The sequence below is a fragment of the Chiloscyllium plagiosum genome, unplaced genomic scaffold (genome assembly GCF_037043375.1).
Source record: "Chiloscyllium plagiosum isolate Xiang-an unplaced genomic scaffold, Cpla_swu_hap1 HiC_scaffold_3, whole genome shotgun sequence".
Lineage (NCBI taxonomy): Eukaryota > Metazoa > Chordata > Chondrichthyes > Orectolobiformes > Hemiscylliidae > Chiloscyllium > Chiloscyllium plagiosum.
In genome coordinates, this window is record NW_028270141.1 from 20859290 (window position 1) to 21003468 (window position 144179).

Below are 144179 nucleotides of genomic sequence, written 5' to 3' on the forward strand. Positions count from 1 at the left end.
TATCACAGACTCATATTTTATATGCCACATAATACTCCATTAACAACCTATTTCATTCATATTTTTACACACCCATGAACATTCTGGATAAAGGGCTTATGCCTGAAACGCCGGGCTCCTCGGATGCTGTCTTTTCCAGCACAACACTTTTGGACCCATGTATGATGGCATTAGCATCTAACTGAGAATTGACTGGATGGTAAAACAAAAGTTGAATTCAATGGTGTACAGATACAACAAAAAAAGCCGAATAGCAAATTCAAAAAGCATGCATTCATCTGGTGCCTTTAACTTAAAGAGAAATAGCCCTCGGAACTATACAAATGAAAGTTAGCTGGGAAAGGAAAGCATGTCCTGGAGTGAAAAGTTAGTACTAAGGACCAAAGCCAGCACAGAATGATGGGGTTAGAGAAGATTTGTACAAGAATGGAAACTGGCGGATATACAAAGGAAGTTAGGGGCAAGTGAAGCCAATTAGCACAAACAACATATGACTCAAACTATCACCCATGATTCCAAATAAACTTATCTGTCAAGTTATTGGCCGGTCTTGCTATTAACCCCTTGTTAAAGATACATTTTTATATTATAATTTGTACATCTTATACAATTCTTTACATGACAGGAGTTAAATAATTAAATCTGATCACTGGTAGATTCATGGACAGTTGGTCAATCTAGAACTCATACAATAAGTAACATTGGGATCTCCACTGTAAGAGTATCTCTCTTTTTGTTTTACTTTCTCTACCAACAAAGTTTTAATTCTTTGAAAATCTAAAATTGTACATGCTGACTGGAAGATATTTGACCCGCCTTGCTTATTATTTTTCCATTTGGGTTTCATGAAGTTTCTTCCTTTCAGTGAATTGATCTTTTTCTTGTTACCATCACTTTTCAAACCCAAGAAAAAACACTTCCTGGCTTGCACCACAAAATAAACATAAAGTGTGAGATTATGAATGTGACGCCTGTGAGAGGTTTGTAGCTTTCCTTGGGGGTATCTAAAATCTTGGTCTACACATGGTGGAGTTTATTTGTGTAGCATTACAGCAGTTAACTTTAAGTGTTAAGTGTGTCCATGTGTTGTGTGTGAACTTGAGAGCCCTGTTGCATTAGAAGGGCTGATCTTCCTGAGGGATGTGTGGTAAATTCTGGTCGGGATTAATGTAGTATGACAGACCGAAAGCCAAATTCCCTTTAATGTAGCCTCATTAGGAAGCTCTGTTGTAGACATCTTCCTTCTAACTCTGAGAGCATGTGTGCCAGAACTGGTGGGATATCACATTGCCAGCTGCTGAACATGACGTTTCTGACTATGTTGCTGAACCCCCAGCAGGTGACATCTGTGCAGCAGCCTTTCATCCCTGCATACTTCGGATGGCTGGCTACCTGCCTGGTGTAAGAACCCTAGGAGGCTGAAGTGAAAAGAGCCCGTCTGTTCCTCCCAGCTGGGCTTTCAGATTTGCAGGCTGAGATTCCCACACTGCTGCTCCCAACGTCAACACATTTCGTTTTGCAGTCAGTACTTCTTTGTCTGTCCCGGAGTCATCTGATGTCCGCAGTCAGTGCCTGGCTGTCCAGAGAACATAAACCATCTGAATATTTGGAAACAATAACTATTGTGACACATCTGTGCAAAAATGAAACTCATCAAAATGTACCATGGTACTGAAATGGTCAGTTGTGTGACAGTTTAGCTCCTACCACAAAAGACTGAGCCAAAGGGAGTTGGTCACCTCACTGTGTCATAGAGATGTACAACATGGAAACAGACTCTTCGGTCCAACTCATTCATGTCAACCGAGATATCCTAACCTAATCTAGTCCCATTTGCCAGCACTTGGCCCATATCCATCTCAACCCTTCCTACTCACATACCCAGCGAGATGACTTTTAAATATTGTAATTGCATGACTTTTCTTTCTGATAGTGCTCCCGTGGATTGTCAAAGGATGCTTTACTATGTTGAAACACAATATATATGTAAGCTTTTTGTGTTGGATTTCATCTATAAAAGGTAATGTAAAGTCACCATAGTCCCAGAAGACTACAGAGCTGCTCTCTTATCAGAGATGACAGGCAGTAACTTTAACCTGAGGGTCACCACACCTTAGGTACGGCACAAGGTAGAGAAGGTGAACCTTCATGGTGACCTCAGCCAGTTTAAAGATCAGGAATTCGTTAGCTCAGTTGGTTGGACAGCTGGATTAATTGCTGAGTGACAACAACAGAGTGGTTCAGTTCCTGTACCAGGTGAATAGCCTGCGTATATCCACACTGCAAGGATGGGGCAGGATAACTGTTGCCTTGAGAATGGTTTTATTATCTTTATCCCTGGAGCAAGATGGGTTAATCCTATTGTGAAGCTAAAACCTCAAGAAATATTTCAATCAATAAGAAATTTCTGTTGCAGATTAGGTTCTACCATGAAGTATCTTCCCTACTGGGAGTTTTCAGATGAATAATATTATCATAGGACACAACACATACACAGATTATATAATAAGAAACAACTTTTCCAAGTTACCCAATATCAGCCCATAGAATTCTAATGAATGAATTCTAGGACCTCGTCATCTGTTTATAGGTTCTCAATGAATTAAATGAAACAATGACCTTTTCATAATTGCTTAAGAATATATTGTAAGTATCCATTATAAATGATATTACAGTCATAATGAGTTCTAAATCATACAGTAGATGGTAATTAAAGAGAGTCAATTTACTTATCATATTTTGGCTAATCTCAGAAGCCACTATTCAATATTGTATCCCTTGAATTGGGAGTGTTGGCTAAATTAAGCATCGTCATGCTACAACTACTTTAAATTTAAACAAAATCTTCAAATTTAAGCAAATCCTAGAAGATAACTATTAATCATGATTAGCTTGTGCATTCTCCATGGAATTACCTCTACCGATCAAAGTCAACTTACTAATCAATCAGCACTAATTTTTCATTCACTATAATGGTTTTCCCATTAAAGTGGTATTCTTGCAAATTATCCTGATGGATGCAAGGAAAATGGTTTGACAAATGAAAGTGGCCAAACAAGTAGTTAGGATGGTAAAGAAGGCATATGGCTTGCCTGCCTTTATTGGTCAGGGAATTGAGTATAAGAGTCCGTATGTCATATTGCAGCTTTATAAAACTTTGGTTAGACCACACTTGGAGTATTGCATTCAATTCTAGTCATCACATTACAGGAAGGATGTAGAGCAGGTGCAGAACAGGTTTACCTGGATATTGCTTGGATTAGAGGGTATAAACTATAACGGGAGGCTAGAAAAACTTAGTTAGAAGTCACACAACACCAGGTTACAGTCCAACAGGTTTATTTGGAAGCACTATCTAGCGGAGCACTGATCCTTCTTCAGGTGGTTGTGAAGCAGGACCATAAGACACAGAATTTATAACAAAGGATTACAGTGTCATGCAAGCAAAATGATATATTTCACAAACCTCAATTGTTGTGAAGTCTTTCATCTTTTAGCATGGGTTGCAGGTTTTGGTCCATTTATATGTAAATCCAAGAACTCTTTTAAGTCACATTCTCAAGATAAGCTAAGGTTTTATAAACAAAATAGTGACATCTCAGCTCAGACAATGCTATAAAGGTATGAGGTCAGAGTCCCTCTACATCCCAATCTCGACTCAGACTGGTTCTATTTCCACGGTGGAATTTATAAAATATTATATGGATTGACTGTCTGCATTGATTGCCTACTGGCTGTGTATTGTTTAGCAAAATGGAATGTATCTGTAAATATAATTCTGCAAATACAAATTCAGCCCATGTACTTATATGTGTGTATGCGTGTATGAGAGAGAGAGGGTGAGAGAGAGAGGGAGAGAGAGAGAGATAGAGATGAGCTGAGCTGAGATTTTTTTCCGAAACCTTAACTTATCTTGATAATGTGACTTAAAAGAAGTTATGAGACTTATGTCATATTAATGAACCAAAACCCGTAACCCATTGTAAAAGATGAAAGACTTAAAAAATAATTGAGGTTTGTTAAATATATAGTTTTATATGCATGACACTGTAATCTTTTGTTACAAGTTCTGTGTCTCATGGTCCTGCTTCACAACCACCTGATAAAGAAGCAACGCTTTGAAAACTAGTGCTTTCAATTAAACCTGTTGGACTATAATCCGGTGTTATGACTTTTAACTTTGTCCCTCCCAGTCCAACACCGGCTCCTCCAAATCAACGGACCCAGAAAACGCATAGAATCATAGAGTCATAGAGATGTACAGCATGGTCCAACTCGTCCATGCTGACCAGATATCCCAACCCAATCTACTCCCATCTGCTAGCACCCAGCCCATATCGTTCCAAACCCTTCCTATTCATATACCCAACCAGATGCCTTTTAAATGTTGCAATTGTACTAGCCTCCACCACTTCCTCTGACAGCTCAGTCCATACACATACCACCCTCTGCATGAAACAATTGCCCCTTATGTCTTTTTTATATCTTTCCCCTCTCACCCTAACCCTATGCCCTCTAGTTCTGGGCTCTCCCATCCAAGGGAAAACTCTTTGTCTATTTATCCTATCCCATGCCCCTCATGATTTTACAAACTTCTATAAGGTCACCCCTCAGCCTCCGACACTCCAGGGAAAACAACCCCAGCATGTTCAACCTTTCCCTATAGCTCAAATCCTCCAACCCTGGCAACATCCTTGTAAATGTTTTCTGAACCCTTTCAAGTTTTACATCATCTTTCTGACAGGAAGGCGATCAGAATTGCATGCAATATTCCAACAGTGATCTAACCAATGTCTTGTACAATTACAAGATGACCTCCCAACTCCTGTACTCAATACTCTGACCAATAAAGGAAAGCATACCCAAATGCCTTCTTCACTATCCTATCTACCTGCGACTCCACTTTCGAGGAGCTAAGAACCTGTACTCCAAGGTCTCTTTGTTCAGCAATACTACCTAGAACCTTACCATTAAGTGAATGTTTTTTTAAAAATTCCTTATCTCTTTCTGTGGGTCTTGAATGGAGCTGCTGTTGTTTGTTGACAAATGTGTACAAGACAGACTTCCTTGACCAATCATAATAATCCTTTTCCAAAAGTCTATTTCACTGAAAGCAACATAATGGTTGCAATGTCACTCATTCTGTCTGTAATTCTTCTAAGAGCTCGTGACTGGTAAAATTTCAGATTCTCGCACTGTTTGGTACTGCTTTAAATCTAATACATTCAGCGCTGAATACATTTACTGATGCTCTTTGCAACCATTCCTCTCTCCCACTCCCAGTTACATACCTTATACAGAATTTGGCTCATTCTGATTAATAAAATGCTTAGAACTAATCTTTGGTCACAAAGGGGTTTCACAATGGACTGCTCCTTTTTTCTAGGGATGCAGCTAATACCCAGTGACAGCATTGATACGTTTTTTTTCAGGTTGGTGGTAAGCTCCCTTTAAGGACACCAAACAGCTCACTCCTTATTCTTCAGCTCTTGCCCTTGAGTGGGGTTGGGGGAGAATGGGAGCTAAGACCGAGTCAGGAAGGCAATGAAAATCTCACACCAATCTGTCCCTGAGCAAGACTCAGCCCACAAGCTAGTAAATGCTCTAATTGTGAGTCAGGGTAGATGTTTCAAGTAGTGTCATGGACAATCCTAATTTTCCCTTTCTTCTTGACATTGTGTGATCCAATGGCCTCATTGAGAATTAATGGAATGAATCCAATCAGGACAAATAAAATGTCACATCTACCATTGTAGGATGGGACTGACTGAAGTGTACAAACACCCAAATGACACATTTGCTACCCAAGTTTATGATATTTTATCCTTCCTCCGGCTTTGAGCATGATTACAACAAACAGCATTGTCCAATCAGGTTGCTGGGGGCACAGTGTTCCTGTGTGAGACATGTGAGAGTAGCCTCAAATAATTCTGCTGGCAATCATTTGCCTTGGATGCAGAGATAGAAATGATAAACCCTCATGAATATCATTCCTGATGACCATCATGTTCGTGGTGTCACGCAGGGTGATAATACCCAGCAATATTTACAGATTAGAAAAATTTTCCGCCTTGGTTTTCATGCTTTCAGATAGTTCATGTAGAATATTATTGGTGAGGCTGTAACTTAAACAATGTCACAATGAACGTAAGAACTAGGAGCAGGAGTAGACCATCTAGCCTGTTGAGCCTGCTCCGCCATTCAATAAGATCATGGTTGATCTTCTAAAGCTCTCGAACATTTCTCTCTTGAATAAAATAGAGCAAATAGATTTTTTTTAACAAGGTCCATGACTGTAGACCATCCTCACTTTCGATAATAAAATGCAAATGCAGGACAGTTTAAAATGATATGGGTAATCCACTCCACAACCTCATTGTTTTCTTCTAACTCTAACCCTCCAATCTGAAGTTGGGTTGATGAATACTGAATTTGGATGGTTGTTAAAGTCAATAAGGCTACATCAAAACAGTCATATATGTGTGCTGGAGTATTATGGGGATGACTAGCGAGGAGACAATGTTGGCTGCACGCACTGATTTCACTGCCATCATTTCTGATAGAAAATTTCCCATCATAGGTCAGGAGAACATGTCAAACCAAAACCGAAACAAACTTGCTCAGTCTCTCTCATTGAACATCAATAAATGCAATAAATTTTAACATGTCCCATTAGTCACAGAGTCATAGGGTCAGACAGCTGAGAAACAGAACCTTTCGTCCGACCAGACAATGCTGACCATAATCCCAAACTAAACTAGTCCCACCTGCCTGGCCCATTTCCCTCCAAATCTTTCCTATACTTATCCAAATATCTTTTAAACGTTGTAACTGTACCCGTAGCCATCACTTCTAGAAGTTAATTCCACACACAAACCATCCTCTGTGTAAAACATTTGTCCCTCATGTCTTCTTTAAATCCTTCTCCTCTCAACTTGAAAATGTGCGCACTAGTCTTGAAATCCCTCATCCTAGAGAAATGTCAACTACCATTAACCCAATCTATACCCCTCATTATTTTATAAACTTCAATAAAGTTGCCTCTCAACCTCCTACGTTCCAGTGAAAGCAGTCCCAGCCTATCCAGCCTGTCTTTATAACTCAAACCTTCCATACCCAGCTTACACAGTCAGTTATTTTTCGACATAAATCTCCCTCACACCCAGCCTATGATTGCTGTTTGCTGTGAAGCTGACTCTGGAACAGATGGGTCTCCTGAGTACTTTCTAATCTTAGGGAAAAGCAGATGCTGCTGCCTAGTCTCTCTCAACATTACAACAATATGGCAGCTGGGTCATAAAGTGGACATGTATTGAAGTTTCAGCTAGCATTTATAATGTGAGTCACATTGCGTTGTATAACTTTAAGTGCAGTGTTAAAAGTAGTCAAACAAAACAAGTAATTTCCTGACTGTGGTATGAAGCCTAACCCTTTAGGAGTGATAAACATGATAATTATTTTGTCTTGATTTAGTTTTGGGTGCAAATTTAGTACTACGCGGGCATTATATATGTCCAGGCTGGGAAACACAAAACTGGCCTGCAATTGGGCCTGCATCCATATTTCAATAATTTTGTTGAGCCAAGAATCCTTGTGATGTAATCTCACCACCAGTGCTGAAGGAACTGGCAGGAAGTGATCTTTGAGGACCATCCCATGCCTCAATGTTTATATTTTAGATTACTTACAGTGTGGAAACAGGCCCTTCGGCCCAACAAGTCCACACCGGCCCGCCTAAGCACACCCACCCAGACCCATTCCCCTACATTTACCCCTGCACCTAACACAGTATGGGCAATTTAGCATGGCCAATTCACCTAACCTGCACATTTTTGGACTGTGGGAGGAATCTGGAACACCCGGGGGAAACCTACGCAGACACGGGGAGAATGTGCAAACTCCACACAGTCAGTCACCTGAGGCGGGAATTGAACCCGGGTCTCTGGCACTGTGAGGCAGCAGTGCTAACCACTGTGCCACTGTGCCGCCCAGATTTGTTTTGCGGTAGTGATCAGCTTCTAAGTTAAACCTATCAGGAAAATCAAGACTAACTTGTGGGGATTTTCTAAAACAAGCATCAGCTGCCATCCCCCACCCATTAACATTTCTTATGAGACTGCTCAAGACGTCTACAAAATGCCAAATATGACATTCAGTATTTTTCAGTTATCTGTCTGAGGTGCTAGAAAATAGACTCCACAATGGCCAATGTGCCAATGGTCCTGTATTGGAAATTTGAGATACAATATATATCAATGCAAGAACCACAAAGTTAAATGGCTTGAAAATCTATTCTAAGTGCCCAAATTTCTCATGTATTTTCCCAGTGGATGAGGTTTCATTCCCAGTCAGGAAATGACCATGCTGGTTCCAGCTAAATTCATATTGAAGGCTTTTAATTTGTGAACTGATTATTCATAAATCATGACTCTCTCCTTTATATTTCTCTTGCTAATTGGAGATGACATGGTATGACTAACTCCTGAGATCTTAGATTTCTATCTCAGTGCTAATGATGCACAAACTACTAACAAGTTAAAAATCACACAACACCAGGTTATAGTCCAACAGAATTATTTGAAAGTACTAGCTTTTGGAGTGTTGCTCCTTTATCAGGTTGTTGTCAACCACCTGAGGAAGGAGTAGTGCTCCAAAAACTAGTGCTTCCAAATAAACCTGGTGGACTATAACCTGGCGTTGTGTGATTTTTAACTTTGTCCACCCCAGTCCAACACCGGCATCTCCAAATCAAAACTATTAACAAGTTACAAATGATATGGAAGTTTTGAATAATTTTCAGCCCCAAGACATCCTCCTCCATCCCCATCCAAAGATTTATGGAACAGATTTCCAACAAAAGCAACTGGGCCGGTGTTGTTTCACTCCTTCAAAAGGACTGTGAAATAGACCTATTTGCAAATGGGATTTCAAAGTCTTAAGAAACAGGCAGGACTAAGATAATTAAGTGTTCTATGGAACATCTTATGCTCTTGTCAACTAAGGGAGTGTGGGACGAAATTGACTTTTGTGGAGACAATCAACTAGGGTTTGCTGGAAGTTTGGGTGTGGACTCTTAATGTGGAAATCTCTTCTCTGCCTTCGCAGTGGGAAATTTTCTCTTTATTATCTTTCTGTGCTCATTTATTTTACAAACTGGACACTGGCCATGCCATCTGAGTGCACATTAATCATCCAAGAAAACAAAAATAATGATTTTCAAACTCTGCACAAAGTGTTCAATTGTGAGAGGTTCTCCCCCAAAGCAATATATTCAAACTTACACTCTTTTTAGTCAAGGGGTCTGACCCAAATTCACTCATTTATGTTTGAAGATTTCCTCTCCCTCCAGTATTTCTTTCAAGTCAACATGAATATTACGTCAATTATCTGCCAACTGAATCCCACATTGCCCTTTGGGATCACCACAGCCAGAAGTTGGACAGCCAGGGTATGTTTAAAAGCTTTAAATATTCTTCATTTCCACAGCTAAAGGAAAATATTTACAATTTTCATCATGAGAAATCTTGAGAAACTAGTTGCACATCAATAGTCATAGTGAAAAATCACAACACCAGGTTATAGTCCAACAGGCTTATTTAGAAGTACAAGCTTTTAAGCACTGCTCCTTCATCAGGTAATGCTTTGAAAGCAAGTATTTCCAAATAGACCTGTTGGACTATAACCTGGTGTTGTGTGGTTTTTAACTTTGTCCACCCCAGTCCAATACCTCCTCATCACCTATATTTGATCACTTTCATCAATATTTAGGATTAGCATCACTAAAAATCATTCCATACACTTTGGGTCATCTAGGAATTTAACTGCTAAATTAAAACCAAGAACTGAGGATGTTGGAGATCAATGAAACAAGCAGAAATGGCTGGCAAAACTCAGCAGGTCTGGCAGCATCCGTGAGAAAAAAAAGCAGAGTTAATGTTTCAAAATTGGTGTCTCATTATCAGAACTTCATTTGTGTTTACATTTTTCCAGTTTTAACTTTCTTAATGTTTTATTTTCCCTGAAAATATTATTTGCTTTCAATTCCCACAACTAGCTTGTGAGCTAGTCTGAGTGAATAATTCCAATAGACAAATCGAGCTTTGCAATTGCTTTCCTCTTTTTGAGATAGATGTTTGTGATTCCCCAGTATGATTAACCTGGGTGTAACTCTCACAAAAGAGGCCCACAGATGTAAAATTATCCCTGACCTGGTTTGATTTATATCCAAGGTATCTTTAATAGCTCCAGAAGCTTTGTTCCCAATTTTACATTCTACACATTTTCTTAATAAGGTGACAGTTCCACCTCATTTAAAAAAACATTACTTTGCACATGGAGATGCTTGTAAACTTTCCTCCGAGATATCTGTAATATTTTGCAGTATCAGCTTTTAGTTGGACACAGATTGTGTTTTGCAAAACATACCACATTGAAAATACCATACCATGAAATCATCACTGAGGTCCTCAACATATTTATTTATTTTGCCATCATTTACCTCTTACCTGTTTTGGCTGTTTCAAAAAAAGATTGGATTCGGAAAGGTATCACCGACCGCTTTTATGCCAGTTGACCTTAGCATCTACGGGTCTATGGGCAAAAGCCCCAAAAAAAAAGTTAATATTCATTTTCCAAAGTGGGGGATTCCACTCAAATATCTATATTGCTCAGCCACTCTTCAAAACTCCCAGCACTATAGTCTCACTTCTGCTTTATTAAACCCCATTTGAAAGGACTTTTGCTATATCGACCCATAAGTGGATCTCATATTTCTGTATAAAGTCGAAATATTATCAAGCTTTTTTTACAATCTCCCTGTTTAGCCTGCATTCAGATTTATTGACAGTGACCAAAATCATGTGGGGTTTTACTTTGAGATTAATTTATGATTGTTCTCTGGATGGGAAATCTTTAACCACATTACCACAATCCAGCCTTTGACTGTATATACCCATTTAGAAGTAAATGGACTGACTAGTGATAAACTTGGCTTGAGGCAAAATAAAACGCAGATACTGGAATCCAAAGTAGACAGGCAGAAGGCTGGAAGAATACAGCAAGCCAGGCAGCATCAGGAGGTGGAGAAGTTAACTTTTCGGGTGTAACCGTTCTTCAGGACTGGGGGTGGGTGTAGGGGGAGCTGCAGATAAAGGGGGGGGGGTGGGGGCAGGGTGGTGAGGTGGGGATTGGTTAAGACAGGCAGAGGGCACGACCTGGTTGGTCAATGGGAGGAATGAATCTGGTTGCTATCAGGGAGGAGTGGAAGGGAGGGGCTGGGATGGGAGTTGGGGGATGGGAAGAGAGGTTATTTGAAATTGGAGAACTCAATGTTGAGTTCTCTGGGCTGAGGCTGCCTAGGCGGAAAATGAGGTGTTGTTCCTCCAAACTTAGGGAATGGTTCGCCAAGCAACTCAGGCAGGCCCGCAGGAGTACTCGGGACCTCCCAGTCATCACCCATTTTAATTCCCCTTCCCACTCCCTTTCCGACATGACCATCCTTTGCCTCCTCCATTGTCACAACGAACCACCATGAGGAACAACGCCTCATCTTCTGCCTCAGCAGAGGACTCAACATTAAATTCTCCAATTTCAAATAACACCCCCTCCCCATCCCCCTGACTCCCTTCCCACCAACTGGATTCATTCTTCTCAATGACCAACCAGGTCATACTCTCTATCTATCTTCACCTATCCCCACCACCACCACCCCCTTTATTGCAGCTCCCCTACACCCAACCACAGTCCTGAAGAAGAGTTACACCCAAAATGTCAACTTCTCCACTTCCTGATGCTGCCTGGCTTGCTGTGTTCTTCTTGCTTCCTGCCTGACTAGCGATAAACAGCATGGTTTTGTGCAGGGGAGTTGTGCCTCGCGAAGTTGTTCGGGCTTTTTGAGGAGATGATGAAGCTGATTGATGAAGGAAAAACAGTTGATGTTGTCTAAATAGACTTCAGTAAAGCCTTTGACAAGGTCCCTTATAGCAGACTAGTACAAAATGAGAAGTCCCATGGTAGCAGGGATCAGCTAGCAAGATGAACACAGAAGTGGCTTAGTCATAGGAGACAGAAGGTAGCGGTGGAAGGATACTTTTCTGAATGTGATGTTCCACAGGGATCAGTCCTGGGACCTCTGCTGTTTGTGATCTACATAAATGATTTGGAGGAAAATGTAGCTGGTCTAATTAGTAAGTTTGCAGATGATACAAAGATTGGTGGAGCTGTGGATAGTGAGGAGGATACAGCAGGATACAGATCAGTTGGAAAAATGGCAGATGGAATTTAATTTGAACAAATGTGAGGTGATGCATTTTGAAAGGTAAAGTATAGGTGGAAATTATACAGTAAATGGCAGCACCCTTCAGAGTATTGATATGCAGAGGGATCTGGGTGTGCAAGTCCACAGATCACTGAAGTCACCACAGGTAGATAAGGTAGTAAAACAGGATTAAGGCATGCTTGCCTTCATTGGAAGGGGCATGGAGTATAAGGATAGACAGGTTATGCTGCAGCTGCATGGTGGCACGGTAGTTAGCACTGCTGCCTCACAGTGCCAGAGACCTGGCTTCAATTCCCACCTCGGGCAACTGTCTGTGTGGAGTTTGCACAATGTCTGCGTGGGTTTCCTCCAGGTACTCCAGTTTCCTCCCACAGTCCAAGGATGTGCAGGTCAGTTGAATTGGCCATGCTAAATTGCCAATAGTGTTAGGTGAAAGGGTAAATATAGGGGAATGGGTCTGGGTGGGTTGCTCTTCGGAGGGTCGGTATGGACTTGTTGGGCCGAAGGGCCTGTTTCCACACTATAAGTAATTTAATCTAATCTTTATAGAACTTTAGTTAGGCCAGACATGGAATATTATGTACATTTCTGATCACCACACTGCCAGAAGGATGTGGATGTTTTGAGAGGGTCCAGAAGAGGATGTTGCCTGGTTTGGGGGATTTTAGCTATGAAGAAAAGTTGGATAGACTGAGTTTGTTTTCACTGGAATGCAGGAGGTTGAGGAGTGACCTGGTAGAAGCTTATAAGATTGTGAATGGCATGGATAGTGTAGAAAGTATGAGGCTTTTTTCCAGGGTGGAGGGGTCACTTACTAGGGGGCACAGGTTCAAGGTGCAAGGGGTGAAGTTTACGAGATATCCGCAAGGCAAAGTTTTGACATAAAGGATAGTGAGTGCCCGGAGCATGCTGCCAGAGGAGGTGGTGGAAGCAGACACAATAGCAGCATTCAAGAAGCACCTGGACAAATACATGAATAGCAATGTAATAGAGGGCTATGGATCCTGTAAGTAAAGACAGTTTTAGTATGGAAGGGCAAAATGTTTTAGCTCAGGCTTGGAGGGCCAAAGGCCTGTTTCTGCGCTGTATGTTCTTTGTTCTTTGACCTAATACATTTAGCTTCTGAGGTACAAGAATGATTGAGGTACAAGCTGCTTCATTTACTTACGACAGCTGCTCAGAATCTGAAATTTTGTAGTCTTATGTGGTAATGTGACAGAAACTAACAGCCCCCAGAAATTATTCTAACTGACTTTTGAGTTATAGGAAGTTATAGGATTTTTCCCCTCGAGTGTCAGAGGTTGAGGGTGTGACCTTATGGGGGTTTATAAAATCATGAGGGGCATTGGTAGGGTGAATAGCCAAGGTCCTTTTTTCTGAGTTAGGGGAATCTGAAACTACAAGGCACAGGTTTAAGATGAGAGGGGAAAGATTTAAAAAGGAACTAAGGGCCAATCTTTTCACGCAGAGGGTGGTGTTTGTATGGAACTAGCCAGAGGAAGTGGTGGAGGCTTGTGCAATTAAAACCTCAATGAAAGGCATCTGGATGGGTATAAGAATAGGGAGGGTTTCGAGGGATTGGGCCATACGCTGGCAAATGGGACTAGGTCAGATTGGGGTGTCTGGTTGGTGCTGACGAGTTGGACATCGTTTGTTTCCGTATGACCCTATGAATTGAGGCTTATTTTGGTTCAGCCTGGGGAAAGTTGCCCTCATACAATGTTGATCCTCAACCTCAAAATCAGGGCACTCAATGTCCCAACAGAAAATCAAGAAGGTGAGATTTTTTTTGTTATCTATGCCACTGCACAGTGTGCTGGCCAGAAATTCATTCTGGCATGACCTCTATGTCAGAGGTGAAAATCCCTAACCCTGAGGTAACTCTGAATTTCATGGACCAGGACAACATATCCAATTACTCAGTAGCAGTGTGAATGAGTAGTAGAATCTCTCAAAAGTTAGACTCAGCTATCATAAGCCTTCCAAATTTGAAATAAGATGCATTGGAAAGCACGGTGGCGCAGTGGGCGGCACGGTGGCGCAGTGGTTAGCACTGCTGCCTCACAGCACCAGAGACCCGGGTTCAATTCCCGCCTCAGGCGACCGACTGTGTGGAGTTTGCACATTCTCCCCGTGTCTGCGTGGGTTTCCTCCGGGTGCTCCGGTTTCCTCCCACAGTCCAAAAAATGTGCAGGTTAGGTGAATTGGCCATGCTAAATTGCCTGTAGTGTTAGGTGCAGGGGTAAATGAAGGGGAATGGGTCTGGGTGGGTGCGCTTTGGCGGGTCGGTGTGGACTTGTTGGGCCGAAGGGCCTGTTTCCACACTGTAAGTAATCTAATCTAATCTAATCTAATCTAAAAAACAGTCCTTAAAAGCTGTTGTGCATTTAATCGACATGTTAGCAAAGTTGCAGCCTTTCATAATCTCTATTGAGTGAAAGTGAAGGAGTTAAAACATTGGGAGAAAATCATTGTTAATTGGGTTAAATTGGAGATATCACAGTGTAACAAATGAAAAAGAAGCAACAGCAGCAATTTAATAATTATAAACATTGCATTTGAGCTTGCTGTGTGCATGTTTTTATATAGCATGGTCTGCAGTGCAGTGCTGTTTTACTGTATTATAAAACAGCACCAAGTGAGTTCAAGGCAGATACAAATTGGTTTATTAGCCACTGAATGTGCTGCTGCTGCTGCTTTTTTTTAATCCCCCTTTCCTTCAAAGCCATTTGTACTTATTTGAGCAAATTCTTTTCACGTACCATTGCTTTTCTAAGTCAGCAGTTCACCAGTTGATTGATTGAAAAATTATTCAATTGGAAAATCACCTTGTCTGAAAAATAGGTTGGTCTGTAAAATAATAAATAATTAAATGGCAGAGCGGGAATTCAGATGTTTATAAATACAGTTGCAGGAAACAAAAGCAGCTTATTAATTCAGATGAGGAGCTGCTATCTCAGTTACCTCATGAGGAATATTCGGCTGGGGTCTATATTTTGGATAAAATCTAACTTTCCAGACCTTTAAGCTGAATTTGCCACTGTGCTGACTGAATAACAGTATGTAATGTTTTACTGATAAATTTGAAAGTCCAGTCCAAGTGCAATGTGATTCTTTTTTAAAAAATTGCTTTTCATTTGGTTGGAATCAACAGACAGAAATAATTGATTTTGTTACTCAGTCGCCCTTCCCTTAAAAGGTGGCACCATAACATTAGCAAAAGTATCAGCCATTTCTTGTTTACTCAGATGACATGAACATACTTGAAAGCTATGTGTGACTTCACCCAGCTTCCCTGGTGTACTTTTTAACAGAGCCAATGGAGTGAAGACTCCTGTAAAGTCTCAACATGAGAGCTGTGAAGATGCCTGATGGCCGAATCGTTCCATCTGGAGTTTAGCCATTTTTCTGAGAATGAGTCAACTTCTTATCCTTCTTATGACTCTGTGCTCAGCTATCCTTATTCTGGATCAGTTTAGTCAAACAGTTGTCAAGTCCTAGTGGATGTGAATGCTACTGTTATGCAGAGAGCTGATTGCCTCATTTAAAAGCTGTAATAATGTTACAACAAATCCCGATTTTGAATGTTAATGACTGGTTCATATGCTTAAGCATATATGTGACCAAAGAATAAGAAGAAAATAGCTTATGGTATGCCAGATTTGTATACTAACGTATAGATCTATGGGAAAATATATATCTATGGAATATGGCAATGCCAGATTTTAACAAAAGCTAACATCTCAAACTGGATAATTGCACCTTTTATTGTTTGGTATGCTTTCCTTTATTGTGCACAGAGCATTGTGTATAGGAGTTGGGAGGTCATCTAGAACAGAGAACATAGAACATAGAACATTACAAAGCAGTACAGACCTTTTGGCCCTTGATGTTGCACCTACCTGTGAAAGCAATCTGAAGCCCATCTAACCTACACTATTCCATTATCATCCACATAATTATCCAATGACCATTTAAATACCCTTAAAGTTGGCGAGTCTACTACTGTTGCAGGCAGGGCATTCCACACCCCTACTACTCTCTGAGTGAAGAAACTGACTCTGACATCTGTCCTATATCTATCACCCCTCAATTTAAAGGTATGTCCCCTCATGCTAGCCATCGCCTTCTGAGGAAAAAGGTCTCACACTGTCCAACCTATCTAAATCTCTGATTATATGTCAACTAAGTCACCTCTCAACCTTCTTCTTTCCAATGAAAACAGCCTTAAATCCCTTAGCGTTTCCTCGTAAGGCCTTCCCTCCATACCAGACAACATCCTAGTAAATCTCCTCTGAACCCTTTCCAAAGCTTCCACATCCTTGTATAATGCGGTGATCAGAATTGTATGCAATACTCCAAGTGCGGCTGCACCAAAGTTTTGTACAGTGGCAGCATGACCTTGTGGCTCCAACACTCAATCCCTCTACCTATAAAAGCTAACACGACATATGCCTTCTTAACAACCCTATCAACCTGGGTGGCAACTGTCGAGGATTTATGTATCTGGACAGCAAGATCTCTCTGCTCCTCTACACTACCAAGAATCTTACCATTAGCCCATAACTCTTTATTACTGTTGCTATTTCCAAAGTGAATCACCTCACAGTTTTCTGCATTAAACTCAATTTGTAAACTCTCAGCCCAGCTCTGCAGCTTATCTATGTCTCTCTGCAACCTACAACATCCTTTGACATTATCTACAACTCTATCAACCTTAGTGTCATCTGCAAATTTACTAACCCATCCTCTATGCCCTCATCCAGGTCATTTATAAAAATAACAAACAGCAGTGGCCCCAAAACAGATCTTTGTGGTACACTACTAGTGACTGAACTCCAGGATGAACATTTCCATCAACCACCACCCTCTGTCTTCTTTCAGCCAGCCAATTTCTGTTTCAAACCACTAAATGACCCATGATCCCATACATCCTATCTCCTACAACCCTTTCCAATACTTTATCCACAACTGAAGTAAGGCTCACAGGTCTATAATTTCCAGGGTTGTCTCTACTCCCTTTCTTAAACAAGGGAACACCATTTGCTATCCTCCAGTCTTCTGGCACTATTCCTGTAGAATATTGCGGCTGTACAGGACATTGGTTAGGCCACTTTTGGAATATTGCGTGCAATTCTGGTCTCCTCGTATAGGAAGGATGTTGTGAAACTTGAAAGGGTTCAGAAAAGATTTACAAGGATGTTGCCAGAGTTGGAGGGCTTGAGATTTAGGGGGAGGTTGAATAGGCTGGGGCTGTTTTCCCTGGAGCATTGGAGGCTGAGGGGTGACCTTATAGAAGTTTATAAAATCATGAGGGACATGGATAGGGAAAATAGACAAGGTCGTTTCCCTGGGGTGGAAACAAGAGTGTAGGGTGAGAGGGGAAAGATTTAAAAGGGACCTTAGGAGCAACTTTTTCACACAGAAGGTGGTGCGTGTATGGAATGATCTGCCAGAGGAAGTGGTGGAGACTGGTATAATTGCAACATTTCAAAGGCATCTAGATGAGTATATGAATAGGAAGCATTTAGAGTGATATGGGCAAAGTGCTGGCAAATGGGACTAGATTAATTTAGGATATCTGGTTGGCATGGACGAGTTGGACCGAAGGGTCTTTTTCCGTGCTGTACATCTCTATGACTCTATGACTTCATGTCTATATTTTCTAATTGCCCCATAATCAGGAATGATCTTACATTTTGTACCTTTGACAGCCCAGAGTAACCAAATCAGCTGCAACCAAGTGGACAAGATGAAGCCCAATGCTGTCTTGAGATGGAGCACGCGAAGGTTAACTAGCACGGAGAAACGCAGCTGGATTTTGTGATGGAAAATTGGGATGTTGCTTTCCTTTTTGCTCAAGTCCTTCCGACTCTGGGGTCAGTTATATTACCAACTGACTTACAGCTGACATTCAAATTGAACTAAAAGGAAGGAAAGAAAGATTCGATTACAAGATAAGAAGAAGAGGGACAAAAAGAAAGATGAAATCAAGCTTAATTGTAAAGTTTGCAGTTTTTAAAATCTCTAACAATTCTTAAAACACACAGGCATGAGATTCCACACTTGTAAAAATTAATTTTCAGTACCAGTTAGGTTGTTTGGCAATAATTAGCACTCATCAAAGTTATGTAAAGGCCATAACACCATAAAATATAGGGGCAGAATTAGGCCATTCGACCCATTGAGTCTGCTCTATCATTTGATCATGGTTCATATGTTTCTCGATTTGGAGATGCCGGTGTTGGACTGGGGTGTACAAAGTTAAAAATCACACAACACCAGGTTATAGTCCAACAGGTTTCATTGGAAGCACACTAGCGTTCGGAGCGACGCTCCTTCAAGCCGAAAGCCAGTGTGCTTCCAATTAAACTTGTTGGACTATAACCTGGTGTTGTGTGATTTTTAACATATGTTTCTCAACACCATTCTCCTGCCTTCACCCCATAACCCCTGGTTTCCTGACCAATCAAGAACCTATCTATCTCTATCTCAAATGCAGTCAATAACTTGGCCTCCACAGCCCTCTGCAGCAATAAGTTCCACAGGTTCGCTACCCTCTGGCTGAAGAAATTTCTCCTCATCTGAGTTACACTGAAGTGACAGGAGCTAACTTTATCTAATGAGTTCCATTGTATCAACTATGCAAATAGTAATTTCATACTCTTCAGTACATGTCATTGGTGAAGCCATGGTGTTTTCATGAAGCTAATGACAGAATTGCGTGGTAGGCTTTAGATATTTGAGTTGAACCATGCATCTACCCTTGCCTAAAGTTCCTGTGTCATCTGTGCACACATAACTACAAAGTCTTTATTTTTGTAGCTACTCTGACAGGAAAATCTGGACAAATAAAAAAAATCTTAGTTAGAATCTTAGAGAAAATGGAAGTTCATGTAAATCAACAAAACCTGTCCAATGTTTCTCAAACCAATAAACTGCTATCCCTCAAATCCTTTCCTGAACCATATTTTCTTGCCTCTTATGCAATTTAGCTGATTTTTTTAAAAAAAGTTCCTTGTAACACCCTTGCTTTAATGAACTGCTGGACATTCCTTTTTGCCACAGAATGCTGCACTTCCAGAGTGTGACCTTTGACATGCAAACACCCTCATGGAGTCAATCATCTACTGGAATTTTACTTTGCTGTACTTTAAGACCCAAAATCTGGGTATCGATTGGAGAATGCAATAGAAATAGAGAGCAGGGAAGAGTACGCAATGTTGCTGTGAGAGAGGGATGGAGAGAAGCAAGCACATAAAATCATAGTGGGGGACTTTAGAAAACATATGGGACTGTAATGGTGTCGTAGATTTATGAGTTTTTTTAATGTATCCTCGGTGGGGGGAAGGCTCAACAATCCATGGTCTACATATGTGGAGTGAGCGGATTTATATCTTCTGAGGATCCAATGCATCAATTTCTATCTTGTGGAAAAGTAACTGTAGGTGGGCCAGCAGCGCAGCGTAAAGTATAAATTTGATCTCACTCCTTCGAGCCAGATGGTTTTGCATTCCATCATTTTCCCTCCATCCTGCCAAACATATATGAAAATGAATATTATGTTAAATGGTTTCATGTACACAGCATCCATAGACTGTCAAAGCTCCACTGAGCTATTATATCTCATGCCTAATGTATGGAAATCTTAAATATCCTGAATTATATTCAATACTTTACCGCTCTCCTATCAGATTTCCACTCTTCTACATTTATAGGGACCAAGGTGTTTGTGCACCACGTTTAATGTTTGACTTGACTATAAGACAAGAGATCGTTTCTAATTTAGAGCAATTTTAGAATGTATTCAAGCACAAGCAAATTAATTTTAATGCAGATTAAAATGGAAACCCACTGTGATAATTTGCAGCAATTTGCATCATGTAAACAGTTGTCATCAAAACCTTCCTAATTGCACTGGTGTAAAAATTTACATCACAGATTTAAAAGGAAGGAAAGATACCAAGTTTAGAATTGCAGCCTTAAAAAAATTTGGTTCGGCACAAACTGGGCATGGGGAAGAAGATAAATGGAGCCCACTTCATGCTTGCACCATTTTACTCAACTTGAATTATGAACTGCAGCCAGAAATGGGTGCCTTCAACAAGCCAGTGCTGTCCTGTTTAAATATGCAAGTCAGACTCCGATGATATTCTGGCCTAATTTATTTTAACATGAGGCCTGAGGGATAATACACTGATGGTTTCCCTGGCAGGACAACCCAGACAAGAAAAACAGTCAGGGACAGAGATTATGCTTTTGACATTTTATTTGGTTGTTTATGCACAGGAAGGCATGCTCCTCTGGACTCCTTGATGAGACCATAGGCTTCCTACGCCATGGTCATTCCCCTGCATTCTCGCTCTTTCTCTGCTGAGTTTTCCTCAATTCAGTTCTTTTCTACAGGGGTCTGTTCTTTTTGCTGATGGAACATGAGAACTAGGACATGAGGAAAATTCCATCCTCAAACTCAAATAATGCTGTTTGTAGTTGGTTCCAGGTTAACATTGGTTCCAGTAGGCAGAACTCCTGAAGTTGCAACTTGCTCTCAGCAACCATTATTGCCAATCTTAGATTCTGTGTTCAGATCTCTCGATAAGAAATGGAAATGGAAAATGCCGTTCGATGACTTTGAGGTTGTGGAGGTAGCAAACTGATGGCTGTGAGGTGGGGGAGAATCAAATTAACTCAGCAAATCTCAGCATGTGTCCATGAGGCTCCCTTAATCCCACTCCCACCTGGAAGAACAGGAATTTCTGCTCAGAGTACACAACAGCTGGAATTACTTCCAGCAGTAGGAGTTGTGAGACATTGTTGATGCCAGAGGTCATTTGAATCATCATGCACCGAGGGTGCAAGAATATGTTTGCAATCGATGTGCATCGTTGTTTTGTGTGCTTATGACACATTCAAGAAGCTTCCCAAACACATTTTCTAATTACCCAGCTGAAAGTCACTCTTATGTCATATGGAAATATGGGCAGGAAATAAATGCCCAAACCAAAGTTTGATCACCCGAATCTATCAATAGTTCAAATAGTTTTTGTCCATTTCAAAGGGAATCAGAGTTCATTCTGGGTGGCTACACTGTTTAGAGCAGAGCCAGCCACCTGCATTCGACAAGACAGCAGAAGCTTTATAAGATTAATTTTCACCTCCATATTCCCCAGTTGCTTTACACAGTTAATGCTGCAGCATACTATGGACCTTGTGATTTGCTTTCCGGAATTATAATCTCTATGAAAAGAGCTCTGTCCAGATGGAACCTCAGGTCATGAGGAGTAAGCCTCATGGTGGGCAAAGGTCAAACATGATCAATAATCTGTTAGTATCACATTGTCTGCTCTGACGAGCTTCAGTGTTAGGTTTGGTTCATGCATTGCTGGAGGGCATCACTGACCTGTAATTTTCATCACTGTCGCTTTCTTTTCTGTCTGTCGCTGTCTGCTGTCAACAAAATGCCTTTCAGTGGAACTCATGATAATATACATTTCTTTGCCTTTTATTTTCCAAACATCAATTTTCCTGACCTATTGATATTGAAATCTCTTGAAGAGCAAGTTTTGCCCGGTTTGAGAACGTACCAGAGCTGCACAGATTCAAACTCTAGTACCTATCGTTGGAGTGCTGCAACAAGAACACTTTACATTCAGGAATATGCCCCCAGTTCATGGACTGGACCAGGCTGTATCTCCAAGCTCTTCGTTTGCTGTAAGAGATGCTGCTCACTAGCTCTTAACTTATCCTGCTGTTCACTGTATCCTTGTCTGGCATTTCCATGTCTTTTTGTACCTTGCTCCCTCACAGTCGGAGATACCAGAGTGGCTGTGCTTTCCAAACTGCTTAGTGTAGGCACAAAGGCAAGAAGTGTATCTGTAAGCCTTAGTCAAACCTGAGGGGTCACTTTTTCACTCAGAGGGTGATGCGAATATTGAATGAGCTGTCAGAACAAGTGGTGGAGACTGGTACAATTACAACATCTAAAAGCCATCAGGATGGGTACATGAATGGGAAGGGTTTAGATGTGGTCCAAACACTGACAAATGGGACGAGGTCAGATTGGGATGCCTGGTCAGCACAGACGAGTTGGACCAAAGGGCCTGTTTCCGTGTTGTATGATTCTATGACTCTAACTGAAGGAAAAAAGCCTTCAACCGGGGTGTCCTGGTACAGTAAGTCAGTTGGTCAGAATAACAAAGCTGTCCTCATACAGAGAAAGGATGGACAGCTGACCATGGGTCTCGACTCGTTAGGTCCCAGTGAGAGAGGGGCAGGTATTAATGAAGGAAAAAGTGGGTGGTGCAGCCATTAGTGTTGTTGCAGTGTGGGAAGGTGATCCCAGCAAGTGAGTAGGCAGCTCAGAAGGCCTGCAGGATGGGTGTTGTCATGGGTTGGGGTGGGTGACTTTGAGTGAGAGAAGATGATGCAGGAAATAAGGGCCAAGCATCAGTCTCAATGGGAGGTGGGAACAGCAGCAGTGACAGAATGAGGGTGAGGTATCGGAGGGAAGATGGTGGAGCTGTGTGAATACCTCCACTCTGCACTGATTAGGAGGCAACCTTGGGGCAGGCTGGCATGATCCGGTGTTGAGGCTGACCGTGCCAAACCTGGGAAAAGAGGAATCTGCCCGTCTGTGTACCACCCACATCCAGCAGGACATCCAGGTCCCTGCCCACAAAGCTGGGCACCAGGTTTCTCTTCTCTGCCATCTCTGGGGCAAATGCCAGGAATTGTGCAAGGCAGCTGTGGGCTGGCACCGTGTGTCTGAGTACCCAGCTGGCTTTTAAGATGTCATAGGCACCAGGATCAAGTCCAGGATATCCGCTGACCAGCAAAGTGTTCTGGGAATGGCACACGGAAGGGTAGGGTTAGAATTAGATGAGAGGAATGCAGCTGGGGTAGGTTATGTAGCTAATGCGGCAACTTTGTTCAGGTAAGGTGAGCTAACCCATGAGACCTTGTGGCAGAAAATCCTCCAAAGAACCCGACATAACTGGCACTTAACTGCTGTCTCCCCCAAGTGATCGAGTGAAGTCAATCTGCTTGCTTGCTCATTTAATTCATGAGGTGAAAGGAGTTTGAACAATGTCTGAACAATATCACATTGTTGTTGTGTTTCTCAGCCAATCATGTAGAGATTGAGAATTTTAGTAACAAGGCTATTTGAAAATTTCCATTCAACTTTAAAATTTCGAAATACCATCTTTGAAGGACAATCATTAATCTATCAGATAGTTATCTCAAAAAACTGGCTAACAAGTCCTGTTGATGAATGGTTCTGAACCAGAGAGGTATAGTCCCCTAGATGCTCTGCCAGTGGATTTAAAGGGCAATGCCAAAATTTAGTAAAGATTGGCGAGAATTGGAGTTGGGACAATTGGTGGTTAATATACATTGCCAATCAAGGGATGTCCCCCATGAGAATGAACCAGAATCGCAGACTATCTGTATTTGCAAAGCTTTGGTTGAAGTGTGGAAAGAGAAAGAAATAAATCTGTCCAGGCGTGTGCAAGCTGGTTGATGTTTGGACACAGTATATGAAGGGAGAACTCAAAGGAATGGGAACTTGTGGCAATTGTCAATTCTTGTCCAAATTTGTAATTTGGGGGTGCAGGAGTTTCGGAAAATCAACACTATCTTGGCCCCAGAAAAGGAATACTGGAGGATAGCAGTAAGCGCAACATAAGTAATAGATAGGCAGGATTTCTTGCACAGTAAAACTCTAGACATACAAAAACGATATTCTTTACTCGTATTGAAGTGGAATTTTTATGAGATGGGAGAAGAGCCACAGATCAAAAAGGACTGGAAATCCTGCTATGGAGAAGGAAATCTGTGATCCCAACCTGGCCTGGTCTATACATGACTCCAGCCCCACTGACTGGCTCTTTGATAACTGAAGTAGCCTGGCGAGCCATTGTGTCAATCTCAGGATCGCTAGGAATGAACACACAATTCTGGCCTTGTCGGTGACATCCATATTCTGAGATTAAGTTTTGAACAAAGTCTACACTGCGAGAATGGCACATATTCAATTTTTGATTTTAGACAAAACTGGGTGGTTTGTGAGGATGATGGAAACATTTCAAATTGAATTATTGAGGGCGGGATCCCTGTTTATACCTCTTTCTCTGGCTATGGTATATTTACCATCAACTGGCTATGGTACGGGCGGCACGGTGGAACAGTAGTTAGCACTGCTGCCTCACAGCGCCAGAGACCCAGGTTCAATTCCCACCTCAGGCGACTGACTGTGTGGAGTTTGCACGTTCTCCCCGTGTCTGCGTGGGTTTCCTCCCACAGTCCAAAGATGTGCAGGTCAGGTGAATTGGCCATGCTAAATTGCCTGTAGTGTTAGGTAAGGGGTAAATGTAGGGGTATGGGTGGGTTGCGCTTTGGCGGGGCGGTGTGGACTTGTTGGGCCGAAGGGCCTGTTTCCACACTGTAAGTAATCTAATCTAATCTTAACCTCAGAATCATACGTGCCAAAGTCCATGTTTTGGCAGAATCCCTGTCTTTCTCCCTTCAACACCACAGGAAGAGAAACCCACTGTGTGTGCAGTGGCTAGAGTCGCTTGAGCAGGAGGGGAACACAGGTAACAAATAAAAACCAATCCTGAGGAAGGGTCACTGGACCCAAAACATCAACTTGGATTTCTCTCCACAGATGCTGCCAGACCTGCTGAGCTTTTCCAGCTATTTCTGCTTTTGTTTGTGAACACGGGTAATAGTTATTGGAGAATAATAGGAAAGGCTGAAAGGAAATAAAGACCCAAAAGAAAAGTAGAGAATGCAATGGGGAGAAGGAAAGGAAAGGAAGGCCAATGTTACATGATGTTTTGTGGGGGTAATGAAACGATTATTTGAGGAAGTGTCATTATTAACTGAGGAGACAGAGAAAGGAGTGAAAGTTTGAACTAATAAAAGTTGGAAGAAGGGAAAAGAGGGGAATAGAGAATTCAGGAGAACTATCGGCTTCATGAACTGATAGTATTGGATGGGAAGAACATTCCAATTTGAACTGAGTTTAGACAAAAAATGCCAGTCAGGAAGGTATGTATCTCTGAATCTGAAATTTTATGGGAAGTTTTCTAATGAATTGTCAGAATTTTAGAAGGAAATGTGAAACACCTTGACAAGACGCTGAGTATTACTTCAGTCTGCTATAAATCAGTTGGATTGCAGGAGCAACAGCTAGGAACTTGGAGCACAAAGATATCCTGTTGTGTTAGCATCATAACTCTTCCTTTTTCACAATTCCTAATGTTAAAGCTGCCAGCTACGCTTGTTATGTGTAAGCGCTGGGGGCTACAGAGTTCAGACTCCCACCTGATAGTTGCTGTTATTGAAGAAATGGTGACAATCTTCCAGGTTGGTGATTAGATCTTGTTAAATGCCAAGCCTTCAAAGATCACTCTGTGAATGGAAGAGGTGTCACTGCTTTCTGCACTAACTAGTGAAGTGTGGTATCAAATCATAAGCAAATCTCTTTGTTCTTAATGCAATGAAAGGGATCTGTAGTAATAGAAAGCATTTTAGATTCAGGCAGTGATGCTGTTGTCATTATCTAATTTTGAATGAGAGTTGGTAGGTTGCCCAGCTTCTGTAATACTTGTTTAAACATTATCATTGTTCAAGTTTATTCATGACAAAAATGAGCTAAATTACTAAATCATGGGTTGAATTAGTGCACGACATTTTAAACTGTGATAAAATAATCTCCGAAGGGATCGTAAAGTCTGATCTGTGAACTAACAATTCTAACATTGTAAATATATTGTTCCTCTACTGAAAGTGTGAAAGGGGACAGGAATGTAGCTGTGCACGCTGCTTCCTGGCCAGATGTTTACTGGCCATTTTTGGAAAGGCCAGATGGGGCAGTGGGTTGGGGCTGAGGTTGGAGGCAGTGATTACAAATGGTTACCAGTCAGCATGCAGACCCCATGCAGTGCCCAACAGTGATCCTGCTGATCTCAGTGCTGGAGAGCTGCCTATTGACTCTCCAGCTTCGGGGGGTCCACCCACCATTCTTACTCCAATAGCAAGCACAACCTCTGTCCATTAATTGGTCTGATACTGATAAAGCAGTCCACTTCCGATGCAGTGTGGTGCTGAGAACCACAGGGTTCTTCTGACACCTTATTCCCAACATCAGAAGGAATTTCCAGCTCTCTCAGAGGCAGTTTCTCAGCTTTGGATTGCCTGACTGCATCTGCAAGCTTCACTCTCTCTCTCCCACTGGATTGTACACACTGTGAACTCAATCTCTTTGAAGCATTTTAATCAATCAAGTCTTGAAGCTCTCATGTTGTCAATGTTTCAGTAACATTCAGGAAAGTGGACAGGAATTTGTGTACCAGTATAATAGGTTTGTACTCAAACTTGAACTTAAACTCACAACAATAGCAATACAGACCATTTCCTGGCCAACCGCTATGACTATGCTGGCTGCATATGCACTGTGTTTGCCACATAAGCTCCTGGAAGAGGTGTGAGGTTGACACAACACAGTCTTTACAGCAAGATGTCTGCTCCCTTGACTGTGGGCTATTAAGTAGAAAAGCAAGAAACCTGACTGTGTGACTGTACTAGTAATTATGGCAAAACAAGGCAAGATATGATTGGTGTGAGTATCGAGGCAGACAGAATGTCTGTGAACACTAAGAGAGCAAGCAAAAATCTCTGAGATGCAGCCTGGTGCAATATTCTTCTGATATTGGGAATGAGATATCAGGAAAACCTATGGTTCCCACCTTGACACTGCATTGGAAGTGGACTGCTTTTTCAACATCAGACTGATTAATGGACAGACGTTGTGCCCGTTATTGTAGAATGAATGGTAGGGGGACACCCAAGGCTGGACAGTCAATCCATAAGCTGGTGCCTCTCCCTATGCACAAAGTGTATCAGAGAGATGGTATGCTGATGTGCGGGCATGGTGGCTCAGTGGTTAGCATTGCTGCTTCACAGTGCCAGGGACCTGGGTTCGATTCCAGCCATGGGTGACAGTGTGGAGGTTTCACATTCTTGCCATGTCTGTGTGGGTTTCCTCCCACAGTCCAAAGATGCATAGGTTAGGTGGATTGGTCATGCTAAGTTGCCCATAGTGTCTAGAGATGTGCAGATTAGTTGGGTTAGCCACAGTAAAAGCTAGATATAGGAAGAGGGCTGGGATAGGGGTCTGAGTTGGAGTGAGATGGTCTTCAGAAGTTTGGTGTAAACCCCATGGGCTGAATAGCCTCTATCTACATTGTAGGGACTCTATGACTCTATGGTCATGAAGAATTAGCAGATGCTGGATCCCCATGTCCTGGACGAGGGCTGTATTTGGCTGGTACCTGTGGATCATGTCTTTTGATGCAATTTGGTTGGAGGTCATTTGGACTAAGCAGGATGTTGAATCAACCAGGTACCTGTTCTGATTTCTCAATGTCTCAATTATTGAAAAAGTCTGGTGAGATAGGAAGCTGAATATTAATAAGGTGAGTTAGACCGTTAACAAAGCATTTAAGAAGCTTGGAATACTGGAGTGAGTAACTCACCTCCTGACTCCCCAAAGCCCGTCCACTATCTACTCAGTACAAGTCAGGAATGTGATGGAATATTCCCCATTTGCCTGGATGGGTGCAGCTCCATTAACACTCAAGAAGCTTGACACCATCCAGGATTAAGCAGCCCGCTTGATTGGCATTACATCCGCAAACATCCAGTCACTCTGTCACCAATGCTCCATAGCAGCACAGTGATTCCCAACAAGGACACACTACAGAAATTTTCCAAAGATCCTTGGACAACACCCTTCCAAACTTATGACCACTTCCATCTAGAAGGACAGGGGCAGCAAGATCCCTACAAGGCACTCACCATCCTGACTTGGAAATATATCGCTGTTCCTTCACTGTCACTGGGTCAAAGTCTTGGAAGTCTCTCCCTAAGGGCATTGGGGTCTACCTACAGCACATGGACTGCAGCAGTTCAGGAAGGTAGCTCACCACCACCTTCTTAAGGGCAAAGTTAAAAATCGCACAACACCAGCTTGTAGCCCAATAGTGGCCTCCACTGAAAGAGCAGCGCTCCGAAAGCTAGTGCTTCCAAATAAACCTGTTGGACTATAACCTGTGATTTTTAACTTTGTCCACCCAGAATCCTCCACATCATTCTTTTAGGCCATTAGGGATGGGTCATAAATGCTGACCATCCATGTTGTTCAGACGCCTAAAAGAGTCTGATCATTGGAACTATCAAATTTCTCAAAGGATTGAACTATGCTGGGCCTTAAGTTTAAAATAAAGCATGCTGAGTTTTAAAAGAAGTCAGTGTTTGATATTTCATTTTATCTCACAAAGCCTCAAAGCTATCATTATAGGATCTAACATCTCATAAGCAAACAATTTAACTGATGCCTTCAAATGGTTGTTGAATACGAATGTTTATTTTCCAACGAGGTTAGTTGAAGGAATTTCAACATGAATCAGTATATTTTTTAATCAATTAATGTTCTTTAAAGAACATAATCAAAAAACGCAAACTTTATTCTCTGATATTAGGTGAGTTGGCATGGAAAGGGTAAGATAAAAAGGTGGTGATGGGTTGGCATGAGTTAGTAAGCTAGCAAAGGGACAATAAAAGGCCATGGAGATGAATGAGTAATGAGTTGGTATAGTGGGTATGGGGGAGGTATAAGGTGGGTGCATGGAGGGGAATTGAGTGTCATTGACGATATGAGGCAGCATTTGCACAGGATCTGGATAGCATCCCACAGGAAAAATTAAGTGTCATGGGGATAGTTGGAAGGCTTAGGTTGGCACAAAGGGCATGGAAGGTAGATGGGGCAGGAATTGGTGTAGATTGGCATGTGTGAGGCATAGGGAGCTTATGAGGGGTGAGGCCATCCTTTCTTTTTGAATTCATTATTTTAGTAACTTCACTAAAGTCACTGTGGTGAACTATTTTCCCAGCAGCCTCTGCATTCATTCTGCCCAACCCAACTCACATGGAACACTGCCAGCCCAGAATGAAACTCCCAATTTCCTGGACACTTTCTCAATGGTCAGGTTTGCAGAGACACAGATTACCCCATCTCTGTGCTTCTAAGCACAGAGTGAAAACTCAATCTCCACATTTATAATCTTTTGTAATCTCGAGATATCCCAACACACTTTGCAATCAATAAAATAAAATATCAAGCTACGAAGCAAGTGAGGCAATTTGCCAAGAGCAAGGTTTTAGAAACAACAATGTGCTAATGACCAGATAATCCATTTTTGGGAATTGTTTGAGGGATAACTATTGGTCTGATATAGAAGAAAATTGATTTTCTTCAAAATGGCACTGTGGGGTCTGAAAGGGCAGCATTTACTATTGACCAAAGAGAGAAGTTGTCCTCTTAAAGTAATGGCCAGTTGTACAAAGAGCAAAGCTGAATGAGAATGCTGAAAATATATGATCACGAGTTTCCCTGTGGGGCTTTGAAGCCCATGGACAAGCTCAAATGTAGGTCAAAAACACATAAAGTGTAGCAAAGAATCACTGATTGAGATTTCCCACAGGGTGAGCAGATTAATGGTCAGAAGATGGCTCTGTATCAGGCTCTCAAGGCTGGAGGGCTTGTCTGAGGCCTTCCAACTTGAAAGTAGTAACAGGAGGTCACATAAAGGCATATACCTTTTAAATCATTTCATCTCTTTAAGTTGCGCTTGTTAAACATTCCACTTATTCCTTTGGATTTGGTCCCAGTGAAAGAGCAACTCTGTATTTGCAGCTAGGAATAATTTCAAACCCTGGTGACAATTGGTGCTATTTGAAAACAATTCACTTCTGGCAGTATTCAAATTGCAACATATATATTCAAAGACAGAAGGAAAAAAAAAGACTTTTCTGTCTCACTGTCGAGACTATGCCCTCACTGTGCCCTCATTTATTGCCTTTAACTTATCCTTCAGCAAGTGTTGTCATGATTTTTTTTGAGATCTCAATAAACAGATCGATAGTTGGGATTGAAAAGCAAACATTACTAGGGTCATACAGTCGTACAGTACAGAATCAGGCCCTTCGGTCCAACCCGTCCATGCCAACCAAGTTTCCCAAAGAAACTTAGTCCCACTTGCCTGCATTTGGCCGATATTACTCTGAACGTTTCATGTCCATGTACCTACCCAAATGTTGTTTAAATGTTGTAACTATACCTGCATCTATCATTTCCTCTCGTAGTTCGTTACACATATAAACCACTTGCTATGCGGAGAGGTTGCCCCTCAGGTTCTTTTTAAATATTTCTCCTTTCACCTTAAAATTAAGCCCTCTTGTTTTGAACTCCCCCACTCTAGAGAGAAGATCTTTGCTATTCACTTTATCTAGCCTTTCAAGATTTTATAAGCCTTTGTAAGGTCACCCCTCAACCTCTGACGCTCCAGTGAAAATAGCCCCAGCCTATTCAGCCACTTCTTATAACTCAAATCCTCCAGTCTTGGCAACATCATTGCAAATCTTTCCTGCCCATCTCTCCAATTTATTAATATTCTTCCTATAGCAGGGAAACTAGAACTGTACACTGTATGAGGAACAATCCACCAGCTCAGGGAACTTCAGTGGGAAGAGAAACTGGGGCTGATGGCTTCTCATCACAATTTGTTCACAGTTTCTCTAATTATTTGTTGTGAAGCTCTGAATCTGTACCTCACCCTGTCAGAATTGTTTGTTGTCCAGATCCTAACTTCTTCAAAGTCATCAGGTTTTTAATGGAAACAGAGGAGTAAAGCAAGCTCCTTAAAATAACCACTCAACATTTAAAATATTTTCATTCCCTCATGGTTTCAGATTAAGCAGACTCCCACATTCATTCTCTACGTTGAGCAGCTTCAACCAAGCTTGTTACAAACATGTCTTTATCACACATCAAAGCTAATCACAACAGCTCAACTCCAGTCATGGGTCTGAGTAGCTGTGGAAATTATCCTTCCAAATCCTTAAATACACATTCAGGTCCACACATTGCTGCTGAAGATACCAAAATGCACAGTATCAGCACACTTAAGATTGACCATAGCTGTAAATGTCTTATTTTATATCCATTAAGCTCAAAGAAAGCTTATTGGAAAAGATAAACAATTGCCTACATCAAGACTTCTTTATGTAGAGATTTGTTATACATATTGGTTGTCCAATGATTGCTTTTTTGGAATCTTTACAAAGTATTTATTCAAACTGATTCAAAAGTACAGCTTCTTTTGACTGACTGCATCTCAACTATTTTTCATTAATTTTACAAAGTCACTTGTGACAATGTTTGATTCAGTGGAAGTTTTTGCTTCTGAACCATTTCCACACCACTACGAAGGAAGACTGATGATCGAATTGATCCTGCATAGTCATGTAGAAGTAGGGAAATGGTAGCTCACTTTGCATTTTGTGTGGCTTTTTTTCCACTGATCACATGATAAGGAGAACTGGACATGGGAAGCACTGCAAATGCTGCAGTGTTTTACGCAATAATAATTTCAGCTCCATTCTCCAAACCAACCTTTCAGTAGTCATAGAACGGAAACAGACCCTTTGGTCCAACTCATCCATGCCGACCAGACATCCTAAGTTAATCTAGTCCCATTTGCCACCACTTGGCCCATATCCCTCTAAACCCTTCCTATTCATATACCGATCCAGATGCATTTTAAATGTTGCAATTGTGCCAGCCTCCATTACTTCCTCTGGCAGCTCATTCCATACACTCACCACCCTCTGCGTGAAAAAGTCCCTTTTAAATCTTTCCCCTCTCACCTTAAACCTATGCCCTCTAGCACTAGACCACCCCGCCACCACCCCAGAGAAAGTACCTTGTCTATTTATCCTATCATGATCCATAGAGAGAAGATCTTTGCTACTCACTTTATCTAGCCTCTCAAGATTTTATAAACCTCTGTAAGTTCACCGCTCAGTCTTCAACACTCCAGGGAAAACAGCCCCAGCCTATTAGCCTCTCCCTATAGCTCAAACCTTCCAATCCTGGCAACATCTTTGTAAATCTTTTCTGAATCTTTTCAAGGTTTACAACACCTTTCCGATACGAGGGAGACCAGAACTGCACACAATATTCCAAAAGTGGCCTAACCAATGTCCTATACAAAGACAACATGACCTCCCAACTCCTATACTCAATGCTCTGACCAATAAAGGAAAGCATACCACACACCTTCTTCACTATTCTATCTGCCTGCGACTCCACTTTCAAGGAGTTATGAACCTGCACTCCAAGGTCTCTTTGTTCAGCAACACTCCCCAAGACTTTATCATCAAGTCCTGCCCTGATTTTCCTTTCCAAAATGCAGCACCTCACATCTGAGAGGTATTCTTTTATATTCAGTTATTGACACTTCATGAGAACAAGGTAGAATGGATGTGCCTGTACTGGAATTCCAATATGATGGGATTTTATGTGGTTCCCTAAAATTTCACCATTTGTCCCAGCCAGAGGCAGGATCCAGGTGGTCTGTCCACTCTCTGAAGAGGAAACCTGGAGGTAGAAGGTTATTGTGTTGCAACGGAAATTACATATCCATTGTTCAAAGGACAAGAACTCCCTTAAATGTGCCATTCAAACTTATTCTTATTCAGAGTAAGCCCTTCTGGAGACTAAGCCAGTAGTCAGAGCAGAGAGAATGAGCAACATTGTGAACTCTTTTCCCTCTTTTCATGGAAATCCCCTGCTTCCACAATAACAACCCTCCCACCTAATGTGGTGTGAGTCAGCAATGCTGCATTGTGAAATTGTTCATCCCTTGACCATCGTCTCATTGTGGTGGCACACACTATGGACAAACTGGTTCTATTCTAATCAGCAGGAGGAAAAGTATTGGATGCCAGTTTTCAGGGCAGGTATCAGGCAGTAGACCTCCCTGGCTCATTTTCTTTGATGTACCATCCCAAGTCTTTCCCAATGAATACAAATTCCAAGAGAACAAGTCCATATGACTTGTTTCTTATACATATATAAATTGATCAACGGACAGTATATTATAGTTTGCATGAGCACTTTCATCCTTGTGTGTGTTCAGAAGACAATGTTGTAAAATACAGTTTCCCTTTTAACATTCTGAGGCATAACATTCATAAGATAGCACACAAGGATTAGTGTATCCCAAAGGCAGTGCAGCAACAGGAGGTATAAAGAAGTGTCATAAGCTATAATGGGTCAAGGAGCTTCCTAAAGTGTGAGTGATGACCTGTTTTGTAAATAAAATGTAATTATAATTAGAGTGGATGCAATAAAGAATAGCACAGAGAGATTTTGTTTTTGCTCTCAATGCCCACGCTGGGGTTTAGGAGATAATGATAATTCAAACAGAAAGTGGCATTGTTCGTGTAAAGACCTACCTCACTCAAGTCTAGAAGATTAGTGGATTACCAGTGGAGAGATTCTGTATATATATCACTGTTATAGTTTCATCCAGCTAAACCTATCAACATAGCAGTCTTGTCAAAACTAGTAGATTTCCTCTTTCTTGTCTTGCTTTGAGTATCTTACTTCCTGAATTGAATTGAATTGGATTAGCTTGATTATCACATGTAGTCACAAGAGTACAATGAAAAGCTTACATGTCACCGCTTACAGTGCCATCTTAGGTACAAAGGCACCTAGGGACAGAGTGTTAGGTACAAAGCAGAAAAATAAGGAAAACAAATGAATATTTGATGTGTCAATATCCTATGCTTCCTATAGCCTGTGTGTATGTCTTGCATTCTATACACACCAGTATCTATGTATATGCTTGCTTGTGTGTATATAATATATATATCTTTATAGATGCACACACATTATCTCTGTATATTTGTCTACCCACGCAACATCTCTGAATATATTAATATACAATAGCACCATTTAAATTGTCCTAATGACTTATATCACTTACAATTATTTAATCAATGTAACAACACAATTTCTTCATGAAATTAATTTAATTGCTGTTATTATTTGCCTGTGAATTACACTGCAGTTTGTCCCAGTGATGCCAGGAATCTCCCTGAGATTGATACCAGTACAGCCACCTCAGTTTCAGAACTCCCACATTAGTATTCCTGGCCAGTACCCATGGAATGAAATCTGCAAATTTCTATCTTAAAATTAAATCAAAGTGGAAGAATAGCAGTAATCAATGTGGTCCAAATGCAATAAATTCCTGCAGGAAATCAAGACATATGTAAGGGCTACTGACATATTACTTTGAATAATAAAAGCACTCAGATCAACTGCACTGCCATTTGCCAAAGTTTCCCTGAGGTGGTGAAGTGGTAAAAGCCGTGCTAAGGTAGATTGTATTTTGGTTCATGGAAAAAGCAGAGGGTCCTTTCATTCCGTGCAAGTTTGCAATCTCATATTTCACTATGGCCTGAATAGAACACACCGTTGAAGTTTCTAGGTTCACGCAGAAACCCATCAGCATATTTAGCTGTCTTTAAATCAAGCTACTGAGAAATTTACACTTGGCGGCAGGACCCCCCAAACAGAGAGTATGGATGAGTTTGTTCACACGGTGCCTTCAGAGGGTACACTGCCAGTACATGTAGTTGTGATGCCTGGGATGTTAATGCTGGTACTGACTTAGGAAGCTGCAGTCATTTCTATCAGCGAAAACAAAGACAGAGGCTGGAAGACTGGAGGTTAACCATAGTCAAAAGAGGCAACATCTCGCGTTATGCTGGGAGCTCACAGGGAGTGCCTGTAAATGTAAAATAAATAGTAGTCATGGAGCATCGGGAAATGTCGTAGACATTGGACAGCAGCTCAGGAGGGACGGCATGAATGAGAGTGCGGAACATTGGTGGAACGAATGTGTCCCTGAGCTAATGTGGAACAGTGGCTAATAGGTGGTGAAATGCAGCATTTCCACCGACACCTGGGACTCACTGGACCAAGACCATCCAAAGTGGAGGAGGAGCATCCGGGAAGGCGTCGGGATAAAATGGAAGCTGGTTGAAAGGAGTGTGTTGCCACACCAATGCCCCACCCACCCATTCCCATGACTACCTTCTGCCCCAAGTGTAAAGAGCCTCCAGCAGCTATATCGGTCTGTACAGCCACTGATGGACTCACCCTGAGAATGGAAGAGAGTCATCTTTGTATGAAAGGGACAGTCTGTGATGATGATGGTGGAATGCATTGTTCATGTAGAAACCTACCTCACTCAAGTCTAGAAGATTAGTGGATTACCAGCGGAGAGATTATGCATTTAGATCACTGTTATAGTTTCATCCAGCTAAACCTATCGACATAGCAGTCTTGTCAAAACTAGTAGATTTCCTCTTTCTTATCTTGCTTTGAGTACCTTACTTCCTGAATTGAATTGAATTGGATTAGCTAGATTATCACAGGTAGTCACAAGAGTACAATGAAAAGCTTACATATCATCACTTACGGTGACATCTTAGGTATGAAGGTACCTAGGGACAGACTGTTAGGTACAAAGCAGAAAAATAAGGAAAGCAAAGTTAAACAATATAGTCCTTCTTACTGAAAGGTAGCCAAAAAAAACAGTTAACAGATCAACACCACAGTCCATAAGTTCATGGCGATGCTGAGCTCACACTCTTTACAAGGCCTCAAACTCCCTCCTCTTCAGACTCAACCTCATCCCACTTCAGGGCCAACTTGCCCCCTCCTGGCTTCGGACTCAATGTCCCCCCACCCCGGCTGCCCCAGGCTGCCTACTCCTGCTCTCGCCTCTGCAATGCAACCTTTCACCATCGCCGTGGAAAAGAAGAAAAAGATGAAGATGCAGAAGAAAGAGAAAACATGAAAGAAAAGGAGAAAGAAGGATGTGGCCAGCCTGGCGCTGGGTAGTGGACAGGCTCAGGAGCCCAAACACCGCCCACCCTGCTGCTGCCCTCATTACCTTGAAAGACTTTTTGGTATGTGCCAGGAGAATTCCATTTCCTGGCACAGGGATCCATTTCCCATCCCAGTTAAAGATGCTCAGGTTCAACTTCACTACTACCTACTGTTGGTTGAAACCCATGCCAGGTGTACTCTATTTGGTTTTCAGACAATGAATTCTAGTTTTGAACATTCTAAGTCTTTTACAGTGTAGTAGATGTTGTGATAGCCACCCTGAAAACGTAGACCTTCTAGTCAAATGTCATGTTCCAAGCTTGCTCATTGGCAACTGCTTAGTCTTGTTCCCCAGATAAGGGATACGAGTAAGGCATATGTCTGTCAACAGGCTCAACTCCTCCTTGCAGCCAGTCAGCTCAATGAAATCCTGAATTGTATTTGTTGCATCATTGGCAGCCCTGCCTTCTACTGCCTAATCAATAAGCTGGAATGTTCTCCCTAAACATCTGACCTCTTCTTTATGTTTTTCCTCAAAATCTACCTCTTTGACCAAGTCTTCAGGAATCTGCCTTGTATAGCTCACATTATGATCTCTCAAGTGGTGGTAATATTGACAAGTCAGATACCAAAGTGACATCTGGCTTGATACATCGTAAATGTACATTTTGCAGTTAGCTCCTGTAGTCACTAACCATTCACACAAGACAGCTAATGTTCTTTGTCAAAGAATACAAGTTCATTTTGCAAGAAAAAGCTGTATATTTGTATCTAAATCAATTTGGAAAAAGAAATCTTAACATAAACAGCAGAAACATCTGCTCAGTTGTTTTTTTTCCAACATTATCCTTTTTCAGATAATCAATCCCAGAGAAATAGCTTGTATACTTTAACTCCTTAGCTTCTTAACAAAATCTTTCCACATTTCCTTCTTGGATTGCTGAAGCACTTTTAAGACTTTTTGTTTCTTAAGTTCTCTCTCTTTTCAGGCTTCTTGCTTATGTTGACATGTGTGATTTATATCATGTCTTTATTACTTTTCTTGGAATAGTAGGTAATAAAATCATTCCTTCACTTAAGGAAATCTTACATTCTGTCACTTTCATTGTAATTTAGCTAATTATATTTGTGTGTAGTAATTTGCTAAATCAAAAATACAGGAGCTTGTACATTTGCTCCTTTTATTGGTCTTACTGCCTGCCAGGGAACAATATCAGAAGCACAGCATAATTTCCAGGGTTTGTATTTTAAGAGTACTTCCATCCAATAATGTTCCATTTCTGATTCCTGAAGGCATTGATGCCTTGTCAGACTTCAGCTCTTTAGGTTGCAATTTGGTAGCTTGCCCAAAATGCGATTGCTCATAAATTAAAAGCCAAATACTGTGGACGCTGCAGATCTCGAGCACAAAACAAAAATGCTGGAGAAACTTAGTATGTCTGACAGCATCTGTGGAGAAAGAAACATGTTAATATTCCAAGCAGCATTCACACTGATTCTTCATCGTGGATCTTTGAGGTCCATGCACGGTGGTGAAAGCAGAGATTGAGGTGGTACAGTGGCTCAGTGGTTAGCACTGCTGCCTCACAGTGCCAGGGATCTGGGTTCGATTCTAGCCTCAGGCAATTGTCTGTGTGGAGTTGGCACATTCTCCCCGTGTCTGTGTGGGTTACCTCCGAGTGCTTCGGTTTCCTCCCACTGTCCAAAGATGTGTGGGTTAGGGTGGATTGGCCATGCTAAATTGCCCACAGTGTTCAGGGACATGAAGGTTAGGGGCATTAGACAGGAGTAAGAGGGCAGGGAAATGGGTCTGGGTGGGTTACTCTTCGGAGGGTTGGTGTGGACTTGTTGGGCCGAAGGACGTTTTTCCACAAAACAATGTCAATGTTTGCAAACAGTGTTGGCATGCCGATTGTCCAACATGCACCATTGGAGTAGCTGCAGGCACTTTGCACAGCTTAGAGGGAGCACATATATCAAGCCTAATGTGACCATGTCAGAACTGCAGCAGCTAGAAAAGTGATGTGTTTTATTCTGTCAGAAATAGGAGCAAGTGGAGCAGATGGTAAAGGAACCTTGATCAAAGGGCAAAGGGAGTGTTGTTGGTAATACAGAATTGGTCTTAATAGTTAAGTGTTAGTGGCAGAAAATATATTGGCTGTGGTCGACCTAGGATGATGATGTCAGCTTGTACGAAGGTTCATAACTACAAATTGAGGGGTGATAGATTTAAGACAGATGTCAGAGGCAGGTTCTTTATGCAAAGAGTGGTAAGGGTGTGGAATGCCCTACCTGCTAATGTAGTCAACTCAGCCACATTAGGGAGATTTAAACAATCCTTAGATAAGCACATGGATGATTTTGGGATAGTCATAGTCATCAGCAGATTCTTATTTTATTGAATTCAAATTCTATTATCTACTATAGTGAGATTTGAACCCAGGTCCTCAAAACATTAGCTGAGTTTTTTGTATTAATAGTCTAGCGATAATACCATTAGAGAATTGCCTCTTCATAATTAAAATAGAGGATAGAGTTCACGATCTAAATAGTTGAACTCCAGTGTTAAGTCCTGAAGATTGTGAAGTGCAAAATGAGATGCAGTGGGCTTTAGTTTGTATTGGGTTTTGTGATAGGCCTAAGATGGAAAAGGGTTATCATGTGAGCACAATGGTTCACTGAAATGGCAAAAGTCAGGGTCATTCCTGCAGCCAGGTGAAGTGTTCTGTCAAGCAATTGGCCAGTACATGCTTCCTCTCACCAATGTAGAGGAAGCTGTATTGTAAGCAGCAAATACAGTAGATCAGATTGAAAGAAAAACAAGCTTTGGACTGTGAAGTTTTCATTGGAAAGTTGGAGGCTGAAAGGTCATAGAGTCATAGAGTCATAGAGATGTACAGCATGGTAACTGACCCTCCACCACATCCTCTGGCAGCTCATTCCATCCATATACCACCCTCTGTGTAAAAGGGTTGCCCCGTAGGTCTCTTTTATATCCTTCTCCTCTCACCCTTAACCTATGCCCTCTAGTTCTGGACTCCCTGACCCCAGGGAAAAGACTTTGCCTATTTACCCTATCCATGCCCCTCATAATTTTGTAAACCTCTATAAGGTCACCCCTCAGCCTCCGACACTCCAGGGAAAACAGCCCCAGCCTGGTCAGCCTCTTCCTATAGCTCAGATCCTCCAACCCTGGCAATATCTTTGTAAATCTTTTCTGAACCCTTTCAAGTTTCACAACATCTTTCCAATAGGAAGGAGACCAGAATTGCATGCAATATTCCAACAGTGGCCTAACCAATGTCCTGTATGGCCGCAACATGACCTCCCAACTCCTGTACTCAATACTCTGACCAATAAAGGAAAGCATACCAAACGCCTTCTTCACTATCCTATCTACCTGCGACTCCACTATCAAGGAGCTATGAACCTGCACTCCAAAGTCTCTTTGTCCAGCAACACTCGCCAGGACCTTACCATTAAGTGTATAAGTCCTGCTAAGATTTGCTTTCCCAAAATGAAGCACCCCCCTCGCATTTATCTGAATTAAACTCCATCAGCCACTTCTCAACCCATTGGCCCATCTGGTCCAGATCCTGTTGTAATCTGAGGTAACCCTCTTCGCTGTCCACTACACCTCCAATTTTGGTGTCATCAGCAAACTTACTAACTGAACCTCTTATCCTCGCATCCAAATCATTTATGTAAATGACAAAAAGTAGAGGGCCCAGTGCCGATCCTTGTGGCACTCCACTGGTCACAGGCCTCCAGTCTGAAAAACAACCCTGCACCACCACCCTCTGTCTTCTTCCTTTGAGCCAGTTCTGTATCCAAATGGCTAGTTCTCCCTGTATTCCATGAGATCTAACCTTGCTAACCAGTCTCCCATGGGGAACCTTGTCGAATGCCTTACTGAAGTCCATATAGATCACATCTACTGCTCTGCCCTCATCAATCTTTTTTGTTACTTCTTCAAAAAACTCAATCATGATTTCCCATGCACAAAGCCATGTTGACTATCTCTAATCAGTCCTTGCCTTTCCAAATACATGTACATCCTGTCCCTCAGGATTCCCTCCAATAACTTGCCCACCACCGAGGTCAGGCTCACCGGTCTATAGTTCCCTGGCTTGTCTTTACCGCCCTTCCTAAAAGGTGGCACCACGTTTGGTAACCTCCAGCATTCCGGCACCTCACCTGTGACTATCGATGATACAAATATCTCAGCAAGAGGCCCAACAATCACTTCTCTGGCTTCCCACAGAGTTCTCGGGTACACCTGATCAGGTCCTGGGGATTTATCCACCTTTAACCATTTCAAGACATCCAGCACTTCCTCCTCTGTAATCTGGGCATTTTGCAAGATGTCACCATCTATTTCCCTACAGTCTAAATCTTACATTTTTTTTCCACAGTAAATATTGATGCAAAATATTCATTTAGTATCTCCCCCATTTTCTGTGGCTCCATACAAAGGCCACCTTGCTGATCTTTGAGGGGCCCTATTATCTCGCTAGTTACCCTTTTGTCCTTAATATATTTGTAAAAACCCTTTGGATTCTCCCTAATTCTATTTGCCAAAGCTATCTCATGTACCCGTTTTGCCCTCCTGATTTCCCTCTTAAGTGTACTCCTACTTCCTTTATGCTCTTCTAAGGATTCACTTGATTTACCCTGTCTATACCTGACATATGCTTCATTCTTTTTCTTAACCAAACCCTCAATTTCTTTAGTCATCCAGCATTCCCTATACTTACCAGCCTTCCCTTTCACCCTGACAGGAATATACTTTATCTGGATTCTTGTTATCTCATTTCTGAAGGCTTCCCATTTTCCAGCCATCCCTTTACCTGCGGACATCTGCCTCCAATCAGCTTTCGAAAGTTCTTGCCTAATACCGTCCAAATTGGCCTTTCTCCAATTTAGAACTTCAACTTTTAGATCTGGTCTATCCTTTTCCATCACTATTTTAAAACAAATAGAATTATGGCCCCAAAGTGCTCCCCCACTGACACCTCAGTCTCCTGCCCTGCCTTATTTTCCAAGAGTAGGTCAAGTTTTGCACCTTCTCTCGTAGATACATCCATATACTGAATCAGAAAATTGTCTTTTACACACTTAACAAATTCCTCTCCACCTAAACCTTTAACACTATGGCAGTCCCGGTCTATGTTTGGAAAGTTAAAATCCCCTACCATAACCACCCTATTATTCTTACGGATAGCTGAGATCTCCTTAAAGTTTGTTCCTCAAATTCCCTCTGACTATTAGGAGGTCTATAATACAATCCCAATCAGGTGATCATCCCTTTCTTATTTCTCAATTCCACCCAAGTAACTTCCCTGGATGTACTTCCAGGAATATCCTCCCTCAGCACAGCTGTAATGCTATCCCTTTTCAAAAATGCCACTCTCCCTCCTCTCTTGCCTCCCTTTCTATCCTTCCTGTAGCATTTTATCCTGGAACATTAAACTGCCAGTCCTGCTCAACCCTGAGCCATGTTTCTGTAATTGCTATGATATCCCAGTCCTGTGTTCATCTGCCTTCCTTGTTATGCCCCTTGCATTGAAATAAATGCAGTTTAATTTATTAGTCCTACCTCGTCCTTGCCTGCCTTGACTGTTTGACTCACGTCTGTTCTCAGCTGTACCTGTCTCAGATCAATCTCTTTCCTCACTATCTCCCTGCACCCCCCCCCCCCCCCCACCCCCACCTTACTAGTTTAAATCCTCCCAAGCAGTTCTAGCAAATTTCCCTGCCAGTATATTAGTCCCCTTCCAATTTAGGTGCAATCCGTTCTTCTTGTACAGGTCACTTCTACCCCAAAAGAGATTCCAATGATGCAAAAATCCTTCTCCCATACACCAGCTCCTCAGCCATGCATTCATCTGCTCTATCCTCCTATTCCTGCCCTCACTCGCTCGTAGCACTGGGAGTAATCCAGAGAGTACTATTCTCGAGGACCTCCTTTTTAAATTTCTGCCTAACTCTCTGTAATCTCCCTTCAGAATCTCAACCTTTTCCCTTCCAATGTCGTTGGCTCCAATGTGGACAATGACCTCTTGCTGGCCCCTCTCCCCCATGAGAACATTCTGCACCCCCTCTGAGACATCCTTGATCCTGGCACCAGGGAAGCATTCTGTTTTTTTCGCTGCTGGCCACAGAAACGTCTGTCTGTACCTCGGACTAGAGAATCCCCTAATACAATTGATCTCTTGGAAGCTGACGTACCCCTCGTTGCATTAGAGCCAGTCTCAATACCAGAAACTTGGCTGTTCGTTCTACATTCCCCTGAGAATCCATCACCACGTCATTTTCCAAAACAGCATACCTGTTTGAAATGGGTATATCCACAAAAGACTCCTGTCCTAGGTGCCAACCTTCCTGGAGTTAACCCATCTATGTGACTGTGTCTGAGACTTTCCCCCCTTCCTATAACTGCCATCCATCACGTACTGTTGCTGTTGCAAATTCATCATTGCTTCTAACCGTCTCTCCAACCAATCCATTCGATCTGATAAGATTCGCAGCCAACAGCATTTATGGCAGATATAATCCGCAGTAACCCTTAAACTCTCTGTAAACTGCCACATCTGACAAGAAGTACATATCACTGCAAAGGCCATTTTTGCTCCTTCACAATCTACAGACCCAGAAAATAACACCGTCTTATTTCTCTACAAAACACTGCCTCAGGTAAAATTAATAGCTATGGCTTATATTTTAAGTTTAATCAAGAGACATATCCCCAAAAACATATAAACAAGAAAAAAACCCACTCTACTCATTAGTGCAGCCTTTCTGTTGGACACACTGAAAACAACGATTAACTTATCTGATTCTGTGTTGTGAACTTCGCCCAAACAGGTTCCTCCAAGATTAGTTGTGATTTTCACTGTTTGTTAATTTTCCCAGATGCACTCCGATCAACAAAGTTATGAGAGGCATAGATAGGGTGGATCGTCAGAGGCTTTTTCCCAGGGTGGAACTACAAGAGAGCATAAGTTCAAGGTGAGAGTGGGAAAATTTAGGGGGTAAGTCCAGGGAAAGTTTCTCATTCACAGGGTAGTGGGTGCCTGGAACACACTGCCTGTGGAGGTGGTGGAAGCAGGTATTTAGCAACATTGATCGACACATGAACAGGAGGCAAACAGAGAGGTAGAAACTGTGCATAGGTAATACGTAGCAGGTCTAAATCAGGATAAGGAATCAGTGCAGGTTTGCTGGGGCCAAAGGGCCTGTTCCTGTAATGCATAATATTGCATTTTATTGTATTGTACTGTCTTGTATTGTATTGTATTGCATTGTATTATATTGTACTGTATCTTATTATATTGTATTGTACGGTATTGTGTTATATTGTACTGTATTGTATCATATTGTATGGTATTGTGTTATATTATATTGTACTGTATTGTATTATATTATATTGTACTGTATTGCATTGTGAGAAAGAGATAAAGGGGCATGTCTAACATCTTCTGCAATTGTATGGGAAGGCACCATGTGTTTGGGGGGTGAGGTTGGGGTGAAGAGGTGTTGGGGTTATGTAAAAGTAGATCAAGGTGCCATGGAAAGAACAGTTCCTGTGGAATTCTGACTGAGAGGGGAAGTGGTATTATCCAGAAGCTGGTGGGAATGGCAGATGATAAGCCTTTCAATCCAGAGGCTGGTGGGGTGGAGACTACCGCAGTCCTGGGAGGAAAAAGAAGGGGTAAGGGCAGAAGTGAGGAAATGTTTGGCCATGTCCTGCATTGGACTCAAAGTTAACAGTGTTTCTCCCTTCAAAGGTGCTGCTGAATTCTTTTTCCCCCCAGTATTTTCTGTTTGTATTTCATCCCATTACTCATGTTTGAATCTTGATAGTAATGTTTAGAGGTTTCAGCCCTGTGACCCTATCATGTCTAAGTTCGGTCTTCCCTCTGTCTACCTGCATGAACATTAGGAAGCAATGAGTGGTAACCAGGAGAAGGATCCTGATATTCTAATGTTATCCTTGTTGTCTTTCTTCTCCATTACCTGAGGTGAACTTCACTTTGTATTTGAAGAACCTGCAATTTAATGAAATAAATCTGTAATGCAAGTTTAGCTTGTTCAGTCATTCAATTACATAATGGCTGATCTATATTTGAACTCCATTTACCTGAACATGTTCTGAACATTTAATGCCCTTGCCCAACAAAAAGGCACACTTGTAAGTTGACTCAGCAGTCATAAGGAAACTCTGCAGAATGAAAGGAAAGATAAACGATTGCAGCTAAATATCCTGGGGAGAGGGGTGAACTAGGTAGGGTTCACTTGTTTTAATGGTGCATGTGAGCATGTAGAATGGCAACAATAATCTCCGCTTAAATTGAAAACAGGTATCGAGTAAAGCTCTTAATGCTGGCCCATTGAATATCTACCAGATTACTGAGAGTTTCCAGTCCTGCTTTAAGACTGTGGTCTAATTGTGAAGATAATACATATAACTTTACATTTCTCTGTCACTTCCTTGACAAGTAATCTAACATTTTTCAGCCCTTTTAATAAAAAGCAGCAAAGTTAATGAGAAAATTTTAAGAAAGATATATTAGTCTCAAGAATCGGCTTTTCTGCAGTTATAGAATCAATTTCCTCTTAACAAAGAGCAGACAGAGGAAAGCAATTTGTTTCAGCTTCAACTTCAAATTCAATGGAAATCAACAGTTTCTATTCCCATTATATCAACGATCTAATTACTGGAGTAGTTTCACAGAGAAACAGAGACTGGATTGAAATTTGCTAATGAGGAGTCTGCTTTAATATTCCGCAGTTAAGCTGTCAGGTGCTTTTTATGTTGTTCAGTAAGAAATACCTGTCTATCAGAAAGCCAGAAATGTGTGAAGCATGATGGATCAAAAGGCTGCATTTGAAGAGCTTCTCCATTGAACATGATGAAATTGTTCTATCAAAGCATGCAGTCTAAAGTGATTGATTTGAAAGTTTCTGCTGTACCGAGTGCTGTCTTTTCTATGCTGTTCCTTGATGTTGATAATGTCAAAATTGAACAATTTTCTTACCATAAGATAAAGTTGAATCAAAAAACATTTTATTCAGAAGTCAGTGGGAGAGAAAGTAAAATGTATGTAAAATCAGCAAGTGCAATGATTGCATCACTTCTCTGATTTGATATCGTGTGGAATAAAATGACACTAAGAATCCTATTATTGTATTTTAATTGCAACACTCAAGGTGTCTTGCATTTTAATACACTTTCAATCTACAAACATAAGCTTCACTTTTGACTTGTACATTGTCAGAGAACTCATGAGTCCACATTTGTACTAAATGAAATTTTGTGAATTTTCACTGTATTACTGAGAATAGCATCCAATCTGACATATCCCTAGGTTATCATTCTATGCTGTACTTACAAAATTCACGAATGATCGAAATTGATCCAACATCTAAGAGCTAGAGCTAGTATCCAAACCACAAAATATATTGTAAGTTTTCTTTTTGAATAGCAAGGTGAGTCTAAATGCCTTGACTCAGTATTGAGTGTACAAATCCCCAAATTTGAAATTTTCCACAGTTTGGTACACTATTTATTTCACAGCAGCACTTGGAGGTGCACAAAGATGCAATGATACTTTACCTTCTGGAGGTACATCAGTTGTGTTTCAGGGCATCATGCTCTCAGGGTCAAGTCTATGAAATAGAATCCATGGATTTGCTGACAGGAAACTTAGATATAATACTATGAGTATTTTCCCAAGGCACCACCCTCAATCAGCTCACCTCCAGTTAACTTCTCTTCCCCAGCCATTGACTCTATCATACTGCCTGACGACAGGCTGAGTCCAATCTTGACTATTTACAACCTCAGTACCCTATTTAACCCTGAGTTTCTAACCCCATATCTTTGTTACCATATGGTTTGTTGCCACATCATGAGACTGGATTCAAGACAGATTGGCTGAGGAGAAAGTAGTCATAAACTGCCTTAAGGTTTGGATTTCAAAGTAACATTATTTATTATACACTAAAGCTAAGTACTGCTATACGAGATTATCATAGATATACCAGACTCTGATCTAACAGATGAATTACAGGTTGATCTATCTTCTTTGTATATTTATGCCCAAGTGCTCTGAAGACTCTCTAAAGTTAGAGTTTTGTGTAATTTAAGCTTTGTCCACGTTGTGCAGTTTATACTCTCACAACAGGAGGATAAAATGATTCTTTTTCCTCCTCCAGGTTTTCTGTAGAGTCAGAGAGCCATAGAGATGTACAGCACAGTAACAGACCCATTGGTCCAACTCGTCCATGACAACCAGATATCCTAAAATAGTCAAGACCCATTTGCCAGCACTTGGCCCATATCCTTTGAAACTCTTCCTGTTCATATACCCATTCAGATGCCTTTTAAAAGTTGGAATTGTGCTAGCCTCCACCACTTCTTCTGGCAGCTTGTTCTATACACACACCACACTCTGCTGAAAAAGCTGCCCCTTAGGTCCCTTTTAAATTTTTCTCCTCTCACTCTCCCAACATAGCCTCTTGCACATCCTTGATTTTCATTTATCCACCATTTGGTTTCGACTACCAAGGCTCTACACTTTGGCGATCCTTCTTAAATTTTACCACGTCCTTCAATTCTCTTTCTGCCTCTGGGATGCTCAATAGAACTCAACTTTTGGCAATCTGTGCTTTTATGTCTTATTTTGGCTTGATATCAAACCCTCCAACTTGGCACTGCCCTCTTGAACTGTCAGACCTGTCTACCTTCCTACCCACCTATCTGCTCTACCATGCCCTCTGACCTATCACTATCAACCTCCACCTGCACCTACCTACCGTCTTCCCAGCTACCTTCCCCCCACCCTCCCATTTATCTCTCAGCACTCACCCCCACAACCCCACATTCCTGCTGAAGGGCTTATGCTGGAAACATTGACTCTCCTGCTCCTCAGATGCTGCCTGACTTGCTGTGCTTTTCCAGCTCCACACTTTTTGACACTGGTACCAAATTTTGTTTTACCAGACTCATATATTTAGATTTAGATTTTATTGTCATGTGTACTTGAGCGCAGAAGTACAGGCGTACAATGAAAAGTGTCTAGTGTTGCCACACAGGGGGTACAAAGATACAAAGAAAACTTAGGTATAAAATAGTAAAAGAAACAAAGTTTTAAATGTTAAGCATTACCTTCATAGAATAAGTAGTGAAATAAAGAAATAAGATGATTGTTATCATTAAAGTCCTTCTTAATATAATATAAATATACGATGCACCTTGAAATGTTTCATTACTTTGATGTAAATGTGAGTTGTTTTGGTTGACAAATTGGTGATCTGTATATCAGGGTTGACTTTTAAACGATTTACTGGTCACTGCCAGTAGTCTCCTGTCATCGGTCCAGTGGAAGACTGGGACACAGTCTTATTTTTCCAGTCTCAATTCAATACGATTTTAAACATTTTAAATCGATGCCAGTTCTGAAGAGGAGTCAGACTGGATACGTGGCACTAATCCCATTTCTCTCTTCAGATGCTGCCAGATCTGCTGAGATTCTCCAGCATTTGCTGCTTTTGGTAAGATTATCTCAATTGGACATGTTGAAGCCATTGATGCCAATCATCAAAGTAAGGTGATTTGTTAATATTTTTGGAGATTCTCCTTAAATCAAAACAATTTCTGCTGAAATTCATTCAAGTCTAATTTCTTCAGTCTAATTTGTTTCTCATCAAGTTTAATTTTACCATTCCAAATATGCACTTCAAAGAGCAAAATTGACTTAACAATATGTTTGAACATCTTTGTGGCTTCCAAAATGTAATAAAATATTACAACCATTTTGCTTTTGTTTTGGCTGAGGACAATTTCTTAGGGTATGATCTGTAGGCACCAGCTAAATGCACTGCAATCCAAAGAAGCACCAATCAGTCAGAGATTCCTGGCGCCATAACTCAAGGGCAACTTCTCATACCAGGCTGGGTGGATGGGCATCTCGATCACGTGCCTCTGCGGTCAAGGGAGGGGGCTACTTTCAGTCTGTTGGCAGCAAGTTGGGGGATAGGGCTCATGCAGTTCAAAAGATTTATTGGTGCCAGTCAGGAGCCTGGGCACGTCTTGAGCGGGACTGCTTGCGCATCTTTGATGAGGGTGCTTCAATCAGGTCCATCCGCAGCAACTAAGGGGCAAGACGAGAAAGGACAAGAGGCAAGGTGGCTTTGGCCATGGCGATGAACCTCAACAGTTTAATTAACTGGACTAGGGGCTGCAGACTCTGGGCAAGGGACAATGCAGTTGTGAAAAGAGGTGCATCAGAAGGATTTGCTAGGAATATTGGGGTGGGGGGAGGGAGGTTGGTCATTGACAGTCAGGAGCATCTGACCCAACTGTGCATGGTCAACCCATATCGTAGAATCTCTACAGTGTGGAGTCCACACTGACCCTCCAAAGAATATCCCACACAGGCCCATTCCGCTACCCTATTACTCTACATTTACCCTTGACTAATGCGCCAACCTACACATCCCTGAACACTATGGGCAATTTAGCACAGCCAATTCGCCTGACCTGCATATCTTTGGATAGTGGGAGGAAACCAGAGCATCTGGAGGAAACCCACGCAGGCATGGGGAGAATGTGAAAACTCCACACAGTCACCTATGGCGGGAATTGAATCCAGGTCCCTGGTGCTGTGAGGTAGCAGTGCTAACGAATGAGCTGTCTATTTCAAGCTGTGATTGGGAAGGGTATGTATAACTTGGGGAGGTGTGAATAGGAAAAGATGGGAACATTTGCAGTTCACTGACATGGTCAGACTGAAGTTGAGGGACCTATGGAGGAGGACCACTCTTTGTCACATTCCCAGAATTGTGTAACGGGAAAGGAAATGGCTGTGAATATATTTGGAGTGGGAGAGGTAAGTGACTCAACCTGTGAGGGAGGAAGCTGCAGCAAACATCATTCTGAGGGCATTCAAAGGAAAGTGATGTTGGTGAACAGACCATAAAACATACAGCACCCAGATCCATCCCCGGTCATCTGACAGCATGACCCTTTCTGTCTGTTACTGCTCTCAGACACCGTCACGGCTGGACAGCTCTGCACACTGAGGGAATGGTGAATGAGGAGGAGCAAAGGTTTCATCAAGACCTGATGCCATGTGTATATATTGTTCCCTTTGTTTCCAGTTCTGCAGTAGGTTCTCAGTATACACTCCCATCCATTGATTGTTTATGGGACCGAATGTTAACATCATTAACATTTGCTATTTACAAAAAACCCCTTCTTCACTCAGGCCACCAAAGTGCCCTCGATAGGGTTTTCTTTTTTCTTTCCTTCTCACTAAATCTTTGTGTCCTCCCTGGGTCCATAGCTGGCCTAGATGAATTCCTGCTCAGCAGTGGAGTCCATTTGCCAGCAGGGTTTTGTGGCATGACCCTGGGGTTACTTGATTCTAGACGGGTCATACGAGCTGAAGGTATCCTTGCCAGAGGCAAGTCATCTCTCCTCAGTTTGAACTCCTAGGTGTTGGAGAGAGCCAGGCAGGGTGGGCATGGAGGGCCCAGCCACCTCTGGTTTGGAAACTGCCGAGGGGCTTGTGGGTGCTTCCTCCTCTGGCTGGGTTCCTACCTGTGAACATGGAACATCTAGACTGGGGTCAAGGCTTTCCATTTCTCATGGTACCATTGCCTTTGGTCTTGAGGACCAATGGTTGGAGTGAGCACAAGTGTGTGTGTGTGTGTGTCTGCATGTGTGTGTGTGTATATGCATGCAAGTGGGGGTGTGAGAACATGATTGTGCCTGTGTGTGTGAGTGTCTGTGTGACTGTGTATGTGTGCATGTGTTGTTTGTGTGTATGTGAGAGTGTGTGTGTATATATGGTGTTTGTGCATGTGTGTATGTGTGTGTCTATGTATGTGTGTGTATGTGGTGTTTGAGTGTGTATATGTGCGTGTCTATGTGTGGGTGTATGTGAGTGTCTGTGTGTGCATGCCTGTGTCTGTGTGTGAGTGTCTGTGCATATCTATGTGTATGTGAGACTGTGTGGCTATATCCGTGTAACTGTATGTGTGTACACGCGCGTGTGTGTGAGTGAGTGCGTGTGTATGTGTGTATACATGTATGTGTACATATGTGTGTGAGTATGCTTGTGTGGATCTGTATGTCTTCCTGACCTGTTGTGCTTTTCCAGCACCACACTCTCGAATCTAACCTCCAGCATCTGAAGTCTTCACTTTCGCCTGAGTGTGAAGATATGTGTGTGTGAGTGAGCATATCTGTGTGAGTGTATATTTTGCATGAGTGAGTGCATGTGTATATATTTGTGTGAGCGAGTGTGTGTGAGAGAGAGTGTGTATATATATGTGTGTGTGATTGAGTGTGTATATATGTGTGTGTGTGGATATGTGTGTGTATGTGTGTGTGTATACATGTGTGTATGTGTGAGTGAGTGTGCATATGTGTGCGAGTGTGTGCGTATATATGTATGTGAGTGAGTGTATATATGTGTGTGAGTGTGTGTGTGTGCGAGTGCGTGCCTGTGTGCATGTGTGTGTGCATACATGTATGTGTATATATGTGTGTGAGTATGCTTGTGTGGATCTGTATGTCTTTCTGACCTGTTGTGCTTTTCCAGCACCACACTCTCGATTCTAATCTCCAGCATCTGAAGTCCTCACTTTCACCTGAGTGTGAAAATATGTGTGTGAGTGAGTGTATCTATGTGAGTGTATATATTTGCATGAGTGAGTGCATGTGTATATATGTGTGTGAGCGAGTGTGTGTGAGAGAGTGTTTATATGTGCGCGTGAGTGTGTGTGCATATATATGTATGTGAGTGTGTATATATTTTGTATGTGAGTAGGTGTGTATAAGTGTATGTGAGTGAGTGTGTGAGTGAATGTGCATATGTGTGTGTGTGTGTATATATGTGTATGTGAGTGTGTATATACGTGTAAGTGTGTGTGCATATGTGCATGTATGTGTGTAAGTGTGTGTATGAGTGAGTGTGTGAGTGATTGTGTATACGTGTGTGTGTGTGTGAGTGTGAGAGTGTGTGAGTGAGTGTGTGAATGTGTATATATGTGTGTGTGTGCATATATGTGTGTGAGTGTGTGTGTGTATATATGTGTGTGTGAATGCATGTATATATGTGTGTGTGAGTGAGTGAGTGTGTATATATGTGTGTGTATGAGTGAGTGTGTGTGCATATGTGTGTGTGTGTGTGCATATGTGTGTGTGTGTGTGAATGTGTGTGTGTGTGTGAATGTGTGTGTGTGTGTGTGTGTGAATGTGTGTGAATGTGTGTGAGTGTGTGTGTGAGTATGTGTGTGTGTAAGTGAGTGTCGCTCTTGAGGCTGCTGGACCTGACACCCCGAGGCAGTCAGACATGATTGTTTGGCACTGTTGAAGCTTGTGGACAATGGGGCTCATTGCATCCTCATGCCTGTCTGCTGCTGTTCTTTCTCCCTGTACATGTGGACCAGGCCTGTGACTGTCAACACTGCAGGCCCCTCCCCTGCCTGGGATGAGCAGAGTGTGTGTGTATATATGTGTGCATATGTGAGATGTATGTATATATAAGCTGTCGCAGTGAGATGCTGACAGAATGATGAACCCACACTCTCTATACCTCCGGCTCCCATTCTAGTGTCAGTAACTGGGCTGGTGGGGGTGGTGGGAGACCTTCTGAGACCTTGGTACTATCAGAGCTGGAGAAGGGCAGGTCCTCCACAACAGACCATTTCTTTGCAGATGGTGTGGGAAGGTTTGCAAAGACAGAACAGAGAGAAGGTGTTAAATCCAGTCAATGAAAGTGGTGTGCATTGAGTGTGAGTGTTAAGGGAAGGGTCTGCATCTCTACAGGAGCAATCCCAGTCTTCTCCTCGAGTCTGGATTCTCTCCTCGGAGAGGGTGAGGATATGAATATTGGGCACCACTCCATACACTCCCTACCGCTCATATGGACTCTCTCTGCTATGTTCTGGACTATCTTCTCCTGTAAGAAGGAGGGAAATGAATAGGGTTACAGTGGGGGGCACAGCTGTTAGTGCTGTTGTATGTGTGGGAAAGGCTGTGTGCAACATACTGAATGGACTGAGGGGGCAGGACAGAGGGCATGCCAGCTTGGTTGGTATGGGAGGCTGACATCGAAAACTGGGGAATGGAAAGTGTTGCAGGCAACAGTGACAGTGGTGGGGCATGGGTGTTGGTGGGAGGTGGCTGCAGTGGTACTGATCGATTGGGTGTGAGGTGGAAGAGAATGGTGGAGCGGAGAGTGTTACTGACCTTCCTTCTGTATCACTGGCTATTTCTCCATCCCCTGGAGGCTGCACTGACCCAGATTTTGACCTCGGAGTGGGCTGGCAGGCTCAGATGGCGAGGCCTTCTCTGGGAAGAGGACACCTCTTCATTACATCACTCCACCCACCAGAACCTCCAGATCCCTGGCAGAGCCATCTTCCTCTTCTCCAACATTTTGTAGACCTGTCCTTAATTGAGCAGGACAGCTTCTGAATACTGCTGGTCAGCCAAATGCACAGTGGCAACTTAAAAATGGCTCAGATACAAAAGGTACCAGTCTTGTGGTTGATATTTACTGGGCGGTAAGATGGGACAGAAATCAGATGTAAAAGATGCCACAGGGGTGTAAATAATTCATGAATTTGATAAGATAATGCAAGGAAACTTGCTAGGCCCCACAGTGAAATCTGACCCCCCCCCCCCCCCCCCCCCACCCCCCACCTCTGAAATCTCTATTCAACTTGGACTTATCTAATAAAAAGGAAGAGTAAGCCCTTGCTGTTGAAAGTGCTATATAAATGTACGTGAGTTGTAATGGGCTGAATTAATGCAAATGAGATAAATGAAACTCATAATTTGATCAGGAGAGAATTGGTCACATTTATGTAGTGTGTGGATGTCAAAGGAATGTCAGCACATTTAGCAGGAAGAGATGTTCTCTGTGGTTCTTGCTTTGTCATAAAATATTAAAAGTAACAGAAGAAATGGCTGGCCTTTGACATGCTGAATGCAAATTCTATGTTGATGAATTGTTCTAACAGTGTGAAATATATTCTTAGATTCTGCCATAACTTTGTGGCTTATGACATAATATTACAACCTACTGTTTGCAGCCGTATCAAACTTCCTCTGTTTCCTGTTGCAAGATATTATCGGACTATTCAACATATTTTTCCAACCTCAAACTTAACTCACTTTAATGACTTCTGAATTTCAATTTCATCCAATTCCATTGGAATGTGTCCAATGAGTAAGCTAATACACATTTCTGTGTTTTAATTCATTCACGGGATGTGGGCATCGCTGGCTATGTCAGTATTTGTGGCTCCTCCCTAATTGCCCAGAGGCCAGTTAGGAGCCAATCACATTGCTGCGGATTTGGAGTTATCTCTGGATCAAGATGGCAGATTTCTTTCCTAAAGGCATTAGTGAACCAAATGGATTTTTGCAACAATGGGCTGTGGTTATATGGTTGCCATGAGGTTAGTATTTCATCAATTACAGTATTTTCTTTAGTAAATTCATATTTTACCATCTGCACTGTGGGATTCAAGCTCATGTTCCCAGGACTTCAGCCTGGGGTTCAGGATTACTAGACCAGTGACTCACCCTGAGTTGTATCTAATTGTAAAATTACGCAATTCTCTATGTAAGAATAATCAGACATTTTATTTAATTTCTGGTTTCTTTGATCTATATTCATGCCTTCTGATTCTTTAACTTATTTGCATCCATCCAGTTATTTTTTTTTTAAAAGTATGGATCATGTCCTCCTACACAGTGTGTATTAGACTATTTAACTACAGGAGGCATCACAGACATAATCCTTATTAATAAAGACATAAAATTCAGTAGTGTACTGGAAAATAATGAGGTGCAACATTCTGCCCTGGAATACTGAAGCTAATTGTCATTGAAATTTCCCAACAAACCCACTATTATTGATACAATGCATTTTATCTAACCTGGCTTACCCTGGGATCAATAATGAAATCAACCTGATCTAAAATGCTCTGCTCCAATAAGCCCAATAACGTCTAATGCAATGTAATCTTTCCATTGAGTCATCTGCTCACGAATCTAAATAAAGAAAGGCTTGAGGGAGGAAAAATCCAAACTAATGGAGTTGACTGTGGCACACTTGGTAATCTCTGTTTCAGAGGTTGCAGGTTCATGCATCACATCAGAGATATGTACAGAGCTTTCCGGAAGGGATGACAGAATGGCTCAAATTACAATGGTGTAGGACATGTCACCTTTCAGATGAGATGTTAAACCTGTTGATCCTCAGCAGTGATTGGTAGAGATCCTGCAGGAAGCTCAAAGAACAAACAGTCCTGCTAATATTATGTTAAATGAATAGAGTATGGGAGTTCACCCTCTAGTCCTGACCAAAGTTCCCTCTCAGTCAGCAAAAAGAATCAACTCCTTATTCCTGTATGTGGGATGTAGATGCATGTAATTGCATGCTGATTTCATACATTGCTACTTTGCTAGCATATCAAAACTATTTCAATGGCTGCAAGCCTGAGGTTATGACGGTGCTATGTAAAATCAAGCCTTTCCTTATTCTCCACTTGGAAAGTTGTTGTTGAAGTATCTGTGTCTTCCAGATTTTGCAGATAACAGCTATTCACAAAGAGGGATTGATGCACTTTTCTGCTCATGTGAGACAGAGATATGTAGTTGCACATACACAATGTCACACTTTTTTAAAATATATATCTTCATGGGATTGAAGCCATCTCTGTCTAGGCCATCCATAATTACCCAGATGGCAGCTAAGAGTCATTCACTTTGCTGTGGTCACAAATGTTGAAAAGTTTTAGTCAAACTATCCAAAGTCCCCAGTTTCCATGATTGGTGAATTCAGGTTAAAAGAAAACACTCACCAGGTTTCTGTACTTAACATGAAAATAATGGTTTATTGCAAATAGATTGTCTTTGACCAATGGAATTTCAGTAATGTGAACTGCTGACTTATAAAGCAGGGTCTGTAGGGATGGCCCGTACACCACTTAAACTCTATCCTTTGTAAATGCCCCCTTCATAAACAGACAGACACACAAAGACAGACAAGACAATGGATATTAATGAAAACAAATCAGGAGAACACAGTTTGATAGCACCAGTGTGGACCACATGATTTGATGAATTGCTTTCTCTCCCTTTCAGTTCCTTTTTAGTTCTTTGTTGTTGACACGAGATTGTTTGCACACTAATGCTCCCTTACATTTACTGGTTGAGAATTTGTCCTTTCCCTGTCTTTAACAGCATTTTATTCCTCCTTCAGAGAAAAGCGAGGGGAAGACAGCTAGCTGTTGCTGGAACATTTTGGTACTTCCATGCAAGAGAGAAGAACACAGAGAGACATTTTCGATGGGTGGCTGTCTGCTGTAAAGGCTCAAAAAACGCCATGGTCTCCTTGTTGGGAGCAAATTGGAGCATTGTTACCAATCAATTATCTCCCTTAGTTTAGAATCTATTGGCTTCACAGTGTCTGCTGTTTGCTCTCACAGTTCCAGGGGAAAGCAACATTATATACAACCCTCAGTGTCCTCCAGTGAAGATGATTTTTAAAAGTGCAGTCATATCTTTACACAGTCTCCTGAGTTTAAAGCAATATCTTCCTTTCTTGGTCTACAGTTCAAAATTAAAGAAAACACAATGATCTGATCTTTACAGTATTGGAAATATACAAAGATATTATTATTCTGTGAGGATGTTATTGCAGGCTAATAGATACAAACAGGCCTTTCATTGCTTCCAGGTGAGAATCCTGTCTATCCATTCATGACTTGGTGAGAAAATGGGACCTTTTGCTCTTGATGGCTCCTTACTGTTGATCTCATGGGATTTTTCTAACCTTCTCATCAATGTCCATATGATTCAAATGGCTGAGAAAATTCAGTCCTTGATTTTGCTCCCTGCTGCTAGGAATATTCTTAATATTCTTGTTTGTTGCTAGCAGTTGAATTGTGCAGCGCAAACTTGTGAGAATAGGCCGTTCCATAAAGACTCTGAAGACAAGAAGGACATGTTCACCAGCAGCCAACAAGTGCAGGATCAATGACACCTGAGGCATTTGTTCACAAGTGTTGCTACTTGAACCACATATATGGGATCTTCATCGATACCAGGAGATGTTGGAAGACACTTACCATCGTCACCATAGCTCTGTGTCAACTGTATGGGATGAGCGACGGTTGAGATTTCATTCAGGAATGAATGTTTCCATAGAGCTGATCATTACCAAAGCAGGAGGCTCTCATTGTACCACAATCCAAACAATTATAGTGGGCACTTTCACATCAGTTCTGCAATGCACTTACTGTGTAAGTGATCAATGCTATGTTTACAAGTGGTAACCCTTGCTTTGTTTTACCAGCACCTCTTACTTCAGTTCAATAAAACACAAATCTTTCAAGTTGTCAACATGCCATCTTTGTCGGTATCAGGATTCTTAAATTACAGCAATCATTTGCATTACGCGGTGTCATTCTAACACTGTCCATTTCTTGACATTTCTGCTCAAAGTCTTAGTGAACCACGGTCACCAGACAGCAATCTATCTAATTCAATTGGAGATTGCTGTAAAGTGGCCAATGTTGAGCATAACAGACATTCATTTGCAAACTTGTGTCTTACTGGAATGGAGTGTTTTTCTGTCATTGAGGAACATTGGATCCTCCTGGATTGCCATGGGTGAGGCATGCATTGCAGACAGAATACAGTGCACAATCATGCTGTGGCTAAATTTTATTATAATTTGTCCTGACAAATGAGCATCCATTCTATATCTGTTGTACTCATGTGTTGTTTCTTGACTAACTTGACTCATGTCCCCATGGTTTATTGGAAGAATGCAGAAGCATATCAGCTCCAGATTGATTCTATCAGGGCCTATAAAAATGACGACAATGTCCAGTAAGTCTGATGAAGTTTAGGTGGCAAAGTGAGATATTTTCCAATGCATTAAGATATCTGTGGTATTGTCAATAGAACTAGCTGATCTTGGGTGGAAACAGACCTCTCTTATCAAATATTCACAAGAATGAGAAAGGCCATCTGGCTGATCTTGGACCATTAACACAGGGAGAGTCGATCCATTATTTAGGTGCCTCCAATGACTCTTAAATTACACTTTTGCCTTCAGTACTCCACCAGAAAGCTTACACCAGAATTGTATCACCCTGATAGATATGTTTTAGAACTTAGAACATAGAACAATACAGCGCAGAACAGGCCCTTCGGCCCTCAATGTTGTGCCGACCTGAGAACTATTCTCAGCTCGTCCTCCTATACTATCCCAAAATCATCCATGTGCTTATCTAAGGATTGCTTAAATCTCCCTAATGTGGCTGAGTTGACGACATTAGCAGGTAGGGCATTCCACGCCCTTACCACTCTCTGCGTAAAGAACCTGTCTCTGACATTTGTCTTAAATCTATTACCCCTCAATTTGTACTTATGCCCCCTCGTACAAGCTAACGTCATCATCCTAGGAAAAAGACTTTCACTGTCTACTCTATCTAATCCTCTGATCATCTTATATGTCTCTATCAAATCCCATCTCTATCAAATCCCAACATGCCATCTTTGTCGGTATCAGGATTTTTCTTTCCAATGAGAACAGACCCAAGTCTCTCAGCTTTTCCTCATAAGACCTTCCCTCCAGACCAGGCAACATCCTCTGCATCTTTTCCAATGCTTCCACATCCTTCCTGAAATATGGGGACCAGAACTGTACACAATATTCCACGTGTGGCTACACCAGCGTTTTGTATAGTTACAGCATGATATTGTGGCTCCGGAACCCAATCCCTCTATGAATAAAACCTAACACACTGTATGCCTTCTTAACAGAAATGTATTTGCTCTCTAGTCCCAGGTCTGCACTTAATTTAAAGCGATATTCTGAGTTAGTTGTTTCAAAATACTTAATGATTTCATACGTATGATCATCTCGCTGAGATCTCCTTTTCAGGATGAAACTTGAAATTCCTCGACATTTCCTCAGAGCTTTTCCCATTTCCTCCAAGGTTTGAATATCTCTGTTTTGTTTCCTCTTGGCAACCATAACCCTGCACACAGAATCCAAATGTGTGATCCCATCAAAGACATTATCTCTTCTGATTTATATTCAATCATTTCTCAAACATAGTTCAACATCATAAAGCTATTATTTATTATTATGCAGTATAGATTGGACATGTTTAGTATTGAATCCACTAAGGCACTTGTCTTTTGAAGCTTTATTTATATTCAAGTCAAGACCAGTCATAGAAGTACATGTTACCTGTTCTTCTCTCCTCTGTAAAATATTTTGGCTCATTTCTGATCTGCCTTTTGCTTTGCCAAGCTACATATTTTATTCCGCAGTGTCTGATCAGCCTCTTCCAAGCTTCTGTCCCAGTTTTTTCAATATAAGTATGTGATGAAGCTGCTCCTTTAACAAGGCTACACAGTCCTTGGCTTTTTTTTCAAAGAGGTCGTAAACGACACAAACTCCGAAAAGTCTGGAGGTTGAAGGGTTTTAGGGTCAGTTTGATAATAGCTAACAGAGTTGCCTCAGGCAAAAAGGCTTTCAAATATATAAAAAACAAAGCAAGGGAAGTGGCCAGTTTTCCCAGTTCAGCTTTCCTCTGGTTTGATTTATTTAGCAGTAGTGTGAAAGACCCACAGAAGTAGGTCCAACCTGGTACTCTCTCTCTGCCCTCTATCCTGTACGAACTTGTGTTTGGTTTGGCTTTTTGTGTCAAGGGGTGTTTATGGGGATTGTTGCAGGTATTAGGAACAGCATCATTACGCTGGGATGATCTGTTGAGTTTTCAAAGAGGTTAGGTTATTCTGTATTCTGTTCTCTGTTGTTCGTCTTTCATTCAGTAGTCTTGTAAATTGTTTTAAATCTAAGTGGTTTGACCAGTTGATTCTCTCCTGGAATATCCACACTACATCTGCTTAAAACACCTAGCAAAAGTAGGGTCTGGGCTACCTTATTGAAATGTTTTGAGGGGGTCTGGCCTGGCCCATATATTCTAAAGTAAGAAGAAAGAAAGGGAAATCCAGAACAATAGATATCGTCAAAATTTTTCTCTGACTTCCAAACAATCCAAGATGGAAAGTGCACATGAAAGAAACTAAGACAAAAGACTAAGACAAAAACAAATGTCTAAGTATGTGTACAAAAAGAAATGCAGTAAAAGTATAACGTATACAGGAAAATGCTGCATGAAATATCAGCAGACAGCTTAATGCGCATGTTGTGAAAGTACAGAATGTGTCCTCTCTCTATTGTCAAATGGCAATGGGTACAGCAAGTAGACAATATGTTCTTGGCAAGAAGTTGAGCATTCCCATCACTGAAATAAATTAAAATAATTCATAGGACCTTTGTGAGGTTTTTACGCATTTCATACATGCTGGTCCCATCAGCTAATGTTTCTCAACTCCATGACATTTGCTGGGATAAGTACAGCGTTTATATTTTCCATGTTGCTCTCTCAGTTGCCTCAGGCATCCTCTGAAAGATTATGGATTTCACCTAATTCTTTCTAAACTCTTGGAAGTAGGTTCTGTAAAATTACGCAGTATGAATTACGCGTGCTTATGCAACAAATGTCGATTTTAAAAAATTGCACCATGCCATTGGTGGCTTAGTATCCAACACTGGCGTGTCTCAGGGATGCAGGAGTTAGCAGCAATCTCTGAAAAGGAAGGGGATGCTGGGCAAAAAGCAGCTGATCATTTTATGATCTCCCAAGGGTGTTGTGGGAAGAAGGGAGCATCACTGCATTATTGGACATGTAACTATGACGATGGATACTGATGATTTCAATGGAGTGTGGAATCATTGAGATGGGTCTTGGATGGGAAGGGGGTCAGAATGTAGTAGTTTCTCCTGTTTGAATTTTATGTGTTGGTCACTCAGCTAAGGTAGCACTTCCACAAAAGTCGGTGCAAAGGCTGCAATCAAGGGCACTGGTGGGGCAGACTTTGGGACACAGTAGTGCAGTTTGGATCAGTTTGGGGTAACCGCCTGGTATAGTCTGGGCAGAGTGCATTGCACCAACCTGGTGTGCTGAACTCTGCACAATTGGAGCATACAACGATGTAATGTAACTTGATGTTAAGGGTAAAATGGGCAACAAATGCTGTCAATAAGATAGTGATAACCCCTAACCCTTCCTGTGGTGATGAATTTATACAAGTAATTAACATATGCATTTCAATGAGACCAAAATGGAAGGCACAAGGGGTGTCAATTCATTCAGTACACTCCAACAGGACCATCATAGCTTCACTCAAAGAGAGCACACAATATGTTTGTGAAATGCTGTTTCCGAAGGAAAATTGGAAATTAATCAGTGCCAATTCACATTTGCATCATCAAGTACTTAGAAATACCTAGATCAGCTAGGTGACTGGTGGAGAGACCTACCAAGATAGATTTGAGAAAAGAAGTGCTTGTTTGTTTTTTTGTCAGACCACAGTCTTATTTCCAATACTGGATGGTGCACTGGGAAGAGAATATAACCTGAATACTTAAGAGGTAAAATAATGACAGAAAATGCTGGAAAATCTCAGCAGGACTGGCAGCATCTGGTGGTGATAGAAACAGAGTTGATGGGTTGATTTTTGAGGAGGAGCTGGGAAGGTCAAGTCGAGAAATTTCCCAAGCTGACAGGCCTCTGTCCTTGAAAGACGGTTTCTGTGTTGGGAGGTCAGGATCAGGTTGGAGGTCAGATGTCCTGCCACTCGAGGGCAGACCAGCAGGTCCAGAATGCCTTCCTCATTCACTGACATAGCAGCCCAGTACGAATGATGATTTTCAAGCTCTCAGTCCTCATCCCTCCCTCACTCTTTCCTCACGTCCCTCATTCCCTCTCATAGTGCCATGCCCTTAGTAATGTCCTCTTCAAACTATCATAGTCCCCATGGCCACCATGTATTGTCAATAGCCACACACCAAGATCAGACTATGGCCAGACTTCATGTCTTTGGAATGGAGATGAAAAGAAATTAAATTATGGAAAGATCAGTCAGGAACAGTAACCCAATACGTATTTAATTTGCCCAGATGCAGTTTAAGTAGAGGATGGCCAATACACTCAAAGGAGGCTAAGTTTGTCACTTAAACACTTTAATGAGTGCCTTGATATACACAGTCTTTCTATTTTTAGCTAAGAATGCTCTGCTTGGCCTCAGGAAATCTGCTTGATGAAATAAGATCAGACTGACTCTATGAGGTAAGTACCCTTTATAGCAATTCTGGGAAACTTGAAGGAGGGATGTTTTCTTCAGACCCAACAAGGTACCACAATGGACTCTCAAATTGACCTATGTTACCATCCAAGCAACCCTGATCTATGGTCTGCCACCTCAAGCCAACATTGGACCACTATAGTCAAACCATGGCTGGCCCCATAACTCTCTACAACCTATGAGCAGAACATCGTCCATGCCATTGGAACCCTGCAACAAGAATGGAACCACTCTGTTGGATTGGAAAACCCTCACCATTATCAAGACTCTTTCCCTCCCCTAACCGCACTTGCTAATCAAAGATACAACGTGCAATCAGCTAATGTGACCAGAGCCTCCTTGTATCATTGAAAGTACCTCCCATCTAATCAAAATCCCCCCAAGCGATCAGACCTTTCCACTGTACAACTATGCAGGAATTAAGATATATCCTATTTTGTTTGTCACATCTCTCCAGATATGGTATCAGGCGTTCCTGAAAGTTGTACTCCCCCGCCCCCCCCACCCCTTTCCAACATAAATACAGTCCGATCCTATTACAAGCAGAAATGAAAGACTTCCAGCAACATCTTTATAGCAGAGAAAATGAGTTAAACGCTTAGAGAGATCAGCCATGCCCCACCCCCCATCTTTTCCTCCGCTACATTGATGACTGTATCGGCGCTACCTCGTGCTCCCACGAGGAGGTTGAACAGTTCATCCACTACACTAACACCTTCCACCCCGACCTCAAATTCACCTGGACAGTCTCGGACTCCTCCCTCCCCTTCCTAGACCTTTCTGTTTCTATCTCAGACGACCGAATCAACACGGACATCTACTACAAACCGACCGACTCCCACAGCTACCTGGACTACACCTCCTCCCACCCCGCCCCCTGTAAAAACGCCATCCCATTCTCCCAATTCCTTCGTCTCCGCCGCATCTGCTCCCAGGAGGACCAGTTCAAAATACGCACAACACAGACGGCCTCCTTCTTCAAGGACCGCAATTTCCCCCCCGACGTGATCGACGATGCCCTCCACCGCATCTCCTCCACTTCCCGCTCCTCCGCCCTTGAGCCCCGCCCCTCCAACCGCCACCAGGACAGAACCCCACTGGTCCTCACCTACCACCCCACCAATCTCCATGTACAGCGCATCATCCGCCGTCACTTCCGCCACCTCCAAACGGACCCCACCACCAAGGATATATTTCCCTCCCCTCCTCTATCAGCTTTCCGTAGAGACCACTCCCTCCGCGACTCCCTTGTCAGATCCATACCCCCTACCAACCCAACCTCCACTCCCGGCACCTTCCCTTGCAACCGCAGGAGGTGCAACACTTGCGCCCACACCTCCCCCCTCACTTCTCTCCAAGGCCCCAAAGGAAACTTCCATATCCGCCACAGATTCACCTGCACCTCCACCCACATTATCTACTGCATCCGCTGCAGCCGGTGTGGCCTCCTCTATATTGGGGAGACAGGCCGCCTACTTGCGGAGCGATTCAGAGAGCACCTCTGGGCCACCCGGACGAACCAACCCAATCACCCTGTAGCACAGCATTTCAACTCCCCCTCCCACTCCACCGAGGATATGCAGGTCATTGGACTCATCCACCGCCAAACCACAACAACGCGACGGTCGGAGGAGGAGCGTCTTATCTTCCGACTGGGAACCCTCCAACCACAGGGGATGAACTTGGACTTCACCAGTTTCTTCATCCCCCCTCCCCCCACCTTGTCTCAGCCGAATCCCTCCAGCCCGGCACCGCCTTCCTGACCTGCAGTCTTCTTCTTGACCTCTCCGCCTCCACCCTACTCCGACCTATCACCCTCACCTTGACCTCTTTCCACCTATCACATTTCCAACGCCCCTCCTCCAAGTCCCTCCTCCCTACCTTTTATCTTCTCCTGCTGAACACTCTCTGCTCATTCCTGAAGAAGGGCATGTGCCCGAAACGTCGAATCTTCTGTTCCCTAGATGCTGTCTGACCTGCTGTGCTGTTCCAGCAATAAAGTTTCAGCTTTGATCTCCAGCGTCTGCAGACCTCACTTTCTCCATGAAAAACGTTAGCCTTATTCTATGATAAAACATAGAAACAATACAACTCTTTATAAAACATGTTTAAAAACTTATGAAACCAACTAGAAATCCTTTTATTATGTGGTTTCAGTGCAGCTTCAAGCATACTGAGATTATGCTGGACTCCTTTTTATATTCCATATCTATTTCTATTCCCAAACCCATGAAAGAGATAAACACTGCTCAATTTCTCATATTTTAATGTCCCATCTCAACTTTGTACATTTTTCACAACTTTAAAGCAGGATGTACCACCTCCTCTTTTTACTTCAGTTAGCCACAACAAGGGTAAGTTACATTTCTAAATACCTTTCTCTCAAATCAAATGAATTTAAGTTTTGAAAGAACCAATTTAATTAAGCTTTCTTGAGTTAATGAAAGAGTGAATTTATTAATCATTATTTGTGTGAAGATATAATAAAGCAAAGCACACCTAAGTACAGATCAGAAATTAGAAATGAGTCCAGGAAATGTTTAAAAATGAATGAATTATTCACGGGGTCATTGGTAAAGAGTAAATCATGGAACGATGATAGTTGAAATTTTGCCGATTTTGAGATTCTCGGCCTCCTGAAATTCTTTTGTTCTGCTTCCTTATGAATTGACTTATGAATATTCTTAGGCAGTGATTTTCAGCAGCAGCTAATACACATGTTTACGTCAGCACACTGGCACACATGAGCACCTCAGCTCATAACTGCACACAGATTAGGATTGAGACTGGCTTTTAAATCCAGTCCTTGTGTGTTCTCAAAAGGGGAAAACGTAATGCAAGCCCCTTGGCCAGACTGCTGTCTTTCCTTCACTCAGTTTGAGATACGCACCATAACTCCATTTCATTTTGTAGAGCATTTCTCTGTTTAAACATTTATTGCCACCTTCAAGTATGGCATTCCAGGGTTCCTCTTCAGCTATTGAATTTATAGCTGCTGACAACTCTTGGCTTTTATAAAAACATTATGTTGTCATTTAAAGTTCAATATGTCCATAGGTGATCCAGAGTTATAATCCATTGTCATAGCAAATTGCACGGCATCTTTTGCTGAAAAGGAGGGAGTGTTCCACGATGGGTTCTGTAATACCTATTTACTGCTTAGCCACTAAAAAAACTCAACATGACCACAATGTCACCAATCTAAACACAAGTGCAGATCAAAATCTGATGGCCAGCTTATAAATGCATCAACTATGGGCTCCAACATTCAGCCAATACACAGAGAAACTGGGTCCATATTGCACCATTAAAAGAAGGGGTGTCAAATAATTTACTGTCCAGAGATCCAGTCAGTAAAGGACTGTTTCATCGATCTTAAACTTTTAATTGAAACATTTCCTTTTCTGTCGTAGAGTCATAGAGATGTACAGCATGGAAACAGACCATTTGGTCCAACCCATCCATGCCGACCAGATATTCAAACCCAACTTAGTCCCACCTGCCAGCACCTGGCCCATATCCCTCCAACCCTTCCTATTCATATACCCATCCAAATGCCTCTTAAATGTTGTAATTGTACCAGCCTCCACCATATCCTCTGGCAGCTCATTCCATACACATACCACCCTCTGTGTGAAAAACTTGTCCCTTAGGTCTCTTTTATATCTTTTCCCTCTCACCATAAACCTATGCCCTCTAGTTCTGGACTCCCCGATCCCAGGGAAAAGACTTTGCTTACTTACCCTATCCATGCCCCTCATAATTTTGTAAACCTCTGTAAGGTCACCCCTTAGCCTCCGACATTCCAGGGAAAACAGCCTCAGCCTGTTCAGCCTCTCCCTATAGCTCAGATCCTCCAACCCTGGCAACATCCTTGTAAATCTTTTCTGAACCCTTTCAAGTTTCACAACATCTTTCCGATAGGAAGGAGACCAGAATTGCGTGCAATATTCCAACAGTGGCCTACGTGTTTTTCTACCCAAAATCGATGTGTCTGGGCAGCATGGTGGCTCAGTGGTTAGCATTGCTGCCTCACAGCACCAGGGTCCCAGGTTCGATTCCAGCCTCAGGCGATTGTGTGGAGTTTGCACATTCTCCCTGTGTCTGCGTGGTTTTCCTCCGGGTGCTCCGGTTTCCTCCCACAGTCCAAAGATGTGCAGGTCAGGTGAATTGGCTATGCTAAATTGCCCATAGTGTTTGGTGCATTAGTCAGAAGGAAATGGGTCTGGGTGGGTTACTCTTTGGAGGGTCGGTGTGGACTGGTTGGGCCAAAGGGCCTGGCTCCACACTGCAGGGAATCTAAAAAAAAACTTATTGAAGCACCAGTTCAGACTGTAGGCCTTGCAATTGCAGCTGAATTACCAAAGGTGTTAAATTCCTTCATCCATTTTAAAAATCACTTTTAACATCAGTTTTTGCCCCAGGTAAGCTATCACACCAAATAAGTTAATTCTAGAATCTCATGTATTCCAAAGCTTGTCTTTGTAAAACATAATTTGAAGGCTTTTGTTTTATTCCCTTGGTGTGTCGCTCCAGTATCAGTTCTTGTATCTCAGATTTTTTTTCCCTTCCTTGCAAATTGAACTGATGGTCTTCATCATTTCCACTAGCTCCTGTGGCAGACAGAGCCTCTCCAGCTTTGCTAGCCTTTCCTAGCCCAAGAAAGCAAATTCTGTCTGACATTGTCTGTCCTCATGACAGTTGCATTAATTTAAATTTCTGTAATTGGCTTGTAAAAATTTTGGTTCTTACTTCTGAAGCGTGGTGGCATTGCGTCATTGTAACGTTCTTTTCCTTTGTCTTTCAGTAAAGATATCCTCACTCTGACTGATTTCCTTTGCTCTGTCCGTACCCCTGCTTGCATTTATAGGGCCACGACGTTGCATTCAGTTTGAATACTTTAAATTGCTATGTGCAACCTGACTATATTTGCAAGCTAATTATATTATTTTGTGTAATGTGCAGACTTGATCATAATAAAAGAATGCTGCTGACCCATGATTGCAGAACGCCATTTCTGCAATAGATTTAGAAGATACACCATGACAAAATTGAGCCCTATTTCCGTAAGAGCAAGAGTACTTGTTTCATTTGTGAAATATTGACCAAAAATTGGAAACTGCAGCAGTCCGGTTCTTGTATGCGATACCTCAACGCAAAGAGCTCAAACCACTTTAAAAGGCCAGAAAGGGAGGTGACAGAAAATGTACCATTAAATTTGTCCTGCTAAAATAAATTAAACTGGCGCCTTGTAATATATGACTGCAAATGAAATCAATTATATCAGTATCCAACTTATGTGCAATGGGAGTCTTTGTGGCCAGCTAATAAGTAACAAGAAGCCATTTGAAGTTGTTAGTGGGATGTAAAGAGCGTCAAAGTCAGCCGCCATTTTCCTTTAATAAAAGAATTCCTCGATTAGACGGAACTTCAAAACTTTAATCATAATTATGACATTCCATAGGATCCACAACCATCCACAAAATCATTGCGTCATGTTAAACAGAACTGTAGGAATGCTACACATCACACAATGTTTTAATTAATGTCTTTTTATTAAATCTAAGTTAACAACAGCACACAATGTTGATAAAAGTTCCTCACAGGCGCAATTTTCAGTTTAATTACGTTAAGTGGCATGTTTCTGCAGAGCACTTAACATCTGAAACTCTCCAAATGTATAACCTTCCTTGTTACTGCCTCTATTCTCAGCTTCTCATGGAGCCTGTTGCCAGTCCTTAACAGATGGCACTGAGCTGCAACCTTCTTGGTGTCCCACCTAAAAGAAAGGACTTGAGTGTGTTTGACAGTTGAAACAGATGATGCAGTGCACCACCTATGTAAACAGAAATAGTGCTGGGACTGATATAGCACAGAGATATGACCCTGACCATAGAGCCAGTCAGTCTAGACTCCAGATGTGATCATAATGTTACTAGGACATTTCAAATCCAACTGGTAAATATTTCTAACAGACGACAGTGGTTTGGTCAGAAAAAGTGAGACGGAAGACAAAGGGAATGTTATAAACACATTGCGAATCATTATGACCAGCTTTCCAAAAATACGTTATGTCTACAGTGATGAAAATAGCTGATTTGTTTCAAACAAACATTGAGCCCTAACTGCTGTGAGTTGGAAAACATCCACGGCAAGCCCAAGACACTTTGGGGCACACCAATAAATTACTTTTTTAATGGAAACCAACTGTACAATTAACAAATTAAATTTGTTTCAGTCATAAAATTACTTGACTGCCTTTTTTGAGGGGAAAGTCAATCCACTTGAGTTTTTTTTACAAAAGCTGCATTAGAAAACCTGATAAACAACCCAGAAGTATGTATGGAACCATTTATGGGAGGAAAATGGGAAGTACTCCAGCTAACCCTTTTATGCCTGAATTGCTATGGCACTTTGCAGAACGAAAAACCTGGTTTCAATGAAACCGGATAGGACTCGCTGCTGCAATGTTTCTGTCTTTCCTTGCCTCTCCTCCTCTTACTACATTGTGAGAGAAATGGTTTCTAACAGCATCGACAACCTCCTCAGTCATTTGGAGAAGATCCAAAATACAGAAAACTAAAACAAGACGGGTTTAAATCCATGCAGCAAAACTACACAAATGAACATAATGACATGACTGGTGATGCCAAGCTTCCACGCCATAAGAGTGAGCAGCGATTGCTAATGAACATCAAGCATTACATTTCTCCGAGTGTCATGAAAGAGAGCTTTCATACCAGCTTGCCTTCTACTGAAGGGTCAAGAATTTTAACATTGATTTTGGACATTGTACTTGTCACTAAGACAGATGTGGCCAGGTCCAAGCTAAAGATGTAGGTACAGCTACAGCTGAAAGAAAGATAAAGTAAAATTTATAAAGTAAACCAAAGCAAGACCTAATTATCAGTAAAAAAAAATAAATTTAGGAGTAAGGAATCAAATTGATTTGGATATATATCATTTAGGCGTGTTTTATAATTAATTTGAGAGGAAAGGACACATTGAACATCCAAAGAATTCATTCCAGACCTTTGATGTATAGATCTATTAAACTAGCCTTTTGCAAACAAATGAATGACATGGATAAATAATCTCCTAAGATCAGAAAAACACAACCTGAAACATATCGTGTTGCCTTGCTGTGGGTAGTAGGCGAAAATGTGTTGCTGGAAAAGCGCAGCAGGTCAGGCAGCATCCAGGGAACAGGAGAATCGACGTTTCGGGCATAAGCCCTAGTAGCGGCCTTCCTGATGAGACTCAGACAGAATGCCATTCGCCTGTCCCATGATTGACTCCCCTCAGAGAGTCCCATTCCAGGCAAATGGTGTAGGACCTGGATCATTCATTCTCAAAACCCACAATGCAATACTCTTAAAGTTAACTTCAGAGCACTATTGACTAACGAAAGAAAGATTTTACACTCGCAATCAACCGAAACCTGAAAGCGCTTTACAACCCCAATGAACTTCTGAAGTGTTATAATGTTGGAAATGCGACAGTCATTTTGTACACAGCAAGATCCCACAAACACCAATGAGTCAATGATCAAATTATCCATTTCTTGTCTAAGTTAGTGAAAGCCAAGGCACTGGGGAAGAAAAAAACCTTGCTCTTCTTGGAAACAGTACTGTAATTTTTTTCTTTTGTTCAGTTGACAGAGCAGATAAGACTTCAATATAAAGTAAACTGAAACAAGGCTACCTCTGACAGTAGATCCTCCCTCAGCAGTACACTGGGTGTGTAAGCGTAGATTATGGGTTCGATTTCTGGGAGTGTGACTTCAACCTATAAATTCTGACTCAGAGACGGATGGGTTACCACTAAGCCAAGGCAGATACCTAAAATTATGACTCAGTGCTAATGTGAGATGTTAGCACTTGTCAGTGTTTACATTAACAAAAGTGGCAGCACAGCACCTTTCCCCAGTTGACAAAGTTGCTTAATCAGATCAAAATGGGTCAGCAAAGAAGGGATGAGACACGAGGAGGAGAGCTGAAAGCACTGTGGAAGTGAATTTTAGGACAGTCCTTAAAGTTGTAGAAAAGAAGGATGGAGAGAGGGAATTCTGACCTGTGGTGCCTGGATATTACAAATGGTGGTTAGGAGGATAGGGGGTTGCAGAAGAGGCTAGAGTAAGTGGATCAGGGACTTTTAGCAGAGTTGTTAATATAAGAGTTTACAGAGATGGGAGTGTTGAATCCATGACATAAACACAAAAGCTGAAAACTTTAAACGCGAGTGTTGCTGGACTAGTGCCATTGGAGGCCAGTCAGGATAGATAAACGGATTTAATGTGGGATCAAACATTGACAGCAGATGTTTCAAATGAGTTGGAGTTCACACAGCATGGGAGATGGGAGGCCAGGCAGGATAGTATTAGAACCACTGGGCTGGAGATGACAATGAATGTTGCAGCAGTGGATGGACTGAGTTGAGGTGAAGACAAAATTGTTATGGAGGTTTTCGATGGAAAGGAAATGGGGTCAGAAGCTCAGATTAGGTTTGAATTATACTCCAAATGTGGGAGACATACTTTTGAGCCTAAGTCAATGGGGAGGAGAACAGAAAGTAGCAGTGAGGGGTGTGGAGGTTGTAACAGGGCAGAAAGCAAGAGATCTGGTTTTCCCAAAACTTCATTGGAGGAAATTGTGGCTCATCCAAGATTGGATGTTGAAAAAGAAAACTGACAGTACAGGGGCCCAGAGGAACTGGTGAACTGCTTGCGCTAGTTGTTATAAATATACATGTGAAAACTAATAAGTCTTCAGACATCCTTCAGCTCTTAAGAATAGCATATCGATAAGAAAGAACAAGAGCAGACACCATGGATGGATCCTTGGCATCTCCAAAGATCATGATACACCAATGGAAAGAGATGCTTTTGCCAGGAATGTTGTAATGACAACTGAACAGGCAAGAGTGGAATCAAGGACTGAAGTCTTATGGGGTTGGACAATGAAGAATTAATGTTTTTAAACTGAACATACCATATCTCAAATAATAGACTATTACTACAATCATTTTAAAGTGGAATCTATGCAAGCAGAATTTTTAAAGGGGTCACTTGCATGCATTCTTAAAGCTTTATTACAGGTTTAGTTCTTCCATTCTTTGTTTATGAATTCTGGGTAAGACATTCTCTGTGAAAATACAATGAGCATGACATTTATATTATTTCCTGTTATGGATTCTCACAATAAGCCTCTGTATGACAACCAAAGTAAATGTTCTTACTTTAAAATAATAAGTTGGACTGTCTAAATTATTATTTATTATTTGAATGACAGATTTTATTTGAAATATTCCTCATGGAGGAATTTGGCAAGAGTGCAGTCTGGCATTAAATATTGATACTGCAAAATGTGTGTGTTATTGTCTCAAGTTTCAACTTGGTTTGATGGTTTTAGCAACATGAATCTGCACTCAATTACATTAAAACTGAGAAACTCTGCCATTTGGAAATATTGCATATAAATCTTACAGCTCAAAGGCTATGTGAAGACGTACCAGAAGACAGCAACTGTTGAGGCTCTCAGCAACCCTTCCAAGGTTTAAATATCACTCATTCGAAGGGAAGTCTCTGTCATTATTGTATTTAGAGCTCAGAATTAGAGGCATTTACAACAAAGAGGAACTAGTCGAGTGGCATTCCTTTGCCTTTTTCTGCGACTTGTTCTGAATGTGACAGTGTGACGGGCAGCAGCAAGTGGGACTGGCTGCAGGGTCCATCAGACATTCAAAAGATGTGTGTGGGAAGGTGGGAGTGCTTGTCACGGAGCTTGAGTGTTTGGATAAGGCCTTTGAGCATGTGGAGGAATCAGCGTGAAGCAACACACCTGGAGGAAAAGACAGCTAATCCAACCATAGTTTCATATGGCTGGCTCCACAAAGTCTAGCCAACATCTGGAATGGATATCAGGAGACACTGTGCAGCCCCGACTGGCGCACTATCCTACCTTTGTACTCGCATTTAAAATGTGAAAGCAAACAGACATAAAGGATATATTTATGTTCAACCGTCTTTGAGTAGCATTTCTGCTTCCATCAGCTACACTTGAAAAGTTTCATGTTATTCACAGATCGTCGCTGATAACAAAGACAATGTTTGTGTGATCTTCATTTGGTCTTCTTCTGTGAACTAAAGTAATTTCTAGACAGAGAAAGATTTAAATGACTATTGAAACTAAGACAATTAGCAGAACATTGATGTTCATTTTTTCTTTGATAGGTATTAATTGAACGTCAGCCAGTTCTGCTTCGCTCTGCTGAACCTCCTTAGACCAGCTTTAACCCTTTCTCCAGCACATCCTATAAATGCATTCGGATTCTGACCCTATAAGGCAACAAAAAAAAATCTTGGCTCCATTCAAGCTGATAGTTTGGATTTTCTTCAGGCAGAAAACTATTTTTATTAAGAGGAAAGAATCATTAAAGTGTCACTTTGAAGCAAACCTTTTCTTTTGATTTGATACTTTTCTGTTCATCCAAATATTAATCAGTGATATTTTTAGTGGGAAGAAATATATTGCTTCCAGATTTCTCTGCTATTAGAGCCATACATGCATGATATATTGGGTAGCTGTTGGCTTGAAATGCCTTTCCTGGCGAGAGCATGACTGAGGGGTTCCGGTAATTTCATAAACTGTGAAAGTCATGTTTTGATTCATTTACAAAGTCACAGGAGCCCCAAGATCAGGTTGCAACATGACCTTTATTGATCGAGGTTCGCAGTAGTGACTCTCTGCTCTTATGATAAGTATGATGACCAGTGGGCTACTGAACCACAGTGACCAGGACTTGTCCACTTCAATCAGAGGTCTGTGCTGAATTAGTTGATTTGAAGCAGGAGTCAGCAAGGATTCAGTCAGCACTCAAGATAGAAAGGATTAATAAGCATTTGGAGTGTTTTTAATTGCTATCCAATGATAATTGCACATCTCTGGAAACGCATTTGGTGAGGACAGGATCTAATGCAAGTATGATGCTTCCCAAGGTCAAATAGCCTCCCAACAATGATGGTCTAAATTGACAACCACCTGCTGAATGAGCAGCGCTCAGGAAGCTAGTGCTTCCAAACAAACCTGTTGGACTATAACCTGGTGTTGTTTCATTTTTAACTTTGTCCACCCCATGCCCAACACTGGCACCTCCAAATAAGGTCTAAATTATGATAGCGTTCAGAAAAGCATCCTCAACAAAGTGGGCAAGGTTTATTAAAAAGTGAAGTCTCAGAAACTGCATCATGATGACATTAGGAAAGAAGGGTTTCAAAGTGATTCTCTTGTAAGTTCAACATGTCAAAACTGAAATTGCTGAATGGTTGGCCGGGCACGAAAGGTATTAGGGTCCATTTTTGCATCGCAAGTAGAGATTGGGCAGATCTTATAGGGGTCTGAGTATGTAGGTGAAGGTGAGATTTGTGATAGAATCATATGAGACTCCTATTGAGACTTACCTCAATATGGGGTACAATTCACCATATCTTTAAACTAACGCATAGGTATCTAGGCACATTTCCTGCTAGCTAGTGCTGAGTTGCTTCTTAAAAAAGAGATTTTTGCTTGTTAATGAACTTACTAACTGCACATCTCACCTGAATAACTTGCAATATTGCACCTCCCGCAAACTGAAAGCCAAAGATTCTCGACATCGAAACCAGAACTAGAACCTGGTGAGATCAACTCAGTGCTTACTTCAAAGGACTTCCATTGTGGATGCCAGACAGCAACATCTCAGGTGTGCTCCATGGGCACTCGCCACATGCACCCCGCACCCATGGTCATTGGCAAACCACATGTATTAGCCTCTACCAACCCTCATGGCACATCTCCGACTCACTTAGAGGATGCTTTTGCATTCTGATTCTGCACCTCAGGCTGCATCAGCAACTGTCATTGTAATGCTGCAGCAAGGACACTGTCTCTCAGGGACACACACCTAGACCATGGACTACACCAGGCTGTATCTCTGGCTGCTTGCTTTGTTTCTCAGTGCTCACTCACTCTAAGCCTTCATAGACATCCCTGCCTTGCCTTGCCTTTTTGAACATTGCCTCCTGAGCTGGAGATGTCAAGATCACAGTACTGCTGGCTTGTGTTGTCAGTTTGGATAGAACTGAAGCAGGAAGCTTATCATGGTGGTCAGTGGGCCTCAGTCAAGTCAAAGAAGATAGCCTTTGCTCAGGGTTCCTGAAGAAGGGCTTATGCCCGAAACGTCGATTCTCCTGTTCCTTGGATGCTGCCTGACCTGCTGCACTTTTCCAGCAACACATTTTCAGCTCAAGGATTCCTAGTCCAGACAGTCAAAGGCAGCCTCCGATATCAGTGCAGGGGCTTAGCCCGTCAGTCAGCTGCTCAAGGTGATCAGAGTCAGGAAGCTCTACTCACAAGGGGTGAGGAGCTGAATTTCAGATGTCCGCTTGACCCTTTCTGCCCTGTTAAGGGACTGTTTTGCTGCTGGAATGGGAGAGAGGCAGGAATTAAAGGAGATGAAAGTTAATGGACCAGCTGCTGCAGGTGGGGAGTTGTCCCAACTGAATGAGTACGCAGCACAGAGGGCAGGCAGGGTTAATAGTGCCAGCAAGTTGGGGTGGTTGACAATCACGTAGGGAAGCTGTTGCAAACAATACTGTGAGTGATAGGGCATGAGGCTTAGTGGGAGGTGGGTACAGGAGCAGAGTCACAGTGAGGGAGAGGGAACCGAGAGAAGATGGCAATACTTACATTGGCTGAGGGCCAAAGGTCATTGACCATTTTCCCACATGATTGTGCATTCCTCCCGATAGCTGACACTGCACTGATTTGGGTGGCAATTATCGATCAGGCTGGCACGGTCTGGTGTTGCATCCTTCTCTGTGGGGCCAGAGTGAAATGGGGACCACCCCATTCAGGAACTCCAGGTGACTGCCCGCAAAGCAGGGCACCAGTCTCCTCTTGCCTGCTGTAACTGGGGCAGATGTCAGGAACTGCACAGTGCAGCTCTCGTGGGTCTACAGCAGGCTTTTAGAGATGGCACTGGTGCCAGGGATTCTAGTCCATTTTGGGACATTCTGCCTGCTGCGACTTGCTCCAGGCAAAATAGAACCAGTATCAGACGAGAGTGGTTTCATAGGAATAGGGTAGGTAGTGATTTGGTAAGACGTGGCAACATAACTGAGAGAAACTCTCTCTGAAACTCAATGACACTTAGCCAAAAAAAAAGTAAGACTCTGCCATTAGATATTTTTCAACCCCTCTGGCCTGTTAAAAAATTACTGGATCTAGACCTCCCACTGAATTCAGGAACAAGAGGTGGTTTGATAAATTAATGAAGTCCTGCAGGAAAACAAACTCAAACATTTCACCTTGTGCTATTTTCTCATCCTGCAGATGCTTAGAAATGATCAAAGGGGCTGGTAGAACAGATAGTTTACCGGCTCTGAACAGATTGGAATCTACAGCCTTCTCTGAGTAATGAGGACACCAAGTTAGTAAGTTAGCACAGATAGAAACCTTTAATAACAGGCAACTTCATGCATGTCTGTTATTTGCTTTAATTAAAATACTTCATTTAGAAAACTCACAGAGAAGAATATTTAAAAAAGAAGTTTTAAAAGACTGCTGTCTGGAATGGTTTGCAAGGACGGGAGAAGTAGTCACACATGGTTAGTAGCTGCAACTCAGAAATTGGTCGCAACTAAAATTAGATTCCTGTCTGTGTTCTGCACAGGCTACAACTCCAAGGATTGTACTAGTCCACTATTACCTATAATGTAGTGCACTGACTTGCAATCCTGCTCCAAGCAAAGGCAAAGCTGTGTTTTATATGCCACGTATATAATACCTGCTGTGTGATAACATTGTACAAATGCTCACTGCCAGTTATTAATGACTCCATCATGCAGACACTTTGATTGTTGTTTTAGCAAAAGTGATAACCTAATTATTTTTAAATGGCAGACAGAGGGAAGTGATTTAAGAATGCTGGGGATGCATATGATAATATTACAGCTCGTCATTACCAGGCTACAGTTTTCATGAGCTTCTCGTTATTTAGTGTTTATAAGCACCTACACTTGTGTACTAAATTCTGAGTGCAATTGCTCTCAAAATATACATCTTTGAGGCTTCTGCCGGTCTGCAGTGTGTTTGAAAATATATATAATGTAGAATTTAATGAGATGATGTCTCTCTAAACATGTCAGGACCATTTTCCTTAGAATGGACGTGTAAATATGATGCAACTTTACATTTATAGTCAGTCTGGATTGTACTCCAGAAAAACCACGTTAGGCAAGCAGGCCTGTCAGAGAAGAGTTTTGCAACACGGTGGAAAGGAATGTTACAGGAGATGATAAGTGTCTTTCAGATTATTTAGATGAAAATGTGTAAAAAGTGCCGTTTCCGCTAGTCACGCTCAAGGACATGCACTGACCTTGCATCTCTGTTCAATGCTGTAATAATTCCAAATTGTCTCACATTGAATACAATGTTCATTCATTCCAAAGAGGTCATAGCAAGTTTACCATATTAGATTAGATTACTTACAGTGTGGAAACAGGCCCTTCGGCCCAACAAGTCCACACCGACCCTCCAAAGAGCAACCCACCCTGACCCATTCCCCTACATTTACCCCTTCAACTAACATTACAGGCAATTTAGTATGGCCAATTCACCTAACCTACACATCTTTGGAGCACCCGGAGGAAACCCACACAGACACAGGGAGAATATGCAAACTCCGCACAGACAGTTGCCCAAGGCGGGAATTGAACCTGGGTCCCTGGTGCTGTGAGGCAGCGGTGCTAACCACTGTGCCACCATGTCGCCCGCTGAAATTCACTGGAGGAAGGGGCTTTCAACACCCAGAACTGAGTGGAAGAGGGTGGGTGTCAAAAAATTTTAAATGCAATAGCATGACTCCAACCAGTTGTATATAGGCCAGACTTCATTTGTATGGCAGTGGTTGGGTGGCATGTATGAGTTTTGTTTTGAGAGACAGGATACTTCCAAATAGCATTTAAATCAGACTCCCACTGTGCAGTTGACAGCCTGATGAAAGTAAAACTTTGACTGGCTGGGCTTCCCAGAGCTTAAGAAATCTGGGAGAAAATTGGAGACCTGACCAGCTAGGCCCAGTCAGGAAGCACAATTCTTAGAAGGTAGCTTGTGTGCAAGGAGGCGTAGAAGAGCTCTCTGTGGCCCCTCAAGTAAATCCTCCGCCACAATCAACCACAATCCCCCTAGAATAACCTAGTCTCTCCTGGTTTCACACTCCCTCACAATTGCAGGTCCAAGCTCCTGTCAATATTCCTGGTATTCCTGTCTGGCAGTCTCTTAAGCTGGCAGCTTGGTTGTACATAAGTGAAGTATATTCACCCTCTCCTTGAGTTCTTCATTGTCATCTCTGAGCACTTGGTGATTCTATGTCATCTGAGGCTGGAATAGCAATAATAAGAACAGGTTATAAACAAGTCATTCCTTTATATGATTGATGAGGTAAAGCTTGTGATATAAAAAATGCTGATGGGTTCTATTCCATAGCAGTCATCTGTGCATTGATGTGTTCTCATTGTATTAGCACCCTCCCAACTGCACTGTGAGCCAAGAACCCCCTATTTATTCTGAAGGAACCTCAGTTTAACCTTTACCACGGGCAACATAGAGGAGTTGGAAATCCGCAGTAATCTAATGCATGCCTGTGACTTAAAACATTATATGTGCATTTGTATTGTAACTTTGTCTGCCTAAAGATATCCCAAAGTGCTGCTTCGAAAAGGAAATATATTACAGCAGTCACTGTTGTGACATATTCAACCAAATTTACACACAGCAAAGTCTCACAAACTGTATTTGGTTGAGAGGTAAATATTGGAAAGGAAACTCGAAAAGCCGCATTGTGCTTTTAATGGAATAATGTCACAGGCTCTTATGCATTCACCCAAAAGGGTAAATGGGGAACATACTTTAAAATCTCATCCAAAAAAATAGCACATTCAAGAATCCAATGGTCAGAAATTTATTCGCACACCAGGGTGTTGCTGCTGAGATCAAATGGGAGTCCTGAGCCTATGTGCACAGATGGTAGAACTCTGAAGGAGATTTTACTGGGGGTGGTAAAATGAGATCATTGGCAGTCTGCCTCTCTAAACTGCTATGACTAGTTCCTGGCAAGGCCCCTCAATTGATGATGGTTCAAAGTAGGATACCCAAAATGTCAAGCCTCTGGGTGAGGAGGGTTAAACTGGGTCCCATTCTATAGTTACCTGCCTCCTCAGTTAGTTGCATTAAGATTAACTTAAACATAGCTACACAGATCAGACTCTGGATTGTCCATTAAGCATAGACATTGGAACATTGATCTATTACGACAGGTAATACTGATGGCATTGACCCTGATAGTTGAGTCATGGATTTTGAGATTGCTGGTTTTTGCAGGTTAGCTGAAATCCTGTTTGCTTTCCTTACTGACTTGCTTCCAGCACTCAGAGCAATAGATTGACTGTTCATTCTGTCTACAGCACAGCCATGTTTAATTGTTATCCTCAAGCTGTGACCTTCACACCAAATTAGTCCATATATTGACCTATCAGGCCAATGACAAAGGCAGACCAGAGGTTACATTCGGATATTAAACCCCATTTTTTTAGATATTCTTGGAAGGACAAACACAACATGTCTTTTGACTCATGCCCTCAGTCTGAGAAATAACCCACAGGAGATGGTGTCCTGTTAAGAGGAGGCAATTAAATTGCTTTGCATCCTTTGAGATTACAATATTTTGGGTGTTCACACAGGGAAGCTTTCAGTCAGGGAACTCTATTCTCCAAGGTTGCATTATCAGCTAGTCTTTGCATGTGGTTTTATTTTAAACAAACACACATTGTTCAAAAGTTCAACATGTCATAAGTAATTTGGGGTTCTGATCTATTGTCATGACAATTACATTAAACTTAACTTAGCACCGCTGCTTAGCTCAATGTAGAGCCAGTTTTGTCAAACATAAAGGAAGGTTGTGCCAGTTGCATTGAAGAGAAACTGATTTGGTAAAGGAAGCTTGGAACAGTGGTTAAATCACTTACTTGCACATGCACAGAAACTCGTGTTGCAGACCCTGGATGCCACTTCTCGTGTTTCTGTCAAAGGTTGGAGGGTTGGAGGTGGATGAGGAGGGATTGTGTCACACTTCCACTGCAGACATTTGCACATATCCTGTTGTGGATGCCTCTTCCGACTTCCATCCCACTAACGCCAGGCTGATCTCAAGGCTGATCATGGATTGTTGCTGTGACAAACTGGCTGCATATTTGTCAACTTAAAAACAGTCACTGGATGTGAAAAGCTGAGAGATGTTGCAACAGGAACTTGATACAGTTAGGGTCAGCCATATTGGAGCAGCCATGATCCTATCAAATGGCAGATTGGGCTTTCATTGAGTGGCCTACTCCTGTTCCTATTTCTTATCATCTTATAAATGCCATCCAAATATTAGCAATAGTCTACCCAATTCTCTCATTAAATAAAATAGATAGCTCCAATGGTTATCCTTTGCACCAGCCAGAAGAATGAATTTTATAATTTGACCTGATCATACTATACTGAAATTTGGATGACATTTGAAAATTCAAATTATCTCTTTGAAGGACAGACAGATGAATTCCCAAAACAAGTCATTTATTAGTGGTGCTGTGATGGTTACTATCCTGAGGGAAATGTGATAAAAAAAAATTAAAGAAGGAAAAACTGTGAAATTCCTCTCTGACCTAGAGGGTAATTAGATTAAATATTAATTCAATAGCCCATACATTCTACTCACAGTTTTTGACTCTACTCCAACTGTTTAAGATTTAATTATTACAGATACATATATTTACTCAGTAAATTATGTTCAAAGAGAACTTTAATGATAATTGGGAAAGTTGCAATCTGTTTAGTAAAAGTTTGTAGAGTCGTAGAGATGTACAGCTCGGAAACAGACTCTTTGGTCCAACTTGTCAAGCTGACCAGATATCCCAACCTAATCTAGTCCCATTTGCCAGCACTTGGCCTATATCCTTCTAAACCCTTCCTATTCATATACCCATCCAGATGCCTGTTAAATGTTGCAATTGTATCAGCCTCCACCACTTCCTCTGGCAGCTCATTCCATACAAGCACAACCCTCTGTGTGAAAAAGTTGCCCCATAGGTCCCTTTTAAATCTTTCCCTTCTCATCCTAAACCTATGCCCTTTAGTTCTGGACTTGCCCACCCAAGGGAAAAGACTTTGTCTATTTATACTATCCATGCTCCTCATGATTGTATAAACTTCTATGAGGTGTAGGCTCTGGGTTTTTATTTTCGCTGTCCAAACAACATCAAGATTAGATTCATTTTCCTGAGTTGCAGTCATTAGGGACAGAATCGTTACTGGGTCTGAGGACTGTGGGTTATGGCAACATTTATGTCAATATCAGATGAGAATGTGGTACGGTCAATCTCAAAATGGAGCCATCTCTTTTCCTTCTTTCATACTTTTCACAAATAGTCTGGTGAGGTTTCTTGGCTCTAATTGCCCACTTAATATTCAGCTTCCTGTCTTATCCTACCTGCCAAACAGGTTAGAGGTTGAGGAAACTCAACATGGAAGTACCTGGTGAACTCAGTGTGCAGTTTGCACAAAACCTTCATGCCGGACACTGGCACCAACATCTCAGGGCATGCTCATGGGCACCAGGCACACATACCCCATTCCCGGGGATATGTTCCTGCCTTTGAGAATCCTCATGGCATGCCTCCAATCCACTTCCTGGAAGCTCTGTACTTTAATATTGTCCTTGGTTGCACTGGCAACTATCATTATACTGCAGCAAAGACACAGCACTCCAGCTCATTGACTGGACCAGGCTGCAACTCCAGGTTCATTACTTACTGCGGGGCTGGGGGTGGATAGTTAATGAGGCAAGTTTGCTCAGATATCGTGAGGTAATTCACTACGCCTCGTGGCAAGAAATCCTTCTCAAAATCTGTACGCAACTCAGATTTAGCGGAAAAGAAGCAAGATGCAGCAGACTTTTGGTGTGATTTCTGCCAACCAGGAAGATGCCAGTTCAGTCCTCAAAGGGACAAGAAATGCTATCAAAGGACAACAGTGCCCAAAAATGGAGGTAGCCTAAGATATCTGAGGTTAAATCAGAGGGAGAGGAGGTCATTGCAAAGCTATCATATTCTACTCTTGTTGTAGGGAATCCTCATGGAATACCGCTTTCTGATTTTCCGCAGTGAGTTGACTGCTATCTATCCAAGTTGTAGGATTGTGGAGGGAAATCCAGGCCAAAGTACTTGATGAAGATCTTCAAACCATTGCTTTGTTGTTCATTTTACTTAGTTTAGTATTCCACTACAAGCTTTGACTGAATTGTTTCAGCAAGGATTAAATAAATGTTGCAGAGTGAGGTTTTTAACAACGTGGTGAATGTGGTTTTATACAAACACTGCTTTTTAAAAAGATTTTTCTTTTGTATTTGTCCATATTTACCCAGCATTCAGAAAATCCAGCAAATTAGGACAATCTCAGACACAATCTTTTCAATTTAACCTCAAGTTTAATTAGTCTTTTTGTTGGTTTTGCAATTTTAAAATGACTATTATCATGCAAAATAACACTAAAGGGTAAGCAACTATTCACACCTCGAGTAGTCAGTCACAAACACTCTCTGCAAATATTAAATTCATTTGATTTTTGACATGGAGTCATAGAGTCATACAGCATGGAAACAGACCCTTCAGTCCCACCAGTCCTCGCTGAACATGTTCCCAAATTAAACTAGACTCGCTTGCCCGCTTTTAAGACCATAAGACCATAAGACATAGGAGTGGAAGTAAGGCCATTCGGCCCATCGAGTCCACTCCGCCATTCAATCATGGCTGATGCGCATTTCAGCTCCACTTACCAGCGTTCTCCCCGTAGCCCTTAATTCCTCTAGACAACAAGAATCTATCAATCTCGGCCTTGAAGACATTTAGCGTCCCGGCTTCCACTGCACTCCGTGGCAATGAATTCCACAGGCCCACCACTCTCTGGCTGAAGAAATGTCTCCGCATTTCTGTTCTGAAATGACCCCCTCTAATTCTAAGGCTGTGTCCACGGGTCCTAGTCTCCTCGTTTAACTGAAACAATTTCCTAGCATCCACCTTTTCCAAGCCATGTATTATTTTGTACGTCTCTATTAAGTCTCCCCTTAATCTTCTAAACTCCAACGAATACAATCCCAGTATCCTCAGCCGTTCCTCATATGTTAGACCTGTCATTCCAGGGATCATCCGTGTGAATCTCCGCTGGACACGTTCCAGTGCCAGTATATCCTTCCTGAGGTGTGGGGACCAAAACTGGACACAGTACTCCAAATGGGGCCTAACCAGAGCTTTATAAAGTCTTAGTAGTACATCTCTGCTTTTATATTCCAACCCTCTTGAGATAAGAGACAACATTGCATTCGCTTTCTTAATCACGGACTCAACCTGCATGTTTACCTTTAGAGAATCCTCGACTAGCACTCCCAGATCCCTTTGTGCTTTGGCTTTATTAATTTTCTCACCATTTAGAAAGTAGTCTATGCTTTTATTCTTTTTGCCAAAGTGCAAGACCTCGCACTTGCTCACGTTAAATTCCATCAGCCATTTCCTGGACCACTCTCCCAACCTGTCTAGATCCTTCTGTAGCCTCCCCACTTCCTCAGTACTACCTGCCTGTCCACCTAACTTCGTATCATCGGCAAACTTCGCTAGAATGCCCCCGGTTCCCTCATCCAAATCATTAATATATAATGCGAACAGCTGTGGCCCCAGCACCGAACCCTGCGGGACACCGCTCGTCACCGGCTGCCATTCTGAAACAGAACCTTTTATCCCAACGCTCTGCCTTCTGTTAGACAGCCAATCCTCAATCCATCCCAGCAGCTCACCTCGAACACCATGGGCCCTCACCTTGCTCAGCAGCCTCCCATGTGGCACCTTATCAAAGGCCTTTTGAAAGTCTAGATAGACCACATCCACTGGGTTTCCCTGGTCTAACCTACTTGTTACCTCTTCAAAAAATTCCAACAGGTTTGTCAGGCATGACCTCCCTTTACTAAATCCATGTTGACTTGTTCTAATCAGACTCTGCTCTTCCAAGAATTTAGAAACCTCATCCTTAATGATGGATTCTAGAATTTTACCAACAACCGAGGTTAAGCTGATTGGCCTATAATTTTCCATCTTTTGCCTTGATCCTTTCTTGAACAAGGGGATTACAACAGCCATCTTCCAATCATCCGGGACCTTTCCTGACTCCAGTGACTCTTGAAAGATCTCAACCAATGCCTCTGCTATTTCCTCAGCCACCTCTCTCAGAACTCTAGGGTGTATCCCATTTTGGCCCATATCCCTTCAAACATTTTCTATTCATGAACTTATCCAAATGTCATTTGAACATTGTATCTGTACCTGCATCCTTGGCTTCATTACAATCTATTGTTTCGGATTAATGTTTTCCTTGTAATCCTTATACAAGGTAGAAAATTGACGAAAAAATACTCAAAACGGTTTAAAGCAAGATGACTACAAATTGACATACAATGTACTCACTGCAGCAATCACATCTTTCATAAATACTCTGTGAAATATTCATCACAATAAACTGATGTTCAGGACAGAGATATTTCTTTCAGGGACTTGATTTAAAAATTGACTTTGACAGGCAGCAGTAGCTGACGATTATGTGAAGGTCAATCTGAAAATCCGTATCAAAGTGTGCATGTATGAAAGTCGGATTTGGTGTTGGACTGGGGTGTACAAAGTTAAAAATCACACAATACCAGGTTATAGTCCAACAGGTTTATTTGGAAGCACTTACTTTTGGAGTGCTGCTCCTTCATCAGGTGGTTGTGGAGTATAAGTTTGTAAAACGCAGAATTTATAGCAAAAGTCATAGCACTTATTACTTGCTTAGACTAGATTAAGTATATTAAAAACTATTCTCTTTTGATTTAAAGTTCAAGGAAACCTATTCCTAATTAGTTGTTACATCACAGCATATGAAGTGTTAAATACTCATTGAATTTACAAGCATAACATATTAATTTCAGGTATTCTTATTAAAAGGACATAGAGCCAAGAAAATGACCAAGACTGTAAATTTTGGCCAATGTATTTCAGTGACTGTCTAGAGGCCTTTGTGGGTTATCCTCAGTATCAAGGGAAACCCAGACAAGAGTCAAGGAAGTTGCAGAGAGAAAGATCTCAAAGGGAAAAATGCATTACAAACTGAAGTGTAATTTCCTGTAGGTTATCTGAGATTGTGAACATGATAGGAGCAGAGAAATGTACTGGTGTTGGCTTCTTTCAAGAATACCAAAGAACAAGATTTAAAAGCCAGTTTTAACCATGGTCTGTGTGTGCTAGTGGATGAAGGTCGGTGCTGTAATGGTCACTGCAGGGAAAACTCTGAGTCATCCTTGTGTTACAAGTAAAAAGGAGGGCAGATTCTTTCTGTCTCTTCCTGCTGGAAACCAGATAGGAAGTGAAACTACAGTCAAAGAAAAATAGGCCAAAGGCCTTTCAGCTGACCAAGGATCTGAAAATTGACTGGTCTCCCACCAATATCAGTGCTAACGTATCAACCCATTTAAAAATCACAAAGACTACATTTCACAAATTTCACAGAATGATCCACTTATCTTTGTATCTCATTTTAGAGTCCCTTTTTATTCCTAACCCAACAGCATTTGTGTAGTTATTAGTTCTTCCCATGTTTACTAACTAATAAACTCATTCTTCTGTTAACGCAAGAAAGCCCGGTTAAATTGGCTCCTTTTAAAACTTAAATTCATTTGGTCTTGCAGAAAGGTATCCACAAGGCAAGAGCTCCTTTTAGTTAAATTTGTTGTGATGAATCAATGGACAGGTGAATAAAGATGAGGAGCCATTTCGTCCCTTCACACCTTGGAGTTTAGCAGTTTGCAGTATCCCACTTGGAAACTTAAGGAATTGCGGAACCTCACCTAAGGACTGGTCATAACGTAACTGGTCATAACGTAACATTCAGGAACATGTTTCTCCCAACTCCACTTCAGGTCCGATGATGTTTGCCAGCTTCTGCTTGTCTCCCTTTCTTTCCTGGCCCCTTGCCTCCAGTGCTTCCAGTCACCTCTTCTACTCGCAACTTCCTCTTGTAGTTCACTTCAGCAGGAGATGCTTTTGTAACATTACTGCGTATTGTATTGTGTACAGTAGGTACAAGGCAGTCTGAGCCAATAATACACTCAGACCAATTAATGGAGTGACTTGACACTGCAAAATCTGAGCTGAAATCTTTGGCAGACCTAAATTTGTAACAATGATACAGTGGTGTCCTCCAAAGTCACAATGAAGTATTCATGTGTCTGAGATGATGTAAAAGCTGATGATTGTGCATTACTTAAGATATTGGGCTCACAGCAGAAACCATCAAACAGGTCATTAATCTTAGATTAAAGCCCCTAGGGTCAAATTAATATTTCCAAAATTAGTTCCACTCTTAATGTTTGGACGTTACAACATTTACTGCGGACAACTCAAACATTGTATATTTTGAGCACTCCCAAATGAAAATGACAAATGTAAATGCTCAGACTAATTTATACCTATTTTGCTGCAACTTTGATCTTAAGAAGAGATCTGTAATCTAAACACAATCTACAAGTCAGACATTAGTCAGAATTTTTACACTACTGGTTCAGTTGGCAGTCAGCAGAATTCTATTCTGTTTTCAGGGTACGATTTAATAACAATAAATCAAATAGTCAACAAACTCATTTGAGAGCTGACTTAATGAAGGCTGAAGCATGCCAGACGTTACTGCTTTCTGGAGAAACCTTACTGTATGTCTGAAATGGTTTTCATTTCTCAGCTATAACCTCACTGTAAGTACAGAAATACTTAGAAGTCGACATAATTAGAACAGGATAGTGGAGTTCTAAACACAAATGATTCCATGCATGTTCCTGACACTGTTACCTCATTCTTTATGCATGTGGTGCAGGGAATTTCTTTTTCTCTTTTGCGCTTGCAATGCCTCTGATCTGTTTATTGTTATGCGTTACACTTTAGAGAAGAAAACAGAATATAATAGATCTACAGAACGTTATTCTCATCTTTTCAATGAGATCATAAATGAAGGCTCAATAGTTCTGCTCAGGTGGATGTCGAACACCTTGTTACTCAAATACCATGATAGTTAGCTAAAACAAAATATTTACAGTAGAATACTACATTTTTATCATGTCCTCATGACATTTGAAAGTGTCTCACAGCAACTCTTGAAGTGGGTTCATGGCTATTAGACAGCAACACAGAAGCCAAACTGAACATAGTGAAGTTACACAAACAACAATGGGGTGAATGACCTATTTAATTCTTTCTTGAGTGGGCAGGGAATAAATCTGAGCCACAAACAGTGAGCTATTGGGAGTCTCATGCCAGTGAAGGTGGAATTAGCCCACAACCGATTGGAATACTAGGTGGATTTGAATTGCTGGGACTAGAGTGGTAGAGGAATCAGGAGTCCAGCAGCATGTATAAGTCCTGCAGATGGAGAAGGCTCTCTGACATTTAGTGAGTTTGGGGACGGTGCCAATATACCAACCTGCTTTCTAGATATTTTGTAATCAGCTTGTTTAGGGATGTGTTGACACACCTCTGACCTGGCTCAGAGATAGGGGCATTACCATTTCACCACAAGATTGTCTTTGGGATTGTGATCTCCAGATTATGCCCTGCTGTACCATCTTCACACTGTCTTGAAGGGTATGCCTAAATTCAGTCAAGCACAGAGCACTATCTCCACTCTCCATTCACATTCAGGCACAGCACACATAGTAACTTGGTGAAGGTGCCACACTGGCTGAGTGACCACCCAATGTCCTGGAGAAGGGAGTAGCTGCAGTGCTTTGAAGTCCTTCCTTTCCACAACTCACATCCACTGCTCAGTGTCTCACTGCATTCACCACAGACCGTCATTACATTTACATGACAGTGCTTGAAGTGATGGGGTGTGGCTCACACAGGAGCCTTGGAAGTTGAGTGAACAAAAGTTTCACTTCAACCAACACTGGCCTCTTGTAGCGGCATTGCTGCTAACTTCAACATCACTGAGAAGCCCAATTTGCAATCACCTTTGTTGCAAGTCATCTTTCATCTGACCCTGAAGCACCTTCACTTTGCGTGCTTTGTGTATTTCTTGCTACAATGTGTGAGGCAAATGTGAATTCTGTGCTTTTACCAATCAAACTGACACTTACCCCATCCATCACGGGTACGGTCTTAGCAATTTTCTAGTTGCAGTTCACATCAACAGAATGGAAAGGGAAAGCATAAAAACCAGCCCACGGGGAACACCATCAGTGCTGGGCTCTGCCTAACTACCAAGCACCCCTCCCCCAATACTCCATGTCATCCTTTACTTTGTTTTACCCTTTCTACCCATCCCCTGTATGTGGAGACCTACCAATTGGCAGTTTGCCTGTAACTGTCCTCCCTTCCGACTGAATGCAGTGGCTCTGTAGCTTAGACCCATGTTGTTTACCATTAATGGGGAACATGTAATTTTTGTTTCTGCTTGCTAAATTCTGATTATATTTTATTCCAAAAGCTCGCCACTGTTTTGAATGTAGCCACTATTAACTTTACAGAGCCAGTCACTGCATTAATGTTTATTTTACTTAGTGTACATATGAATCAAACAGCTCAAGAGAGGTATTATTTTGGATGGAGTGCCTGGGTACATACACAGAATGGATAGGGAATTGAAATTATCTACTCATGAACTGCATAGTCTCAGGGACTAAAGGTGTAGTAGAATCATCTTGCCCACCAGTTGAAAACAAAAAGGAAAAGCATCTCTAAAGCAACATTAAGAAAGATCTGCATTTAATAGAGCACCAGCTCTCCACACTCCCGCTCCTAAAACCACTCTCTGTCTGCCAACTGCAGAATTATCCTACTGACATAAATTGGTATCGGATTGAATCTTTAGGGAAAATTCTTATGGAGGATGTCAATCCACTGTGCCTTCTCTTATCCCTTTGGGTTAACGTTGTTAACTTTGGAAGACCTTCTAAACGTGCTTGATGAGGATAAGGCAATGGTCAAGAGTTATGCTGAGGTATGCAACTAAATCTGCAGTGTGGAAACAACACACTGTGGACAGCCATGCTTCTATTGATGTAGTCGCTATGTTTGTCTCAGTGAGAATAGAGCACTGATTATGATTCTTTGTACAGGAGAAAGTGAGGACTGCAGATGCTGGAGATCAGAGTCGAAAAGTGTGGCGCTAGAAAAACACAGGAGGCCAGGCAGCATCCGAGGAGCAGGAGAGTCGATGTTTTGGGATGAAGAGCTTTTCCAGCACCACACTTTTCGACTCTGATTCTTTGTCTGTCCACTTTGCATTTTTTTTTTACTGTTTGTCATCAAGGTTCATCCATATTTGTTACTTGGAACCGAAACCTAGTCATTCTTAAAAGAACAGATGATGACTGGTGCTATTTGTGGATGAGCACTTAAATCTATTCATGTGACACTCCTCTGTCTATATTTCTAATGCCAGTTGTATCTAACACTGCTTGTTTTAAATGACTCAACACCTCTGCTAGAATAGCAGACAAGTAAGCCCCCAACAAATATATTAAGTGCTTGTCTGCTGACATCGCTAACAGTAATTTCTGGGCTGGACTATTTTTTTGCACTTTTCTAGATTAATAGCTACTTGGTCAGATATAGTGCAAATGAGTTGCAAAATAATACTCTCTCCTCTATCCCTGCAAAATACCTGAATTTCTAATTTCAAAATGTCTGCCTCATCATGATATTTCAAGGTCAGGTTTCCTCAATTGCATAGAGGGAATTTCCAGAGTAAAAGAGATGCAAGGCTAGGGAGGATGGAGTGGGGGTTGGAGGGAAAAGAACAATGTGTCAGGTCTTCACCAACCTTTCTGTTGTCCCCGGAACATCCAGGGGACAACAGGTCTTGAAGCCAGGGCTAAAAACCAAACACTGAGGGAGCATAGGGGAATTGGCAACCATCTCATTTGATCACAGGCAGCATGCAATATGTTGGGCCCTTATGAGAAATGGACTGTATGCCAGCACCCTGCTGACTGGACGATACAGGCCATTGCAAGAAAATGAGAGAAAGGTTAACTTGCTTTTCATTTCAGGGACATCAGGCAAGGAATTGGTGCTAGAAATATTTGACGACTGACTTCAGATAGCTGCCTGAAAGCTTAGTTTTGGGGGCTCTTAGACTTAACCTCTCCTGTATGAGACCTTGCTAGAGGATGGTCATAAATTGGAACCGCACTTGACTGTGGTTCATGATCTGAATAAGAGAACCTGACTAGAGCTATGGAAAGAATGTGCAGTGAAAAGTGCTAACAAGTAGGGGTTGAGCAAGGGCTACAGTAGCACCAAGCCTTTCCGTTGCCATACCAATCTCCTTTGGAGATTCAGAGTGACTTCATGCATTGCAGTTTTGACACTGTGACTATTGCCTCGGGGTTTACACAGCTGTCTTCATAGCTTATGAAGGGAGGAGAACCATTTTATCTGAGGCAAGGTTGGAATTAAAAGCCTCAGAAAGGATATTACGCCACACACTCCACCACGCAAATTCCTAATCCAACACGCTGACACCCCTGCTATCTCAGTGCATGAAAACAGATCTGCAGAGCCTTACTTTTCTTACATTTTCTGGAAACATGTTATTGGAAAGAAATGAAACAAATAAACGTTGGAGTCATTCTGTTTTAAATAGAAAAGCAAAGATGAAAAATTATTGTAAATTAAAATGTTTTTCTCATGTAGTACGGTTATATTTATATTTGGTTTAATGCGTCATTTCAACCCAGACAGTTGTGCGTTGTGTAAGAGTAATCAAAACAACAAAACAAGAGTGGTGATTTACGCAACAGAAGTTTGTAGATCTACCCAAAATTTTAATTGGATCAGTGGCCAACCAAGTAGTCACAACAGTAAATTGATGAACTCCTCTCTGGATATGGTCCATCAATGACATAACAAATACTACAAATAACTAAGAAGCATCAATAATGTGTTTTTATTTAAGATTTATCCTTTACTTTGATATAACAAGAAACATTATGAAGCGCTATTCTACTTTGTGCAACAAAATTAGCAAAATACATTCATCATCTCTTCCTGGTTATACTGTAACAGTCTGGGAGACTGCAGATTATTTTTTGGTATATCATTAAATAAATATTATATGTCATTTAAAGATTAGTTTCAGCCAATGGTATGCAAAAATAAACTATTCTATCTATGTCAGGGAGAATCTTGTACATGGAACAGACAAAGTCCATCCACATTGTAATCTAGCAACTATGTAGGTGCCACAGCCTATGACAGAAACTAATTAGGTCAAAGATTGCTATGTATCTGGGTAGACTCTCTTTGAAATGTTGATGTATGTAAGTCCGCAGACTAGGGAAAGAGAGCAATTAATTATCGTTGACGGCTGACCCATCAAGATATAGCCTTGGGGAAAAAAATATTTAATGACTCAATGTTAACACCCATGACTAGAAAGACATCTATTGACATGAAAACACTGTCCCAGCTGTTCACCGCGAGTGGTGTTTGCTTGTGAAAGTGAATTTTGAGAGGTCGGCTTTGAATTGCATTTCTCATGTACAGCGTCGCAACAGAAAGCGTACAAACAATTGTTTTATCCAAAGGGATTGCAGACTATTGAATGATTTAAGAATGGACGGAATTTAGCATTGTTGGTGGGGGCTCCTACTCACTGGTTGGTGAACCAGCTGATGTTCCACATTGTTTTTCTCTGGGAGGTCCAATTCAATTGCCAGGTCAGAAGGCACTTACCTGGAGAATGTTGGGCCATTTACAGTATTTTCAGTTCCCAACAGTGTGGAATTCCCGCCACTGAGAACTGTCAGCCAACCAGAAGATAATAACGCCCAACGGCCTTCACGAGAGATGTCAAGGGATCTTTGGAAAGAGGTGAGTGGGATACACTGGAAACTGCAAGAAGGGGTCACTGCCGAGGAGAGGTATTAATACTTGGCTGGCTTGGTTCTCAGGATTCCCTTTCCTGATGTCTGATACCTTCCACACTGAATAACTGCAAATGACAAATGACTTGGTAGACTGCTGGCAAACCCCAAGAATATACCCAGCTGGAACACCTAGCATCAGTTAAGGCACTGGAAACAACAATGGCACAGACATTCACGTAAAGCTGGAATCGAACCCAGGTCCCTGGTGCTTTGAGGCAGCGGCACTAACCACTGAGCTACTGCGCCGCCTGATACTGCCTCTACATCTGGACCAGACAGCCTGGGTTCTAGTGTGACCGGCTGAAGACATGTGTAATACCATTTCTTATTAGAAAAGAAGAATTGGTTCAGGGATCCTGTGGTGCAGTGGTAATGTCCTTACTCTGAGCTAGCAGGCCTGGGTTCAAGTCCCAGCTGCTCCAGAGAAGTGTTTATGACATCTCTGAACAAAGCAAAAAAGGAAATAGCATGACAGGGTCCTGTTGTGACACAGAGGTAGTGACCCTATCTGTGGACTGGGAGGCCCTTGATTCAATTCTTACCTCCTCCAGAGTGTTTAATAACATCTCTGGACAGGTTGATTAGAAAATATCTCTAACATGGGTTTATTGCATAATCTCTATTGCACATTAAATGTCTTGTGAATCTGTTTCTCCAACTAGCCCATCACTAACAACAATATCTTTCGCTGTTAACATTCCCTGGATCTGGTAATGTGAGTTGTTAAAGTCCTCCCTCTGGCTTTAAAAAGAGCTGGGTTTTAACCAGGGGGCTCCTACCAAGGAGGTAGCGACACAGGACAGACTCAGCACAGGACTGCTCATTCTTACAACTCAAGTGGGAAGAATTATAAGGGCCTGATACCACTTATCGCTGGGAACAGCCAATCAGGGAAATAACCTGAAATATCTATTCAAAAGCTCCTGAGTTTACATTTCAATTATCAGTCTTAATTTGGGTGTGAAGTTACTAAACAGTCTGGCTGAGATAACGCGGTTATTCTGTAACTTGCCTTTCGTGCAGGTACATGTAATATCTGCTTATTTGTGGTAAATAGTATATTTTCCAATACGTACTAAACATTTTGTTCCAACTCATATCAGGAATAAAAAGTCGCCATACAAATTACAGGCTCAAAGCAAATATTCTAGCACTTCTTTGTAACATAAGCATTTTATCTGTTTCACTTTCCCCGCACTCCACCTTCCCCTGAGGGACACACGCTCAGGTGCTCAGTGAGGAGATTCCTGAAGTTGTAGTCAGGCTGCCTGTGGATGGAATAGCTCGCTGAGGGCTGACCTTTCCTGACGGTGTTAGGAAACCCCACATCTGGATCTTTTTAGGGTGCCACATGTCTTGGTGGCCTGCCTGACTGCTCAATTTTACGGAAGAAAGCCAATTAGCAAGCCACCTGCATAATATGCTGATTGCAGCCGTTTCAATAATTTTTAAATTAATCTGCAAGATCATACAACAGTGCTTTGAGCTCCCATTGCCTCCATGCATTGCCAAGCTCCTGATACAGCCAGGGGCCTATGTGCCATCAGTTAAGATTCACCGCAGAGCTAAATGGAGGCCAAGTGCCCTTTCAAATACCTTCCGTGGCTCCCTACTTCTGCTGGCGGGTAGCCGCAGGGAACCCACGTTGGAACAGGCACATGGCTGCCTCCTTAATTTCCATAGCCCTCATCGTACCTTTCACCATCCTGAGATGCATCAAGCAGCAGGTAAAATTCCAACCAAGAGTAAAAATTCAGAAGTTACACATTTCACTGTATGTACATGATTTAATCACACAGAAGTAAACATTGCTCTTTGGATCTCCAAACAGTCTCCAGTTCATTGGAATATTTACAAAGTATTCATTATACATTTTTTAAGTTGCTGGTTTACTTTTAATGGTCAAAATGATTTAGCTCTTGATGTTCCAAACTGATTTTTAATCAAGCTAATCTGCCAGAAAAAAAATAAGTGATGGGGGCATTCATGTTTGGATATTGTTCATTGTTCATTCACCTGTGGAAATATTGATAATGTGGATGAAACAACTCCGATTAAAAATCATCCAAGGCTGTGGATTGGAACATTCAATAAAGTTGGGGCTTATTTCAAAATATGCTCCATGGAAGAGAAATATCAGTTTGACTTAAATCATTAAATTCTCTTAGCTTTTGTTCCAGATCAGTAGTGATGTGTACATTATCAGACTGCATTTTGTGGAATCCCTAAAGTGTAGAGACAGACCATTTAGCCCATCATGTCCACACCAACCCTCCAAAGAGAACCCAGCCCAGACCTACCTCCCTAACCTTGTAACCCTGCATTTCCCATGGCCAATCCACCTAACCTGCGCATTTTTGGACAATGGGAGGTAACCAGAGCACCTGGAGGAAACCCACACAGACACAGAAAGAATGTATCTAAGTCCACATGGAAAGTTGCCTGAGAGTGGAATTGAACCAGGGTCCCTGGCTCTTTGAGGCAGTAGTGCTGATCAATAAGCCACCGTGTTGCCCTCATTATAAGAGCTCATAATTTATTATTATTTGGAAACTTGGGCTTTAAGGTGGAGGAAGAATGGTTTTTAACTTTTATTTTTGTGACAGCATGATCTGTTTTGTTGAAATAAGGATCAGGAAGCAATTTGGAACAGTGAGCTAAAGATAATATTGACTTTATACAATACATTACAATACAAAACAATACAGGAACAGGCCCTTCGGCCCACCAAGTCAAAGTTCATCACCTCACATTTGTCCAGATTAAATTTCAACTACTATTTCTCTGCTCAAATCTACAATCTATTTCTATCTTGCATTATCCTCTGACAATCCTTTTCACTAATTGCAACTTTGACAATTTTAGTGTCATCCACAAACTTACTAATGAGACCGCCCAGAGTTTTCTCCAGATCATTTATATATATTACAAACAACAAAGGTCCCATCACTGGTCCATGAGGAACACCACTAGTTACTGCCCAACATTCTGAAAAGCACCCCTGCTACTCTCTGTCTTCCATGATCAAACCAGTTCTGTATCCATCTAGCTAGCTCACTCTGGATCCTATGAGACTCTACCTTCTGTACCAGCCTGCCATGAGGTAACTTATCAAATGCCTTACTAAAGTCCATGTAGAAAACATCCACTGCCCTTCCCTCATCAATCATTCTTGTCACCTCCTCAAAAAACATGATATTCCTTGCACAAACCCATGCTGCCTATCACTTACAAGTCCATTTGCTTCCAAATGTGAATAAATCCTGTCTCTCAGTATTTCCTCCAACAGCTTCCTCACTACTGATGTCAGCCTGCAATGACCTGGATTATCTCTGTTTCCCTTCTTAAACAAAGGAACAACATTTCTCATTCTTCAGTCCTTTGGAACTCACCTGGGGCCAAAAAGGAGGCAAATATATCTGTTAAGGTCTCAACTATTTCACCCCTTGCCTCCCACAGTATCCTGGGACAGCTCCTGTCTAGCTCTGAGGACTTGTCTACCTTAATACATTTCAAGGCACCCAATACTTCCTCCTTCATTATGTTGACCTGCACAAGAGTATTCACACACCTTTCCCTAACCTCAACATTGCTCATGTCCCTCTTTTTGGTGAATACCAATGTAAAGTACTCATTAAGGATCTTACCCATATCCTCCCTCCTTTATGCTTGACCAGACTATTTTTTTCCCTCTTGCTTGCAATGTAGCAGAACCTCGGTTATCCAAAGGACACAGGCGGGGAGTATTTCACTCGGTTAATCGAATTCCGGATAATTGAATGTCAGATAACATAGTTTAGCCGAGCATCGGGATATTGCGATCTTGCCGGATAATCGAGGTTCCTCTATGTATGTATGACATACCTTGGGATTCCTCATAACCCTGCTAGACTGGCCGGGACATAATTGCTAAGACATGTGCAATGTGAGTTTTACAACCCAGAAAGAGATAGAGGGGTCCTGCCACAGTCTATTCAGGGATGTAAGATCTAAAATAGCAACCAATCAGGGCAGAAGTTCCTCAGAAGAATACTCCAGGAGCAGAAGGCTGTGGAGATGTCAGAGAGGAAAACACCCTACAAGACTGTGGAAGGCATGAGTTCAAGGAAGCCTAATCCAGAAGCAAGACTGATGAAAGTAGAATCAAGTGAATGTGCCAAACTTTGCCAAAAGGAAACCAGTTACAGCCATGTGATCTGAACAAGGAGCTTGAGCATGAGGATAGAGGTGACCCTTCAATGAGGTATAAATATCTGGAAAGTTAAAAGCTGTGATTCTTTCTTTTGGGGATAATTGTAATGAATTATTCCAATAGTCTTTGTGTAGCAGAATATTCTTGCATGTTTCCCTTCTGTGCAGTAACCATTCAAGTTCTTTCGTTAGGAGTACTTTAGCTGGCTCTTCTGAACATGTTCAGTGATTGAACTCCATGGTAAACAGAAACAGAAAAGTAAAACTTATGGTTGAACAATTCAGGTTTTATTCTGTGATCTGATGCATCCAGCATTACTATCAGCTGGAATCATAACAACTGTTAACTTGATATGTAGTTCACCCATCAGTACTTTGATGAATTTGAAAACATTAATGTGTAAATATTCTGGGGAAGGTTTTTGCATAAATAATTTCTAATGCATATTGCTGGACAACTTTTCAGTTCAAGATTGATCAATTTTATGCAGAATTAATATCCATTGACGGTAGTATTTTAAATATATGTTGATAAATTATAAAAATTAGGGATTTATTTTACCATCCAAGTGTTTGTTATTGTCATGTATTTACAGATTATCTGCAGAAGTGCTCACAAATATCAATAAAACAATGAATTATCTAAACACAAAACAGAAACTGTGAAATGTTGTTTACGTTTTTGGCCCCAACTAACAATGTTTCATAAATAGGCTTTACCTGACATAATGCAAGCCATGGTTAATGCGATCAGTTCAGAGACTTGACCCGTTATCTAATATTTTAAATTTCTATTTCCAGAAACCTTTTATTATAAACTAATAAAATTTTTAGACATTTATTTCAATGAAAACTCCTGAAACAAAACATATTTAAAGGTCACAATCGTAAGGTCATGTATTATACATGCTTATACATTTGCCTGTTTCCCAAAACCTTTGGGGTATTGCATATTTGTTACAGCACATGCATCTAACAAACCAGGCTGCAGAATAATTGAAATTATCCAGACCAGCTGAAAGTCTGCCAACGTTGACCCTCTGGACTGTACTTTTGCCTGTTGTTATGTCAATCTGATGATTCTTGGATGGTACCTATAGATCCACACAGTAGGTGGGTTCTCAGTGGGAAAGCTGAAAGTACATAAGATCCTTCAGCAAGCTAATCAAGGTCATAAACTCTGTACGCCTCACTCAAGCCTTTACAAGCACTCCAACCGTTTGCATGTTGCTCAGTTTCACATATCTGATGCAAAGAAAGTGGGTGACTGGATAACAACGAGTATTTCTGCCAATGGAACGATAATTCTATTTGGCCAATCTAAGCTCATTCATTCCAAACCAGCCCTAAAGACCAATCATTGTGATATCCAATTAATGCTGAAATGATTCCAGGTTTTCCACCTGCACCACATTGTCTGAAAGTCAACCGATGAAACTGTGCAAAGAACTTCAATTTTAAATATGCTTTTTAATTAAACTGAGCCAAGTCCCTGTATTTAATTATTGCAGTTTAACTTAATTTTCTTGATTTGGATTTTTTATGCTGTTCAATGTTTGGTTTACAATCGATCACATCATTTATCAAGTGTATATTTTCCTTGAAAATCTTGGTTACTCTTGGAGTATATAACTAGAGCTATGCGAAAATACATAAACCAAGAGAATAATTTCAATATTTTCCTGTTGTAGTTTATCATATATGGAGAACCTTCAAAACAGGTGAATAAAAAGGCATTTTTGTACATTGAAGTGCGGGTCCTACTTAATTGTTTCATTAATCCTCCTACCAACATTGCTTTTTTCTACAAGTGACTGATACTGGAGATGACCGATTCCATTTTACAAATCACACATTGTGCGCTGGAATTGTTAAATTCCCCCTCTGTATTAGACAACACGCTTTTATCTCCCCAACCTTCCACAAAATTAAATCCCACAATGCGAGGACATTCTGCCTCTGACCTGTTTTCAGGTGGCACTGTGTGGCATGTATGAATTTAACCTGTCAAATCTTTGCCCTTTGTTTGATAATCAGCGCATGGCTTGAAATGTAGAAGGGAAAGGAACTGTAAGAGCAGAAGGCATTTTGTTTCAATTTCCCGGCCTGGGGTTGGAAGTTTCCAAAGTCATCTGATTTGAATCTTCCCACTGTTTGTAGTGTTGCTACCTCTGCTGTAAGAACACACTACCTTTGACTTAATAAAAAAAACAAGGTATTTCAAAGGGCAGTTTATGACAAGGTATGACAGCAAGAAAAGAGGACATTCAGATGAGTTAAAAAGGCCATGCTTTTAAGAACATTTTATGAGGAGAGTGAATTAGCGAGAGAGGGTGGTGTAGGGAGGATATTCCAAGCTTTGGTCTTAGATAACACAAGACATGGACATCACTGGGTTAGCAAATCAAATTGGGGATCTCAAGAAGCTAGAGTTGGATGAGTGTGGATATCTTGGTGGTTTTTTTGGATTGAAGGAGGTTACAGAGATAGAGAGGGGCGGCATCTTCAAGGGATTTGAAAGAAAAATGGATGAGAATCTTAAATTCAAGCCTTTACTTGACCAGCGTCAATGTAATTTAAGTATAGAAATGATAGGTGAATGAAACAGAATGGGTTAAGACATGAAAATTAAAACAGAGTCAGAAATGGGAACATAGACCAGCTCTTCTTTTTTATTAAACTGTTTGTAAATGTTATTGCTCACGTCTGGAGAAGGTGAGACCTGAGCTCTGGCCCCCTGGCTCAGAGTTGGAATGCTACTGGTATGCCACAAAAGCCCCCTTCAGATGAGTTTTTACAACAATTAACAGTAGCTTGTTGATTGCCATTAGATGAATTTCTTATTCCAGTCATTTTATAAATTGCAATTTCACTGTCTACTACAGCAGGATTTGAACCCCTGGCCCAGAATATTCACTTAATCTCTAGATTACAGCGACATTGCCAATATCGACCAGCAACCCTTTGCTCAGAAACCAGCCCTTAGGTGTTTTCCGAATCAATTTGTTCAGACATGCTATCACACACACTTCTGGAGCAAATGGAACTTGAACCCAGGCTGCACAGCTCAGAGGTAAGGACACTACCATCAGACCATTAGAGCTCCACAGAAACCCAGCTCCTTTTTCTTCCAGTGGTGTTATTACATACCACTTTACATATATTATGTATTATATAAAACACCACCCAATCACTTGTGATTCTAACCAAAAGAATAATGTATGAGTGTAGCTCATGGAAGGTAAATGTGGCAGTGACAAAAACCACTTGTTATTCCTTCTAGGAGAAAGTGAGGGCTGCAGATGCTGGAGATCAGAGCTGAAAATGTGTTGCTGGAAAAGCGCAGCAGGTCAGGCAGCATCCAAGGAACAGGAGAATCGACGCTTCGGGCATTAGCCCTTCTTCACTCCTGAAGAAGGGCTTATGCCCGAAACGTCGATTCTCCTGTTCCTTGGATGTTGCCTGACCTGCTGTGCTTTTCCAGCAACACATTTTCAGCTGTTATTCCTTCTACCTTCATGCAGGAAGCACAATGGTTGGGAAGTGAACATATTATCTCTTAACTCTCGACATGTTAGACTACATGCATATCATGTTCATTTGGAACAAAAAGTCCAAACTGTCCAGCATCACTTGCTGTCAATCAACTCTAGTTTATCTTTAATAGGGATCTGCATTTCTAACACTGACATCAGTCATCTAAATATTTAATTGGAGTAACTTCAGTTCGGCTTGCACAGTCTGTCAGGAAAGCAGAATGATGATTTGGCAAAAATTGTGGGTTAGAAAGAGATGGTGATAAAGTGGGGCTAGGCATTGTAAACGGGAAACTGAATGGTATGCTTCTGACCAATAACATGAGGGACAGCAAGTGGATCTGATATTGGGGGGGTGGAAATCAAGGGAAAGTTATTGGAGAACACAAGATGCAATGATACCGCTGAGAAAAGATACATTTTGTTGAAAATTTAAATCATGCACTAATCAAGACAATTTGCAAGAAATATTAATGTAAAAGGAAAATAGTATCTATACTACGTGAGAGAAAAATGTTATTAATTGGCAACTAGACTCTGATTGGTAGAGGTGTTGACATGGACAATGCACCATTAATTATGACTGACAGTTAACTGCTACATTTTGTGTAAAGTATCAAAAAGGGTAGGTTGACTCTGATTGGTGAAGTCATTACCTTGAGAAATTATCTAAATAATGGCTGTCCACTATCTTATTATATTGAAGAAGGTGCATTGTGCACACATGTCCATGCTAACCGTGTAGTTCCAATACATTATAAGTGCACCATACTGTGAGCCTGACTGACAATGTAACTCTTTAAGGTCACTCGAACCCCAAAATGTTAATTCCGCTTTCTCTCCACAGATGCTGCCAGATCTGAAAAGGTTCTCCAGTACATGTATGGAATGAGCTGCCAGAGGAAGTGGTGGAGGCTGATACAATTGCAACATTTAAGAGACATTTGGATGGGTACATGAATAGGAAGGGTTTGGAGGGATATGGGCCAAGTGCTGGCAGGTGTGACTAGATTGGGTTGGGATATCTGGTCGGCATGGACAGGTTGGACTGAAGTGTCTGTTTCCATGCTGTACATCTCTATGACTCTATGACTCTAATTTCTGTTTTTTTTTTGCTTTAGGTCTTCAGTATCCACAGTTTTTTGTTGCTCTAATGAATACCTGTGAGGTATTGGTGGAAGATGGTGCCCTCACTATGTGAAAGGCTGTAGATGGGTCAAGAGGGATGAGGACATTTTAATTTTTATAGATACAAAGGATGTCATTTATCATTTTATGAAAAGCTATTTCAGTACTGTGGTGGGGTGAAAACCTACCTGTAATTATAAAGCATGGTATTCCAAGGAAAATGGGCAGAGAGTTGGGAAGTTACAATACGTTCAAGGATTGAAGAAATTCATGGAAAGAGTGCTATTTTCATCAAAGAAAATATTTAAGTAATTTAAATCTGGAGTCATAGAGATGTACAGCATGGAAACAGACCCTTCGGTCCAACCCCTCCATGCCGACCAGATATCCCAACCCAATCTAGTCCCACCAGCCAGCACCCGGCCCATATCCCTCCAAACCCTTCCTATTCATATACCCAGCCAAATGCCTCTTAAATGTTGCATTTGTACCAGCCTCCACCACATCCTCTGGCAGCTCATTCCATACCCGTACCACCCTCTGCATGGAAAAGTTGCCCCTTAGGTCTCTTTTATATCTTTCCCCTCTCACCCTAAACCTATGCCCTCGAATTCTGGGCTCCCCAACCCCTATTTATCCCTATCCATGCCCCTCATAATTTTGTAAACCTCTATAAGGTCACCCCTCAGCCTCTGACGCTCCAGGAAAAACAGCCCCAGCCTGCTCAGCCTCTCCCTGTAGCTCAGATCCTGCAACCCTGGCAACATCCTTGTAAATCTTTTCTGAACCCTTTCAAGTTTCACAACATCTTTCCGATAGGAAGGAGACCAGAATTGCATGCAATATTCCAACAATGGCCCAACCAATGTCCTGTACAGCCGCAACATGACCTCCCAACTCCTGTACTCAATACTCTGACCAATAAAGGAAAGCATAACAAATGCCTTCTTCATTATCCTATCTACTTGTGACTCCACTTTCAAGGAGCTATGAACCTGCACTCCAAGGTCTCTTTGTACAGCAACACTCCCCAGGACCTTACCATTAAGTGTATAAGTCCTGCTAAGATTTGCTTTCCCAAAATGCAGCACCTCGCATTTATCGGAATTAAACTCCATCTGCCACTTCTCAGCCCATTGGCCCATCTGGTCCAGATCCTGTTGTAATCTGAGGTAACCCTCTTCGCTGTCCACTACACCTTCAATTTTGTTGTCATCTGCAAACTTACTAACTGTACCTCTTATGCTCGCATCCAAATCATTTATATAAATGACAAAAAGTAGAGAGCACAGCGCTGATCCTTGTGGCACTCCACTGGTCACAGGCCTCCAGTCTGAAAAACAACCCTGCACCACCACCCTCTGTCTTCTACCTTTGAGTCAGTTCTGTATCCAAATGGCTAGTTCTCCCTGTATTCCATGAGATCTAACCTTGCTAATCAGTCTCCCATGGGGAACCTTGTTGAACGCCTTACTGAAGTCCATGCAGATCACATCTACTGCTCTGCCATCATCAATTTCCTTTGTTACTTCTTCAAAAAACTCAATCAAGTTTGTGAGACGTGATTTCCCACACACAAAGCCCAAGCCCTTTGACTTCTTTTTAGATTTTTACCAAGTTCTTATGTACCTGAGTGTCTCAGCAAGTGAAGCCATTACTCATCATCCCAAAATGACATTCTTGAAAGTAAAAAGATCCATAATTTACATTACATGTTGATTTTTATTTAATTTATTTTGAGAAGAATTACATTTGGCACTAAAAAAGCACTTTGAAGAAAACGACCAAGTAGGAACATAACATTTTGATTTGATGCTGTCTTTTAAAGTGCATTTACCTTTGACTTATGCCTTTTCATGTCTGCTTTTCCACAATTTCTACTAGACACCAATTACTCAGGATTACAGAAGAGGACGCTGGCTGATAACAAAGGCAGAGAGATCTTTTATCATATCAAATGACACTCTGAACCCTGAACCTTCAACAGTGGTGATGCTTAAAAGACTGACATTAGGTAGCTGTATTACACTTAAGGCATTCATTTAAGCTTAAAACATGCCTTTATTTAGTGCTTTGCAATCATCTTGTTCTGATTGTCCTCCAGGATGTTGGAAGAAGTTCTTTGGAATATCAAATTTGTCATAAATAACCAGATAACATGTGATACTGAAACACCAGCCATGAATTTCCCATTTAAAATTGGTATCAAGGGTAATATTTGTGTCGCAATATAACAGTTTTGGGACCCAAGCTTCCAGGTGCTTGCCACTTTAACACACCACCATGTTCCCTGGCCAAGTTCTCTGTCTCAGGCTTGCTGCAAGGCTACAGTGAGGGCCAGTGAGAGCTCAAAGAATACCATCCTGTTTTCAACTTGAGGGACCCTGCACCCTTCAGGGCTCAATACCAAGTTCATTAAAAGTTTAGAGTCTGATTCCAACCTTGCATGTTTTTTACCCACCCCTACACTCAGTCCTGCTATGACATGGGTTGCTTTGAGCACAATCACCCATTCTTATGTACTCCTTGAGCCAATTATCATATTATATGTGCTGCATTCAGCACAGCTCACCCACCTTCTCACTATTAGCTCGTAATATTTCTTATTCAGCTTTTCTTCTGCCCTGGCCTGCTTTCCATTATCTCCTTGTTTACCTACCCTCTCGTATCTCTCTCTCTATCTCTCTCACTCACTCAGAGCTCTGTCTCCACCCATCGCTCCACCCCACTACACCCAACTTCAGCATAAAGATCCTTTTTCCCTAGCTACTAAAGCTCTGAAGAAGAGTTGTCAAACTCAAAACACAAACTCTACTTTCTTCCTACTGAAGCTGCCAGACCTGCCAGAGTTTCTCCAGCAATTTCTGTTTTTGTTTGATGTCAGGCTGTTACTTGACTAGTCTGTGAGACAATTCTCCTAATTTTGACAATAGTTTCCAGACGTTAATCAGGAGGACCTTGCAGAGGCAACAATACTGTGGCTGTTGTTGTTGTCTGTCTGATTTAATTTGGAGTTTGGATACTTTTCTTGGGGTGATACAACTGTGTGGTTTGCTTGGCCACTTCAGAGGACAGTTAAGAGTTAAGCACATTGCTGTGGGTCTGAAGTGATTAGAATCCCTCCGGTGTGGAAGCAGGTATTTGTCCCATTGATTCTGCACTGGCCATCCGAAGAGGATCCCACCCAGACCCATCCCCCGACCCTATCCCTGTAATCCTGCATTTCCCATGGCTAATCCACCTAGCCTGCACATCCTTGGACACCAAGGGCAATTTAGCATGGCCAATCCACCTAACCTGCACATCTTTGGACCGTGGGAGAAAACTGGAGCAACCAAAGGAAACCAATGCAGACACAGGGAGACTGTGCAAACTCCACACAGTCGTCAGAGGGTGGAATGGAACCCGGATCCCAGGCGCTGTGAGGCAGCAGCACTAACTACTGAGCCACCATGCCACCCCTTCTATTAAGCAAATAGAAGAGTAAATTTGTGTGGTTGTGGGTTATGTGTGTTGCATATTAAGTCAGATTAGTCCACGCCACATAAAACCTTTAACTCAATGTCATTCCTGTTTGACTGTCTTGACTGCCACTGAGAACGATCAACTTGTACCAGTTTAGGGAAACCTACGTGGCTTTAGCACTGAGTCTTATTTTGCTACCTTCATCTGATGCAGACTCTGTGCCGAAAACTGTATTTAAGCTGTCTTATTTATACTTAGTGCAGTAATTGTAATTTCCATAAAGGGAACAAAGTTCTCCTCAGATTAAGTGGTGCCAAAAACGGTGTAGTTACTTAAACACCAGGAAAGATTTTACTATGTGAGGATGTCTTGAAATACCTCAGATGCTGTTGTTTGAGTGAATACAGCTCCAGTACACAGTCCACCAGCTGAGTCTCTGGTTGAAATTTATAAACAGAATGGTTTGCTTCATCAGCTTATACTCCTCAACAAACATCAACAGGAAAACCGGTCCCAACCATTTCACAATAATGCTCCTGAAATGTCAAACCTTTCTTGGAGAAACAATTGAACAGTAGGAGGATAGAGACATTGAAATGTGCAAGCAAGAATAAATCTGAATCCTTCTGATGCCATTTCACAAGAATCAGAGAGGCCAAAATTGCGTGCGAGCAATCCTCCAACCAAAGCAAAAACCTCAGTCTTGTTTGCCCCTTGCCCATGCAGTGAGAGATGTTTCTCTGGGATCCACCTATGTAGCTGGCTCAAGTACGCCAATTGAAGATAGCATCCAGCCAATTTGAATGAGTCCTATGACGTGATTAGGACATGGATGCCAATTCTGGAGTGAACTGGGCACAATGGAGAAGGCTGGGCAGAGCAGAACTTGGTGGAATGGAGCAGGCTAAAGTGGGCACTAAGGGGGATGGGCATTAGCAGAGCAAAATGGACACTGGACAGAGCAGTGCAGGAACTGGGCAGAACAGATCCAGGAAGGATGGAAGCCAGCTTATAGGGACGTTACACCAAATCATCCCAATATGGGCCTACAATACAGTTCTTCTATTGTCACTGAGTCTAAATTATGAAAGCCTTGCTGGAATTTAGAAGAATGAGGGGGGATTTCACTGGAACATATAAATTCCTGATGGATTTGGACAGGCTAGATGGGGGAAAAATGCTCCCAATGTTGTCCAGACCTTGGAGTCACAATCTAAGATTAAGGGATAGGCCATTCAAGGCTGAGGTGAGGAAGAATTTCTTCACTCAGAGAGTTGGGAACCTGTGGAATTCTCTCCCACAGAACGCTGTTGGGGCAAGTCCATTAGATATATTTGAGAAGGAGCTGGATGTGGCCCTTGTGGCTAAAGGAATAAGGGCTATGGAGAGAAAGCAGCAATGGGATACTGAGATTGCATAATCAGCCGGGATCATTACCATTTTCCCAAGGACACAAATGATGGCTGCGGGAATTTGCATGTGAGACAATCTATTTTACTACATCTGCCTTTGCCAAGAGTATGCTTATGGGACGTTACTTTAATGGAATAGTCAATTAGCAGTAGTTTATATATATTATTTTGTTAAACATTTTGATAGAGTTACAGTTAAGCCAATTCTTTTCTTTTATTTTGTCTGTATTTTAACTGTAGTTTAAAAGTAAGCATATTTGCTTAATGTCAATAGCTGACCTACTTTGAATTGCACCCAGAATGCATAGCCTTACTTTTACCTTCAGAATAAGAGAAAGCTAGAGTCTCGGCTATCTCCTGGACATGCTTTGAGAGGGTTTGATCTAACTCCATAACACGGTTCACGCAAAATTGAATGATGGATGGCAATCCGGTAAGAAACATTGGAATCAGTGATAAGTTTATCAAATACCTTTGCATCATACTTCACTCATTTCCAATCACATACCTGCCACATTGCAAAACCTAGGCTACCAACTTTGATCAGACTCATTCATATCTCAACTGCAGTTGTTGTGAGCTTGGAAGTTGGATTACAGATGTTTCATCCCCTTTCTAGGTGACATCCTCAGTGCTATGGAGCCTCCTGTGAAGCCCTACAGTACTGTGTCGGATGGAATTTATTTGGTTTCATTTCTACTGCTTCTGGTTGCTGGTTTTGATTATTTGTTGCAGTGGTTGGTATATTGGGTCTCGGTCAATGTGTCCGTGGATGAATACCAAGCTTCCAGGAATTCTCTGTCATCTGTTTGGCTTGTCCTATTATTGCTGTGTTGTCCCAGTCGAATTTGTGGTCCTTGTGAACTCCATCACCCTAACTCCAAATCTCTACACAAACCTTGGTCATCTCAATTATTTCATAACAAAACTAGTATTGCTCAAATCTAAGCTATGATGAAAGAAAGGGATAGATTGCTGAAAATACTTGGCAGTGCAATTAGTTTCAGAAAAACAAAAGCTTCATGCTTCCAGTGTAACCTATCATCAGAAGAATCCAGAAGGGTTTTCCTACCTTCCTTTTTTTCAGATGATGGCCAATTTGCTCTCTTTGTCGGTGTTGCAGCTTTCTTTTTAGCAACAGTATATAACTGACCTTCTTCCCTTGCGAAAATGAACTTAAAGTGCATTCTCAGGAGCTCCACGAATGAATCATGTGCATTTCCCAGAAGTGAATTATTTTTTGATTCACTCATGGGACATGGGCGTCGCTGGCTGGGCCAGTATTAATTGCCTGCCCCTGGTTGCCCTTGAGAAGGTGGTAGTGAGCTGCCTTCTTGAACTGCTGCAGTCCATGTGGACCTTAATATTGAAGAATTAATCCAATAACACAGAGCTGAATGAATATTTGTTTTTGTTCCCTGCTCTCCCTGAAGCATGAAGAACCCCATGTACAAACCTCCATCGCCGCTACTCTAATCGATTATTTATTAAATATTCAAGTGCATTTTGGGGTCTGTGCTTAATCCATTGGGTGGTTTGTATTCAGTGATTTTTCTTTGCCAGCTTCAGAAATGATTATATTACTGACAGTGAAGAACTTTCGCTGCGAATATAACCATTAAGGTTTTTCTCTAATTAGAGGAAACAGTCATTCCATTATACACCATCTCACTGAATTGGAAAAGAAAACGCATTAATTCTCACCCAGAGCACCGCTGGTTATCGATCTGAATGCTGAGTAATGCAAATGCACACTATAAATGAGGGTAGTCGGAAAGGCAAGTTCCCACAGGGGGAATCAATACAGCGCAAAGGGTAATGAGACTTGTGTTCAGAAGGGTGTACACAGTTCACTGAATACCAGTACCTGTCTGAAGCACGCAGAACTGGCCAAAGGCTGGCTGTAATAATGTTTAAAAATAAGGATGCCCCATGAGCATTGACAGGAGTCAACACAGAAATGTACAGTTGCTGGCAACTCCCTTTCTCAGTTCTTCAAAATGTGCCTTGAAATCCTATGTCAACTATTCCATACAGCGTCCCTCAGCAGACAGGATGTGCAGCTAGGGCGAGCAGTATTGACATTTGCATTTTGTAAAAGCAGCAGTAATGTTACAATAATGTTATTAGATGTCAGAAGTCATCCAAAGTGCATTTCAATCTGCAATGCTCTAAGGGCCAAGTTCAAAACCTTCCAAAGTAACTCAAGTTGCCCTGTCAGGATTAACTCATTGGATTCAGTGTTCCTTCTTTGATATCCAGTTGTGATTTTAATTGTCCAACAGAGTAATATGGAGGATACCTGTTGTATATGTGCTCTGCTCAGAGATGAAATCAAGATATGGGGTGGGGGACGGTGAGGAGAGATGGTGGGGAGGGACGGTGGTTAATTTGAACCCTTGAAAAGTATGGGCTTGGTTCAGGTGAAACAGGAAATCCAACCCTCCTTAAATTTACCCATTTCTGGATTTAATGGAGTTGAGGGGCACAAGAGCAGACAGTTGTTGAAACGTTGGATATAACCATTCCTGAAGTTGGAAAAGAAAAATCAAAGCATGCAAATCACCCAATGGATCAAGCATAGACATCAAAATGCACTTGAATATTTAATATATAATCAATAGAACATCGGTAATAGAAGTTTGTTCTTAGGGATTTTCATGCTTGAGAGTAATATAGTCATAGAGATGTACAGCATGGAAACAGACCCTTCAGTCTATGCCGACCAGATATCCCAACCCAATCTAGTCCCAACTGCCAGCACCCAGCCCATATCTCTCTAAACCTTTCCTATTAGTATACCCATCCAGATGCCTTTTAAATGTCGCAATCATACTAGCCTCCACCACTTCCTCTGGCAGATCATTCCATACATGTACTACCCTCTGCATGAAAAAGTTGCCCCTCAGGTCTCTTTTATATCTTGCCCTTCCTACCCTAAACCTATGCCCTCTAGTTCTGGACTCCCCCACCCCAGGGAAGAGACTTTGTCTATTTATCCTATCCATGCCCCATGACTTTATAAACCTCTATAAAATCATCCCTCAGCCTCCAACGCTCAAGGGAAAACAGCCCCAGCCTATTCAACCTCTCCCTATAGCTCAAATCCTCCAACCTTGGCAACATTCTTGTAAATCTTTTCTGAACCCTTTCAAGTTTCACAACATCCTTCCGATAGGAAGGAGACCAGAATCGCATGCAATATTCCAACAGTGGCCTAACCAATGTCCTGTACAGTTGCAACATGACCTCCTAACTCCTGTACTCAATATTCTGACCAATAAAGAAAAGTATACCAAATGCCTTCTTCACTATCCTATCTACCTGCAACTCCACTTTCAAGGAGCTAAAAGGGAACAAATCACATTTTTGTCTACTGTGTGTTATTGGATTAATTCTTCCAATATTAAGTTCCCAGTATCCCAGCCCATATGGACTGCAGTGGTTCAAGAAGGCAGCTCACCATCACCTTCTTAACGGCAACCAGGAATGGACAAAAGTGAGGACTGCAGATGCTGGAAACCAGAGTTTAGATCAGAGTGGTGCTGGAAAAGCACAGCAGGTCAGGAAACATCCGAGGAGCAGGGAAATCGACGTTTTGGGCAAAAGCCCTTCATCATAAAAATGCTGGCCAGCCAGTGACACTCACATCTATTGAATGAAAGATAAAAAAGGAGGTGGAATGGCTTTGTTTTAGATGCATTGTTTTCCTCTCAGCTTATCCTGACTGCCATTCCCAGGCCCAGGAAACCAGCAGGGAGAAGGAGCTCAGAAGGTCAGGTCCATTAGATTAGCACTGTTTGTTCTTTACAAGAATTACCCCAAAACTTATGAACTCCAATCACAAAGATAGATCAGAGAAGCTGAAGCAAACCTTCTCAGGGAAGAGAAGAGTAGAGAAGAGAAGACTACAGAAAAGAGAAGAGTAGAGAAGAGAGAAGAGGAGAAGGGAGAAGAAGAGAAAAGAAGAGGAGAGAATAGAAGAGGAGGGAAGAGAAGAGGAGAGCAGAGAAGATTTAATGTCAGTGCTCAAAACCATGAGATGGCCAGAGAGCATAGATAACAAGAACTTGCTGTCTTTGGCAGAGGGGTCCAAAACCAGAGGACACTGACTAAAGGTGGACAGAAAAAGAAGCAAAGATGACATGAGAAAATATTTCCACACAGTGAGTAGTTAGGATTTGAATGTGCTGTCCAAGAGTATGGTGGCAATAGATTCAATCGTGGCTTTTGAAGAAGGCTTGGTTAAGCACCTGAAGAGAGATTAAAAAAGTACTGGGTTACAGGGAAAGGACAAATGTGCAGGCTGAGTGGCTGTTGCAGGGAGCCAGCCAAAAGTGCTGTAACCTTTCTGTGATTCCAAGATTGTGGGCTGGGAGGAACAGGTTTGCATGGTTCAGGCCAAGGAAGATAATCTGTAACTCCACCATGTCTGATCCCTCAGTAATTCAACTGGAGTAACCAGCCGTGACCACACTGCCTCTGACTGGAAGACTTCAGGTTAGCTGTTTGGTGGGAAATCTCAGGGGAAAATGTTCACAGTTCAAATACATGCTGCCATTATTAACGTTTGAGAAACAGATGTCTCCAGGGTTCCTCGGTCTCCCTACACCCCCCTACACCACAGCCCATAGATATCAGGACTCTGGATACAATGATGAATGTGTATTAAACAATATATTAGCTCTAGAATTGGCTTCAAGGCCTTATTAAAATGATATAAATAATCACAGCAGTATGTTACTTGTAGAAAATGATTTACCAAGCAGGATAATGTTTTCCATTTTCGTTATGGGGATAACGTTTCCTTTCTAAGCTTATGAAAATAAATATGCCATCAAAAAATAATGCAACATTGGGTTGAAACAGCTAAGACTTGTTATGAACAAAAATGGATTTTACATGTTTTGATATTTATATCATACAAGTGGACATAATTCACATGTTGATTTGCAATCAACAAGCAAGCAGTTAGGAAACCGGTTGAAGTTATAGGTAATTTAGAGGTATTTCTGACTGAATTGTTCATTTTGTCGTAGATTGTTTGGGAAGTTTGTTTTCATTGTATATGCACTGGAAGAGTCATAGGCTATGAAGGATGAGCAATAAATGTTGGCTCTGCTAGTGATGCACACATCCCTGGAATAAATTAAGAAAAAAAGAGATCTGCAAATGCTGTAAGAGGGTGATTACAGGGGTAGTGGAAGCAAAGCACATAGCCCATAATAACCGAGAATGCATTCTTTTCTTCATGGACATTATTCTGGGAATCTCTGTCTCGAAAGAGGAGAAGAAGGAAGCAGCACAAACAGTTATAATGAGATTAAGCTGAGCTGACGGTTCTCTCCCCCAACAGTCATGGTAATAACTTAGAGTCATACAGCATGGAAATAAACCCCTTGGTCAAACCAGCCCATGCCAACCATAATCCCAAACTAATCTAGTCCAACCTGCCTGCACTTGGTCCATATCACTCCAAACATTTCTTATTCATGTACTTATCTAAATGCCTTATAAACCTTGTATCTGTACTCACATCCACCACTCCCTCTGGAAGTTCATTTCACCCATGAACCACACTGTGTAAAAAAAATTGCCCCTCATGTCTTTATAAATCTTCTCATCTTAAAAAATATGCCCTCTGGTCTTGAAATCTCCCGCACTAGGGAAAAGACACCTGCCATCACCCTATCTATAGATCTCATGATTTTATAAACCTTAAAAAAGGTCTTCCTCAAGTTTCCATGCTCCAGTGAAAAAAAATCCCAGCCTCCATTCCCAGTGACATCCTGGCAAATCTCTTCCAAATCCTCTCCAGCTTAATAATATCATTCCTGTAACAAGGAGATCAGGGAACTGGACACAGTACTCCTGGAGAGGCATGCACCCAAAAAAGACAGCGATTCGGGCCAATGTTCCAATGAAAACTAGCATGATACATCTCACAGTTATCATATCAATTACAGATGTGGGTCAAAGGTATAACTCTCATAGTGTGATTTAAGGTTGCTATGCTACTGTCTCTTTTTACAATATTGAGAACAAAAGGTAGGTTACCAGCCTTTGTTCTTGTGATTGTGATGTCGAAAATTGTCAACAGAAACTGTCATTTTAAAGTCCTCATTTATCATTGTACAGCCCTTAATGATTTTACCTCCAAATCTGCAGCAAAAACATTCCTGTGAGAACCCTCTAACAGCAGAATGTGCAGGTGCATAATCACTAATAATAATCTTGCTGGTCAAGTATAAACTATTCACCATATAAACTTTGAATCTGATAGCACTGGCGTGTTCAAAAGCAGGCATCTGGTAACCGAACCATGATTTAAACCATTTACAAAGGTCCAACTTCAGTCAAATTAATTCAAGGAATATTAACTGTTCAAATTAGCCTCTGTGAACTACAAAGAACAGGTGTGTACATGAGATGAACTGTCCCTATTGTTTTGCAACAAGCCCTTTACATTTCCTCACTGCAGCTCGTATCCATTAAATATAATTTCATAGGATCATCAGAGCTTGGAAGGGCAGATCAAACAAGGCCTAAAATCCCAGCTGTTCAGACCCAATTCAACCAAAGTAAAAACTGCATCCTTACCTTGCTAATTTATTCCATTTGTGAGAGGCAAATATCATTCTTTCTCTATGCTTGACTGTTTGTCTAAATTCCAACTCTATTGTAATATAGAATTTATTAAATTATGGCAGTGATGGTTTAATAAATTAATAATTTATAATATATTTCAATATGGTTTAAAATCGACATGTTTGTCCATGTGAGATTAAGAGCAGACAGCTTTCATTAATGGTCATATACATATTTATAATGTTACCGTCATCCAGATTTTAATCATTCACTTTCCTTGCCCTCACTGCCAGATTGAGATGTGCAGAGGGTTAAAATCCAAACTGTGCTCAATGAACCACATCCAAGTTGCACACTTCCTAATGCACCATAAATCCATAAGAAGTAGGAACAGGTTGATGTGCCCTCTAGTCCTAGAGTCTCCCATGAGGGGAAACATCCTCTCAGCATTTACCCCGTCTAGCCCCTGAAGAATCCTACATATTTGGAGCATTCAGTTCATAGTTACATAGCTAGTCTGTGGGCAATTTCATCTCAGTGTCCAAGATGATACTCCACTGTAGGATTGAGCATTGACAAAATAGAGGAGGATGCTGCATAAAGGAGCAAAGATGAGTGCAAAACTGCGGGAGAGCAGTCTTCAGCCTCACACTGCCAGGGATCCAGGTTCGATTGCAGCCTCTGGGGACTGGCTGTGTGGAGTTTGCAGAATCTTCCTGTGTCTGCGTGGGTTTTCTTCAAGTACTCCGGTTTCCTCCAACAGTCCAAAGATTTGCAGGTTAGGTGGATTGGCTGCGGTTATCTCAGGGTTATGGGGATAGGGTAAGGGGGGGGTGGGGGTGGGGGGTGGGTGTTGTGGTCTGGGTGGGATGCTCTTCAGAGGGCAGTGTGGACTCGATGGGCCGAAGGGCAAGCTCCCACACTCTAGGGATTCAATAATCTTATGATACTCTTCTAAATTCACCTCAGCAAAGAAGAATCAGACTTCTCGATCATTATGGAAGGGATGTGCAGTCCAGCTTGTCTCCTGCAAGGTGCAAGGGAGCTGGCAGGGACACCACAACTTTAGACCAGTGCCTCAAAAATATCAGTGATTCAAAAAGAGCAAGAAAGTCAACATTCTTCTCCTCCACTGAATATCCTAACATCAACGCTTTGCAAGTACAAAATCCCTTTGTTCCTTTTTGACACACAGCTTCAAACACATTTATCAACTGTAAGAACTCAAAAGCAAAACACTGCAAATTCTGGAAATCTGAAATACAAACAGAAAATGCTAGAAAAACTCAGCAGATCAGATAGCATTTGTAGAGAGAATCAAAGTTAAGGTTTCAGGTTATTGACCCTTCCAATTAATAACTGTTCCTGCAGCATTAACAGGTCATTGATCTGAAATATTAGCTTTGTTTCTCTCCACAGATGTTGCCTGACCTGCTGAACATTTCCAGCATTTTCTGCTTTTATTACTTGTATGCTTTGCTCAATTCCACCTGGGAGTTAGTTTTTTCCAATTTATTTGAAAATGCCGCAGGGCGAACTTGTACACAATGCCTGTTTAAGGTGAGGCACCAGATCAGGTATCCAAGAATAAGGAGCCCAGTTTATGCCAAGAGGTGACACTCTGTTGATGTCATAGGTGATAGAGACATCAGGCTTATTGACAACTGAACATCTGCACAGATGCAATAGCATTGTAGTTACTCATCCCATAGCTAGAAGTTCCTTACAATTTGCAATATGGTGAGAAAAAGGGCAAGATGATGATGAGGAAGAAAAGGAGGAGCAATGGAGCTATTTCGGGGTGGCACGGTGGGTCAGTGCTTAGCACTGCTGCATCACAGCACCAGGGACCCTGGTTCGATTCCAGCCTCAGGCGACTGTCTGTGTGGAGTTTGCACATTCTCCCCGTGTCTGCATGGGTTTCCTCCGGGTGCTCTGGTTTCTTCCCACAGTCCAAAGATGTGCAGGTTAGGTCAATTGGCCATGCTAAATTGCCCGTACGGATGTATAGGTTAGGTGCATTAGTCAGGTAGGGGAATAGGTCTGGGGAGGGTTACTCTTCGGAGGGTCGGTGTGGACTTGTTAGGCTGAAGAGCCCGTTTCCACACTGTAGGGATTCTAATTCTAATTTGTTGTGAATTATAAGGATGACAAAGATGAGGCGAAGGAAAGTGAAGTCTGAGAGGAAGTCAAGTTGAAGCCTCCATGCAAGTTCCTGGACCGAGATCCCGCCTGGTTTTACTCCCCCTGCAAGTAACAATCTCACTTTGCAACATCTGTATTTTCACTTCAGTACATCAGTTCAGGGGTTATAGCACTGGCCAATTCTCAAAGCATGAGGAAACCTCATGGCAGAGCTTTTAGAGAATAGTTGGAGGAGAAGGTTATCTTTGGCTACATTGACTCTGAGCTCAGTCTCCGAGGAAGTGTGGCAACTGACTGTTGTGACTTTGGAATCTTTGGTCCTTAATTGAGACAACATCAGAGATACTGAATCTTCTCTTAAGCCATGAATGGAGCACAGGACAATGACACTGGATTCTAGAGCAGATTGCCCACCTCGCTCCCATCCCGATCAGAAGCCTCCATGCGCCAGGAGATCCATCTCACTCCTGAAACATTTACTGCATTCTATAGAAATTAAGCAGATCTTAGAGTATGAATTTCTAGATCTTGAAGGCCGGAATGCAGATTGCTTTCTCTCAGGGATTTCAAATGCTGTTCAAGCAGGTATCCAAATGGTCTTTGTGGATCCAGGTCCAAGGTCGAAGGCCCTGTGGGAGAGCTGATCTATACATGCACAAAGCTTGCAAAACAGCAGTTCATGCCAGACCTTTGAGCTTCTCTTTCAGGGCAGTTGTCTTATTAGAAGGGACTTAGGCTCCTCAGAAACATGCTCCAAATATGCAACTAGCAGCAATCCTGCTGACGGAGGCAAGCTGTAGTGAAAGAAGGACTAAATCAGCCTCAGGACTCTCTTCCAAATTCTTTAGCCACTCACTATATCCCTGATGCTCATGATTCGGAGATGCCGGTGTTGGACTGGGGTGTACAAAGTTAAAAATCACACAACACCAGGTTATAGTCCAACAGGTTTAATTGGAAACACACTAGCTTTCGGAGCGACGCTCCTTCAGACAATCACCTGATGAAGGAGCGTCGCTCCGAAAGCTAGTGTGCTTCCAATTAAACCTGTTGGACTATAACCTGGTGTTGTGTGATTTTTAACCTGATGCTCAGGTGTTCTTAGGAGAAGGATTGTAACATGGGAAACAAACAAGCAACATTGCTCCAGGGAAGGAATTAGAAAAGATTAGTTTGGCTTGAATCCATTTTGAGTTTGTTGTGAAAGACAACAGTCACTTGTTTTATCCTTTGTTATTAATCAAGGTAGCAGCCTTATGAAAGTATGTGGATTAATGTTATCAATTTGTTTTGCCAATTGTTGAAATGCTTGTTCAACAGTAAAGATGAGATGTTCTAGAATGAGTGCTGAATTGAAAGGTTGGTCCACTAAATATCTAATGAAGAAACATTTACCAAATTGGTGATGATATTAGACTGTCATTCAAAAGGTTCCAGTGATTAGGAATCTCCTGATGCCTCTTGCAGTGGGTCACTAAGGTGATTCCTAAGTACAGTCATCATTCTGACCTCCTCCATATTGTTCTACCTCAAAACCTACGGAAAGCATTTCCTCAGGAACACCCAAATCCAGGACTTCTATATTTTGGGGAACTGCATTCCACTCACATCCTGATGAGGAAAGAGACCGAATTTCATACGAAGCTGTTGCTCACCAGTGTAGAGGTGGCAGGTCATGGTCACTGCTGAAGGTAGCCACAGCCCAGTTTCTAGGCCATTATTCTTGGAGCATTGAAAAAGCTAGTTGTGAGAACTAAATACAGTCAAAACATAATCTCAGTCCACACACTTAAATAACAAAGCACCAAATGACAAAAATGTCTTCAGCAAAGTTTCCCCTCCCCCCATGTGAATGGTAAAAATATGACTTTATAATCAGACATTTTCGAGGATTATTGTTAATGAGTATGCAGTGATGCTAAATTTGCAAGCCATGCACAAAAAGGTAATTGGTACTTTAATGGCTATTCTGTTAAGCAGTCATAAACAATTCACACTAAAGAACAGTGAGTGTGTTAGGAGTGAGAGTATTATGATTGCTATTAAAATCTGAGCAAAAAATGTAATTTATAGCACAAAACATAATCCAACTTACTAATTTGTACTTAATGGGTACTATACACTATGTATGAATGTTTTTTTTGTTTGAATTTGTTTGGGGATGTTTATGAAGCATATATTCAGCTCTATGTAGACTTTGCCCTTTCATTGAGCTAAACACTACAAATTAGACAGAATCCTGATTGATAGACAGGCATTTATTATCGCTTTCATCAATGTATGTTACCTTTGTGGTTTCCAACTAACGAGTTTCATAAAAAACAATTGTCATTAAGTAGTTGCATGAAACACAATGACCAATTATTTGCTTTCTATAAAAGAGAACTATTCTTTTTTTCTGAAACGAAAATGAATCCATTTGAATTTAACAGAGTTGAATAATTTGTCAGACATTGATGACAAATTTTGCCTATTAGTTTAGAAGAGTAAATTTGCACCCAAAGAAGGTTTCAAAGCAGAATCTTATACAAGGACCCACCAGGCACTTTTTGCACACTGAATTCATTAGCAATCCTGACTGACAAATGAGCAAATGCTTGTTGAAAAGATGTTTATGATTATCAGCTGCTGTGCACCATATGAGACAATGCTGCTGGATTTTGGTGGTTTATGTGATGCAAGTGATGTAATCGCCCGAAACCTTTTGACATAAATGACATTTTGGAGTTGTGAAGGATTTTTTTTTTAAACCAGAAACAGATGCTTCAAAATCAAGCTTTAGTTGAGTACATATGTAACAGATTTTTTTTTTATAAAGGCAAAATGCAGCCATCCCTTTGTTTGCTTGTCTAAGCTAACTGTTAAAATTTGTCGGAATCCATCACACATTCTTTTGCTCGTGTCATGGTGTCCACTGTGTTTGAAATGATTCAAAAAGATTAAAACCATATTGGTCAAACATGCTGTCATGATACTGTAGTGAAGTGTTTGTGGCAGTGAATAAACAAGTTATTTTCGGAAATGGTATTACAAAAACAAGGTGGCTTTAGATTTCATATTGGAGCGTTATCCACTCAGAACTCTATTCCAAGTTCAGATCCAGCAGAAATAGTTGGAAATGGAATAACTATTTGAAAAGACCTGAGCTTTAGGAGTCTCAATACTGTGCCCAGATAACATACCCTCAAAATAGACACAAGGTGGAACTGATTATCTACCCGTTGACACAGATGCTGAGGAGACACAGCAGTAAAAATCTCAGATTGGATCAGGAATATTCTCAATTTAGAATGGATTCTGGTAGCATCCACTCTGTACCGGACCAGACTCGAACGTCCCCAAAGCCACTGAGTGCAAAATTATAAAATTACAAAATGCATTGAATCCCAGTATTTTACTAAATCTACCTTTAAACAACAAAATCATGAACAGAAGTCAAAATATTTTAAAACTGTGTATGTCCAAGATATAACTCGCAACTGACACACTGATGTTAGCAAACATTAAGCATAACATCTGGGTCTTACCATTTTATTTGTCCAGATAAATGGAGCAAAAGCAATCTTCCTTTGTCTAACAACCCAAATTCACGTTCTTTCAATTCCATTTTGCTTTAAGGGACTTCCTGTCACTCAGCTTTGACAACCTCAGTTCACAGGCCATATATCAGCATGAGAGAAACCGATAGTGACTCCATCCAGATTAGTCTCATCAGCAGCAGAACATTGCTACAATGTGGTACAAGCTTCAACAAGAAATCATTGTCAAAAGGGTCACTGATGTCATAACCTAATGTTTTTGCTGCCTCCTCAGTGACTGGTGGCAGGGCATCACAATATGACTGAATACTGAGATATTTGTTCCAGCTAGTTTAACACATTGTTGCACTTAACTCTGCTCTCATTTTCAGATAAAGAACTAATCATTCAATCTAGCTCCCATCTAATAACATTGTAACACAACAGACCTCTTTACCCCTACATCACCATGTTGACAAGAATCACCTGCTTGAGTAAGTGATTCAAACCTCCGTGAGCACCATGTAGCAACAAAAAAAATTACGTTATTTTTTGCAAAAAATCCAAAGTGAACACAACCTTTCACTCCCTGACACTAGATTAGTCCCAAGCAAGTAAATGTGCCTGGGTCTCCTCTATTCTATTGGTTGTCTTGTACAGGACATGAGAGGCAGTGGGTGTTTGACTGTTTACAAGTGACAGCTTTCTCCTTGTACTTTAGAACTTAGCCCTGTGGAGCCAACTGTTACATCCATCTAAACAAAATGCATTACTGTATGTATCCTACCTCCACACCACTCACACATCACTCCTATCCTTTCTGCTTTGACACCTCCGTTGACCCAGAATTCTTTATTTTCCAGTATAGCACCTGTAAAGCACTTTGATAGATTTATTTCTGTGGTAAAGACGTGATACAAATCTAAGTTGGTGAGAGTCTCTCACCCTGCACATGCACAGTGCCTTCTGAAGTCTTTGTTTGATCTAATTTATTATTGTATCCTCAAAAAGGAGATGCTGTCATTGGGAGGCAATATAGCCAATCAACATGCAACAATACATGACATACCACTTACTTGGCAATGAACAAGTTGTTAGAGTGGTTGTTAGAGTGTTACATTCTGTGATGGTACAACCATTAGTACTACAGGGGACACTTTACATAACATGTCTCCCTTTTGCCTGATCGCTTGAGAAAGGTTTTCTGTGCAGTTAGTTTCTCTGGGATTCTCATAACAGTTCTGCAGAGTGGACCATTTGCTATGAGCCCTGCAACATCTCATTCTTGCTTCTTTGACAGGACTTTCAAAGACCACGATCCCTTATACCTTGAAGGACAAGGGCAGCAAGCAGACAGACACACCACCATATTCAGGTACGCCACCATTCACACACCATCCTGCCTCAGAGATATGTCACTGTTCCTTCTTTGATCACAAGGACAAAACCCTGGAGATTTCTCAGTAGTGCTGCAAGCGTTCTTTTGTTACATGTTCAGGAATGGCTCAAGTCGGTGCTTCAGCCTTTCAAGGGCAGTGAGGGATGGACTGGAAAGTTTGGCCTTATGGATGATTCTCATGTCCTCTGAATGAATAAAAAATATTAATGATTCAGTCATCAGTTACTTCTCTCATCACCTTTATTCCTTTGTCTGAATGATAAGATAGAAACAGGGTGGTTGTTTCCCCTGGCAGGTGAAACTAGAACTAGGGGGCACAGCCTCAATAAAGGGGAACCGATTTAGGACTGAGTTGAGGAGGAACTTCTTCACCCAAAGGGTTGTGAATCCGTGGAATTTCCTGCCCAGTGAAACAGTTGAGGCTACCTTGTTGACTGTTTCTAAGAGAGATAGATTTTTGATTGGGAAAGGGATATGGTCAATAGAGTTGAGTCCATGAAAAGATCAGCCACGATGACCTACTCCTGCTCCTACTTCTTATGTTCTTGTGCAGAAGATGTAGGGAAAATACACTAAACATTGGCTAAGATATTTTTAAAAGCCATACAGAAGTGTAAACCTTGCCTGAAAAAGCAGTACTTCAAACTACAAACCGCAGTTGGAAGGTAAATAAGTTTTAAGAAAAGGTCAAAGTTGCTTCTTTGTTTTAAATGAGCACTTTAAGCAGTTTCTCCGTACCACATGATGATGAAAGGCAGAAGCATTGCTGAGCAGGATATCCGCTTGAGCATTGGAAAGTGAAACAACCCGGCTGAATTCTTTCAACTAAATATTGTGTACGTGCTGAAGGTATCTACTCAGAAAATGCAAGAGATATTGTCAAGGCAAATACTTCCTCCCCCAGTGGAAAGATAGAAAGGGTATCTATCTAGTGGGCAGCACTGTTAGACATTCCATTTCCTACTCCCCACTCAATGGAACTCCTTTAATCTTTCAGCTATGGTAATACCAACCATTGGAAAATTCGTCCCCGCACATCAATAGAAGTGGAACATTAAATGAGACAGATCAGACCCAGCAATGATATGCAGAATAGAACAATAGATAGTCCCAGAGGTCTGACTGGAAGATTGAATTATAAAATCAAATAAAGAGAGCCATTAATAAATTGTTGGAGATTAATATCTCATCCAGAATTTTCCTTTCCAAAGAATTGAATTGAATGTAATGACGTAGTTGCATTGTTGCTAGATTAATAATCTACAGACCCAGGTAACACTCTTTGTTCAAATCACACCATGACAGATTGATAGAATTTGAATTTAAAAATATTTGGAATTAAAAAGCTAATGAAGACCATTAAACAACCTGATTTAAAAACAAAATCTGGCTCACTCATCATGCCTTTGAGAGAAAGAAATCTGTTGTTATTACCTGGTCTGCCCTACATGTAACTCCAGATCCACAGCAATGTGGTTGACTTTCATTGACATAGCAAACCAGTCAGATGCAGCCTTCCACTAAACTTAAAAGGTATATGAACCTGGACTTAGGCTTTGGAAACAACAATGTCAGACTATGTCCTGGTGACACTACAAAGTCTTCTTTACTAACATCTGTGAATTTGATGCCAAAATTGGAAGAGCTTTCTCATAGACTAGTCAAGCTTGTCGTATTCATGGAATTGCACTTGATGGACAATCCCATTACCATCCCACAAACATCAATAAAGGCTGTTGAGACAATCACTATTTTTCTTATTTTTGGTTTGCAACTATGAAATGAAGTTGAGGATTTAAACTTATACAGCAGCTCACTTCAAAAAGGAGAAGAGTCCAAAAAAGAAGGTGTTTGCTGCTGGGAACTGGCCTGGAAAGATAATGTAGGTGTTTTACTGCTCTAAGGACACTGTAGCTGATTCAGCACCAAGCTGTTGCTAAGCTCACGGATTGGCTGCTTAGTTGTTGAACTGGTCAATCAAAAGAGGATCAGTGTTGACCTGCCAACTACTGAAATTGTTGAAAAGAAAGAGTAAACAAACTGGTGATGGCACGGTGGCTCAGTGGTTAGCACTGCTGCTTCATAGCACCAGGGACCCGGGTTCAATTCCTGCCTCAGACAATTGTCTGTTTGGAGTTTGCACATTCGCCTGTGTCTATATGGGTTTCCTCCCATGATCCAAAGATATTCGGGCTGGATGGATTAACCATGGGAAATGCAGGGTTACAGGGATAGGTTAGAGGCAGGGGGTCATCTGGGTGGGATGCCATCCATGGGGTTAGTGTGGACTTGATGGGCCAAATGGCCTGCTTCCATACTGTAGAGATTCTACTTTGAGGGACAGCATGGTGGCTCAATGATTAGCACTGTTGCCTCACAGTGCCAGGGACCCGAGTTCAATTCCAGCCTCGGGCAACTGTCTGCGTGGATTTTGCATATTCTCCCCATATCTGTGTGAGTTTCCTCCAAAGTCCAAAGATGTACAGGTTAGGTGGATTGGCCATGCTAAATTGTCCATAGTGTCAAGGGATGTGTAGGTTAGGTGCATTAATCTGGGGTAAATGTAGGGGAATGGGTCTGGGTGGGTTACTCTTCGGAGGGTTAGTGTGGACTTGTTGGGCTGAAGGGTCTGTTTCCACACTGTAGGGATTCTATGATTCAAACAATGAACTGTTTGGCAGGAGACAGATTTTGGTTTTGCTCTCTCTCTCTAGTATCTTCCAGTTCTCAACTTGTTGAATGTTTTGAGAAAGGAATTGTGGTTTGGAGGAAATAAAAAAACGCCTTCAAAGGTGTGCTGAAGCTGTTTGCATTGAGCAGTGACTTCGGAATTCAGGCAGGATATACAGTCTGATATGCCTGTGTACAAATTATCATGCAAGGATTTCGTAAAGACCTGATGGTTACCGTTGAAATAGTTATCAAACAGGCAGATTCTTTTATTTTCTTTTTTAATTTATCCCTTAACTGTGTCTGTCTGACTATTTTGTTTGTCTGTCGGTGTGAGGATAAGTGCTTTATGATCAATGAAGTTTGGGCTTAGATTGGAGAAATTAATTAGATTGCCTTCTTATTTATCCACGTTTTACGAAAGTTACATTGTTATAGACAGTAGTCAATAGGTGCAGGAGTTGGCCATTCTGCACTTTGAGCCAGCACCACCATTCATTATGATCATGGCTGATCATCCTCAATCAGTATCCTGTTCCTGCCTTATCCCCATAACCCTTGATTCCACTATCCTTAAGAGCTCTATCCAACTTTTCTCTTAATAATAAATTGTTATGTTTTGTTTATGTTATAAACCTGGTGTCCACAATTTGGTACTCAGAATGTCTGATTGTGAACAACAGCACCATTTCAGGCTGAGCTGGTAGGATCCTAAAGGATATAGCTGCTAGACTGAGTCCAGGAACAACAGAGCAAACTGGAAGGTGATTAAATGCTTTCATTTCACTGCGTTGTGAACTCAATGATAATGATATGATTTGGTTTGCTATTCTTGTGCTGTAACCATGTCACAATGATATACATTTGGGAAGGAGTTACCCTGGGAACCCACAACATTGATTTCAGAAGAAGACTCATGGTATCAGGTCAAACATGGACAAGGAACCTTCTTGCTGGTTAACATGTAGCAACACCTTCCAACTTTGAATGGACTACTGAGCACACAGCACACTGGGGGTTGTAAGTGAGTATTATGTTAGTCCGGGTGAGGGACCTTAACGTGCACCATCAAAAGTAGCTTGGCAGTACCATAGCTGGCTGAACTGGTTGGTTCCTTAAGGGCAGAGCTGTAAGACTGGATATGCAAAAGGTGGTGAGGGAACCAACAAGAGGAAAAAAAACATACTTGACCTCATCTTTACCGATCTGCCTGTTGCTGATGCATTTGTCCACGATAATATTGGTAGGAGTGACATTGTACAGTTCTTGTGGAGATGTAGTCCCATCTTCACTTACATTTGGATACCGCCCATCATGTTTTGTGGTACTAGCCCATTGTTAAGTGAGTTAGATTTTGAAGAGAACCAGCAACTTAAGATTGAGCCTCCATGAGGCATTGTGGGTCATTAGTAGCAGTAGACCTAAAGACAATATGCAACCTCATTGCCCAGCATATCACTCATTCTACTATTACCACCAAACCAGGGGGGGTCAACCCTGAATCAATGAAACCCTCTGCTGGTTAGAGACACACCTAACAAAAAGGAGATGGTCATGGTTGTTTGAAGTCTGTCATCTCAGCTCCAAGACATCTCTGCAGGAGTATCTCAGGGTTTTTACCTAGTGTCCCTGACCCAACCATCTTCAACTACTTCATCAATGACCTTCCCCTCCATCACAAGGTCAGGGGATGTTTGTCAATGGTTTCACAATGTTCAGCACCATTCATGACTCCTCAGATGCTGAATCAGTCCATGTCTGAATGCAGCAAGACCTGGATGATATCCAGCTTTTGGGCTGATAAATGGCAAGTAATATTCATGCCACCCCATGTGTTAGATAAAGAATACCTCCAACAAAAGAGAGTCTATCATCTTGAGGTGCCCTTTCAGCAACTAAAAGTTTTAAATAAAAAATGACCAAAGATACCAGAAACACCACTGAAGAGGATATCCTGCAGCCGTGGTAAGTGGTAGGAAGTGCTAAAAGACTGCCTGGACAATTACCCCTGATTACTGCCCATGGATTAGGTCTGATAACAAGAGGCTAAATCTGAGCACCTGCTGCTTGTGAGTGGTGGCCATTCTGCCCAAACTAGCCTCCAGCAACCTGACATGGGGGCTAGATGGTGCCATCCAAATTGGCACACCAGCAGATGGTACAAAGTTACTTCCCTGCTCACCTCCTTTCTTACCCTCATATCGGGGAGCAAATTGTGCCTCAGATATCTGTAAATTGTTATCAAACAGTCAAACAGGGAAGCTTCTTCCATTTAAAGTAGCTTCCTATTCTTGCTTCATTTATGAAGACAGAAGAAAAGCACTATCCTCAAAATAACAGCTTAACAACAAACCTTCCATATAAATGCTTATATTAGTCACTAAACTGCTTAAATAAGTAAAAAGTAAGAAATAGACATAAGTGTTGATCTAAACCAAAATTACCTCCCAGTTCCTTTTCTCATCTTTTTATAACTAGTCATCACTCCTCAAGTCTTCAGAATGCAAAAAATGTAAAGTCAAGGTCAACAGATTCAAATAACTGGCTAATATCAAATAAAGAACAGTTGATGCGGAGATCTGAAACTAAAACAGAAAAAACTGGAGAAACTCAGTTCTGATGAAGAGTCACCAGTCTCAAAATGTTGGTTCTGTTTTCTCCCCATAGATGTTGCCAGGCCTGCTGATTTTCTCCAGCAATTTCTGTGTTTGTTTTAAATAACCGTCTCTTTGATTTGAAATAAATTGACAATCAAACACAAATTTGAACAAACTTACAAGATGTGAGCGTTTGAATTGACCAGGTTATTTCCAGTCGTTCAGGCTCCAGTCTGAGATGTAACCATTGAAACTAACATCTGGCTTGAGAGTTGAGCGGCATTGTTGACTATTATGCTCTGAGCTCAGTGATAAAGGAACATGCCTTGCAGTTGGCAAATTTTCACTGTATGAAGAGAATAGTTTGAAGGGAAATTTCTCAGGATACTCAATGGCCCATTGGTTTAAATTTTAAAATGTGCTTGACTCAGATTGCACTTAGTGGGAGGTCCAATATGGGAAGAGACAACTTACCAGAGAATGTGTCACACTTCTTAGAATACTCAAGAAGCCAGATTTTTCCTACTGCTCCAAAGTTTCTGCTGTTAATTGCAATGACGTGCATTGCAAGTGTGAGTGCAGGGTGAGATAGAACTGTAAAGATGCACACTGTGGCTTCCACTTTGCAGAAACATCAATACATCTGCTCCCATGGGGCTGACAATTGGTGTGTGCATGACGAATAGAGAAAACAGCTCTGACCTGCTTGAATGTGCAGTTCCAACTCAGAAGGTCAAGTCATGCTAGTACAGGTTAATTACTAAGTTCAAGGTCCACCCCTGCAAAATTGATTGTACTGTAACTACTATTCTTATCGTTTTTATATTCAGGCTGCAAACAATATAATGTTACTAATCCCTCATTCACAAACCTTACCCTAAAAATTATTAAAGTGAGACTGATCAGATCCTAAGTTGTTTTCTCAGATGTGCATGTGAATCCTGTTTCTTTCAAGATACTTTTGGAAGTCTCGAAAAGTGAATAACATTCTTGTCCAGCTGAAGTACCATTGCACTGCTTCCTGGTAATGACACCAATCTATATTGTAGCCCCTCCATCTCAGGGGGAGCTGCATTGAATTTACTCCCTAGTGATGGGTCATATAAAGATAGTCTCAATGACAAGGTTAACAGGTGAAATGATTTCTGACAGACAGTCGGCTTTCCAATTGACCCAATCCTCAATACATGACAATCCCAATTTAACAGTCTCTTGTGAGATCCATGTTGGAAATACAAAAGAGAGCAAATCAGATATTCTTTCAATACAGTTGGGTCTGCTATGATGTGATATCTCGTGCAACCCTGTGTTACAAGAAAATTGCGTAATAGCAGCACCATTAAACTAATGGGGCCGGAATCATCTTATAACCAATACATGCTTTAACAGTTTGCACTTTAGAAACAGTGTCCCCAATTCATCAGTCATGTTTCAGAAAATTTGCATTAATGAAACATGCATTATAGCAGAATGACCTGTATAAGAGTTGAAGGTATATCTGGGCATGTATTAAACAATAAAATTATTATGTACTCCGAACTAAATAGGACATGCTTTTCTGTCTTTGGATATAAAACGAGAAAGAAAGTTGAGTACAACATATTGAACTTCAAAGTTTGACAGTAATAAATTCCCACATGTGCAGGAATTGGAGGATGTCACTAATGGTGCACATCACAAGTATCTGAAGCATATACCGCAGGCCATTTGACCTATCATACTGGTGCCCAGTTAATCCCACCCCAGCTATTTTGCCATAGTTCTGAGTTGGAAAACATGAATAGAAAGTGATTTATAGGATTAGGTTACAAGAAGATCAGGAAAATAAATTGCGGAGTATTAGTTAAATGGTGATAGATTAGGAAATGTTGGTGTAGAAAACGTGTCCTTGGGCACTGATCACTGAAAGCCAATATATAGGTGCTGCAAGCATCTAGCAAGGTAAACACTATGTTCACCTTCTTTGCAAGAGAGTTGGAGTACAGGAACAAGAAAGTCTTGCTGCAGCTGTATAAGGCCTTGGTGAGACCACAGCTGAAGTCATGTGTGTACAGCTTTGGCCTCTTCACCTAAAACAAGGGTGGACTTGCCATTGAAGAAGCACAGCGAATTTTCAGATAGGTTTGTATTATATGAGGAGAGATTGGGTTAATTGGGCTTATATTCACTCGAGTTTAGAAGAATAAAGACAGGATCTCATTTGAAAATACGGATTGTGACAAGACCGGGCAGACCAATTCAAGGATGATGTTTCCTCTGGCCAGGAGGTTCAGAAAAATGTGTCACAGTCTCAGGAGATGGGCCAGACAATTTCAGACTGATATGAGAAGTTCCTTCACTCACAGAGTGGTACACCTGAACTCTGCACCAAAAAGCTGGGGAGGCCAAGTCACTCAGCGTATTTAAGAAAGAAATACATAGATATGATTAGATTCCCTACAATATGGAAACAGGCCCTTTGGCCCAATAAGTCCACACTGACCCTTTGAAGAGTAACCCATCCGGACCCATTCCCCTACCCTACATTTACTAATGCACCTAACACTATGGGCAATTTATTATGGCCAATTCACTTGACCTGTATATCTTTGGACTGTGGGAGGAAACTAGAGCACCCGGAGGAAACCCATGCAGACATGGGGAGAATGTGCAAACTCAACACAGACATTCACCTGAGGCACGAATCGAACCTGGTTTCCTGGCACTATGAGGCTGCCCTTCATTCCTGATGCAGGGCTTTCACACAAAACGTCGACTTTCCTGCTCCTCAGATGCTGCTTGACCTACTGCGCTTTTCCAGCACTACTCTAATCTAGACTGTGAGGCTGCAGTGCTAACCACCAAGCCACCGTGCTACATCTAACAACTAAAGTTGTCGAGGAGTATGAGGAGAGAATGGGAGCACAGCATTAAGTTTGAAGATCACCTATGATAGTGTTGAATGGAGGAGATCACTTGATGGGCTGCCTGACCTACTCCTGCTCCTATTTTGTTTACTATGCTGCTGACTTCTCCAAAAGTTCACAGAAGCTTCCAGACAAGTCAATCTGCCAGGATCTGGGAAAGCGAGAGGCCAAACGTCCCTATGGTTCCTTTCACAGAAATAAAGGTGGGTATTAATGTTTAGAATAAAAAGACCAAGTATGTGAGGACTTAAATCAAGGTGGGAAGATTTGTTTTGCTTCAGTTAAACCAATCTCTAGGAAAAACACTCCCTGTGGACAACAGTTTTGGGGTTAAATGTTATCAGGACAGCAAAGGAATGGAAACGAATGGAAGCTACGAATCATTTTGGACTGAGAATTCAATATCTACCTAAGAGACATTGTAGAGTATGCTGGGGAAGAAGGAGTTTTGGTTGTGTTAAAAGTAAAATGGGAAAATTCTGCTCGGTATTTAAAGTATATGTTACCGACATGCCTACATCTTATTAAATTGCTCACTACAGTAAAAATGTGATTATGGGAAATCTTGTTGCGTTATCTTTTCAATTATTTATTTAGTTATCTCAGAAAATATGAACTTGTTCATTTTGGAAGGGAGATCAAAAGAACAAAATATTATTTAAATACAGAGAAAAAAACCCTGCAGGTTCAATGCTTCCCCTAACAGGAGAATCTAAGACCAGAGGGTATAGTCTCAGAATAAAGGGGCACCAATTTAAGACTGAGATGGGAAGAGATATCTTCTCTCAGAGAGTTGTGAGCCTTCGTAAGTCCTTACCACAAAGAACTGGGGGGGGGGGCGCAAAGTCCTCCTTATACTGAAGGCCAAGATAGATAGGTGCTTGATGATTCGAGAAATCAAGGATTATGCAGAACAGACAGGAAAGTGTGCATGAGGAATGTGAAATCAATTCATCCATGCTGACTAAATATCCTAAATGAATTTCTTATTTGTGTACCCATTCAAATGCATTTTAAATGTTGCAGTTTAATCAGTCTCCACCACTTCCTCTGGCAGCACATCTTGTGGAAATACAGCATTCTCTGGATATGGCACTTTGGTTCCAGCCTGAACTGTACCTGTTCAGAAATGCCATGACGCACCCGCAGGGAGGTGGAACTTAAAGTCACATCCTTTGTTTTTGCTCAAAGAATGCTACCATACTGCCTTGAGACCTCCTCCAATCGAGATTGTATGATTATTTCATCAAAAAAGCTTCCTCATACAACTCTCTAAATCAGTGAGTAAAATACTTCCAAATAAACCGGCTGACACTCACTCTGAAATATTAAAGGGATGCTCATTGCTCAGGAGAAATAGCCAGCTTTTGTGCAGCTTGCACTTATGAAGTGCATGGTTAACAGCTTAACAAATGGCTCAATGGTAGTGCTGCAGATGTGCTCAGCCTGACTTCTGAACTGTGTCTCAGCTGCAGCCCAGGCAACTTTGCCCAAATCACTTAAGTTGTAGTACAGTTATACCATTTGTACACTTACAGAAAAGAAAGTGAAAAGCAAGAAGCTGTTTAACATAGTCTTATCGTGCTTATGGAGTAAAGACCCTCTCTGTGGCCTTCCTTTTTGAAGAAAAAGATTTGTATCAGGTGCACATCATTACAAACAGTTCATCGAGTGGAGGCAGTGACTTGCCTATTTCACAGCTGAGTTCAAACACAGTAACAAGCACTGGGAGTTTGACTGCTGAACTGTAATCACAGTAAATAACTCTGCACTGGTTACACCTGAACATTCTCTGTGTAAATCACTAAAATGCAAATTTGCAGCTGTATTCTACATGGAGCTCGAGCAAGGAAAGCTCTTGAAGCCATTTACTAGATTATTGATGAGCTAGTCATTTAGAAAACTATATTGAGGATGACTACTGTTCATCTTTATTATAATGTTTCATTTTCAGTTTTGTACAAAAACACAAAGAAGAGCAGATGTCTGTGATTGTATTAAATAACTGCAATACCCTTGAGGAGTTTAGCTAACCATATAAATGGTAAGAGGGGATCTTGTGCCATTACACAGTTATCTAAACACTAAGATTGCATTAAAGCTTGTAAACTCTGGTAGTTGATTCTAATGTTATGTTGTATGTCTACACTTTTAAGAAAGAAATTAATTTGAGATTTTACATTTCTAGTATGGTAAATATCTGTTCCCAATATGAGTTATTCTGTTGTTGGTTAATTTCAAAACTTTAGAACTGACTCATGTTCCGATGGAAGAGAGGGTTTCTGTTATGTGATAATGAGTATTGATTGTTTTTTTCTCTTTGGGAGTCAAGATGGAATGTATCATGATTGACACCCCATGGTTATGGCACATCAAATTCCTGCAGACCTTCTTCAGGAATCTGGACGACCAGCCTACAGTTCAATAATGACAGAATAGTTGGTCAAGGAAGTGAGGAGTGATGGAAATTTAAAGTCAGGGACAGAAGGCTGTGTTGGAAGTTGGATTTGCTGTCCGATCTTTCTGTGGTGAAGGGGAACATTTCCAATTTTGGGGACCAAAACTATGATGCAATCTGCTCAAATACCAATTGGGAAGATTGACATGGGAAGCTTCTCTAAAAATAATCCATTCAAGTTGCAGTCTCTACTTGCACATTGATGTCTTTGGGAAAATACATTCTGGTCTCTCTGACACCCTCTCCTGTGGTCGGAGAGTCTTCCTGTTGTACAGGATGACTTTCTAACAAAGAGTCACATTAAAACTTACTTTCCATTCTTTTCCTCCATTTTGCTCAACCCTACTTTTTGTCCACAATCTTGAAGATTTAAACTTGTGAATACTTTTTCCTGCATATCTTACAATAGCTCCATTCACCGGACCCTCCTGGAACATATGTCACGTGAGTGCCCAATTTCGGTCATAATAATAGAGATGTACAGCATGGAAACAGACCCATCAGTCCAACCCGTCCATGCCGACCAGGAATCCCAACCCAATCTATTCCCATTTGCCAGCACCCGGCCCATAGCCCTCTAAACCCTTCCTATTCATATACCTATCCAGATGGCTTTTAAATGTTGCAATTGTACCAGCCTCCACCACTTCCTCTGGCAGCTCATTCCACACACACACCACCCTCTGCGTGAAACAGTTGTGTGAAATACCCTCTGCTTGAAACCCTTAGGTCTCTTTGATATCTTTCCCCTCTCACCCTCAACCTATGCCCTCTCGTTCTGGACTCCCCCCACCCCAGGGAAAAAACTTTGTCTATTTATCCTATCTATGCCCTTCATGATTTTATAAACATCTATAAGGTCACCCCTCAGCCTCCGACACTCCAGGGAAAACAGCAAAGAAGGTTACCTCAGATTACAACTGGATGTTGATCAGATGGGCCAATGGGCTGAGGAATGGCAGATGAAGTTTACTTTAGATAAATGCGAGGTGCTGCATTTTGGGAAAGCAAATCAGAGCAGAACTTATACACTTAATGGTAAGGTCCTATGGAGTAATGCTGAACAAAAAAACCTTGGAGGAAGGTTCATAGCTCCTTGCAAGTAGAGTCACAGGTAGATAGGATAGTGAAGGAGGCATTTGGTATGCTTTTCTTTATTGGTCAGAGCATTCAGTATAGGAATTGGGAGGTCATGTTGCGGCTGTACAGGGTGTTGGTTAGGCCACTTTTGGAATATTGTGTGCAATTCTGGTCTCCTTCCTATCAGAAGGATGTTGTGAAACTTGAAAGAGTTCAGAAAATATTTACAAGGATGTGGCCAGGGTTGGAGGATTTAAGCTATAGAGAAGTTGAATATGCTAGGGCTGTTTTCCCTAGAATGTCAGAGGCTGAGGGATGATCTTATAGAGGTTTATAAAATCATGAGGAGCATGGATAGGATAAATAAACAAAGTCTTTTCCCTGGGATGGGGGAGTCCAGAACTAGCAGGGTTAGGTTTAGGGTGAGAGGGGAAAAATATAAAAGGGACCTTATGGGCAACGTTTTCACGCAGAGGGTGGTGAGTATATGGAATAAGCTGCCAGAGGAAGTGGTAGAGGCTGGTACAATTGCAACATTTAAAAGGTGACTGGATAGGTATATGAATAGGAAGGGTTTAGAGGGATATGGGCTGAAAATGTGTTGCTGGAAAAGCGCAGCAGGTCAGGCAGCATCCAGGGAACAAGAGAATCGACGTTTCGGGCATAAGCCCTTCTTCAGGAAGGGCTTATGCCTGAAACGTCGATTCTCTTATTCCCTGGATGCTGCCTGACCTGCTGCGCTTTTCCAGCAACACATTTTCAGCTCTGATCTCCAGCATCTGCAGACCTCACTTTCTCCTTAGAGGGATATGGGCCAAGTGCTGGCAAATGGGACTAGATTGGGTTGGGATATCTGGTCGGCACGGACAAGTAGGACTGAAGGGTCTGTTTCTGTGCTGTTCATCTCTATGACTCTGTGACTGACCGTTCATCCTCAGTGAGGGGGAGGTCTGAGGGGATGGTGAAAACATGACAGGGCCAAGAGCTAGGACCTGGCCTGGAGTTGGAGCTGGGAGTGGGGTGGAGATTGTAACTGGAGTGGGTTTTGGCTGAACTAGTCCTCACCCTCAAAAATTTCTCCTTTGAATCCTCCTACTTTGTCCAGACCAAAGGGTAGCCATGGGTTCCAGATATGCCTGCCTCTTTGTCGGTTACATGGAATGGTCCATCTTCCACAATTACATCAGCACTATTCCAACTCTTTTCCCCCGCTACATCGATGAATATTGGCGCCACCTCATGCTCGCATGAGAAGGTTGAACAGTTCACCAACTTCATTAACACATTTCACCCCGACGTCAAGTTCACCTGGACAATCTCAGACACCTCCCTCCCCTTCCTGGACCTCTCCATGTCCATCAATGGTGACCGACTCAACATGGACATCTTCTACAAACCCACCAACTCCCACAGCTACCTAGACTACACGTCCTCCCACCCTGCCTCCTGTAAAAATGCTGTCCTTTATTCGCAATTCTTCCACCTCCATCACATCTGCTCCAGGAGGACCAGTTGCACCACAGAACATACCAGATGGCCTCCTTTTTCAAAGACTGCAATTTCCACTCCCACATGGTCAATGATGCCCTCCAGTGCATCTCATCCACTTCCTGCACCTCTACCCTTGAACCCCACCCATCCCAATGCAATAAGGACAGAACCCACCCCCCCATCCTCACCTTCCACCCCACGAACCTCCACATAAATTGCATCTTTCTCTCCCACATCTACCACTTACAAACTGACCTCACTACCAAGGATATATTTCCCTCCCCTCTCCTTTCTGCATTTTGTAAAGACTGTTCCCTCCCCCCTCATCTCTGTCCAAGGCCCCAAAGGACCCTTCCACATCCGTCAGAGATTTACCTGCACTTCCACTCATGTCATTTACTATATTCGTTATTCCTGATGCAGTCTCCTCTACACTGGGGAGTCAAGATGCCTACTTGCAGAATGCTTCAGAGAACATCTCCAGGACACATGTATGAAGCAACCCCACTGGCCCGTGGCCAAACACTTTAACTGCCCCTCCCCCTACCCCAAGAACATGCATGTCCTGGGTCTCCTTCATCGCCAAACCCCTAACACCCACCGCCTGGAGGAAGAACACCTCATCTTCCACCTTGGGACCCTCCAACCACACAGGATCAATGTGGATTTCACCAGTTTCCTCATTTCCCCTCCCCCCATCTTAGTCCAGATCTAGCCTTCCAACTCGGCACTGCCCTCTTGACCTTTCCTACATGTCCATCTTCCTTCCAAACTATCCCCTCTACCCTCCTTTCTGACCTATCACCTTCACCCCCACCTTCATCTACCTATCGCTTTCTCAGCTTACCTTCCCCACAATGCCACCCCGCCCCCTCCCATTTATCTCTCAGCCCCATTGACCCACAAGCCTCATTCCTGATGAAGGGCTTATGTTCGAAACGTCAATCGTCATGCTCCTTAGATGCTGCCTGACCGCTTGTGCTTTTCCAGCACCACACTCTCTACTGTGACCATCTAGCCCCTAATCTACTTTATCCTCTTTCTCAGATTGTCATCGCAAAAACCCACGATGATCTGAGGTACAGGGTGCCTCATCACCTTTTCTCAGATTCTGAGAGTTTGCAATCAGCCCCTGATTAACTCTGGAGAATGAAGATTAATAGCCGGTTTACCATGTTGATAACCATGGTCTGATCATCTATTCCCTCACCAGGATCTTTCTGTTCCTTATGGCTCTCAATTTGTAATGATCATACCCCAGAATTTAAGTTCACCTTGGATTGCCTTTCTTTGAAACCTCAGCCTTGATGAAAGTCCTTCACTCTCAATGTAAAGCTTTGAAATATGCAAACAGGTTGAGAAGATTCTTCGTACCGTCTGGGTTAGAGGTCTATCACCTAGAACAGAAGGTAATTTGGGATTCCTTTCAGAGACTAATTAATAGGGACTATACTCGTCAACCGTCTGAAGTGAATTCTTTCCATGACCTTCCCATGTCAAGTGCAGCTTGCAGTTTGGTTGATCTGCAAAGATTTTATGCAGTATTTCATCCATCATCATGAGATTCATTTCACTGAGTCTGTTGCTGAAAGCACTTTCAACCGTACTAATCATAACCACAAAGTTCATATGTACATACAAGTGGGCCATTCAGTCCCCAAGCTGACTATGTCTTTCGATAAGGTTATAGCTAATAGACTGTTTGAATTTCACATTCTCTTCTCATTCTCAATGACTTACTGAACTGGCTTTAATGGCCTCTGAGACAAAGGGTTCCAAAGTTGCTCAACCTTCTGAGGGGAAAAAGAAGACTCCTTATCTCTGTACTAAAGTTAATTTTAAAACAGTGTCTTCAAGTTCTGGACTCAACCACAAAAGGAAACATCCTTTCCACACCCACTTTGTCAAAACCATTTAGGATCTTGTGTACTTCAATCAAGTCACCCCTCAGTCAAATTGTTTTCTCATGGTCCATGTTCAGTTTCATTTGTGCCTTTCTCAACTCAACAACAAAGATATATCATGAGAGATTACATTTATACAAATAAAAGAGTTTGATGAAGCTATTCTGCAAGGAATCGCCACACTTTTTGGTGGCCTCAGTTGGACTCAACCCTGAACCTGAGACAAGATGGACTTTTAAACCCTTGACTTTGCACCGATGCACATTATTGAATGAATCTAAATACCATTTTATTTAATCTGTTCCACACTTGTCAAAGTGCAATCACTATTTACTACTGAGTAGTTACATGAATCAGTGATCAGATGTCTTGTAACCATTGCAATTCCTTTCCAAACACCGACCGTTCTGCCTTGAGCAGCTCATCATATAATGATATTTTGAATCAGGCCTGAAGATTCTGTTAACTGTCCCCTGGGCTTTCCTGAGGTTTAGCTGCTTACTATTGGAGTGGCAGACCTAACATAAGTTCAGGCGTCCAGATCTGTTTAAAGTATTTTCATTCTTTTTCTTTCTGTCTGTAACTCTTCCTTTGTGCTTGCACCTGCATCCAGCATCCATCCATCTTGAAATGGCACAGTTAGTCGGTCCTCCATCCTTTGTGACATTGTGGAATCTCCATGGAGTCTAGTGAACATGACTGCTTTCTGGGATTTTTTTTTCAAGGCAGCAGACATTTGTTCCAAAAGGGAGTCATTGTGTGAGAATCAAATCCCTTTTAAGACCAGTGGCCTGGATATATGTATAAAACACATTTTAGTAATTTAAATGCAAAGACTGGAACAAGTAATTTCCATTCGGAGTTTCTACAATTTCTATACAGCCTGCAAAAGTTAATGGATATTTGTACATGAAATGATTGCCCACTTTTGAAATCTGAAAGTCTAATCCATGCCTCATAGATACGTAAGAAATCATTACTCTGATAAGTTCCATCTATAAAACCCTATAGAAGAGCTAACCCCTCCTTAAGCTGGTCTTTCAGCTCACAAATATTTTGCTTCTGATTTTATTCATTAGGAAGTGACAGAAGTAAAATCATACTTCATTTCCTCTTTACATATCTGCTTTATTCTTCCACTGGTCTCAAGATCAGAATATATTTATTGATAATTATAGCCTGACAATTTCTTCACAAAAATTATTCAGAATACAATCTTCTATCCAAAAAAAAGTCTCCAAGTGTCCCTTTAAGACAACTATTCTCTGCCATCATGTTAATCCTCTTACAACCAATTATTGGAAATGAGTAGAATTTAATATTCACTCAGTTTTAAACTTATTCACAAAGGGAGACATAGTAAGTGTATTGCTCCTAACTCTCCAACCTGCCACTAGTATCAATAAGTGTCTTTTTATATGTGCTAAAGTCATCCAATGAATACCCACCATCTTTAATTCATATCATTTATACAAAGATCCTCTACTGCTTCATCAGTGATCTTCCCTCTAATAAATGGTAAGAAGTGGACATGATTGCTAAAAACTGTACAGTCAATATCATTCATAATTCCTGACATATTGAAGCACTCCATACCTACGTGTAACAAGACCGAGTCAACATTCAGCATTTTGTCTTCTGATAGTGTAGAATAAGATATAAGCTCAGCAAGACATAAATGGTGGTATTTGATGTAATTACTATAACTCTGGTTGGAAGTTGCTTTGTTTCACTTGATGGGATGGCATGTGTGCAGGAAGATTTGAAGAAGGGCAAGCTTGGGCATTTACCAAAGTGTGCCTTGCTACATTGTTGCTCGTCCTTTGTTACATCTTTGGGTTTTGTTTGTAAAGTGTGTAAAGTGCAGTGAAATACAATGATGTTGGAGGTCCTATTGGAGACACAGTGCAATTCCCCTTGATCTGATCTGGCATTAAAAATACCTGCATGTCTTTACAATCCCAGTGTAATGCTGAATAACCTTGATGACACCATGTAATGGCATCCCACTGGCCTGACAACACCTGAAGAGAGAAGCATTAGTCTTTTAGGAGCTATCTTACATTGGCAATGCACATGCAAATGGCTGACAAGGAAAGAGACATGACTAATGCTGAGGAAGTAAGGATTGGTCAACATGATCTAATATTGATTCATCCCTGGCCAGCTAATCTTGAGTGGTGTGTGAAAAACTCCACAGAGGTCGGTATCCCATCACCAAGTCACCCTTTATTTACAAGCGTATAGTACTTGACGCTGGTCCGGCTTGCTTAGGGCCAGCTCTCAGGGTGAACAGGATGTCTGACAGTCCTATTCTTTTTTGTTTTCTTTTCCCTCCCCCACCCTACTGCCTAACAGCAGTAGTGCTTACTATTTTCCCGGCACCCATGTTGTGTGTGTGCAGGTGTAGGACATAATGAAGAACAACAAGTGTGTACATTTTTATTTATATTCCACCACCTGGAAGAAAGGAAACACCCAAGTGGCCAGAGACAAGCAGTGCCCTTCACAAAGGGCAATGCTGCGTGATCAAACAGTGAAGGGGAGGACAGGGATTAAATCAAAATAGAGTTGGACGGTGCAATAATACACTCCACTCACTGCGGTGCCCACCTCTCCCTGAAAATCTCAAGGGTGTTGGTGGACACCGCATGCTCCTTCTCCAGAGACACCCAGGCTCTGACATGACCATGGAAGAGGGGCAGACAATCAGCCCTCACGGCCTAGACTTGTTTATGGCCAGTTTGGCCAGGCCCAGGAGCAGACCCATGAGGAGATCGTCTGGCCTACCCTCTGCATTGGGTGCCCAAAGATCAGGAGCGTGGGACTGAAGTGCAACTAAAAACAGAGGAGAAGTTTTTTAAGAAAATAAAAAAAACACTCCTGTTTATATCTGTCAGCCAAAGCTCCCTGATTGGACCAAATTAACAGCCCCAGTCAGGGAACTCCTATTCTATGAAGTCCACCTGGCTGATTTCATTGCAGTCACAACAGTGTGAATAATTCCCTTCATTTTGGCAGACAAATCAAATGTGTCAAGGGGCCTAGATATCATAGCCATCAATACCATCAATAATCTGCTGCCTTTTGGGTTTGATGACAGCTGTCCACACTCATGTCCCTTTCTCCTGAGGAATTTAAATTAACAAAACTTTGTTCAATAACGTACTGAAGACCTGGCTGATGAATTGGCCTGTACTTCTTGTGTTCTTTATTGTACTTAGGAAGGAATCACAACTTATAAAAGCTCAGCCTGCTGATGAACTGAACTGCTATGGGCTGAGCTGGGCTTGTGTTGTGCTATTAGCAACACCTGATGCAGTTCTGTTGTTGAATGATCTGGAAATTGTGAAACCAATTTGCTTTGCTATGTTTTCAGTTAACTGTAAGGGCTGTTGTCACACATAAGGTGTGTGGTAACACATCTGAACAGATTATTTTAAGAAAATAACTTGTAATTATAGGCTCCTTTAAAGAGCTCTTTGTATTGTAGGGGTTCTGCCCCTACCAGAAGGTTCAGGTTCGAGTTCCACCTGTACCAGAGGTATGTCATAGTGTCTTTGGACAGCTTGATTCAAAATGTCTACCTGAGCTCACAGAGAGGTATCTGATTCTGGCTTAGTCAGTACAAAATCTGATAGTCATTCTTCAGTGGCCTCCTTCCTCAATGATATTCCAGAAAATCTTAAATGAGATGAACATCTCCATAGGTCTGAGGTCCATGCAGTTCACCGGAGCAGAACCAATCAGCTTTAAGAAATCCTTTTCCTCCAGGCTGGAGTATGATGTCGTTAAAATCTGGTTTCAATGACCAGAGAAGCTAGGTGCATAATCATAAAGTTTAGTGTTTTGCATATTTGGCCAAATTAACTGTAATTTGCGTTGTGTTCGAAGGTGTTTTGAGACTTTTGCACATTGTGAAAGCGAAGATGCTCACCAAGAGCCAGATCCACCATTTTGAATGGTGCATTATTGGAGCACGGATCCAGTAACTTCACATGGGCCTAACTCTAGACTCCACATGTCCAGGTCAAGCTGATGGTTCCGTTTTCACCAGGCAGCTTTCTTCCCAGGTCTGAGGGGAACAACCTACTTATTCAAATGAGAGAATGGAGGTTTTATGAGAAAATGAAGGCTTTAGTGCTTTAGTATATATTAAAGGGCAATTGGAATCACAAATAACTGAGTTATCATGTGACACTAGAAAATTGGAAACATTGCCAAATAAAGTAGACCCTTAAAGTCTTCACCCCTTGTATGGTTCCAAACCTGATTACCAACTTCAACTTGACCATTATGTACAAATTTTCCTTCAGCTGTAACAGTCAGTCATGCTGGGAATGATCTGCATTGCTGTTTGGTATTGCCCGATGTGTTGAGCGTAGACAGGCAGGAGGCTGGAAGAACACAGCAAGCCAGGCAGCATCAGGAGGTGAAGAAGGGTTTGAAAAAGGGTTACACCCGAAACATTGACTTCCCCACCTCCTGTGTTCTCCCAGCCTCCTGTTTGTCTACTTTGGATTCCAGCATCTGCAGTTTTCTTGTCTCTAACCGGTGTGTTTAGCAGCTTATAACTCAGTCAATTGCCTTCCCATTGTAACATTAATTTAGCAGCAAAACCACACACATTAAGGTCAGCACTGTAATTCCCAGCAATTTAAAAATCACACAACACCAGGTTCTGATGAAGGGCTTTAGCCCGAAACGTCGATTTTGCTGCTCCTCAGATGCTGCCTGAACTGCTGTGCTCTTCCAGCACCACTAATCCAAACACCAGGTTTTAGTCCAACAGGTTTAATTGGAAGCACACTAGCTTTCAGAGGCTTATAGCTAAGTTCGGTATCCATAGAGAGGGCCTCAACCGGGACCTTGGGTTCATGTCACATTACAGGTGATCACCATTGCACAACACACACACACTCTCACATACACACGGACACAGGTACACACAGACGCGCACACAGACACCAACACACACCCTTATAGACACACACACTCCCACACTCACACATGCACCCCCACACATGCACCCCCTCACAGACTTAAGACACTCTGCACTCACTAGACACACACACACACACAAGCTTTCTCGCAGTCACAACCCCCACCCCAGACAGACACACACACAGATAGACAAAGACCCACATGCACACATATATTTTGTGGGGTGAACTTGTACTTGGAGAGTTACATTGCACTTTGCTCAAAAGCTGCATTCTTCATGTAGAACTCTGAGCTCAAAAACTGCATGAATTTATGTAAAACTCTGTCATCTCACTTTTTAGATTAGAATCAATCTAAACATCAGGTCATAGACAGAGAACACACGCGGCTAAAACCTTCAACATATTGTCTAGCTATCACCATTGTTAACAGCTAACCCGAGAATGCAACTTTAAAAAAAAGGTTTTGTGATTTACACATGAAAGAAGTGAAACTATCACTGTATTCTAAACGATGAAAGGCTTAACAGAAATCAGTTTTTCAATGTATAATTTCAGTTACAACACACTGCAAATTTTTGCTATAAATTCTGTGTTACGATCGAGCCCTCCACAATCACCTGATGAAGGAGCATCGCTCCGAAAGCTAGTGTGCTTCCAATTAAACCTGTTGGACTATAACCTGGTGTTGTGTGATTTTTAACTTTGTACACCCCACTCCCACACCGGCATCTCCAAATCATGCCCAGCAATTTAGTTATAGTTGGGTGTGTTACTCTGGGATTAAATGAAATGTGCTAATAGGAGGAGCTGGAGAACAATTGATCGAAATTGTCAGCCTCGCAGCGCCAGAGACCCGGGTTCAATTCCTGCCTCAGGCGACTGACTGTGTGGAGTTTGCACGTTCTCCCCATGTCTGCGTGGGTTTCCTCCGGGTGCTCCGGTTTCCTCCCACAGTCCAAAAATGTGCAGGTCAGGTGAATTGGCCATGCTAAATTGCCCGTAGTGTTAGGTAAGGGGTAAATGTAGGGGCATGGGTGGGTTGCGCTTCGGCGGGTCGGTGTGGACTTGTTGGGCCGAAGGGCCTGTTTCCACACTGTAAGTAATCTAAGTAATCTAAAAAAAAGAAACTATTTAAGGTGTTCCACATCTCTGACAACAAGGCAATGCACAAGGGAATCAACCAATTCAGCTGTTCACCAAATTGATAACTGTATCCATGATTGTGATAACAGCTATGCAAACACCTTGTGACTGCATTGTTACTGATAAGGTAGAGTAACACTTTAAGCTAGTTCTATCAATAGTCACATATTTGTGCGCTGACACTATGCAGCATTATCACTGTCTACATTACTTCACCACAAGAGCCCAGCTGTACTGTTTCTGGAATTGCTACAGTGTTCATAAATTGTTGCAGATATGCCTGGAACCAAAAAGACTGATTTCTTAGAAAACTAAAATAAAGTGCAAGGTTTAATATCTTATTTTAGATGGCTGGAATTATTTTTATTTCAGTTGTAAACTCAAGGATTCCCTCAAACTTGGGTTCAGCTGGTACATTTACTGCATGTTATTCAGTATTATTGTGTGCTCCAAGTACCGAGGGCTGGATTTTACTCCGGATTGGGAGAGGGAGCAGGGGAAGGAGGTGGGGAATATACTCCTGGGAAGAAAAGTAACTTAGAAACCCTCTGATATAAATGGAGGGTCAGACTTCTCGTAAATGGGATGTTGTCAGGTATCGCAATGGGTTGAAGTCACCATTTGAGCAGCCATGCCCTTATCAAATAGTGAAGCAGACTCAAGGGATGAATGGCTTTCTGCTGTTTCAATTCTGATGTTGTGGTTCTCAGGGGGAGGGGGAGTCACACCCTCTGGAGCTGCAATCAATCTGTTTGGCTGAAACCTCTTGCAATCCCAGCAGTAACAGGACCCAGTAGTGGAGGGCTGACAGGGAAGACCATGAAAAAGTGTCAGAAGGTACTGTGTCTGGTGCTTGGTGTGAGGAGGTGGTCGAGAATGGGGTGCTGGAAAGGCACAGCAGGTCAGGCAGCATTTGAGGAGGAAGAGAATCACGTTTCAGGCATTACTGATTAAGGGCTTACGCCTAAAATGTCGATTCTCTTGCTCCTCGGATGCTGCCTGACCTGCTGTGCTGTTCCAGCACCACACTCTCGACTCTGATCTCCAGCACCTGCAGTCCTCACTTTCTCCTCCGTGATGCGGTGGTGTCCTCTATTCCCCTCCGGCAAGGGTCTCAGTCACTGGCCTGCTCTGATCTCCACAACATGGTCCACCAGAGAGGTACAGACCTTGAGGGTGGTGAAACCCTGAAAGGGGAGGGGGGGAACAGCTTAACACGGAAGGAACAGGAAGTAAGAAAGCAAGAGAAACTGGAATCTGAGTAAGATCTCTTTGAACAGAGTGGTACTCTTATTGCCTGAGGAGTTTTCCTAATCCTGGACCCCCTCGTGGAAGGGGACCACCCCTCCCTCTGAACGCTGAAAAGTGCCAATCCTGTAATACTGTGGCAGGCTTTAACTTAAACTCTCTCCCTTGGGACAAGCAGCAGCCTCGGTCACGGCTGTTTCTATGCCCATGCATACCACAGTAGTTTAATTGGACTGGGAAACCATCTCCATACCAACAAAGAGTTCAATTCCACCGCCACCCCCCCCCCCCCCCCCCCCCACCCAATTAACATTTTAAACTCAGTCACTTTCCCACCAGAGCGATGTTACTGACACAAATAAATAGGCCCAGATCCTGTCTCCCACTTCCCAGAGGAAAACCCAGGGCTAAATGCCACATAGATTTAAGACACCTTTTAACCACATTGTTGCTGTGTTATTGGAGGGCTGGGTAGAAGCTGTTTGTCTTCACAGTTCAACATGGTTGACTTATGACTTAAAATGAGAAAAATTCCATTGTGGTAAGTCAGAGTGACCTGTCTGTCTGTTAAAAGAACTCACTGATGGTTGTGCCTTCAGTGGTCTTAGCTATAACCTCCAGAATCTTCTCTTTAAAGCTGTAACCTCTTTTTCCTTCTTCAAAATGATCCTTATGATCAACCCCATTGAATGTTCTAATGCCTCTTTACCTTGATGTAAATTGTTGTGCGATTACACTCCTGTGAAGCACCTTGATATATTTTACATTAAAAACTCCACATAATATTGTTGTCATCACTGTTATACAATTATATCAAAATTGTCAATCACTGATTCCTAGCAGTATTATGTATACTGCCTGGAATCCATTCCTTTCATATTCTCCCCCTCCATCACCAATTTTTCCCATGCTATCTATCATGCTTATCCATAATGCTTTACTGTCACATTTAAGTCTGCTGTTTGTAATCCTATCTCTTGCATCACTTTGGCCATTCTTCCTGCATGACTTACTCCACCTGTGCACCTTCAGGCTGTTGATTTGTGTCTATGAACATCAGGCCTCTCACCTAACACAATCTGCCTTTCCCCGCTACCCAGCTGGTGTCCTGTCACATCCTGGTCTGTCAGTGAATTAAAACACGACCAGAGAGTCAACATTCTCCATCCTTACCCTGTCCTTTCCCTCTGCTGCCAACAAGATCCCAGTCACCTTGGGTATCTACCCCTTTGGGCATCTTCAAAACCTCGCTCTTTCTCATGTGATTAATGGCCAATGTTACATCAACCTGCCAAGACTCCAATACTCCTCTGTCAGGTTGATGGCCAGCTCATCTATAGAATCAGTTGTGAACAATTTCAGGCTATTTCAAGCCACTTCTGTATTGATGATCAGGAGCTCAGGAAAAAGAGGTTATTTCTCAATCTATGGGCTGGGCGGGGGGGGGGGGAAGAGTTGGACATGACAACGGAGGGATTGCTCATTCCGAAACTCAATGTTTTTCTGAGGTGAAGCTGAGGGGAGGGTTGAGTCGCAAATTCCCGTGCTGCCTGTACCTCAGTCAGAGCCTTGCTCCTGCACTTAGTCCTTTCAGAACTCACCAGCCCAAAGTTAGCTGTTCTCATCCCACAATCGAAAACCTCGCCTCCACCTCCCATGTCTTTGTGACACGCTTCTTAGTAGTTCCAGGATGTTATTAGTACTGCTCCCTCCCACAAGGATCTCTCTTCAGGACGAGCATATTTATGATGCCAATAATTACATTTACAACAACAATAACATCAATAACTGGGATTTGTATAGAACCTTTTAATGCAACATAGCATCCCAAGTGGTTCACAGGAGCAAAGCTGTCAAGCAAAATTTGGCACTGAGCCACATTGAGTGATATTAGGGCAGATGGCCAAAACCTGGTCAAAGGGGGCAAATATCTTAAAGAAGCAGAAAGAGAGTGAGATGGAAGCAATTAGGGAGAGGACTCCAGAGTTTGGGACCTAGACAGCCAAACGTGGGCCCATCAATGATATAGCAATTCAAATTAATAATGCTCTTAAACTGGAAAGTTGTGGGCTTGCAGGAGCTTGTAGTTGGGAAGAGGAAAACCAGGCAAGGAGTTGTAAACAAGGCTGAGAATTGTCAAATTGAGGATTGCCAGACAGGGAATCAATAAGCCAATAATCTCAGGTATGATTGAGCAATGGAATGTGGCCCAAGATAGTATATTATCCTGAACTCAACTGGAGTCTGCCCTCATTGCCCTCAGCTCTGATTCCACTGAGCTCAAGATAACCCAAATAAATCCTTCCTTCCCCTCAGTAATGTTGCTTGCTTTGAGCGCTAATATATCCTGGTATGTCTATCCTCGCACCAACCAGTTTGTCTCTGATATTCTGCCACAGCTTATAATTTGAGTAGGAAACTTTATTTAACCTATTTTTTGAATCAACCTTTCCGGAGATATTATTAGACATCACTGGAGTAGGTGGGACTCGAACTTGGGCCTGCCCATTCAGGGGTAGGGCCATTTCCACAACAGCAAAAGAGGGACCCGTAAAAAGTCCAACGTTCTACCATCTGAGCTAAATAAACCTACTGTTACACACCTCAGGCGCAGGTCGGACTTGAACCCAGCTCCAGCTCCCCTGACTCAAGGGTACACACCTTACCACTATACCACAATAAGAAACTTGAAATAACATATATTAATTCATTCCAGAACTTAGCACCAGCAATGATTTAAATGTAGACTGTGCAAAGCACCAGAAGTGTAGGAACAGCGAAATCTTAGGGTGTTGTAGAGCTGGAGGAAATTACAAAGATACAAAGGAGTGAGGTCAGGGAGGGATGCAAACAAAGGATGAGAATTTTAAAATTGAGGGGCATTCTGCTGGAATGGAGCCAATCTTGGTCAATTGGCAAAGGGGCAGTAGATCAAATTCTTGTAAGTCGAGGTACCAGGAAAATGTCAAGTTTATGCCGGGTTAACAGGAAGCCATTGATGAGGGTTTCAGCTGTTAGGCGGGTACGAACTAAATGCTAAAAATGCGAGAGCTGCTCCCCTTTGAAGCCACTTTGCAGGATGGTGGAGGGGGAGATTAATGACATTCAGGCTGGGAACAAGTGCAAGTCAGAAGCAAACCCACAAAAAAGGAAGTGCAGTTAAGATGCTCAGAAAGTAAATCTTATCTGGGTAAGTCTTTCCAGTAATGCTGACATTTTATTTGAAAAAGAGGAAAGTATGTTTTCTGAACTTTAGAAACGAGCTGCAATCCCGATTGAGATATGAATTTAGAAACACATGTACGGTTTCTGTTTAAAAGGAAAAGCAGAACACTGGGTGCTGAGGAGGCCAAAGGAAGTTCAACTTTGCAACTTGGACACTCCCTGAAACGATTCCAGCTATAAATATATAGCAGAATATTATCAAAGTAGGTTTGAATTGCAATAAAATTGAAAAAAACATAAGCAATAGAAACTGGGTGAGAACTACGTGATCCTTGGAATATGACCTGACACACAACAAATCATTGTCTCAACTGCGCCTTCCCTCATTACCTCTAAATCTATCAACCTCTGCATTGAACACACTCAGTGCCTTAATATCAACACGTCCTGAGGGTTGAGAATTTTAAAGATTCCCAGTTTTTTCAGTGAAGCTATTTCTCCTCATATCAATCCTACTAGCACAGTTCCTTCACTCAGTTCATGTCATTATTACTCAGACTTGTGATCATTCTGCTTGCAAGAAGAACATGGTGTCTTAACGTTGGTTAAACTTGTGGAAACAAGCATGCAGGTGAGGAAATATCTGCAGAAAATAGAGCAGTTAACAAATTGGATTTTATGATTTTTGGTGTAAATATGAGCTATGTTGAGTGTCATTTTGGAATGGGATTCTCGCCCTGAGGCCCAGTGA

At 41.8% G+C, this 144179-nt stretch overlaps 1 long non-coding RNA gene across 1 annotated transcript; it reads right to left on the bottom strand.

Annotated features, from left to right (window-relative positions):
* Window positions 1–15060: 15060 nt before the first annotated feature.
* LOC148150533 (uncharacterized) lies at window positions 15061–116544 on the bottom strand. The gene is made up of 3 exons (XR_015751782.1): window positions 116431–116544; window positions 17983–18201; window positions 15061–15127 (listed from the first exon to the last, which is right to left on the bottom strand). It is a non-coding gene; the product is annotated as an uncharacterized LOC148150533 (long non-coding RNA).
* Window positions 116545–144179: the final 27635 nt, after the last annotated feature.